The sequence below is a fragment of the Rhododendron vialii genome, chromosome 7a (genome assembly GCF_030253575.1).
Source record: "Rhododendron vialii isolate Sample 1 chromosome 7a, ASM3025357v1".
NCBI classification, from domain to species: Eukaryota; Viridiplantae; Streptophyta; class Magnoliopsida; order Ericales; family Ericaceae; genus Rhododendron; species Rhododendron vialii.
Window position 1 is genome coordinate 20,607,858 of NC_080563.1, and position 144,179 is coordinate 20,752,036.

Sequence of the window (144,179 nt, forward strand, 5' to 3'; positions counted from 1 at the left end):
CCTTATTATTGGGCTCAAAACTGGAGGCCCTAGGCGGTTGTTTGGTGAGCCTATGCCCAGGGCTGCCCTAAAGGAACCCCTACTCTGTGAATAGTCGAAAGAAAGCAGAGCAGCCCTAGAGAGAACTCCGGCTTGAAGAAAGTTTTGGCCAACAAGTGCAACAACACCTCAAAACAAACCTCACCATTAGCCTTGCTAGTCCAACTAAAAGCGCTGAACCACGAGACGACCTCCTGAACTAGTAACTCAAAACGTGTGACAACTATGATGGGTACTGGTTTTGTATGGTATGGGATATGCCTAGGTGTCAACTACAACAAATACGTGGCTTGTGATGGCCACCTCACGAATTAGTCTACTTTCGGTCCAATAACGGGGTTTGAAATTTTCACGCCATCGATGTTCACCATGAATAAATAATCCTTTTCAGAAATAAGACCATCGCATTACATAGAAAATACCCAACCGAGAGTTCTCAACTGTTTATCTTACAATCCAACTCCAAAGTTTATAGAAATTACATCATTGGCACTCCAGCCCCAAATACTTAAGTACAATACAAATAGGTTTAGTGATTATAAATATTTCAGTCAAAAGATGTTAAGAAAGTTAAGTTACAAATACATCTTTGTCAAAAGAATATCATTTCAAAGATGACCAGGTATCTCTCGAAGTTTGCTTCCAAAACTTGATTCTTCAATCCAAGCATACAGTGCATGCAAACTAATGTCCAACGTTCTAAACCTGAAAATGATGATAGGTTAAGTATAGACACCTCAATCTAGACGTTCCCGATTAGTTTACTTTTGGTTTTTGATTCCCCAATGATGAAACGAATCAAGATCACCACGGGAATAATCGCATGTTTGAGCTTTGAGTGTTTGAAAACCCTTAAACCTACCAAAACCCTACTAGCATGTGTTGGTTAAGACCTAGCGCACGTGGGTCAAAGTGTTAGGTATTGGTTAAATGGTCAGGTTTGACCATGGACCAGGTCAGGGTAGCTTGGACTCGCGCGCGCTAGTCCACAACTGGTGCGCGCTGGTCAACCTACGTTGACTCGCGCGCGTAAGTCTTAGACTCGCTCTCGCTGGTCAGCGTCTGGTCAAACTTGCTTTATTCATCATGCAGAAGTCATGATTAGTGGAGTACAACACATTATAAGCTTCCATTTTGCCTGAAAAGCAGTATCTGGATAGGAGGTGTCCACATCCCCCATAAACACATTTTCCCCTCTCATCCAATGAAAGGGAAGGCTTAAGGGCTAGGACACCAGCCCATTTGACTTGTTTTAGCTCCTCTCTCACCCTTTCCCTCTATATATACACCCCTCAATTGTTCTTCTAAAGGGTTACAAAAAATCCCAAGCACAAAAGTCTAACCCTAGCATCTTGTTCATCTCTTCCTCACCAAAGAAAGACATTAGCAAGTAAAACACTTGGTTTCTTACCTAGCAGCACACATCCATCTATCATCCAAACCTCAACTCAAAGCTTAAACACCTTTCAAACTCAACCAAAGGTATAACATTTTTATATTGCTCTCTGTTCTGATCCTTGAGGGGGGCTGGCAGGGTCAAGGCTGATAATCAATACCATGTCTTGGCCCTAAGGCTAGCAAGGTTTCAAAAACCGTAGTGATAAAAACCAGCGCACGTCGGTCCCATGTACGCCCACGTCGGTCCCATGTACGCGCGCGGATCTGCGTGGGGATTGGTGTCTTGCTATTTTAAGCTCTTCTTTCCATACACATCACTGCAAGCATGCTAAAAACTAGTTTACTGCTTTCCTTAGTTAAAACTATTAATTTTAGTTTGTATTCATACCTGCTGCCATAGAGTACCCTTGGGGTCTTTCGGGATTTGTCCTAGAACCTAGAAAAGTGTAGAACCAAACACTAGTTTGCAAACTCAGACCCGCGTGCGACAGTAGATGACCCGTGCGCGCAAGTGTAGCCTCTGACCAGTGAGTGGTCTTTGCATGGGTAACTTGGCTTTAGGCCACTGTTTTGTCCCCACACTGTTTATGGGGTGTTTTGTTAGTTTGTAAGGATTTTTAGCCTTTAAACTCTATGTTATAACTGCCTATAAACTGTTTGGTTTGTCTTGGGTGTGCACTGGTCATTTTCAGAGTCTAAAGGGTTGTGAATAAAAGTTGTGGGCTTAGGTTTACTGGTGCGCATAGGTCATGTAGTAGCGTGTGCAGGTTGGGTCAGCATGCAGTAACTTGATCAGTGCATGCTAGTTTCTTTCTGCACACGACACTCCAAAACAATGGCCTTCCAATCTGTTTAAAACTCCCACGAGAGTCTGTTTTCATCCTATACTAACTGTTCAATAAGTGAGCATGCCATCTATCACATCCTGCAAATCTGTTACAGTTTTAATTCCCTTAAACTGTTCCCCCGCCCTAATTGGCTAAAGAATTGAATAATCAAACAGAATCGCAAAAATTTTCGCAAATGCCTAAGTAAATAGCGATCTTGGGATTGGTTGAGAGGAGTGCCTTAAAACCCTTCCCCTCTCGTAACCTGATTCTCGAACCCAGATATGGTTATAATGGAGTGGTGCCTTCACCTTTTCAAATCAAATAGTGTAAAAAGCGTTTCAAATTCGGTTTCTTGGGTGTCGGACCTTCAAATTCAAGTGGCGACTCTGAATTAAACGTTCATCCCGCTAGTGCTCCCTCAATCTGCCTTGCATTTTCAGGGCATGTTGCCCACATTAAGCTACAATAGACCAGTAGAAAAATCTCTACAAAATCTATATGTGGATGAGATGATAAGCGTATACACAGTGAATCATGCTAAAGGACAATCTTACAACAAGAGGTGAGTTAACAACCATTTTAACTCGTTGGAGTACAAAGAAATAGAACACAAGGGTAAATCCAAGAACAACACATACCAACACCACTCACTAAGAGTTAAAGCACTCCCACACACACGCCTCCCACTATATTATCACCCCTTACGTTATAGTGAACTCCACCTCTAATGACTTTGTATTTTCACCCCTTGCGTTACAGTAAACTCCACCTCTTGTGACTTTGTATTTCCACCCCTTGCGTTACAGCAAAACTCCACACTTATACTTCACAACAACGACCACAATATCATCATGATCGACTCTGAAACCTTTTATTTAGTCCACTCATTCCATCGTTAACTAACACATCACAAGCAACTCATGAATCACCACAACTAATGAGAAAAGTGCAACTTTCAAAATAAATATGAATCCCGAGCCCTAAGGTGTTCCACCCAAACCAAATATAGCTATCAAACACTAAGATCACACGAAATCACCACATAACATGTAGAGAAAGAGAGAAATTCCCACCGGAATGAGTTTGAGCAAAACCCTAGGTGTACCACACGAAGATTCGTCAAGAACAAGCTTTCCTGGAGCAACACCTCAAGATCTACAACCTAGTTTACCCAAAAATGTGATCAACAAGTGAATCCAAGCTTGGGTTTGAGAAGAGAGAGAAAAGAAAGCCAAAAACCATGGATCTTACCTTCAAGAGTGAGAAACTTGAGAACCCAATTGATACCTTGAAAGATTGACACATAGATCTTGAAGTTTTGAGGTAGATTTGCATGGTAATCCAAGGATTTGAGTGAGATTTGAAGAGAGATGTGAGGAGGGGTGTTTTAGGGCCTATTTCGTGGGTTTGGAAGTGAAAAAGAGTAAAGGTGTCCTATTTATACAAGTCCGGATAGCGTGCTGAAAATTCAGAATTTTCTCAGCGGTTATCGGTATTGGGCGATTTGCAGTACCTGCACTGGCACCCCAAAATCTCAGCATTGCACAGCCTCTGGTTAATGGGTACCGGTACTGGAAAAATGCAGCACCGGTACTGCCTGGTAAATCTCAAAATTTTATCAACGTTCATCGAATCAAACCCCGATCCCTACCAACACCTCCAAATCATTTCAACATCGAAACTCATAGCTTAACTATCTACCGAATGTCCCACACATGACGACACATTCATCCGTATAATTACGTTAATGAAATACACATCAAATACGATACCCTACATTAACCATTAATTAGAGAGAAAAATGAAAATACTACACCGGTCTTTACAGAAATCAAAGTGGGTTCACCAAACGATCTCAGAAAAATACGGGGAACCTTTCAATAGTCCCGAAATAATATTTGGAGTAAGTTGGCGCTATTGGCAATGTCATAAAAACCCCTTTCTTTTTGAAGTCGGCTTATAGACACAACAAGCGATACGTTATAATATCCTGAATTTTTTGTTTCTTACTAAATCATCGGAATTTCATTTTGAAGGACATTATCAACTCTATATGTCAAGGGCAACACAATGGCACTATCCACTTCCTAATTTGATGATCATATATATTTTATGGACAAAAATGCCCCTGCGTATCAACGGGCTCCTGACTCAACTAATCAAGCGAATGGGTGCACTTTCTAGATTTTCTAGTATAATCAAGTAGCAATCTATATTATCGAGCGTAAGCGCAAGGCTAATCAAATATTAATTATGTTACTTTGGGTCAAATTATTCCATCCTCTCCACCTTAAGAAGTTTGGTCCTCCAAACTTGATAGTGTTTAGGTGTTAAACACGAATTATACCTTGTTCAAAGAGTTCTAGATAGCATTGACGCATATTGCTTTCTGTTTCCCAAGTTGCTTCTTCAGTGGTGTGATTTGCCCACTAGACCTTGACCGTAGGAATTACTTTGTTTCGAAGTTGTTTGTCGTGTCGGTCCATGATGCAAATTGGCCATTCTTCATATGTTAAATTCTCTTTCAAATCATTCAGTGGTTGCGGCAAAATCTGAGGGATTCGACAGACATTGTTTGAGCATATATACATGGAATACGACATGAATGCTAGAGAGATCAGATGATAGGGCTAATTGATACGCCACAGGCCCTACTTGCTCAATTATTTGGCAAAATATCAGTTGGATCCGACCGTCATCGTTTGAGCGTAGATACGTGGAATATGTCATGAATGCTAGAGAGATCAGATGATAGGACTAATCGATACGCCACAGGCCCTACTTGCTCAATTATTTCGAAATGACCAATATATTGTGGGTTCAATTTTCCCTTTTTCCCAAATCAAAGAACTCCTTTCATTGGTGAAATTTCACAAATATCCAATCACTTTCTTGGAATTGGACATCTCTTCTATTCTTATCTACATAGCTCTTTTGGCAATCCTGAGCTATCTATAGATTACGACGAATAACTTTGACTTTTTCAGTCGCTTTTTGAACCATGTCAGGTCCTGAAATAGGTTCATTCCCAATTTCAACCCAACATAGAGGTGTTCTACACAATCTTTCATATCGTCACGCCATCGATTTTAAACATAAATAAAATAACTTTACATAAATAAAAATCCTCATAATAAAATCCATCTCACCCAAAAGAGTTTACCATTTTCCATTCATCAAATTACAATCCCAACTCCACGAGTCTCATAATATTACATGCCTGGCACAGGCCCCAAAAGCTTAAGTACTTGATAAATAAATAGATAAAGATTTACAATAATCCTTCAGAAAATAGGTATAATTTAAGTTACAAGTATATTTATCCAAAACAGGTTTACATGAGGTGCCTAAGTAATTCCTCCAGCCTAACTTTCAAAAGGTTTTCCCATCGATGCATGCACAACACTCTAAGCTACTGCCCTTGATTAATACCTGAAAATGATGAAGGGTTGAGCTACACTAGCCCAATACAGAAATCTATACAACCGTTATATGCAAATGGGATAACAGGTAGAAAGAATGGAAAATGCAAGAATATGGTATTTCAACTGTGAAACAAAGCATGACTTATGAAACAATCACAACCAAAAGAATTCCAATCACAATATCATTCATATCACTACACTTTCACATTAACATCCCCTTTTTATTTATTTATCACAATTGTGTCACAATTCTTATATCATTTTGTATTTTGTGTCATGAGCAAAAAGCTCCTATCAAGCCAATTAAGAGATTCTGATACCCCCTACCGGCATTTCACCCATTGGTAGGTCCTGAATAGGTTATGAGCATTTGCTCCTGCTGGGCCAATTAAGGGATCCCGATACCCCCTGCCAAGCACCTCACTTGTTGATGGGTCCTGAGTGTTTGCATTTCATTTAAGTGTCCACGTGTCCCGTTCTTACACAACTCACGCTCCATGACTTTCAGTTCAAGGTTCGATAACACTACATAAGTTCAACAAATGAGGTACTATGCAGAAAACATGCAAAATTACTCTTAAACTCATGAACATACATTTTAACAATCCCAAAAGGGTGACCAAAGCTTAAGAACATGAAATAAGAAAATTTTCGGAAAACAAGGAAGCTCTACCATTCGTCTCAAACACAAATAAGAGATCATTAAACAAAACTCACGTTCACATAGAAGTAATGAAGAAATTCCATTTCAATTAACTCACGATCATTATACTTTCGATTTCCCATATCGTTATACATACGTTCACGCAACTCATCACTAAGTAACTTACTCACAATGATTCCTATCTTCCCATCCTTTAGCTCATTAGATCGTATAAGCTACGCTAGGAATTTATTACTCCTAGAGCAAAAGGAAATGTCTCTCATGCCCACTCCTAGCACGGTCAAACCTATAGGTGTGTCCTACGTGTTCGTTTCTCGTATCGCATGTCAACACAATTAGCTTCCGTTCACCTTAATTCATAACGTTATCTAAATTCTCGTTTCAACGATATTTAACCCATACAGAACCTGACAACCACCTCCAAGTCCTAAACACGTCAATATGTTCCCGAGCCCAAGAGCAAACATAAACTAAACCCCAAAGTCGACTTGAAACTATACCACGAACCTATCTTATTTTGGCTACAACATCTTATTGGTTTAGAATTAGGATATGAGACTGCCATCGTTCGAATATGCCCCAAACGGAGTCCGAATGATAATGTTATGTTCGTCCGAAGTTTTTCCGAAAATGTTAATTTTTTGGTTCCCACCGGTAGAGAAGTATTCCTGAAGGTAGAAAACCAAATTTTCAGTTTGTACCGGTAGAGAACCAAAACAGACTCGCCACAAGATTATTCGTACCAGTTGAACCAAATCCCTACCGGTAGAACTTGGGTTTTTAGTGCACAATTTTCAGATTTCTCAAGGATGAACACCCAACCTCAAACAACAACATAAGGCACGATTCAAAACCATATCAACACATAAACACATAATAGAAGTGAGAAATCCATACCTCAAAGATCAAATGCCGAGATCAAAGAGTTCTAACCGAGCCCTGGCTCTAAAAGCTTGGATCAACCGAAATACACCACTCAAGGTTTAACCCACCAAGATACGAGCTCAAGATTGTGAATAGAAGGTGGATGGAGGTTGGTCTTCATGAGTTTCAAGTTCTTGGGTGAGATTTTGTGAGAGGGTGAGAGAGAGTTGATGGGAAAAAGAGAGAGACGTGAGTTGAGAGGGTGAGAGGAAAGCGATTCTCTACACAACACACACACCTATATATACTCATACACTTATATATTACACTTGCACCCAAACCTTCAAGTCCTTGCACATTAACCCTTTAAATTCACATGATTTTTAAACCTAAAACACATTATCCACATTATTGTTTTTATTCACATAATTTTGCAACTCAAGCATTTATCAAGCATCAAAATTATTAAAATTTAATACAGTTCTCTAGACATACAAGGCTTTGAATAGAGCCACGCCGATACTAGCTTAATGGTTGTTGTTGTAAGCGAAGTTTACCAAAGGTAAATGTTCTTCCTAACTTCCCCTAAAGTCCATTGCATAAGCTCGTAACATATCCTCTAGAATCTGCATAGTCTGTCCTAATTGGCCATCTGTTTGGGGATGGTAGGCAGTGTTAAAGTTTAGCTTAGTTGCCATAGCTTTTTGGAAGTTGTCCCAAAATCTAGACACAAATTTGGAATCGCAATCTAACGTGATGCTTACTGGAACTCCGTGTAAGCATACAATTTCAAGACATAAATCTTCGCAAGTTGGTCCATCGTGTGGGTATTCTTGATTGGTAAAAAGTGAGCCGCCTTCGTCAACTGGTCCATAATTACCCAAATCAAATTGTTCCCTTTTGGGGTCAGGGGTAGACCCACTATTGAGTTCATCGTGATAAGCTCCCACTTTCAGTCTGCTAAGGGTAATGGTTGTAGTAGTCCTGTCGGTTTTTGACACTCCGCTTTGATCTACTGGCATTGCAAGCTCACGTACTTGTTGATATCCCTTTTCATACTCAGCCACCAATACACCTTTTTAAGATCTTGATACATTTTCATGTATCTGGGGTGAATTGCAAAACGCGACTTAAGGCTCTCACCAAGGATTTGTTGTTTGATCTCCATATTATCAAGAATGCAAATTCGATCTCGAAACTTCATTTGATCTTCACTAAATGTGAAGTCTGGATGTGGCACAGTTTCCAATTGCTCCCGTATCTTCTAGGGTTTTTCATCCTCTTTTTGTTGTCTTTTGATTTCTTCTAAATCGAGGGTTGAGCTGCGATGGCAGTGCAGACCGTGGCCAAACCAAATTTTTCTGTGACAAGATTCCTTCTTTCTAGCTCTTCGAGAAGAGAGTTCTGGTTTGTAAGCTTTGCGGCTTAGCACGTCTGCTACTACATTGGCTTTCCCATGGTGATATAGGATTGTAACGTTGTAGTCCTTCATCAATTCCAACCATCGACGTTGTCTCAAGTTCAATTCTTTTTGCGTGAAGAGATACTTCAAGCTCTTGTGGTCGGTATAGATTTCACAGGTAGCACAATATAGGTAATGCCGCCAAATTTTCAAAGTAAAGATGACAACCGCCAACTCTAGATCGTGAGTAGGATAGTTCTTTTCATGAGATTTTTTTAGTTGTCGAGAGGCATACGCAACCACTCTTCTATGCTGCATAAGAACACATCCTAGACCTTGCCGAAAGGCATCACAATATATAAAAAAACCATTAGTGCTATTGGGCAAAACCAGAATAGGTGTTGTTGTTAGTCTTTGCTTCAATTCTTGTATGAACTTTCGAATATAACCCACTAAGCCCATAAAACTCTACACTTCAGCCTGGGCCAATTTAGGATCGCTTTTATTTTCTGTGGGTCCACCGAAATCCAATCTCCATTGATAATGTGGCCTAAGTCTAAAATTCACACTTCTTGAACTTTGCAAAGAGTTTCTGTTCTTGCAAGGTCTGCAATATCTTTCTTAGATGCTCAACATGCGCTTCCTCGTTCTTAGAATAGATCAATATGTCGTCGATAAAAACTATTACAAACTCTTCCAGATAAGGTTTAAAAACCCAATTCATAAGATCCACGAAAGCTGTCGGAGCATTGGTCACTCCAAAAGGCAGCACAAGAAACTCATAATGCCCATACCCGGTCTGAAAAGTCGTCTTCTCAATGTTAGTCTCCTTAACCTTAAGTTGATGATATCCGGATCATAGATCTATTTTTTGAAAAGAGACGAGCACCTTATAGTTGGTCGAAGAGATCATCAATTTTGGGAAACGGGTACTTGCTCTTAATCGTTACTTTATTCAATTCTCGATAATCAATGCAAAGTCACATAATGCCATCTTTCTTCTTAACAAATAGAACTGGAGCTCCCCATGGTGACAAGCTCAGTCTGATGAAGCCCTTATCTAACAATTCTTGTAATTGAGTCTTCAACTTTGTTAATTCTACTAGAGCCATACGCAATGGAGATCTAGAAAATAGGTTGAGTTCCTGGTGCAAATTCAATCTCACGATCAACAGGCATACCAAGTAAATCTTTCGGAAAAACTTTTGAAAATTCATGAACTACGGGAATATTTGACAACTTTTGGTTCTCCTCTAGAGGAGATGATACTACAGAAAATTCCATAGCTACCCTTTTGTATAAGTTTTCAAGCACTAGTGGCAGAAACCAAGCATGGGGGTGGAATCACTCATTCTCTCTTGAAATAACATTCCGCTGCATCTGCCTTGTCTTTGTTTTGTTTTCGCTCTTTGATTGCGACTCCTGAGTGGCACAACGTTAGCCCCTGATTGCATCTTGGGACAGTCTCTCTTGATATGGCCCATTTCTCCGCATCTAAAGCATCCATTGGTGGTCCTCCAGCGTGTCACGCCCTCGATTTTCAACATAAATAAATAATCATTTTCAACAAAAGATTCTCGCATAACATATACAATACCCAAAAGAGTTCCCACCTGTTTAACTTTATAAATAAATCCCCAAGTTAAAGGAATTACAACATTGGCACACCGGCCCCCAAAATAAACTTAAATACAAATATGAACAAGTTGTTAAGTTACAAACGGTTAATTAAAAGGAAATTCTTGAATGAATAGTTACAAATCCATTTTTATCAAAAGGAAGTCAATTACAAAGATGATTAAGTAACTAATGAAGTTAGCTTCCAAAAAATCTTTCATTTCCAAGCACGTGATACATGAAAGCTATAGTCCAACATTTGAACCTAAAATGAAAGATTGGGTTGAGCTACATTAGCCCAGTAGGAAAATCTTTACCAATTCTATGTGCAAATATGATGACAAGTGCGAGGAATATGAGGACAAGAAATATAGCTCAGTCGATGGATAGTAATCACTCATGAGTATGCCAACATTTCAATACAATCGTTCTAAGACAAGCAATCATCACAATGTGCCACATAGTTCACAAGACATTAACAACTCTAATAACCTCGACCGACTCACTATCACCAATATCCAATGTCTGTATTCCCACCCCTTGCGTTACAATATAACATCACGAGGGTTACCGTATTACCACACCTTGTGTTACGAAGAACCCCAACCACTTGGATCACCGTATTGCCACCCCTTACATTACAAGACCCACTTGAGTCTCCGTATTACCACCCCTTGCATTACGAGACTCCTTATACCAACTTCTGACCCAAACAACTACCTTCTTACCCAATATGCAAACTAGGACTTTCTCATGATCGCAATCACACATGAAACATCATATGTTAAGCCAACAATGCCACCAACATGCCACAAATGCTCTCAAGTAATCAAGCAATCAATAAGTTTCATTTTAACACGGTTTTAATCAAGTGAATTCCTATTCGTTCCTTACTAATAGAAGGCCAACGGATCAAAGATAACATCAATGAATCATAAAAAGTCAATTGAACACACTTAAGATAGGTTGGGAGATGTCAAAAAGGTGCTAGAAGTGTCCAGGGTTCAAAACAATCGAAAGTGGGAGCAGCGAGAACAAAACTGTCCCATAAGCTCCTGGTATCGATACACCTTAAAGTTGTATCGATACAACACTCGTTGTTCAGGAAGATAACTTTGTAGTATTGATACAACACTTAAGATGTATCGATACCACAGCGTTTCGAGTAGCGATTCTGCAGATTTTCAAGGATAACCACAACACAACAACAAACGATCCGAGGCACGAATTCTACACCAAATCAACATATAAACACATAAAGAAGGAAAAGAAATCCCTATCTCAAGTCAAGGAGCAAAACCCAAGAGATTCGAACAAGCCCTAGCTCCAAATTCTTGAAATCAACCGAAATCTTCTTCCCGAGCCTCACCCAACGTGATACGAGTCCGAGGTTACATAGAGGAGGTGAAATTAGGATGGATTCTTGAGCTTTGGTGAGATGGAGAAGAGAGAGAGAGAGAGAGAGAGAGAGAGAGAGAGAGAGGACGGGAGAGTGAGAGAGATACAAGGAGATATTTTTTATCTCCTACACCCTCACACACACTTATATACTACCTCAAAGGCAAATCACACATTTACTCCCTCTAGTTTCCATTCTTCCACTTCAATCCTCAATCTAATTAACCATTAAATAAGCCATATTTTCTTAATCAGACAATTAATAAGCATTTCAATAATTAAAATTATCCGGGTCTCTACAAGCTGACACCGCGACGTGTCTTTCCACAAGTGTTACAGATTGGTACTTGGTTATTCTGGTTATTGTTTCCTTGATTATTGTTTCCTTTGTTGCCGCCCTTTGTTGTTATTCCTCCCCTGGTGCGACGGCCCTGTGTACAATTTCTTTGATGAGCTCCCTTCCCCTGCTCCTTTGTTATCTAGTGTTTCTTAGATTCTTCATATTTCTTAACATTGTTATCCTCTCCTTTCAGCATGAGTGCACAGTTAAGAACTTCAGCGTAGATCTCAAAGTTCAATGGTTTAATATGCCTCCAATAGTCTGCTAATTATCCATCTTCGAACCTGTGAGCTTTGCTATCCTGGTCTAGCTAGGATAAGATGTTCAGCGTAGTTGGCCAACAATGTTAATTGCTCATCATAATTGGTCACCATGATTGACCCTCTTTGCTTCAAATTTTGAAATTCTGTAGCCTTACCATCCCGAATTGCCTTAGGAATATACTACGCCATTCTTGGTTCAGTCTTGACCATCAGGTTCCACCATCACTGGGCTTCACCTTGCAGGTTGTACGTAGACAAGGTTATCTGTTCTACTTCTGTACATCGGGTTACCCTGAATACCTTCTCCATTTCTGTTAACCATTCTTCTGCTTGAGTAACGTTCAATTCGCCTTCAAAAGTCGGTGGCTTCATCTTTTGAATGTTTCTGACATGTCCCTCATCTATAATCACTTTAGCTGGTCGTGCATTGGCTTGCAAATTTTCTCCTTGCAGAATTACCACACGATGTGGAGGTGGAGCATTTTGAACAGGTGGCGGTTGTTGGTTTCGTAAATTCTCAATTTCTCCCATGTTTGATTAAATTAATCTTTTCTAAGAAATCACTAATTAATGCCTGCAAAATTCCCAAAATATTAGGGCATTATATTAAAGGATGTGTCTTGAATCCTAAAGGAATTTCAATCATTGAAGCTAAAGTGGCCAAGGCATTGACAAAGCGATTGCTCACACAAAGGGTATGCGTGAAGGTGACAGACTCGAATTGTGGGATTAACTCTTCCAACATAGAGTGGTAGAGGGCGAAGGCGAGAAAAAAGAAGAGAGGTAAGTATTCAAGGGAGTTGTGGGTTGGTGAGTCACTCATAGGCAAGGGATTGTGTTTCGCTTGAAAATCTGCGTTCATTGTTGTTTGTCCATTAGTTTGCACTTTGACGTGCTGAAAAGTTTATGGTAATGGCAAGTGATTGTGTCACATGCAAATTCAACTTGAAATTTGCATTTTGGTATAGATTATAAGGCCGAATATGCATTCTTTGTTGTTTGCTGGTAGTATTCTACTATTGAAAGTGTGCTGGTAGCGTGATTATCTTGTGACATACGTAGTCCAGTGTTTGGATTGTGTTCAGTGTGCTCTCTGTTGCTATGAAATTTCCTTTTTCCTAACCAAAAAGGGCTGTCCTTTGGATGGTTTATTAGCTGGTGGTGTACATATGTTGGTCATTTTTCTGAATTCTTATGTATTGGGTTGCACTGATTCCCTCATTGGCTGATTGTGTTCATTCCGTTGGACTTCAAGTCATTTTATCCTATTAAGGGGGGATGTTCCTGAAAGTTAAGTATTTGGTATTTGTCCTATCCATTGAGGGATGTCGATGGAACTTTATTTTGCATTTAGTTGTGTGACTTTCTAGGTAAATGGCTCATGTTGACTGCCATGTGTGTGGGATATATTTGAACAAGCTCAGGAACTAAAAGGAGGATTTGGCTAGTTCATAACAAGAGTATTATCTTGATTCTCATGTTGTGAGTCAGAACCTTTGTTTTGTCATCAACGATGGTCTTGATTGCGCTCCAATTTGGCATTTTGCTGAAATGGTTTCTCTTCCCTATGGATGGGAATCATTTTGGTGTATGTCTTTTATTAGTTTCGAAAGTTCTATGTAGCCACTTGGCGTAAGCAATCAAATTTTCTTTTCTTTTTCTTTTCTTTTCCTCCTGGGGTATGTCCTTTATAGACTGTATATTCGGTTAGGCCTCTTTTTATTTCACGGTGATTTATCCAAAATAAAAAATAAAATAAAAACACGGAGTGGTAGAGGCTTAGTATTTCTTCCTTGACTTTCCACTCACCTCTTGCTTGAGAAACCACTGAGTTAGAATCTCCAATGACTTCGAGTCTCTTTACTTTTAACTCTAATGCGGTTTCCATTCTGGCTACGCAGGCTTCATACTCAGCTTCATTGACTTTAAATATGAGTTTGTATGACATGGGGATGTGTGAAGCGTCAGGTGAGACTAGTAAAATCCCAATGGCATATCTGAATTGGTTAGATGCCCCATTGAAATAGAGCTGTCAAGTGTCATTTATCAGGTGTAGGGCATTTCATCAGGGAACATGAAAGATTCTTCTTCAAAATCCAATATAGGATGATCTATTAAGAATTCCGCCATAGCTCTTCCTTTCCTAGCCAGCTTTCCAATAAGTGTTGACTTTTTCAAAAAGATATTTGATTGGGTCTAAACGAGAAACCAACACTATTGGATGTGCAAGCAAGTGATGCCTTAGCCTTTTGGTGGCCCATACAAGCCCCCAACATGTTATCTCTAAGGGAGTGGATCAAGTTTTGTATTCCATCATCTTCTTGCTAAGGTAGTATATGACACATTCATTACAAGGCATTAAGCGTGAAGATTGCACCACTTGGGCAAGAGCGAAATGTCAATAATGGGCAGTACATAACCCCCAACAATTGAGGGGCAAAATTCGTCCAAAATTGAAAAATTGGTAAAGCAACCACTAGCAGTGCCGCAACAATAGTTGTAGCTGCGTACTATGGTGCTGTGCCGACAGCGGTTGTAAGTTGGGTTGAAGAAGGAGGAGGCCAAAGAAGGAGGAGAAAGGGTGGTGCTTCGGTGTGAAGGAGGATGAGTATTTGGGTTTTGTTTTGCACAGAGAAAGAGAGAGAGAGAGAGAGAGAGAGAGAGAGAGAGAGGGGGGGGGGGGGGGGGGGGCCCAGAAGGTGCGAAAAGCCTAGATATTTTCAAGGCATCAAGCGCGAACATTGCCCATGTGGGCAAGAGCGAAATGACAATAATGGGCAGAAGCGGTTGTACACAACCCCAACAAATGAGGGGCAAATTCATCCGAAATTGAAAAATTGGTAAGCCAACCACTGGCTATTTTTATGTAGGAGGGATATATAATACCTCTATTAAAAATGTTGACTACCAATTTGGTGAAAAACGGAGCCGAACTGATAACTGTGGTTTTGGTTATGGAAACATATAAAAAGAAAGAGAATAACTTATATTCACGGCTGTCCTAAAAACCAAAGGTTTACAGACAGCCATGCAATTAACGCCACATTAGTTACTCAGAAAACGAAATCTCACTTTTCCACCCTCCAACCTAATAATTTCCCCCACCCTTCCCCTTTTTCTGATCATCCACCACCGTTCTCCTTCACTGTGCCGCGCTTTCCCCCCATTTCCTAGCCCCAATCCTCGACAACTACCATCACGGCATCACCTCACCCCATTTCTTCTCCCCTCCACTACCATCCACGATCCATCGATCACCGTCACTTCCCTCCATCCACAATTGTCCATAGTCCTCCCCAAACCCTCGTTCAAAGGACAAAGCCCCAACTCATTTTGCTAAGGGACATAAGGCGATGTACTGTAAGAGAAAAAATTCTCTCGTAAAACGGTAAATAAGTACTTAAAAACTAAGAACTTTAGCGGAACAATGCCTAACTCTATTGCGTCCTTAATCTTGGTTCATACTATCATAAAATCAAAACAAAATAATTGATGGGACTAAAATTGGGTGCATGGTGTTGGTCTCAATATTTTTTTTTATTGATGGATGCGTTGGATGTTATCCAACGGGGAGGGTAGATTTACGTCGCTATGGCGATGCTACAGTAAGAGAGGGGAGAGATTGGATTTGGGACGGGCTAGAGGGATAGGAGAGAGGGCAATGATTGCATCGACGGTGGAATTACAACTCTGTGCACAAGGAGAAAAAGAGGGATGAAGGAGGAGAGGGGAGCTAGGAGGTAGAGAAATGGAGAGATGTGGCAATTAGTTATTGGTTGCTACAATGGTTTACGGTTCAGCTGTGAAAAAGGTTAATCTCAAAATGAATTTTGAAGACTGCGGGTTTTGATTATGAGTTTGGTTTAAGTATATATACTCCGGTTTTTATTTTGATTTTCTTAAAAACCGAATCGAATTGCCATCCCTAATTGTTACGCAATTCGTGTATAAGAAGAGCAGCCGTACTACTTACACAGACTTTGTTGCCGTGCTACTTACATAGACTTTGTCGCACAGATTTGGATCCCACAGAAATGATTCGATCTGTTTATTAATTTTAAAATATTAGTTATAAGATTGGATCAAGCACTCTTATTGAGCAAATTTTGGGCGCCGCAATTCGCAACCCTTTATTTTCTCCCATAGCCCACTACATTTCGGTAAATGGTTGTTGAAAATCATAAATAACATTTCGGTAAATTGCTGTTGAAAACAAGATTATATTTCGGTAACTACATGTCGAAAATATGTTCAACTTTCGGTAAACAACTGCCGAACATGCATTTTCGGTAAAAAGCTGTTGAAAAAAATATTATATTTTATTTCGGTAATTGGATGCTGAAAATATATCTCAATTTCGGTGACTAATTGTCGAGTATAATTGAAAATTTTTAACGGGCTATGGGAGAAAATAGAGGGCTGCGAATCGCAGAGCCCCAAATTTTTTACCCAGCTGTTTAAAAAATATTTTAAAATTAATAATCAGATCATTCATGTAAAACTAAAAAATGAGGTCCACAAGAAATCTAGTAAGAAGAGCAGACAAGGCGCTTCGAGACACAGGGAAATCTCTATTTCCATGAAGCGACCTTCTGCTCCTTCCCTCCAACTCCTCGCCGCCGCTGAATCCTCCGCCGTCATGTCTTCCCGCCGTCCCGCCGTAGGCTCCCTTTCACTGTGGCATACCTTCCATAACATCTCCATAGCCCTACATATCTACACACTTGTTTGTATACTTACAATATCCATACTTATAAATAACAATCACTGACATTTGCTATTTGCTTGCTACAGTACAGAGGTATCCAGTACCAAATACGTAGAGGAGTCTCCGACCAATCCTACTCGTCCTCCAGAGGCCAATTCGTCACCGGAGACTCTCACTTCCAGTCCGTCAGTGATGCCAACCGAGGGTTTCGGCCAGTGGAGGATGCTCCAAATTTCCATAACCAATATTGGCCTTGTAATACGCCGCCTCACTTCTATCCTCCACCGTATTCCCACCCTCCTCCTCCGCCTCCGTTTAACACGCCGCCTTCTTCTAATCCTCATCCACCGCCTTTCAATCGAGGGTTTCGTCCGCCGCAGCAGTTCTGGCCGCGGCCTCCTAAGCCTTTGGATTACCGGAACTGGGAGTACCCAAAACTAAGGCCGCCTCCTCACTGTGGTAATTTTGTCCTTCATACCATGGTTGTTTTTGGTAGTTGTGGTTTTACTTGTCCTCATTAGGACAAATTACGGGCCAATCCAAAAACTAAACTGCCCCTTAATTCCCATTAAGAAGTACGACCCATTTTTATTTACTTGCAAGTCTAGATAGGAAGTCTGATACAGTGAAGATTAGCATGGCCCCTGCGCAAGGATGACACGCACAAATCGAGAAATGGTCCAAAATTTTTTACTTACCAAGTCTAGATAGGAAAGTGTGGGCCTCTCCTTGTTGGGCCTCTCCTTGTTGGTACAGTTTTTGAATGGGTTGGAGAAAGTCTATCATTGTTTTAGTTGTAGTTACTACGTGGCTACCACTCCAGAGACATTATTTGTATGATTAAATTTAGCTTCAAATGAACCAACCTACTCTAACTCGACTCATGTCCAGCTGCGTTGAGGTGTGCCTTGAGTTCTAGTACTCGCTCCATTGTCCGTCCAGCCGGGAGTCATGTTCGTCCGGACGGGGCTTAGTTCGTCCGGACTGTCAGATATAGAAAACAGAGGCAGTTCAGAATTAGAACCCTATTTTGTGCTCTCCTATAAAGGGAAACTTAGGAGATTCTAGCGTTTTGTTCCTGTGTTACAGAGACAATCTGTTCTTTGTAACATCTTTTGTCCAAAGTGAATCCTTGCCATCCCTCACCCGTTGGTTACTTTTAAGCTTTGTGCTTGAGCGAAACAATGTAAATCTTGATGTTCTTCATTTGCTTTGATTGTTTGTTTTCTTCTTTTGTGTTTGTCGTAACAAGGCGGTTGAAAAAGCTCATCCGAGGTTGTTTTCTATACCTATAGAAACATCGAAAAACGTGGTTTGCAGGCAATTTTTAAGCTGGTTTAATAACTTTTTGTTTTTTCATTTTTGGATAAGTTAAAACTTAAAGCTGGTTTAAAAACACTCAATTCCGAAATGATGAAAGATTACTTCCATTGAAGGATTAATTGATTGGCATATATTTTGCATTTTAAGAGGACCATTTGAGCAAAGAAGCTGCTCTCTAAGCCTGAACTGACTTGGCTGACAGATGAAAAACCAAAAGCTGTAGTATAGAAAAAGGTCATCGAGCTCTATCTGCAGCGAATCAGATTGCTTCTGGTATATAATGAGATTTGAGTTTGTCTTAAGCATTGTGGGATGTGAAAGAAAAAACATTGAAAAATGTTGCGCCACGAATATCAAAAAAGATGTTCAATACTAGGGTTTATTTGGAGAAGTTGATTCGAGTGTGACAGTTACAAAAGATGTTTTTTTATAGCCCTATTTATTGGTATATGATGTTCTTGGGCTACTGCAGTTCGCATTCACCGTGGTTATTGCTAATCCCTGATTTTATCTAGTCCTTGGCACTCCGTGCTGTCATAATAATGGTGATTCTGTGGCTTAACATTGTCTATTTTTTCTGGTGTGGTTCGCAGAGCGGTTTAAAGTCCTCTCGTACAACATACTTGCTGACTACCTGGCTAACAATCACAGAAGCAAACTTTACTTCCATATACCTCCAAAGATGTTAGAGTGGGAATGGCGGAAGAGGAATATCATTTTTGAGCTTGGGTTGTGGTCAGCTGACATATTATGCTTTCAGGTTGTCACCCTAACCCCTTATAAATCCCTTCCTATTCTTCTTCATCTTTGTTTTTTCTGTGCCGTTTTCTTTTGCGGTTTTTTTGGTCTATTTTTAGTTCCAGTTCTTGTTATTATAACTAATTTTGTGTCTAATAGTACGACAATGCACAAAAAGCAGCAAAATAAAACAGGGGAACAATCATGCAGAGTATACAAACAGCGGCAGCAGCCATCCAAAGCATTCCGAATAACATACGGCACCTTTGTCTCAATCTTTGTGCACAAACTTCATTCGCAAAGGGAAAATGAATGTGATCACTGATAACCATAAAGCTCCTTATAATGACAACCTTGGTCGCAATATACCAAAGCTCATCCTCTTTATCTCACTAAATTAGAACAGCTGAAGGTACTAAATTAGAACAGCTGAAGGAATATCTGCGAGAATTTTGCAGATTCCAGTTCTGAATTTTTCAGTTCTAAAGCAGTGTGCGAATAATGGGTTCATACCGCTCAGCTATACAAGAAGCTCAAGTCCTCTACATGGGCCTCCTTATCCATACTATCCTGGAAAGTTCTAGGTAACAGAACCTTCAAACTAGATTCCCCACTCCGGGTTTACCGCCAGAATCTAATCCTCCGTGATAGTTTATGCTGTGTTTGGATGAGTTTTTGAGTTTGGTTCTTGGGGTAATGAGTGGAGAGAGAAATTAGGGTAATAATTGGAGATAGGGATAATGAGTGGAGAGAGATAGAGAGAGAAATGAGAATAATGATTGGAGATAGGGGTAATGAGTGGAGAGAGAAATGAGAGTAATGATTGGAAGTAGGGGTAATGAGTGTTTTTTGAGTTGGGAAATTTTTTCCAAAATGCAATCTGAACAAAGCATTTTATGTTGCAAAAATTCCCCTCATCCTTATGCATTTAAGCTGCTTGTATGCAAAATTCTCATCTCATTGGAGCCTGACTACCCCAAATGCTCATTTCTTCGCTTTCATCTGCCTTCTCTGCAAACAACCCATTGCATGGGAAAGTTTTGTAGCCACTTCCTGAACAAAGTGCTCTAGAGCTCCCCAGCTTCTTGATATCCCACAGTGTCTTAGTCTTCTCCCGGTGGATGGTATCACATCCCATCAGTCAAATGACAAAGTTCTTCTAGCCTTCCCTTGGGAGATCCCCTTCGAAGCTTTTAAACCACCTGCATGTCTATATTCACTGGTTTGTCCATATAATCAGATAAGAAGTTCAACATGTTAAATCCTTGATATTACAATTCACAAAGATAACTAATAATGAGATCGGCTATAATGAGATGACATCCGAAAGGAAGATCTAATGCATCTTCCATTTCGGGTTGGAAGGCTTTCTTCCAGTAGTTGCTCCGGCTGTAGATATACTCGTAGAGACGGCAGGGTTTATGTCTTGGACAAGGCTATTGATCTAGTCTTGTCTACCTCCTCTTCTTTAGCTTGATTATATACCATCCATGAGGGTGTGCTTTTCCTTTCTCTAGGTTTTTGGGGACTATTCCTTAAAGGGTAGTTTAGGTGAGGTTCTACTTGATCTTTCTAAAATGAAGAAGATTATCTTTCAATTTTTAGTTGTTCCGTCTGCTAGAGCTTCAGGTCTCTTTCCACTAAAGTAAATGATAGGTTTATCTGGTTCTGTCCAATCCTATGTATTTTCTAGGTTTGAGGCTTAACTGCATTAGAATAACTATTTGATCACATAGAAAGGATGTGAGAAGTAACTAGATCCTTTTTATGGGGGAAAAAGTCATTGCCCCTTTGAATGTATATTTTTTGAAATATAGGTGTTTTTTTTTTTGGTAAGTAAATTTTATATCACCAAAAACGCAAACGAGCTACAAAATCACCGGGGCATCCCCCTGAACAAAGCAAAACAACTATGCAAACCTCCTTTTACAAGAAAAGAGACACACTACTTACACACAAAAACAACAACCTATCCACAATTATTGATTCTAAAAATCCAAGAATCTAGCAACCAATCATCAAAAAGATCCCTATTTCTAGCTGAAAACTTAACGGAGGATGGGAGCTAAGTTTAGCTCGAATGTCTTCAAGAATAACAGCCGTCACCCCTTCCAAATCTCTTCTCTTGTTTTGAAAAATCCTCAAATTGCGTTCTGCCAAAGGAGATAAACTGTAGCAGCCAAAATGTAGGGGCGTGTGGAAATAACTTGAGTCAGATTTGGAGATGAAATGAGCTTTCTCTCCATTATGCTTGCTTTTGGTACTTGGTGTCTTTGATAAGATGACATTTATGTCATTCATGTTCTTTTTATTGTATTTTGCACAAGTATGCAAAAGTATTATATTTAGAAATTTATCAATGCTGTTTCTATTTTTGCATTCCTTCTGTGTGTGAGGTTTCAGACCATCCTTTACTAGTGAATTGTTTGAACATTGTGTACTGTTGTTCAATCTATCCTGTTTATTTCCATAGAAAACAACACTATTTATGCTTTTCTCTATTATACTTTCAGGAGATTGATAAATTTCAGGACTTAGAAGAGGAATTGAAGCTCCGGGGCTACAGTGGCATTTGGAAGGTTTTAGTGATGGATACTGTATTCATTTTGAGTTTGTAAATTGGACCTCTAGTGACACAGTGGAATTCATGAAGAGATTAGTTGCGTACTAATCCAAACGAAGTAAACACTCGAATCCACGAGCACACCTTGAAATCCACAAGGAAAAGGAGAGAGACTCCAAGATTTTGTTGATAGTTGAATGAATTACAAGGAGGGTTGCACCCTTATTTATACTAGTAGTAGGTCTAGCTAAAAAGAAAATGCTTGGCTACCAAGAATATTACTTGGAGTAGGGACCAAGTAAAAGAAAATGCTTGGCTACCAAGAATATAACTTGGAGTAAGGACCAAGCAAAACAAAATAAGGAAATAAAAAAAACAAAAACTCTCAGGAAACTAGAATATTAAGTATACTCTATGATTAAATTATTTCCTCTTCAATTTAGCATGGTCCAATTGTTCCAGAAATATCTCGGCCACTTGTTCTACATCAGTCCCCTCTTCTTGGAAAGAACTCGACCTCGAGTTCAAATCTGGATAGAGACACTCTTCTGCATGATACTCAAACAAGTCTGCTACGTTGAAGGTCTTGGAAATCTTCATGTCTTCAGGCAAGTCAATCATATAGGCATTGTCGTTGATCCTCTTCAAAACCTTATATGGACCATACTTCCTCGGCTTCAACTTCTTGTGGGTACCCACTGGAAACCTCTTCTTCCGCAAGAACACCATCACATAATCACCATCTTTGAACAATTTGGCACGCCTGCGCTGTTAGCTGCTCCTTTGTACTTTGCATTTGTGTTTGCCAAGTTCTGTTTCACTTGGTCATGCACTTCTTGAGCCTGATTGGCCATTGTCTTAGCTGCAACACTAATTCTAGGACCTCGCAAAAGATGAACTAAGTCTACTGCATGCTTTGGAGGTGTCACATATACCAAGGAGAAAGGTGATTTTCCTGTGGCACTGTGAAATGCACTATTAAAGCCAAACTCAGCCTGCGGCAATGCATAGTCCCACTGTTTCAGCTTGTCCCCACAAATGCTGCAAATCAAATTCGTCAAACTTCGATTAGTCACCTCTGTTTGACCGTTAGTTTGTGGATGTGTAGTAGAACTCCTCTTCAGCGACGTACCAATATCTTCCCCAAAGTCACCCAAAAGTGACTAAGGAACTTCACATCACAGTCAGAAGTAATTGACTGTGGAACCCCATGCAACCGAACCACTTCACAAAAGAACAACCGAGCCACATGCAAGGCATCAGATGTCTTTCGGCAAGCGATGAAGTGCATCATTTGGAAAACCTGTTCACCACCACAAATACAGAATCTACTCCCCGTTGGGTACGAGGCAGACCCAACACAAAATCCATTGACAAGTCTTCCCAAATATTGTTAGGAACAGATAAAGGCATATAAAGACTAGTATTTTGAGCTTGACCCTTAGATACTTGATAGATATAGCACCTTTGCACGAAGTTTCTAGTATCCCGCTTCAATGGAGGCCATAAATACCTCTCCTCCAAGCTTGCAATGGTTTTTGTCCCTTCCTAAGTGACCACTTAATCCTCACCATGTAGATCTCAGATTAAGCTTTCCCTTAGAGAAGTCTTGGGAATGCAGAGACGATTGCCTCGAAATAAGTACCCATCAGTAACATGAAAGTCACTAACAGGTCGATTTTGATCACACACTGCCCAAATTTCCTTGAAATCATCATCCTCCGGGTACAGCTCCTTTAAGAACTCAAAACCCACAATCTCATGGGCCAAAGTGACTATCAGATCAGCTCGACGACTCTGCATCTGCCACATGATTCGTTACCTAGATTTATGTTGAATGGTGAAAGGAAACTTCTGCAAAAACGTAGTCCAGCGTACATGCATGCTATCCAACTTCTTTTGGCTATTGATGAACTCTAACGCCTAATGATCAGTATACAGAATGAACTCCCTTTGAATCAAATAGTGCTCCCAATGCTTGAGTGTGTGCACCACAGCATAGAACTCTTGGTCATATGTGCTCCACGTCTGCCTCGCTTCACTTTGTTTTTCACTAAAGAAAGCGACAAGCCTTGTCACGACCCGCGCCAGCTGACCTGCTAACTTTTCGCCTAACCACGTGGCTCAAAAGGTTAACCTCAGGTTATTAGTAGCTGGTGGGCCTTTCCTTATATACCACCTAATTTTTTCTCTAACTTCCAATGTGGGACATTACAATCTCCCCATCTTGGTTGCAACGTCCCCGTTGCATCATGTGGTCCAACAACTTCCACTCACCAAGCGATGTAGGACAAGTACCCGCTTAAGTGTGTCAAGCTCCTCAAGCTTGTCTCATGTGGGACCCGCCCAAGTACGACAAGCACCTCAAGCTCCTCACTTGTCGGGCCCATCCAAGCACGTCTCCTCGTGGGACCCGCCCCTACATTTTCGGTTGGTGCAAGCTCTGATACCACCTGTCACAACCCGCACACTTGCTTACCCTTTGCCTAACCACGTGGCTCAAAAGGTTAACTTCAGGTAGCTGGTGGGCCTTTGCTTATAAACCACCTAATTTTTCCTCTAACTTCCGATGTGGGACATTACAGGCCTCTTCTCTTGGGACAAAACAACCCTAATATCAATCCCACTAGCATCACACTCAACTTCAAAAATCTTCTCAAAACTAGGTAGAGCTAGTACCGGAGCGGTGCACAACTTCTCCTTAGCCAAGGCAAAACTCTTTTCCGCCTCTTCTCCCCGTATAAACTTGCATTTCTTCAAACATTCTGTGATTGGAACCACAATAGTACTGAAATTTCGAGTGAAGCGTCTATAAAAAGTGGCCAACCCATGGAAGCTTTGAACCTCAGCAACGGTCTTGGGAGCTGGCCAATCGCGAATGGCTCGAACCTTATCTTCATCAACATGGATCCCTTCGGAGCTAATCACATAGCCCAAGAATATTAAACTGCTCGTCAAGAAACTGCTCTTCTTGAGTTGAATGTACAGTTTATTTTCCTGCAGCACCATCAGCACTTGGCGCACGTGCCCCACATGCTCCTCCTTGGACCTGCTGTAAATTATTATAAACGATGACAAATTTTCTAGTGAAAGGCCGCAAAACCTAATTCATCACCCGCACAAAGGTGCTTGGAGCATTGGAAAGGCCGAACAGCATAACCAGCCATTTGTAGAGGCCATCCTTGGTCTTGAATGCTGTCTTCCATTCATCGCTCGGTTGGATATGAATCTGATGGTATCCGCTTCGCGAATCAATCTTCGAGAACCACTTCTATCCGTCCAACGTATCTAGCATATCATCTAGATGAGGAATTGAAAATCTGTACTTGATGGTTATTTTGTTGATGGCGGGACTATCCACACATATGCCAGCTTCCATCCTTCTTTGGTGTCAATAAGGCTGGAACACCATATGGGCTCAGACTCTCGAATATGCCTCTTTTGCAATAACTCTTCTACCTTTTCTCTCAGAATCTCATTCTCCTTAGAATTCATACGATAATGCGGTAAATTGGGCAGACTTGCCCCAGGCACTTAATCAATTTGATGCTGAATAGCCCTCATAGGTGGGAGCTCATTAGGCACATCATCAGTAATCAACTCCTCAAACTCCGGTAACGGTTGTATCAGCTTAGGCATTCAATTCACTGCTTCTTTCTTCCACTACTAGCGCCTTCACCACCAAAGCATAAACCTTTCCTGACTTTTTCAAATCTGCCACAAACTCAGGTTCGGAACTAGCAATGGTTAAAAACGATGACCCCCTCTACTTGAGGTGTTTTGACAGACACTTTATGATTACAAGGAACATAACAATCTTATGGGCCTCCTAATTAAAATAGTAAGTGTTGTCACGACCCCTATAAACAACATCAACATCAACCTGTTAGGGCCTACCTAACAGTACATGGCTAACATCCATCTCAATTTCATCACATATAACATCAGCTCTATAAAATTTTCCAATTGAAAGAGGAATTTTAGGGACTTTAATTACCTTCACCGTGGGGCCTTTCTTTATCCAACCAATGCTATATGGAGAGGGATGGGGTTCGGTTGGCAACTTTAGATGCTCCACCAGCCTCTTCGCCACCAAGTTCTTACAACTTCCACTGTCCACGATCAAGTCACAAACCTTTTGGTTGATTGAATAGTTTGACCGAAAGATGTGTTGTTGGCTGTGATCCTCTGACCTCGGCACAGATAGCACCCTCTGCACTACACGGTTCACTCGTTCCCTTTCTTCCTCTGCATAATCTGCCCCATCATAAGGATCGTCCTCAGGCCAATCTTCCACAACCCCATTTTCTTCCCCTCCTACTAGGTTCAACCTCCGATTCAGGCATTCATTAGACCGGTGGCCAGGTTTGCCACACCTGAACCACTTTTCTGGCATGGGTTTGGCATAAGGGTTCTCCTTTTTGGTCACGTCTCCTTTTTGGTCACATTTCGGTTATTAGAGATACCTGCCTGATTAGCTCCGAATTTTACTCCACCACCAACAGTGCCCTTCGGTTGAAACGCAGGGCCTGTTGGTTGAGTCGCCTTCCCTTGTTAGGAGTAGGAGCAGAAGACTCCATTGGACCTCGACAGTATCCTGAACTAACTAGTTTACGCTCCAACTGCTCGGCCTTCAATCCAGGTTATGGGCTTCATCAACGTCCCATACTACCTGCAACCTTATCTTCTCTTGAATTGAAGGCTTTAGTCCATTAATATATCTGACTACACGCTGACCCTTCGTCTCATTCAGTTGTGTAATCAAACACAAGTCTGGACCATGCGAACAATTTTGGTATGACCGGAACAGGTGTTGATCATAGTCAGGCGGTAGAAACCTGTCCATCATGAGTTGCTTCATCCTGCACCATTTTCGCATGGATTCCTTCCCATGCCTACATCGCTTTGCCTGCAACTGGTTGTGCTGCCTTTCAATTTTTCAATTTGTAAGCGACCATCTTCACCTTCTTTGACTCAGGAACCTCCATCATATTAAGGAACCTTTCAACCTCAGAAATCCAGTCAAGGAACTCCTCAATATGCAGATTACCGTTGAACGTGGGAAGATCCACCTTCAAATGATAATCATCAAACCACTTTGGTTGTCGTTCGGGTTGTCGGCCTCCCTGCTCTTCCTCAAACTTGGGTTCTAATTTTTCACTATCAGAATGATGACGAGGGTGGCATCTTCTAACTTGTCGGTTACCGGGTTGGCCTCGGGTAAATCCTCTGGTGCACTCCTGATCCTAGTTAAAAGTTTGACGTAGGGCAAATCCCTCCGCGCGATCCTCTTCAACCCTTTCTGGCCTTGAGTTGACGTATAGAGTCAACACTTGCAGTAGTCCTCAGATCTCTGTCAACTGTGCCCATTGGTCCTGCAACTGTGCGGGTTGATCCTGCAACTGCGTTTGTTGATCCAACACTCTCTCCCTTAGGTCAGCAATCCCACGATCACCGTCAATGGGGGTTTCTTCAACTGGGTTTGGTGCCATCGAACCAGGCAAAGCCTTGCTCTGATACCACTTGACGCAGCGGAATTCACGAAGAGATTAGTTGCGTACTAATCCAAACGAAGTAAACACTTGAATCCACGAGCATACCTTGAAATCCACAAGGAAAGGGAGGAAGAAACTCTAAAATTTTGTTGATAGTTGAATGAATTACAAGGAGAGTTGCACCCTTATTTATACTAGTAGTAGGTCTAGCTAAAAAGAAAATGCTTGGCTACCAAGAATATTACTTCGAGTAGGGACCAAGCAAAAAATACTTGGCTACCAAGAATATAACTTGGAGCAGGGACCAAGCAAAACAAAATAAGGAAATAAAAAAAAAAAAACAAAAAACTCTTAGGAAACTAGAATATTAAGTATACTCAATAATTAATTATTTCCCCTTTGATTTGGCACGGTCCAATTGTTCCAGAAATATCTCGGCCACTTGTTCTACATCATTTAGTTGCAATTCTTCTGCTCGTACCTATGCTCGGTGCTGGGACATACATGTTAGACATTTAGTCCCGATTCTTCTGCCCTTACGTGTGCTAGATGCCGGAACATGCATATTTCATACCCGCAGAAGGTTGAAGTTGTACTTCTTGCTTTGCAAAACTTGGTGAATTGAAAATCCTTTAAATTTTACTACCCCCAAACTTTACACTTAATGTCTCATAAGCTCCCAAACTTTAATAAATTTCCATTTTACTCCAATACTATCCTTCTGTTATTCAAGCCGTCCACTTCTGTCAAATTGAAAACAAAAAATGATGACTAGGACTAATGGGTCCGTTAAATAACACATGTAGCTGATTATTTTGGACACTTGGCGCCACATGTACATCAATCCTCTCTCTCTTACCACATTCCTCTCTCCCCCAAACATAATCGTCTCCCTCTAAACCTAATCCCATCCATGAAAAACACACACACACACACACACACACACACATTCTCTCTCTCTCTCTCTCTCTCTCTCTCTCTCTCTCCCTCTCCCTCTCCCTCCCTCCCGGATTTAGAATTCATTGTTTAGGTGAAGATTCAAACAATGATTCTACAAAAAAAAGAACAGCAATTCCGTCTCCGATTAGTCGAATCTCCCAATGATGTCTTCTACAAAGAGAGATTTTGTCCATCTGAATCAATTTCAAAGCCTCCGTCTCCATTTCATTCCTTAGATTTGCTCCCAGGTTCCACGTCCTACGCCGAAGAAAACAGAGGCCAAATTAGACGTAGACCAAGACTACATACAATCGGTGGATATCAATCATCAAAGGAATCTCGATCTCCGTTGAGTATACATGCAAGGATATATGTATAATTAATTGAAATAATAAAATTATATGACGAAGATTGGTTAAATATGACGAATAAAGAAAACGAGGTGTGTAATGGCAGGTTGCATCTTCTTTTTGGGTGCCTGTGAAGTGGAATTTTTGAAAAAAAAGTTACATGATTGTTGGTTAGGGTTTGGGGAGGGGGGAGGACAAAGAGGAAAGAGGAGAAAGGACGTTCTGGGGAGGGGACATTAGGTTTGTGAGAGAGAGATGAGACGAAATTAAACAGAGCCATCAGTTCTCGTCAGCGATTTCCGTTAATAAGTGACGGATTTGGACGATAGGGGTTTAATTGAATAACAGAAGGGTAATTTGGGAGTAAAATTGAAATTTGTTAAAGTTTGGGAGCTTACGAGACATTGAGTGTAAAGTTTGGGGGGTATTTTGATATTTTTCCTTAAATTAGTGAATGAACTATGTGGAAAGTGTGCATGAAACATGTATAGTTGTGCCACAATGTTTTTAAAATGAAGCAGTAAACAAACCTAGAGAAAGAAAAACACTGAAAAAGTTATACTCTTTAACAATATAAAACAATAGTACGCAGAAAAAGAAAAACACAGCTTCTGGTCGGACCCATCAATCTACTCTCCGTGGGTTGCTTAGTTTAGAAATCAACTCTATCTAGCATGGCCTTGGACACGGAAGCATAAATGGATAGGGTTCAACAATTCTTAAATGGGGACAGAGATACGGCTATTTGTTACCAACTTTTTTAGCTATGCATACTTATGTTATAACCACTAAATATTTAGGTTAGGGCTCCTATGAATGTGTTAGTGACCGATGCCCATATACATACGAATATGTCTCATATTACACTTTTAGCTCAATACTTTTGAAGTTATACATATTTACTCCTGAAAAGCTTTTGAAATTTACGAAAGCCACGCTCTGTGTCTCCATTTCTCGGCCGTGTCTCCTGCATCTCAAGCGTGTTCTTGACATGTCCCGTCATTGAAATATATCAAAATTTAATAGACACGGCATGAATGGTGTGTCCCATACGTGTTTTGGCGTATACCCGGTGTCGCATGTTACGGATGCTGATATTGCAACTCGTGGGTGTGTCAGTGCTTCATAGATTTGAAATCATTATCGACAAAGCCCCCCTCCCTCCCTCCATCCCCCATTTCTCCCTTCTCTCTCTTGTCATATCATAGCTGTCTCTAGTGCAGATAGGGGTTTACTAGTCTTGCATAATGTTTCAAGGAATGGAAAGAAAAATGTGTTCATGCAAGAGCTAACTAGACAATTGAAGACTGAATTATTCAAAATTGGTAGATTACAAGGGTTATACTTTGTCTCCTGTAATGAGTTGCTAGGTATTGTGAATCCTAAACTCATGTCCAACAAGCTTTTCTCCTTTTCCATCAAGAGAAACTTGTAGCTTGATTGACGGTCTAAATACCCTTTAGTTTACGGCGGTTTTCTATGATCGAGGATATGGGTAATCTGCATCTAAATTTGTAAAAGCCAAAACCTGGTGTAGTCGGTCGATATCTTGTACTCCCTCCGTTCCTAAATGAGAGTCTCTCTTAGGGGACATGTAATCATTATACCTACTTTCCATCATTACCCCTATATTCTACCTATTTTGCACCATTTGTATTTACATATGAGGGACACTTACGGAATTTTATCAAATTTCTACTTCTATTTTTGGAAAGGGAACATCCCAAAATGGAATAAGGGATTCTCATTTAGGAACGGAGGGAGGAGTAAAGTAAATCCCAAATGTTTCGTCTTCCTCTAGTAAATTCTTAGGTATTGCTAATCCTAAAATCCACGAGCATATGCCTTTTTCTTTTGCTACAGAGAAATATGTAGCTTTGATTCCTGGTATAAATACCTTTTAAGTTCTTACAGGAATTTTCTTTGATTCTGGATTTGAGTAAATTGCATTTAAATATGTTAATGAAAATATTGTTGATTTGTCATTAGTAAGTAACAGATTAGAAGTATTTAGTTTTTGTAGATTTTGGGACTCACTTCTCATCAGATGACATAGTTTTCCTCTTGATACCCCTAAAATTTATGCATTTAGTTATTTGGTGAATTTGCAGGTGCGAACAGGTGCTCCAGTTGATGGCTGTGCAATCTTTTGGCGTGTCTCGAGGTAAAAGATTTCCTGTTTCTTACATGCCTTTTCTTTGTTAATTTAATTTGGTTGGAGCTGATGTAAACGAGGGCTTGATATTTTCTTCTCCCATGAATTTCGCAGCTGGCTTCCTGCTTTATTAGTGAAGCTGTGAAGGTACATTACGTACTTCACTGCAACATGGCTGTGATTGTCATTCCCATTTCCCACTTCGGCCACCTTATGACATGCAGTGCCATAGCAAGGCAACTCATGGACCAATAAAGAGGTTCCGCGTGTGCCCTTTATTTTAAACTTAAAATATAGAAGGCGCTAGGGTCCACAAATCACCCATTAGATGGGGCCCTCCAATCACCATCTCTGTCGAGTCATCGACCAATCTATTGGTCAGAGACTCCATCAAGTGATCCGCAACTTTGACGGCTTGAGCTACATGGCAATATGGATTAAATGTGTGTAATTAAATCACCAAAATAGGCGGTATACTAGTGCCTCTTAAGGTGAGCCTTTTTCTATCCATCAAATTAATGTTAATAAACTAAAGAAAGAGAAACGAGGACAAAATGTTTTACGAGGACAAGAGGTCCTCCAAAATACTTAAGTGAAGTGAAGAACCCGTTTACACGAATCCATTACCCACCATATTCCTCTCCAATCTTTCTTTAGGAGCAACACAAGAACCCCCTTGAAAGTTGATAAATCTACCTCGAAGTCTCAAACTGAAGAAAAAAGTGGAATCCCCTAGATCTTCATCTCTTAATGCTTATCCTAAAAATTCAAATTTCTCCTAAGAAATCCTTGCATTTCTTTCCAACCAAATCAACAAGGCCTGACACATATTGCATAATCTCCCATTAATTTTGCCTTCTCATTTAGACCAAAGCCCCTATAATCAATCCAAAGCATGTGAGTACAAGTAGATCGTTCTATGGTTCCACGGGTACATATCCACCACTTTAAGTACCATGTGCCATGAAGCCGTGGCCAATAAATATTGCTGAAATATGTGATCAAGCTATTCTCTTCCCTCCTGTGCATTAAACACAATTGAGGAAGTAAATTGCAACTATATCTCACCTTCTTAAGCATGTCATTAGTGTTAATTTCCTCATAAGTCATAAACATACAAAAAGAAGTAAAGGCAACATTGCATTCTTGATGAGGACCAAAAAGTGACAACATTAGATGGTTCTGGATTATCAAAGAATGACTTACAAGAAGGAAAAAAAGCCTTACAAATGAGTTCACCTTGATGTGAGCCCGTGATTTGTAACTTGTAATGAGTTTGAGAATTCCACTTTAGGTCACCTTTTAGGTAATATATGAGCTCTCCACCCACTGCCAAATGATTTTTTGTTGGATGCTTCAACGGGTATCAGAGCTAGGCTTCAAGAGGCCTTGTGCAAGAATTAGTTTTAGATTATTTTGTTACTCCTGTGGTTTTTCCATAGGTGCACCTTATTACATCTAATATGGTGCCCTCTAGTTCTTTTGTCTACCTCTCTCGTGCGACTAGGGTTTATATTTGCCGAGGGAGTGGTGGAACTTGCCCCTCAACGTATTAACGCCTTCCAAATTCGTACATGAGCTTTGTGGGGCTCTCCTCCCACGACTAGTGGTTCTAGTTGGATTTAATAATCTGGCCACTTGGTACTCCCTTCGTCCCCATGTAATAGTCCTTTATGGAAGTCCGTGCCACTTTTCAATAGCTTATATCTCGCAATATATAATGTTTTATGTGATTTTGAAAACATTGTCTAATAGAACTAATTGAGCTATATCAAACAAGATTCATATTGCATATAAAATTTATAACCGATTTAGAAATATAACTCATTCTTTATTCGCTTAGAATAGAACGAAAGATCGTTAAATGGGGACGGAGGGAGTATTAGTTTACAAGGGTCCTTAAGGACCCTCGGAAAATCCATGCTTGAAGTCCTTCCTGGCTTCCTAGGTACCTTGAAACGTCAAATTGGCCTCAGGCCCTTATAGCTTGTTTGGTAGAAGGATATAGAAGGGGGATATATATTGCTTCCGGATATAAATATCCGGGTGGAGGATATCTGACATTTGTTTCGTTTTTCCCTCTTGGATATTATTTGGCTTGGATATCTATATCCCCTTCTAAGGGGTTAAATTTTAGACACCCCTTGGGATGTCCAAAACATATCCGGGTGCCCACTTTACCAAATCACCCTTGGCATTGTCCATCTTTCTCTCTCCTGTAACCCAATTTCACAAAAATGGGGTTTGAAAAGTTTTTGGGTTGATTTTGTTATATCTACGTTACGAGGATACGTTGATTATGGATTAAATTAAACTATGATTACAACGATTTGGATTTCCTCAAGTATTGAAGTCATTAGGACAAACCCACATTCTATTTTCTAGAAGGAGAGGAGAAGAGTGTGCATGCTTATAGACACACACACATGCACACACACACACATATATATATATATATATATAGAGAGAGAGAGAGAGAGAGAGAGAGAGAGAGAGAGAGAGAGAGAGAGAGAGAGAGAGTACCCTTTAGGTAAGGGCGTCCTCATTTTAAATAAAATGCGGACGTCCCCTTTTTTCCTATTTCCCGATCAAATTTCGATGATCCAAGCCGCTTAATGTGTTCAGAATGTGATTTTAAGGGTACTTGCGATAAATTAGCAAAAAAAATGACTAGGAAGGGCTTGATTTGAGCAGTTTTTATTTGAACCGTTCGATAAAATATAAACAAAAACAAAAACTGTTGGGATCAAGCCCTTTCCGGTCTTTTTTTGCTGATTTCTTGCGGGTACCCTTAAAAAATCGCGTTCTGAACATATTGAGCGGCCCGGATCATCGCAAATTGGTCGGGAAAGGGACGTCCTTAACTTATACGGTAAGGGCGCCCTTACTTGAAGTTTTTTTTTGTGTGTGTGTGTGTATATATATATATATATATTTACTAGCATTTGTGCCCGTTCGATGCAAGAGATGAAAAAAAATCATGTTGGTTTTTTTTTGGCTCCGTGTATCAAATGGGCACAATGCTAATTCATAGAAGTTGTGTGGTGGAAAATGAATTTGGGGCACCACGTGACAGTACTCCAGAAGCATAGAATGATTTTTTCTCCATACTCCCCCCCCCCCCCCCCCCCGAGGATTTGGATGCTTATGAAAGCAAAACACATTTGCATATAGTATGTACTAGCGTTGTACCTGTTCAATGCACGGGACAAAAAATGATCACATTGGTGTTTTTTGACTCTATGTATTGAACAGGCACAACGCTAGTTGATATCGCGTGTTTTATGTATGAACTGGAACACTTATATCTACTGTTATGAATTAAACAAACAAAAAAAAATTAAAAAGTACAGTTTTATTTCTCTTTTTTATTTATTAAAACTCTTAACTACCTATTTTCCTAAAATCTCTCTCCCACATTCACTCACCCCCCTTCCCCACGTGCATTCTCTCTCTCCTCCCCGTGTTTCTCTCTCCTTCCCCACATCTCTCTCTCTCCTCCACACGTTTATCTTTCTCTAATTTTATAAAAATGTAGTAAATTAGTAATTGGAGTTTGGAGAATACGGAGGCACTAACACATTCCCATATATTATAGATTGATTCCATTGCAAGTTCATTTGGAGTCCAAATAGATTGTCAGTATTCGTTTTTCCCCAAACGGAATTGGATACTCTTAGTTACGTTGGTGGTCCAGTTCGATGTTTTTTCTTAAATCGTAGAAATGCGCCATCTAACTTAGAGAATTGAGATTCGAGCAGTGGACCTTTGAGAAGTGGATGAGCACTGAAAGCAAATGTTGTTGAGCCGAACTTCTTACTTCAATCAAAACCTATACACAAAAGGTTGAACACACCATTAGGCGAGGGCATGTGGAAATATTAAGAAACTCAAGGAGGCCGAAAATGAAATGTACATGAATGTATGAATTGTTTTAACCTTTGAGCAGTTGATGAGAATTGAACCCAAACATTGTAGCAAAGAAAGCAATCAATTAATTCAGTGTAGTTCTTGTAGTTGATTCCTCTTTTGGCTTCATAGCATGGCAGATTTTCGTGAGAGTTCAAAGAGTGGAAAAGTGGGAGATTGTTGCATGGTGAGAGTTAAATAGTGGAAGGAAAGGAAAAATGTGGGTGTTTTTTATTTTTTCGTGTGAACGTGGGTGTTTTTTTCTTTCTAAATCAGTTTGTTCAAAGGACATAGGTTTTTTATGGTGTTGCTTGGACATGGGGGGTTTTAATCTGTGAACGTGGCTCTGTTTCTGGCTCTGTTTTTTCCATTTTAATCCGTTTGTTGTCGGGACAATGGATGTGGGGCTTTTTTGTTTTTTAAAAAGTGGGAAATCTAGAAAATTAGGAAATGGAGTTTGAAGGCTTGTGGGGCTTAAACACATTTGCATAGGATATTGATTGATAAATAGATAGATATACATTCCCCTTCTACTAAGGGATCCCTCATTTTGTTAAAATGCGGACTTCCCATTTCTAGGTCATATTATGATGATCCAAACTGTTCAACTTATTTAGAACATGTTTTTAATGTACCTACGAGAAATCAGCTCAAAATATTGACCGGGCAGTGCTTGATCCAAACAATTTTCCATAAAGCTTGACATGAACTATTTTATGTAAAAAATGTTTGGATCAAGCACTTCCCAGTTATATTTTGAGCTGATTTCTCATGGGTACCCTTAAAAGCATGTTTTAAACAAGTTGAATGGTTTGGATCATCAAAATAGGATTCGGAAGGCTCCAAACTATGAGGTCCGCATTTAAGATCCTGTGGGAGGTATGAGTGGGAAGAGTACCTGAGGTTGCCCTCCGGGTATATGGCGGTTGCTACAATGGTGCTCGAGACCACCAGAGGTGGAGGAGGAGAGAGCTCGGGGCGGACTTAGAGAGAGAGAGAGGGATGGCAGTGGAGAGTAGGTGTGTGTTAGGTCTGTCTTGAATGCTTGTTGAATGCTCGTCTTTTATATGAGCCTTGGAGATGAGGGAGAGCCAGGTGTAAGGCTCCTCCCCATTGGTGGATAGAGTGGAGGTTGACCTCCTTTCCTCTTTTAGTTCCAAGTCAGGCATCGGAGCCCGTAACCGAGGACCCGGCAAAGGCTATTTTGGTGATACATGGAGACCCGTATCATCTGCCGAGTCAGGCGAGGTATGATACGGGCTCCGAGGCACCAGGCGGTAGGTATGATACTTCTTCCGAGATGTCAGATGGCAGTCAATGCCCCCTTTCTCTCTAGGACCGGTCAAGTTTTCGGCGAGCTCGTCCTCCTTGACAAACCCTTTGCTCTAGCCTCCAAACCACATTCCTCCTTAGGTCCCGAGTGAGGTACCTAGGCCCTGCTCCCGGCCTAGGATGGTGTATAGAGTCGCCTTTAAGTATTTGTGGAGTCTTCAAAATGTTATGTAGGAGGTGAGGTGCCCGGAGGTGACCTCATTCCTCCGCAGGTGAAGAGTTTTTGGAGGAGGCCTTGCTCCTCCGGGGGCGGAGTTTGTGGAGGAAGCTTGCCTCGGTGGAGGCAAGGTTCGTGGAGGAGGCCTTGCTTCTCCTGGAGGTGAACATTGTGAAAGAGGCCTGTTCCTCCTAATGGTGGATATTGTGGAGGAGGCATGCTCCTCCCGGGGATGAACCTTGTGGAGGAGGCATGCTCCTCCTGGAGGTGAACTTTGTGGAGGACACATGCGCCTCCTGGAGGTGAACCTTGTGGAGGAGGCATGCTCCTCCTGTGGGTGAACTTTGTGGAGGAAGCATGCTCTTCCTGGAGGTGAATCTTGTGGAGGTGGCATGCTCCTGTTGGAGGTGAACTTTGTGGAGGAGGCATGCTCCTCCTGGGGATGAACCTTGTAGAGGAGGCCTTGCTCCTCCAGGAGATGGTCACCGCAGGGTTCTTGGAGAAGGTGCATTTGGTTGCAAGATATATAGTATACCCACAGATCCTCATTTTAAGGTCCTTATTAAAAGCTCAATATATATACACACACACATGCATACCATTCTTCTAATGGGGGATCCCTCATTTAGTTCCCATTTTCGGGTCATATTTTGATGATTCAAAACCGTTCAACTTGTTTGGAACACTGTTTTAAAGGTACCCGCTAGAAATTAGCTCAAAATATGATCGGAAAGTGATTGATCCAAACAGTTTTTCATAAAACAGTTATATGCTGGCCGTTTTATGAGGAACTGTTTGGATCGAGCACTTCCGGTCATATTTTGAGCTGATTTCTTGTGGGTACCCTTATAAACATGTTCTAAACAAGTTGAACGGCTTAGATCATCAAAATATGACCCAGAAATGGGAGGTCCGCATCTAACCTATTTGAGGGATCCCGAGAGAGAGAGAGAGAGAGAGAGAGAGAGAGAGAGTGTGTGTGTGTGTATACATATGTGTATATACAGTCCGGTTCTCCTCACACAAAAGTTGACATAAATTTTGACACAAGTTTTTTGTAAGACCCATTTTAGAGTCTCACGCAAATGATCGAAGCTGTTCAATTTGTTTGAAACGTATTTTTAAGGGTTTCTGTAAAAAAAAAACTACTCATTCGGATATCGGTAAGTGCTTGATCAATTCATTTAGTTGGTTCCTGTCAAATTTTATAGTATAAAAGCCCTTACCGATATTGGAATGAGTTGATTTTTTATGGAACTGGGGAACTTTTAAAAGCCTTTTTTAAACGAATTGAAGATCATTTGTGTGAAACTCCGATTAGTGTTGTGTCAAAATTTGTGTTAACTTTTGTGTGAGGGGAACTGCCCCATATATATATATATATATATATATATATATATATATATATATATATTCTTTTTTCGTTTGTCACCAGAAAATTATAAACGGAAAAATAGAACAATGAGTAATGAAAGCTAAAATGGAAAAGAAAACCCAAACAGATGCATATGTACACGTAGACAAACATACATGTTCTGACTTCAGTTATAAAAAATGACAACTACTAATCGTACGACATGTATTTGTTAAAACCAAATTGTCCCCAATAAAATAAAAAACAATTAGATAAAATTTGTTACGGATCAAAAAAAGAAGATAATATTTGTTAGGGGCAGAAATAAGAATTTTACACGATTGTATTTTATCCACCCCTTGTATCGACTACAAAACAAAGTAACTTTTAAACCCCCTTTCTAAAATTAGCCCCCCTCCAACCATATCCACCTCTTTATCCCCATCTTATTATATCCCTCCTTCTCCCCTCCAAAACATGTCTCGCTAACAAACGAGCCGTTAGAGAAAATTAGTTGTCAATTAGGGTTACAGATATGCATCTTAGTTTTTCGATCCTACAGCCTTCAACCTTAGCTCCAAATTAGCAAATACGTGATTCAGGACCTGTTCCTAACTTTCATGTGGAACTCTTCATTTTGCAACTTTTCCTTCAACAGATTTTTATTATGTAGAACTTAAATGTTTGTTGTTTTTAGTGTACGTTTACAGGCTTTTAGTCCACCTGAACTATTTATATTAGGTCGACGCTAGAGGAGATGAGCACTGGGTGTTGTTTGTGTGATTCATGTTCTGAAATAGCTTCACACAGGGCTAAAGTGGTAGCCAAAGCAAATTTCACTGATGCTAGTTAGAAAATAAATCACACTTTTCCTTTGTCATGTTGACCTCCTTTCTTTCAACATGTTTCTGACTTGTGTTCTGAAATGGGGAGTTTGAGCATTTGTGGTGCATGCATTGAGTCAAATAATCAACAAGTAGTGTCTGGGCTTGCTTCTTTTGGTTGGGCAGGGGTCTTATCAACATAATTTCCAAAGAACCAAGTTACTATTGACACCGTTGAGCTGTTTAGTTGTCCTTTGAAACACTTTACATGCTGATGTTATCAGTTATTATCTTTGAGCAAATCTGATTTTGTAACATTTCTAGCTAGATTGATAGTGAAATCCATGTTAGGTTCAAGTTGTTGCATGAAGAATGCATTGAATTTAATAAGCTTGGACTTCGAGATAATGTTGCCCAGATATGTGTGTTGGAGGTACCAGCTATATCTTTTCAATCCATTCTTGAATGCTAATGTTCCAGTACTGGAAGTTTAATGTATTTGTTTTTATCTCACCTTCACTTCTATGATTTGTACCTACTATTGTTTCGTTGTAGTCGTTGAATCAGAACAACACTAAAGATATGCCAGCTCTCCCATCAAGGTAACCCCTAAGTTTCAATGAATTCTTTCACATGATTGAATTTCTATGTTTTAAGAATAAGAATTGGTGGTCATCTGTGTCCACTTTCAACTTGTGTGGTGTTAAGGTTTGTTGATTATTGTTCTCCTCGACTGCAATAAATGCAGATGAAACGAAAGGTGTTGATTTATGCAACCAAAGACAATGTTTCTAACCTTCTACTTCATCTTTACCATCTGCAAAATTAGTAAAATATTGTGATATGAAAGGTAAATCTTAGAGGTTAAATAACTTCCTATTCCAAAGAACCCAATGACTTTAAAGATCAACTATGCCATCATAGATAGCAATATTATAGAGCCTTTATCAAAGAAAAACAAGTTGCATTCATGGTTGTGGAGCTGTGAGCCGATCGTGAGTAGAGATTATTCGGCCATAATCTTCAAAATATAGACAAATACAGTACGCATTTAGATATTTAAGATACACTAAAATTATAAATATGAAAAGTTTAGCCTAAAAAGGTTCTATTTTGAGAGCTTCACTGATTAAGATGGGCGCATGGTTATCGAGTGGCAATTGGCGGAGGTTGTTTTTTGGTTGTAATACTTGTTAGTGTGAATTTATGGGAGCTTCTACGGTGAATCTCAACCATTGGCTGAACCAGTCACCCCTTTTTTGTTACAAAAAAAAAAAAAAAACAAAAACAAAATCGTTTAATTGTTGTTCCCCTAAAAGCAGATGTCTTTTCTTCTCCCATTTTATCCTCTACATCCATGTCTGCTCCCCAATGTTGTAACAGATAATTGTTCCCCCAATTTCAAAATTCAATAATGTTACACGAAGTGGAACCTTCATATTGTTGAACACTCTGACCTAAAGATCTGTGTTGTTCGCTTGTATGTTGAAGTTGTAGCTCCTTCTGCTCCCTCCGCAATCACTCCCTCTCGATGAACCGTTCAACTACTGTAATTTGACTACTGATTCTACTGTAATTTGACGCGTTGGTGTTGGTAGGTATTTTGTATGTGATAGTTCTAGTATTTTGCAACTCGTGTTTTAAATTGGGCACTGTTACACAGTATGTGGTATACATGGGGAAATAATATGTGTAGGGTACAGAATACTACAGATGAATTCTATTACTTGGTTTTCTGTTGAGCTTTGTAACTGTTTTCCATTGAGGTTAGACAAGTGTAAAAAAGGAAAAAGCGTGTATACATATGCGGGCATTGTATTGTTCAGCTAAGAAGAAAAGTAATGACAACAGAATATGAGATTTCTCAATTATAAAATTTAGTAGTTTAGGTTTACTTTCTTGATGAAGACTGATTTTGAACCAGTTGGTATCTTTGGTTTTCTATTAAAGTGTTGAGCTGTGGGATTTACAAAAAGTGTTGTTTGATTTGTTACGTTTGTAAGTTATTTACTTCCTCTTGCGGTTGGTAAAATTATAGTATAAAGTGCACGTGAGAGATCTATTACATTGATTTATGACTACATGTTGTATTCTGTAGTTCATTAGGGGTGGTTGGATGGAGGAGTTCCTGCACGAAATTATAAATTGACCATAGAATTCTCTTTGAATCTTGGATTGTGTTGTTGAGCAAAATTTTCCCAATTGTAGTTTATTATGTTGGTACGACGAGTTGTCCAAATTGTAGTAGCAAGGGCAAAGATGTGAAGAAAAAACCTGATGAATGCAAACCCGATCCCAACAATGATGTTGATTCTAATGGGGAAGGTTTTTATTCCGTATCAAATGACAATGTATTAGGCTTTAGTTGGAGAGGCTCAGCTAGTGCAAATGAAATTTCTTTCGGAGGAGGAGGCACATTGTTTCTACAATGCATATGTGAAGGCAAAGGGTTTTGGAATTTGAAAAGCCAAAGCAAACCCCTGAAAAAAAAAAGATCTCAATGTTAGGTTTAGGAAATGGGTTTGTTATACGGAGTAGGCAGAAGATTCACTTGGAAAGGGATGATCAAAAAAGACGTCCTAGGGCAGAAAGTAGGCAGAAGATTCACTTGGAAAGGGATGATCAAAAAAGACGTCCTAGGGCAGAAACAAGGATCGGTTGTGGTGCAAAATTTCGTGTCTGTCATCATAGGAGAATTGAAAAATACGTGGTGATGGACTGTCTCTGAACACTACCTTCCCTTGGCAACACTGCATTGTGTACCTTTTTTGTTGTCACATAGGTGTGTCACAAGTGCGGATCATGGTCAGTCAACGACAACGCAAAAGGTGGGCATGAAGCCTAGCCAGATTATGCACTTCATGGTGAGTCAATGTGGAGGTTACCCTGGCTAGGGGTTCACATTGATAGATTTGCACAACCAACTTCAGGCTGACCGCAAGAAAGAGCTTAAAGATGGGGATGCAGAGGGTGGGTTGGGATACCTGTCTGTGAAGTTTGTGAATGATTCGTTATTTGTTTTCAAGTTCATTGTTGATGAGAATAGTTGCTTAGATACACTGTTTTGGACTGATGGGAGGTCTCAGATGGATTATGCTGCATTTGGCAATGTGTTGGGTTTGACACAACGTATCGAACAAATGCATACAAGAAGCCATTTGTCATTCTTGTGGGTGTGAGTAATAATTTTACCACGATTGTATTTGGTTGTGCATTGCTGTCTAACGAGATGGAGGTGGCGTACAATTGGGTTCTTGCGACGATCATTGAGGCTATGGATGGTAGACGACCAATCTTGGTGATTACAGACGGCAATAAGTCAATGCGCAAGGGAATAAAAAGGAATTTTCTGGATGCTAGGCACCATCTTTGTAGTTGGCATCTGGAGTGAAAAGCAGGAACAAATGTGCACCATAAGAGGCATAACACATGAGGTGTAACGTTTTTCAAAAGTGAATTGAATTGACATCTATCGACACGGGAATCGATTGATATGACCGCTCAGGTGGTCGTAATTATTCACAGTATAACAACCAAAAGGGGCATAACAGATTCGTAAAGTATGAACCAGAAGAGGCATAACATATGCATAAAACAAACTAGAAGAGGCGTAACATTCGTCTTTTGTTGATAAATTCAAAATACGTGGGGTTAAGTACAAATAAAGCGGTAATTACCCTCCCTGAATCTGCCTCTTTGAATCCCGTGTGTGACTAAACTCTGTGAACCGATGTGACTGGCTGAGCTCTATGCTATCACCACTTCTATTCATTGAAGAACTGTAGTAGGAGTATTGTACACATCCAACCGTCATCACTCTCTACTCTCTTGTGTGCCTATCCTCCCCTCAGGCGTTTCTCTCCCTCTCTTCTCTATCTCACTCTCCTCCCCCTTTCCCTAGATCTGCAACATCTCTTCCTCTTCCCATCCCGCTCTTGCCGCTGCTCCTTCCGGTTCAATCTTCTCGGTCTTGCCGTGTTCACCACTTGGGTTCTTCTGCTGGGTTGACCCTCTTCATGCCTAACGGCAGCGTGGTTGGAGTTTTGATCTCCCGCCGGTTCCTTTGTTGGGGGGTTCCGGTTTTTTTGCCTAATGACGAAGGGACGTCCATGCAACTTCAGGTTTGATGCCCTCTTCTAGGTTGCTTTGCTGATCTCAGTTGGTTTCAGAGTTTGGTTCACTGGTGGTCGGCGTTGGTTTGGGTGGATGTCTGTAGTTCGTGAGGCGGTGGTGTCCATGGCGGTTGGGGGGGTGGTGGTGTTGTCTGGATAAAGGTTTTGTTTTTGCAGGTTTTTTTTGTAGTTCATGGTGGCTGTTGCTGGTTGTGTGGTAGCAGCAGAGTGGGTGGTATGGGTGCAGCGGTAGTGAGGATTCTGGATTAGTGGTAGTTTGGGGCGGCAACATGGGTTTCGGAGGTATGGCGTTTTACAGCAGCAGTAGGTTTCACGGTGGTGAATGATGGAGCTCCCTGCAGGGACATCATCAGGGGTGTAGGTTGGGATGCGAGGCGTTTGCGGCTGGCTTAGAGCGTTTTTGGAATCGGCGACATACGGCGGGTTCACAGCCGTTTGGTGATGGTGGCAGCGTTTCGAATCCTAATCGTTTGTGGTTCTGGGTTTTAGGTGGCAGCACGTTTTCACGGCGTTCAAGGCAAGAGTTCAGGTCTGGTTGTTTAGGGTTTTGTTGGTCCTTGACCAACACTTGGGTCTCGGGTAGCTTTGAAGATTGAAAATTTTTCATTTGCCTCGGTCTGTTTAATCTTTGTAATTTTTGAATTCGGAGATTTATAAAATTCTTTTGCTTATAAAAAAAAATAAAAATTAAATATGCGGCTTCTTGCTCAATGTTGTGTGGCTTGTGGTTAAACGTTGGCTCCAACCATAGCAAAAAATCTATGTTATGCCATTTTAAGGTCTTAATTAATCGGAGCGCGAAAATGATGTTACGCCCTTTTGAGGTATTGCTATATAGGATTGTCAAGAATGTTATACCGGCTTGTGGTCGGCTCATCAAGTATGTTATACTCCATCAGCTTCCTGTTATACCCCCAAAGGCCTCATTGTTTCATATGTTATGCCCCTTGTAGGCTATATTTGGTGACATGTTAGGTTGGCTAGTCAAATAGGTCATTTTTTGCATTGGTGGCACAATGTAAAACCCTTATTTTGGGGGATACGGTATCCCCTTTTTAGGGAGAGACACGATAGATTTTGCCGGGAATTTGTGTATGTATTTATATATATTTAATTTGGAAGAGGAGAAGATGAAGGCATAAGGTCATTTAGAAGTGCCGTGAGTGGGGCACTTCAGTCCATAAACTACTTGGAGTTAAGTGCTTATCTCTGAATCTCAGAAGGCAATCCACACATGGTCAATACTACATGGGATAAAGCCAATACTACATTTATTGGATTTTTATGCATTATCTATATTTGGTGAAACTTGTTTTTCCATAAACAGGAAAACTCATAAGATTGAAATATAAGCTACTGAATTACGAATGGAGATATTCTTGAAGAAAATTTAATGGTATAGGAATTATATTATCTACATGGACATGTAATACATCATTGTGATACGAGTACTTGATGTTGTTTGAGAGTGGGAAAAGTGTATTGGGTGTTAATTAAACACACATGATTCTTACTAATATAATGCAGTACCTCATTACAATATTATACTAACCAATGTGAGACTAAGGTAATGACACTCTATATTCTAACGCTGCCCCTCAAGTTGGAGAATATATATCACAGTCTCAGCTTGTTACATAATAACTCTAATCGTGGCTTGAACAATGACAGTAAACATATCAGCCAGTTGAGCACCCCGTAGACATGAATGGAGTAGCTATCACACTACCAGTTAACTTCTCACACACTAGATGACAAATCAACTTCAATATGCTTGGTCCTCTCATGAAATACGAGATTAGATGCAATGTGAATTGTAGCTTGGTTATCATAGTACAAAGGCATAGGCAGTTGCACACTGAATCCTATCTCCTCGAGAAACGACCGCAACCATACAATCTCACATGTTGTGTGCGCTATTGCTCTATATTCTACTTCTGCACTAGATCGGGCAACCACGGTCTACTTACTCTTCCAATTAACAAGATTTTCCCCAAGGAAAACACAATATCCAGTAGTGGATCTCCGTCCCTGCCCAATCAAAATCAGTGAACGCCTCAACGAGTAAGTGTCCATTAGCTCGATAAAACAAACCACGTCCAAGATGTGACTAAGGTACTTCACAATCCTGAGAACTTCTTCCCAATGTGGACGGCAAGGAGCAGACATAAACTCACCACACTAACTGCAAAAAAAATATCCGGACGTGTAATCGTAATGTAATTCAGCATACCAACCAAAAGACGCTATTGATCAGGATTGGAGAGCAGCTCCCCCAAGTCAACACACAATTTGACGTTGGGATCCATAGGAGTCTCAACCGGCCTAGTTCCCAACAAACTAGTATCTTCAAGAATTTCCAGCACATACTTCCTCTGTGATAAGCTAATACCTTCTTTGGATCGTGCCACCTCAATACCTAAGAAGTACCGTAGTTTTCCCAAATCCTTTGTATGAAAATGTTGATTTAAGAAGGTTTTTAGCTCATCAATACCTTGCTGGTCATCACCGGTAATAATAATACCCAACGACAACCAACAGTAGTTTTACCAACAAGAAGAGGAACCAACTCCCATGTGCGATTGTGATGAAGGGCAAACATCTCATCCTCCATAGCTTTCAGTCACTCAAAAACAGATAAGGCCTCTTGAACAGTGTTAGGAACAAAAACGGAAGAAATAGAAGTAGTAATGGCACGAAGGGACGGAGATAGGTGATTACTTTCTGCAAACGAACATACACCTGTAAGGGTGGCACAAATGGTACACAAACAGGAAATACAGACTCAGTCTCAAGAAGGCCAATTGGAGTACGGTAACCTGAGTAAAAGGGTAATGACTCATTAAACGTGACATCAGCACAAACAAAATGACGACATAGAGATGGTAAGTAGCACTTATATCCTTTTTGAGTGCACGAGTATCCCAGGAAAATACACCGAATTGACCGTGGATCAAGTTTGTCCAGGTCAGAATCAAGAGCATGAACATAATGAGGGCTGTCGGTTTTGAGGGTGGGCGAGTGGTGTCGGCACTTGAGGAGGGGTTTTCAAGGGCTGTCGGCGACTGGAAGGGTTCGATTAGGGGTTTTCGTGGACTGGGTATGGCCGATTTGGGGTTTTTGTGGACTGGGTATAGCTGATTTGGGGGGTTTCGAGTGGTGTATGGTTGTCAAAATTAGGATTTACTGAGATTCAGGGTTCTTGGGGTTACCGGCGACAGTGGATGATGGCGTACAGCGGTAGGTTAAGAAGTTGAATAGATTTAGGGTTGTGGTGGTTTAGGGTTAGGGTTCAGGTGAGGCTGTGATACCATGTTGTTTGAGAGAGGAAAAAGTGTATAGGGTGTTAATTAACCCTAACACATGATTCTTACTAATATAATGCAATACCTTATTACAATATTATACTAACCAATGTGGGACTAAGGTAATGACACTCTATATTCTAACACTTGACATGTTAACATGTGCACCAAGCAAATTCGGAATCAAATACAGGATTATTGGCACCAATAGCTTTAGAGGTAGTTTATCCTTGTTTTTTGTATGGGTTGTTGTGAACTTGATGCTTTTCTCTTGATTGGGTACATTATGTGGGGTGTTGGTGCTTAGTTAATCTTATGTTTGGTCATTAGGAAGCACATAGATTGCTATGGTTTCATATGTTATCCTTGAATAGAGATTTTAGTATTCTGTATTTGCAGCTTGACAGGTTCTAATAAAGTTGTTATTTGTAACATTCATGTGCTTTACAATCCAAGAAGGGGAGAGATTAAACTTGGCCAGGTACTTACTACGCTGCTTATCGGACTGTCGTTTAACATCCTACGCTTTTATGATCACATAACTTGGAATTATATCATGTCTTACTGTTAGACATGATGTTCTTACCTAGAGGATTACATGGCAATACAAGAAATTAGAATCAGCATCACACATCGGTTGTTTTCTGATTCCAGTAACATATCTGATTTCAGCTAACTGATTTTAATTTGGAGTACCAGTCCTCTATTAAATCCTTCAACTTTTTTTTTGGGTAAATCAGCTTGAAATATAAAAGAGGTTAAAAGTTTGCAAGGGTCATACCCCAGGAAACAAAACAAAGAAAGAAAAGAAAAGTGCGCATTCCCCAACACAACCTGCCGAGGTGGGATAGTAGCAAATCCATGCACAACGGATTGGTATAATTATGCAAAATGCAATAAAGGTAGTAGAGAAATGGTGTCTAATGCCCACCATGACTGATTGTCCGCTTACGACCCACTAGCCAATTCCAATATCCATAGACATAATCCAGCCGAGAATATGAAAGTGGGCCCAATCTTACCCCAATGTGATACAGCTGTAGGCAGCTATTCACAACTCACGTGCATAACCTTGATCTGTGTACCCAAACAAGATACCATAAACCAGCCAAGAGTCTCACATTACCCCTGGCAGTTTCAGATACAGCTCCGACACCGAGTTCTTGATCGGCCATACCAGAAACCAGCCAAGACTTTCCAAAACCGCTACCCTTGGCAGTTTCAGATTCAGCTCCAAACCCAGAGCACTTGATTGGAAAGTTAGAAGCAGCAACGAGGTACCCTAATCGGTTCAGATTCCCTTGCACTCCCTCGTTGTTGCTCTGAAATCAACTGGAAAAGCAACAGATATGAAGATAACTCCATTATCTTGGCCCTTGCTTCACTCACACAGGATAATACCCATTCGAGCAGTTCTTCCCCACGCCATGAGTTGATCGATACGAGAGAAATTAACGCCGAGACAGTGAGTATTGACCCACGTTGGCAACTTGGCACGCAACAGCCGAGATCTGAATATACCCCTCCGTGGCTTAACAGCTGGATTTAAACTCAACTAATCTACCCAAAGGTTGAAAAAGCACTAAAAAACGAAATAGAAATTGTAGATGAAGATCTACTTAACTTGGAAGTACAGCCATGAATCATTACCTTTCCAGATTTTTTCTTGCAAGGGGATCGGCTGTTGAGAGGTGCTGAAGCTTTAAGACCCATGGTCGACCATAATGAGCAAAACTCTAGGAATGGAGCTTGGATTTGTGAAGGACCCAGCAAGGATCAAACTTGAGTCAAAGGGATACAAACCAAACAAATGTTCAGTGTATTTTGCAAACAAATCCTTCAACTTGCTTCCTCGTGTCCAACATTTGTCTTGACTATTTATTAAAAGATAGCCTTCAATCCAGGCCTTTCGCCTTCTGTTGTACTTCAATGGGGAATCCATGGACTCAAATTTTAAGCACGCTATTACTGCTATGGGAGTGTATGTGGAAGTGATCTTTACCTGGATCTTCTTGTGATATGCTTGGTGTTCTTTATATGCTGTTTTCTGCGGCAAAGAAATGATGATAATTTGTGGCATGAGTTTTTTATGGCTCTTATTGTTGCTACATGATAATATGTTTCAATGAACATGAGAAAGCAACGTTTGTGTATCTGGCTTGAATACTAAAATTTGGGTCAAGATAATTTTTAATCCTCTTTTCCTGCCGCCATTCTGTTTCTCTGTGAAATTCCTGAATCAATGCACAGAATGAAACTATCTCTGAACAATGAACTCGAATCGCATAAACCAAAGTAGAACAAATACACGAGGCACAAGGTTTACGTGGAATGGAAAAGCCATAGGAAGGAATCATGCACTAAAAACAGTGTGATTACAAGTATTCTTACTCAATGATCGTGTATCCCCACCACGAATCCTAAGACCTACTTGCCGAATCCTCGTTCATCACACCTCTGCATAATTGCTGAATCTTGAATCCTCAAGCCTTCCAAACGAATCGCCTTTTGAGCTCCACAGAAGGACTTCACTCAAAGAATGATTGTGTTGATGTGAAAAACCTCTTGAAGATGATTCTCTAGCACTTTGTGTCCAATAGACCTTCAGTAGTCTTTGAGATCCACAAGCCCTAGCCGCCACATGTGTTTTGATATGAAAGATGAGCTCTCAGACTGAAAACGGAACTCGGCCTTTTCATGACCTAATAGGTCAATATCTATAAAGCTGTCAAAACGCAGTCAAAACATGCGACTTTTGCTTGAGCGAACGTCCCTGCTTCCAAGTACTTCTTCATTGCTTTCCAATAACACTTGACAACACGCTACGGTACTCAAAAGCAAAAGTAAATATCATTTGAGATTCCTTTCCACAACCTAGCACAGACAGTCAGACACCCTAAAAATAAAGTAAATAAACGTACAACTGGATAATCAGGGGATACAAATAAATGTGACTTTTGTTCATGAATGCGCCAACCAAAAAGGAAGCTCGGCCTATGGAGCTTACACTCTATATTCCTCTTTTTAGGGATTAATTGGGTACTTATCATCATGTGCCTTATTGTTCTAGCATGTAGAACGACCTGATTGCAGGATTTGACTCGTAACAAACCTTGTCTTTTGTTAGTCTATTTTTCATTAGTATGCCTGATTCCACATCAGATGCTCTCTTTCGATGGGAGCTCGGTGCATGAGGTATGATAACCCTGCTGTATCGGATGTAAATTAAGTGTTCATCATCATGTTGGTGCATCTCCATCTTTTTTTAACTCCCATCTAGAATTCTCACTCTATATCCATTTGGGATTATTGCTTATTCAAAGATCGTATAAGCTTGTGTTGAGTCACCTCAAACTGCCAACCTGCCGCAATGTTGTATCATCTCTGCAGTTGTAAAACTTTTTTTTTCTTTTTCTGCTCTTGTAATCTCAGTACTCTCTCTCTCTCTCTCTCTCTCTCTCTCTCTCTCTCTCTCTCTCTCTCTCTCTCTCGGAATTGTCCTCTTTGTTGAGCTCAATTACTTCCTTTAAGATAATAGCTTTACTCAACGTACTAATTTCTGCAACAAATCTATGCTTAAAATCAGCTTAGGGTGCTTCTGGATAGAGCTCATGCTGTTTCTAAGCTTTGGGATGATGCTCCAGTTGTCCTTTCTGGAGATTTTAACTGTACCCCAAAGGCAGGTCCATTTTGCTACTAGTTCCTTCACCTATTAAATTTCTGTTGATATTTTGTCTCAATGCTTAGCCTTGTTCTCTTTACAATTCAAAAAGAATTTTTCAAAAAGTTCCCCCTAGATTCCCCCTACTTTCAATATTTCTCTCTCTATCTCTCTCCACTTATTACCCCTACTATTTTTCAAAAAAAAATTCAAACACCAATCCAAACATAGCAGTATCTTAGCATCATATTGGAGTTTGTTTGGTTCTAATGGATTTCACTTATAAGATTCCTTGTTGTCATTGTATCAGAGTCCATTGTACAATTACATAGCAGAACAGAAGGTAAAATGTTGTATTGTGTTTTTTTACTTTGTTATATTCTAGGAGTTACTATGGTAAAATAAACATTCTTCTTCCTCATGCAGTTGAATCTGTCTGACCTGCCTAGAGATAAGTTATCAGGACAAGCTTCTGCTGAAATTCATCCACCAATGCAAGTCAGCCTTGGTATCAGGTAATTTTTCTCTGGTTTAAATGGTTTTCGAGCTAAGAGAGACTTTTCTTGCTTGTGCATGTTAGTTAAATTGAAAAGTGGGCAAAATACTGTAGGGCTCAGCAGGCTGATAGTAGAGGTGGAGCTCTATTGGTAGTTGATCCCAGGGAACTCAGTCGGAGTGGTTCACCATTAGTTGTGCAGCAACAGAGTCGTCCAGAAAGAAAGTCAGTAAATTTACCATCCGTAAATAGCTTATCTCAGCCTCAATGTGTTAGAACTGGGTCGAATTTGTATGCTAGTAATCCCAATAGTGGGCGATGTGGTAATGAGGAAGTAGACAGTTATAAGGATGAAACTCCAGATGGTGGCTTAAGGGAAAGTCTATGTAGTTCTCAAAACAACGTTGGGGTTTTTGTTGAACAAATGAAGAAAACTCATAGTGAAAATATCTGTTCTAATTCGATTGGGACGGAACTGATTAAAGAAACTTGTCAGGACACACTAGATGGCTGTAACAATGTATTCCATTCATTGGTCTCTATTGGTGGCTTAAAGGATACTGCTATTAGTCCTCGGAATGAAGGCAAGGTTTCTGGTGCACTAAGGAAAGATGCTTATGAATTTACTTCAGTAGATTCTCGTCATGAAGATCTGACAGTGGCAGAGCACGAGAAACAAATGCAGGCCCCCATCAATGCACAATTTGATTCATTCATTGAACCATCTGAACCTATTTTGAAGACAGAAAATAGAATCTCAAGTTGCGAAAAGAGCAAACTCTCCTCTCTGAGTTCTAATGATAATACAGATGCCATAACTGATCCTACACCTTCAGGTATTTCTTCAACTGAGATTTCCTCTTCCAGTACTGTGGAAGTCTCTGCTACGGGAAGCTCAGAAAGTTTTTCTTCTCTATTAGATGCTAAGGACAAGGATAACCCGTCTAACTTTTCTAAAGTCAATGTTTCACGTGAACTAACGAGCACAGACTACATGATTGGTGGAAAAATGGAGAATTTACCACTTGAAGACCTTCCTGAAACCGATGCTGGAGACAAAGTTTTTGATGAAGATTCTACCAAATTTCTATCGGAGCTGTGTGATGGGAATGAATCCTTTTCATCCAACATAAGCCATGCTGTAAGATCTGACTTGGTGGAATCAGATGAATCCTTCAGGAAAACTGAGCCTGATAATGCATTGAACTTTAGGTATGATCCATCCGCATGGACTCCTATGGAAATAGAAACTGCAACAGGTAACGCAGACTGCACATTCGTAGAACACCCTCTGAAGTTGAGAAGCACATATGCAGAAGTTGAGGTATTTCAATGATCCTAAGCTTCCTTGTTTCTTGTGCTACCTCCTCTTCCTTTGTGATAGTCCAAAATAAATATCGGTATTGCTTAGGTACCTGCATTCTTACTTTTCTTTCTTCCTCAGGACTGTTCAGGGACTAGAGATTCAAATGGAGAACCCCTGGTGACCAGTTACAACAGGGGTTTTTTAGGCACAGTTGATTATATATGGTGAGTAGGTTTCAGTCTATTTGTCTTGCTGATCAAAAGATAGTGGCGTAGCTTTCAAAGACTTCTTGAGCTGCAAAAGGAACATTTTAAATTGGCCAATGATTTGATTCAAATGTTACATCCCCAATTACTAGGGGTCTTGTGAACAAGTACCCTGATTGGATTGAATAACAAAGCTTAAAACAGGTGCAACTCCTTTCAAGCATGTTAACAAGTGCCCTTGAGGCATTCATTCACAAAGTCTTATTGTTTGTTGTTTACCTTTCCTGGCATAGAACAAGGTAGGGTAAATTGGAACGTTTGTGGCCATTTTGAATGCAGGCGCTCTGAAGGTCTCCAAACTGTCGGGGTGCTTGCTCCAATACCAAAGCATGCCATGCAGTGGACACCAGGATTTCCCACAAAGGTACATTCATTGATGGTTCATTTTAAAAAATTATCCACATTCTAAACTCCAGATAGACATATAATCGACTAGAATGTTGAGGTAATTTGATCACCTACCTGAAAGTTTATGCCTCTACATACCTTCTCTGTGCATGTGACTAAACAATAAACTGGTCCAAGACCCATTAAATTAATTTTTTTGGGTAAATAACTCATTAAATTATTGCTCATGCTTAGGGCATCTTTATTTCGGAATCCAATGTTATGGTGTTTCAGCAGCCTGATATTTGTAACAAGCTTGTGGCCCAAAATGTTGTTTATGTGCCTCTATATCACATGAATGGGAGTTTTGGATGGATAAACACAAAATGGAGATTAGCTAAATTAGATTTAATGAGGCTATGAATTATATTATAGAAGGAATATGTACATATGGGGATTATTAGAAAATAATATTCTTCCCTCCCTTCGTGGTGTTCGGGCATATTGGAGGTTTATGTTTATTAAGCCCTTGTTCTATCTAACGTCAGAAAGAAAGTTTCTGGTACTGTAAAATATGATAAGGATCCAGACGTCATTTTGATATTGAGGAAAGTAAATTCCATAAAGTATGTTTGATTGTTACTCATGCTTGGTTGAATCAAGCTTCTACTCCCTCCGTCCCATAAAGTCCCATAAAGTCGGTCCCCTACGAAACTACGTGCAATTTTTTGAACTTAAAAATAATGTATTTAGTAAATAATTTTTTGCTTTTCTTGCACCATTCAAAAGATTTCATCGAGATTTATCAAACAAGATCTATATTGCACAAAAAATTACTACAGTAAGTACATTATTTTTAAGCTTAAAAATTGCGCTCAGTTTCATAGGGGACTAACTTTATGAGACGGAGGGAGTATCTTTTTGGAAGGTTATCAAATTATATGCCAAATATCAAAGCTCTTTTGCTGGTGGGAAAAAGTTAATCTGCTTCAATATATATATATATATATATATATATATATATATATATATATATATTGAGAACTTTTAGATAAACCTGTACCCATTTCCATCCTAGGTGGATGCACTCATTGGAGTAATACAAACCAAGCCTCTAGAAATTATACTTGGATATATTTCATATGCTGCAATTGGTTTCTGCTATAATGTCAATTTGTTGAATGTGTTCTTTAGAAATGGGGAAGCGATCACATTGCACTGGTTTCTGAATTGGCTTTCGTGAAAGACGGGAGCATTCAGAAGTCATAAGCTCCATGGCTGGCTGGCTTTCCGCATTTGGGTCTCCAGCAGCTTTTGCAACTCATGGTATGAACCCTTTACTCACCAGTTCTTGGTTTTGATTGCAGGCTTCGTTTTGGGTAGCATTCCTTTATATATGCACTATTTTTCTAGTTTTTGTGTAGTTTAGTTAGAAGTCGTTTTGGACTAAAGACTAAATATAGTATGTCTTCTTGTGTTTTTTGATGGTTTCCAATGGTTTGTCCTAAAAAAATAAAATAAGCTACAATTGTTTGGTCTAAATTATTTCCTTTAAACTCTTATTTGCTTTTTCTCCTTCACTTTTCTTACCACCTAACTTGTTTACGATGAGAATTTTGCTCCTACTTGAGTGTCATTTTTCGGTTCATCTTGTATACATTTTCTTCTTTACAATCCATTATTTGGTGGTACAAGCATACTTTTGTCCTTGCTTTTATTCCCACAAGCAAAAAATTAGAGTCTAAAGGACTGTTTACGTACAAACGAAAGAAATTTGAGCAGCATAAGAAACAAACAGAGCTAGTTTGCGGATTCTCAGCACTTCCATCTATGTAACATACATGCTCTCAAATTGTCTTCCATTAGATTACAACTCACAAAGTACAAATGTAGTTACATACGATTACATCCCAATTCTTTTGTTTCTACATATTGGACTACCCTTGTGCCAACATTAATCGACCCCATCATAGTTTCTTTCTATTGTCATCCCATAAACAATTCTTATGCTCATCTTGGTCCCGGTCCTAGTAGCTATCTCGTAAGTCCTCGTGATCGTCTTGCAGGGGAGGGTTATTGTTGAAGATGTTCAAAAAACATGCTCGATATCTTCCAGTGCCTCTCTAAACATGTACCCATTTGCATTCCATCTCGGGTCCGTGCTACTTATTGGATGGCGGCTGCCTTAACAAGAAGGGCTGTTCGACAAATCCCTACAAAGGAGAACAAGTACCCCCAGGCAGCCTTCAGACGTGGAAATTTGCGTCCCAGGACAAAAAGGAATACTTTAGAGGGCTCATTCCTCTCTTTGAAGCTACATTGGGTGCATGTTTGACGTTTCGAAGATTAGATGGAGAATGATAGAATGCTCAACAAATGTCGTCGTACGAATTGCGATGGAGATGGATTATAGTTGTTGCATCTATGGCAATCCATAATTACATTCCTAGGAGAAGTCCTAATGAGTACATGTATAGATAGGCTCTAGAAAATATCTTGACTACGTTTTTTAAGACATCCTCGACAAGAATCCCTTGTAGGAGGTCCTACAATAGGGCGATAAGGACCATGAACACAATGTGGATATGAACTCTTTGCGGGATGACATTATAGAGAAACTATGGCGGGCACTAGTATCTACTATAATGATAGTATTTGAGTTCTGCAATATGTTTGTTAAATAAATGGTTGTAATTGTGCCTATCTACTTTTGTACATTCTAATTTGTTGAAAGATAATTTGAGAGATCACGTACGCTTATGTAGATGGAGGTGCCAAGAATCTGAAAAATAGCTTTGTTTGTTTCTAACATTCCGCTGTTGTTTTATTATATTGTTCGTATAATACACTCTCATTCTATTGCCCTAATTTTGAGCTTGTGGAAGAAGAAATTAAAGGGCAAAAGTATGCTTTACCACCAAATATTTGGGTTGTGAAGGGAAAAAATAGTACACGACACGAACCAAAAAACTGAATCCATGAACAAAATTGATGATAAGAAAGTAGACCATAAAGCAAATAATTTATTGTTTCATCAAAATTTTTTTAGACCAACAATTAATTAAATAAGACAAATAAATAAATAATTATTTTTTGATATTAAAAATAAATAATTTAGTCCAAATAGCTTCTTACTATTCTCAAAACCTTTGTTTCTTGTGGGTTGGGCCATAGGAGTTGTTCCCATTTCAACCTTTGATTCTTTTGAAATTTGGATTCAGTGTCCGAACCATCCATTCTCTTTCTTGAATATTTTCATGTAACTTATGTCATGTATCCTATCAAGTCCCCATGTATACTAACACAAAAGAACCATTGAAAAATGTGCATCTTAGACTTAGTTGTCTTGAGTATCTGTTTGTACTATCTGAAGAATCATAAAAGATGACCCTAGCCAATACATTATACCCCTGACCGAGCCAAAGCCTGTGGTTCTGATACCTGAAGAAGCTGAGATTCAATACCTCGAGAATATGGAGTGTGAATGGACAATCAAATGGGGGAGTCTTGTGGATGAATGGCTATAAAGGGAGGCCGCAGAACTCCATGCTGAAAACTAACCTGAACATGGAAATGAAATCATGGGAGCACTTCAAGATGACAATGAGTGGCTGTTGGCTCACGTTGATCAGTTGGACGCAGTCAACAATGAAGCAAAATACATTGTTAGTGTAACGCCCCGAATTTTGGGTACGTTAAATAAGATATTTTATTGATAAAATCAAATGGAGTCTGGCTCGTTATTACAACAAAACTCCCATAAGAGTTTAATATTTACACAAATGGAGGGGGGTTTTAGGATTCCTAACTACAGCTCCTCAGCTCCTCCATTCTTGCCAGCTCCTCAGCTCCAAAAGCTTCCATGGTGATCTGCTTACCCTGATCATCTACAAAATCTGACACATTATACCAGCGTCGCCACCGATATAATATGTCAGGGTCACCAAAAGGCAACACCGTGAGCTACAAAAGCTCAGCAGAAAAATTCCATACCCGCTAACCCATAGCTTACAAACAACAGGATATCATAAAACATCTATTTCCACATGATACGTGTATACACAGCTAACAATGACACATCCACATTCGTTAATCAACTATCGTTGGTGTCCAAGATTTTCTGTGTTTCTCCTACGCGACTCGTCGTAGACCGTGTCAACATTTTCATTTACAAATCAAACTTTCAAAATCATTTGTTTAACACACCCAACCTCGGTTCTGCCGTTCCGGTCTCCCGAGTATCCTCACAATGGTTCCGCCGTTCCGGGTTCCCATTGGCACACAAAAACATTTGCATTGGCTCCGTACCGCGGATAACCAAGCCATACCTCACCATGGTTCCGCCGCTCCGGGTTCCCATGGGAACGCACACATTTCAAAACCCTCGGTTCCGCCGCTCCGGGTTCCCGAGTATCCCACAATGGTTCCGCCGCTCCGGGTTCCCGAGTATTCCCACAATGATTCCGCCGCTCCGGGTTCTCATTGGGTTTTCGAAAAACTAAACCCTCGGTTCCGCCGCTCCGGGTTCCCGAGTATCCCCACAATGATTCTGCCACTCCGGGTTCTCATTGGGTTTTTCACAAATCTTACTTTTACACACGCACACCACTCACATAATGCCACCCAAAATCGGTCAATATGTAGTTTCAAAATATTTCCTTCCTCGGAAAATATTTCCTTTCATTAATCACACCCTAGGTGCCATGTTTCTACTTCTCGATTCTCGTGTCTCGTTACACGCAAAGACTCCGCGGTAGGACAAAAATAAGCATGAAACATTCTAACAAGATCATCCAAATTTATATTACTTATCACACTCAATCACCACTTATAGCATAACGCCACATGTACGGACGCCCTTGGAGTGTATCACTTATGCTTTATTCAAAGCACAACGCCACATGTACGGACGTCTTTGGAGTGAAATCACTAATGCTTTATCACACCACAAGTAATACAAGCAACTTATATATACATACTCATATCCATCTTAAAAATTAAAATACAAATACTTATAAACAAACGATAAGTTCTATCTTAGTAATTCAAAACAACAACGTTACACTTGAGTAAGTAAGTAAATAGGAAGTAAGTAAGGATTTCTTTACCGTTCTTCTAGGCGGTAGTAATGGCTACGGAAAGTACGTCGGTGGTTGGGCGGAGTAACTTCCTACGGTATGCCTTCGGGAGCTTCGAAAGAGAAAGGTCTCTCTCGAAACCTAATCTTGACTAACACTACTCTACTTTATGGATCGAAGGGTGGTCGAGTGGCGGTCTAGTGGCGGCTTTGGATGAGTTTCTTGAAGAACACAAGAAGAACTCAAGAACAAGAAGAACAAAAGAAAGAACAAGATTTTTCTAGAGAGAAGTTGGAGCAATGAGAAGGTGTGAGTTGAATGGCATGGGAATGGCTCTATTTATAGGCAAAACCTTGGCCCTCTCCTCTCTCTCAAGGCCGCCCCCCCCCCCCCCCCCCCTCTCTCCATACTTCAATTTTTGACACTTGTCATGCACTTATGGAAGATCAAAGGCTAAATGGCAGGCTTGCATGGCTAGTTTGTCCTTAGATTTGATCTTTGAAAGATTTGTTGGAAAAAAAAGAGACAATGGTACAAGATTTGGGTATTAATCAATTTGATACTTGTACAAAAGAGGACAATGGTGGTTATACCTTGGCTAGGAAGAGACTAGAATGGGTTGGCATTAGGCAAAATAGACTTAGGCCTAATTCGGTAGCTTTTACAACTACACAACACATCACACATCACTCTCACTCTCTCCCTCTCCAACCGGCCAACTCTCTCTCTCGGCGCTCTCTCCTCTCTCTCTCCTAGTACACTACATACACACACACACACACACACACATATATATATATATATATATATATATATATATATATATATATATATATATTTACAAAGTGCAAGAAAACAATAAACAAAAGTTACTTTTGTACTTGAGTCAAGGAAATTTGAAGGCTAAGTTTTCCTATTAAACAAATAAATAAGCACATGTTGGAGTAAACTAATAAACTAGTGTACTAATGTACTGTAGGAAGATAAACTCCCCAATAAATTAATCCAATTGGGTACAAAATCCCAATATAAAATAATAACAGGGCACTAGGAGAATCTTAAGCCTTAAAGGCTACTAAGTACTTTTATAATAAAATATTATGTACTTTATCACATGGGGTTTAAGAAAAAGACTAGTTTAATACACCCATGTACTTATTTTGAAAGATGGACCTATTACCCAATGGACAATAAATCCCCTAACTTTTATTGTCCAATGGACAATAGTTATTAGGGAACTTTTATTGTAAAATAATCAAAAAGTACTTTAAAGCATGTGACAAAAGCCCTATATTTAAATATAGGTGTGGTACCAAGTACCCAATTAAATAAAAGGCTAGGATTCTCCCCATTAGTTTATAATAGAGTACAAGTACTAGTTTAATAAATAAAGTACTTTAAAAATCTAGGGTTTAGATATACCCCAATATTTTAATGCATAAAATCACATGGGAATCCAAATCTTGATTATTAAAATAAAACATTGTACTTGGTAGGAAGATTAAGGCTATTTACCCAATGGGTAATAAATTTCCTAGCGGTTAATAACCAAAGGGTAAAAAAAATACAAGTACTTTTTATCTTAAAATAAGATTTTGAAAGACTACATGTACTTTAAACAAATATAATAATGAAAAGCTTATTGTCCAATGGACAAAGATTACCCTAACCATTATGGACCAATGGGTAATGGAAAATGTTCAAGAGGTCCAAAAGGTTCATCTAGTAACTAGGTGAGTTGGTTGCTCGATTCCTCCAAGTAGTCGGTTTAGAAACTAACTAAATTGGTCAAGTAGGGTTTCTAGTCGAGAGTTAACCAAAATCTAACTACGATGAAAATTTTAACAAGGAATCATATAGCCACTCAAGAGAAAATAAGTAATTTAAATAAAATTCAAATATTTAACGAAATTTTTATTGACCAAAATTCAGGGGCGTTACAGTTAGCGATCAACTTCCAAAACCCGTTGTCCACATCCATGACATGTCTGGCATTTCAGTTGCCATTTTGAGAAGCAAGACTTGTGGGGAGATGACGACGCAATTGGCCTTTTGGTTGGAGGAGAAGAGTGGACTTTCATAAGGCCACGCTGGATATAGGAGATGATTTGTGGGCCTGCGAGACTGTGGAAGAATTGGGGGAAGCCTTGACTACGACTCAGACTCGACAAAGGAAAGCGCAAAGTCGATACCGACCTTGTTGATCTGTACAATGATCATCTTGATTTGTGGGGGAAAAGCATACCCGAAGTTGGTAAACCATGTGACAAAGAGCAAACGCGTTTACCAGCCTTCCTAATGAGTTAGTGTAGCTCAACCCTTCATTTTAGGTGTGAATCTGGAGCAGTAGCTTAGAGTGATGTGCATGCATACAAGTGCATTATTTTGAAAGCAGAAGAAGAGAAGATACTTAGTTTTTCTTTGACAATCACTTTTTGGAAGGTTTAATGAAACTTCTCATTTTCAGGCTTTTGACTATGTGGCGTTGTAAACCTTCTTGAACCTTCTTAACTCTTGTATTTACGGTATATTGGGTCGTAGTGCCTCACGATGTAATATTTTTAAACTCTTGGGGTTGGAACTGTAATGTATGGAACTGAAAATGATAAACTCTTTTGGGTTTGATGTATATTGTTGTGAGGATTTTTATTTAAGTAAAAGTTATTTTATTTATGTTTAAAATCGAGGGCGTGACACACCTCCTATGTATAATTATGTGCTTTGAACATTATTTTTGGTTCCTAGAAAGGCCCCATGCATCAAAACAAAGCAATAGAAAAATATGCTGTAAACCGGAGTTAATCTTACAGCCGCAACACCGAACATTGCGGTGCCACCTTGCGGTTGGAACCCCAGTACCGACCTTGTGATTGGACCTTGCGATTACAACCTTTGACTGCGTTGACCTTGCGGCCGCAAACTCAATCTGGCGGTTGAAACCCTAAACTTTGCGGTTCCATTTCTGCAACTTTAAAAGTGTTATGAAGGGCCTCCGGCATAGTTTTATGAGCTGTTTTGACACCCATTAATTGTTTTATTGATATTTAACTGCTACACCATGCAACCCTAGCACCATACGAGCAGATTTGATGCCTAGACATCCCGTGCAATCATTGTACGAGTTGATTTAATGCCTGAACATTGTTATATTAAGGGCATCTGTATCAGTGTCGCTTCTTCTTCCCTTAGATTAAACAAGAGAGGAAATCCTCCATTTTTGAGCTGCATTAGGCTCGCTTCTTGGGGGCTTCAAAATAAAATTGCCACAGTAACTCGTCAACAAAGACGAGCCACTGTTCCTTCATTTCTGATTTTTATATTATTTCCCAATTTACTCCATCAAAAATCAACCAATAATCCTTCCCTCAAGTCTTCTTCCCGGCAAAACTGTGACAGTTTGTGGTGTGTGTATGTGTTTGGGAGAGAGAGGGGTCAACCCATAGTTACCGTCGCCGGAGCCAGAACAGATCTGGACAGAAATCGATTGGGTTTTGGACTGAAATCAATACGAACTGAATTTGGACTAAATCAATCTGGACTGAACATTATCGTCGCCGGAGCAGTTGGGTTTTGGACTGAAATTGATTTGTTGATTTGTGGGTTTTTTTGATTCTTTGATTTTTCGTTTTCTGGTTTTTTGGGGTCGTGGGTTGAGAGGAAGAAAGAGTAAAGTTAGAGAGAGAGAAGGGGGAGGGAATAGCTTTGTTTGCTGCCAGCTGGTTTGGTTTATCATAAAAATGGTTTTGCCGTTGAATTTTTTTTTTTTTTGAATAAGGAAATTATATTTCTAATGGGATAACTTTAATATAGAGAGGCTGATATAGTAGACATTTTAAAAGTGAGTAGCTAAAGTAATAAAGTGACTTTTTAAGGTGTAATTTGGTCCAAAATTTAAAGAGGCTAGTGTGGATGCTCAGCTGTTTACTGTCTTTTCATGCCATCTTATCACCCAAAAGAATTTGGATATTACTAGAAATAATGTGATGTACATGCTAGTTCGGACTTAGACCCATTAGTTGGTTTACAGTGAGAGAAATTACGCAGACGTTGTTATGGTTGATGAAAAAGGAAAACATATAAAAGGTTGTGGGTTTAGTAGGACCTTGAGGGCAATTTGAAAGACCCAGTATAGCTAGGGTAGCCAAGCAAGACCTCAGGGGTAGCCTGATAAGACCTCAGGAATTGAGGGTAGCCTAGCAGAACCTTCAGGGCAGCCTGATGGACCTAAAATTTTGAAGGTAACCCACTAGGTCCTCATGATATTGAAGGTAGCCTAGCAGGACTTGTAAAGTATGTTCAACGAAATTCCGAGTTTTGAATGTGATGAATACTATCGTGCTGGAATGATTATAAAATGTGAGATTCTAGAAAAAGAAGGTACTTTAAAGGCTAGTTAATGGATTTACTTACTTGATGCTTACTGCTCTATTGTTTTCATATGAACTGTTATAAACTGCTTAGCTGTAAGTTAAGGGGGATAGTAAGGGTTTTATCCATCGATAGTTAATTGACGGCGTTTTATATGCTAGGTACCAAAGAGGAATCGTACTATCAAACCGAAGAGCAATATCCTACCGAAGACCTTCAGGACCAGGAAGGGGAGTTTGTCGAACCATGGAGGAACTACTAGAAGATGCTTTGATCTACTTTAAGTATTGTACTTGTCAAATAAGGAAATGTAATCTTAATGACTAACATTGTATCTTTTTGTAAAACTCAGATTTCATTAACTTTTGAATGAAATATTAAGACTTTCGCTGCTCATCTATGTTCTCAAGATTATATACTTCTTCAAAATATTTTTGGAATTATTAAATAAAGTAAAATTAATTTAATTAACGTTTTCGAAAATCGAAGCATTACATGCTCTAAGAGGAACCTAATTCATTTAAGAATCATCATAGAAAAATTAGCCTAACTAGCTAAAAGAAGGTGCCCCAAATTACACTCGTAGGCCCTAACACCTCTCTCTCTCTCTCTCTCTCTTTCTCTCTCTCTCTCCGCAAGAATATCAACTGCTTGGGCCAGAGGGGATGGGGCTGCCGCCTCTACCACCTCCATCACTTCAATTTCCTAAAGTCCTCATGACACTTTACGAAGCCCTCGGCTACCTCCACCATCCAACCTCCATCGGTCATAGTGATAGAGGATCAGATCCACCACCCTCGGTTCCGATCCAAGCCTTAAGGGGTCAGATCTACTGAGAACGCGAAGTTTTAGGGTGATTTGATGCTTCCTTCGATGAATAAGTGACCAGATCCAAGGCGTCCGTTCTGGCGAGCAAAGGTTACTTTTTTTTTTTTTTTTTTCAGTTTGTTCTTGTCTATCTCCTTTAATGGAGATTTTATGTTTCATGCGTGGAACTTTTTCTACCCTTATGTGGGTATTGCTTCATTGTACTTGGAAGATCCTACCCAATTCATATGGATAGCCTGAAAGTTGAGAATTGTTCTTCCTCATTGAGGACTCCAAATTTTGGGTGTCTATAGCTTTTTTGGCATTTCATGATGAGATTAAAAGAAGAAGCAGCAGCAGCTAAGAGAAGGTGGAAATGATGTCAAGGGGTGTAATTCTGCCGAGTGCCGGCCGGCGAAATTAACCTGTATTGTACTTTTGTTCAAGTGAGAGAGATTCTAGAAAAAAATATTCATTTCTATTGCATATCCGTTGTCAATAGGTTGATATTATAATGGCAAGACTTCTTTCTTTCTTTTTCTTTTTCTTTTTTTTATTATATATATAATGGTAAGACTTTAGGAGTATGACAATGAAGTTCATCAGATTGGGTATAATAATTTATTATTCGCATCAATCTGAGGGGAATCACGCTTTCAGTCGGACGACTTTTTTATGTGGCCACAAATGTCCAACTCAGCTGTTTATATCTAACGGAAGATTAGTTTTTTTTTTTGTATGAAATATTAGGATTTTTCTTTTATATATTGTTACTATAATATTAGTACAGACATGCAGACAAATCATCCCTGGATCCACACCGATGATTTTTGGTACCAGCCTGGTACAGTCCAGGAAAAAAGATTCAGGAAATTGTTTAGAAAAGAAAATTGGATGGTCTAAATGAAAAGAATCCGAACTGCCATGTTAGCCTAGATGGAAAAGTTCATCCCTCCCTCAATGGAGGCAGGAGTTCCATCGTGCCTCGCGAGGGTCGTGGGTGGGGTTTAAAGCTATGGACAGCCTCTGGACTCTCTGTGAACTAACATACTAACTCCCTCAATCCCGCTGATGTATAAAATGTGACAAAAAAAGAATGAAAAGAATCCAGGAAAGAAAATGAGATGGTCTGAATCTAGGCCGTCCAGGTTTCTTTCCTGGACAGTTTCCTAGATCCGATGATTTTTTATTTTGGTACAACATGAATGGTTCCTCTCGTGTTTTGCTCTCTCCAGTCAACTTGTCTAGTTCGCATTTTTGTGACCTCATCCTGAACTCATCCAGTTTGCATTTTGCTCTCTCCAGTCAACCTATCCAGTTTGGAACCATTCATGTTGTAGATCTTGTTGATAACTTGAACCACAACAAAAATCCTATTGATCGGATACCCTTTGATACTTGATCGGCACACATTCATATTGAAAAAAATATACCGTTCACACTAGATTCGAACCAATTGGTATGTGTTTTTTCAATAAAAGTGTGTCAATCAAGTATCAAACGGTATCCAATCAATATGATTTTTGGTCTGGTTAAAGTGCTCGATGAGATCTACAACATGAACAGTTTTGATCATTATTTGCAAAATTGAACAGTGACTGGAGAGAGCAAAACATGATTGGGAGCTGATTCCATAAGAATATCGTACTCCATCCGTCTCGACTTATTTATTCACTTTTTTTAGTATATGTTTATCCATTTCAAAAAGTCAACAGCCCAATTAAATTTCTCACAGTTTCATTTTCCCGTTATTCTTTTGAATTATACTCCTTAGTAAAAAACTAAGGTGGTGTTCTACTTTTGGAAAAAGTTTTTTTTTTTCAAATGAATGTAATTTCAAACTTAAATATAATAAAAATAAAAAATATGTTTTTAATTTTTTTTGCACCGTTTAAAAGATGTTAATGAGATCTATCAAATAAAATCCATATTGGTAGAAAAATTATTTACGTAAACACATAATTTTTGAGCTTGAAATTGCCTTCTTTTTCAAAAAATTCTTTTTTTAAGAAACCGGAACGCCCTCTAAAGTGACAGAGTAATGTTGAACCGTTGTGTTAAAATTTAAGTACAATGACTAGGGTGTGTTTGAGAGCTAATTATGTAATCAATTTTGGCAGAACGTATCTTGGGAAACGTTTTCAAAAATCACATTCGGATGGACTTTTTGGATACTCTATCCAAATTACACACCATCCTTGATCAAAATCTATCATGCAAAAATGAACGCTGCTACAAGTACAACAAATAATGCACAGCAGTCGTGCACAGATTGCTTTTGCGTCCGTTTCGGATTCCGCAAAGATAATTGAAGCAGCTCATTTTGTTCAAAATATTTCGTTTAGGGTCCCTGTAAAAAATCACTTTAATCCGATAACAAAAAGGGCGTTTACAAATCATCCAACTTTGCTTCAAAATTTAGCTTATATTTTGAAGCAAAGTTGGATGATTCGTAAATGCCCTTCTCTATATCGGATTGAGGTGATTTTTTACAGGGACCCTAAACGAAGTATTTTGAACAAAATGAACGGCTCCGATCATTTTTGTAGGACCCGAGACGGACGTAAAAGCGATCTGTGCACGACTGCTGTGCATCATTTGCTGTACTTGTATCTTTACTTGTACTGTGCAAAAATCCTCTCACTTTTACGAAGTCTCATTGCAATCCAATAAATCTATGATGTATAGGAGACATGACTCACTCCCAAAGGCCCCTACAAATATGTCCTTTAAAGTTGAATTCTACTTTTATTCTAACGAAAATAGAGTATCGAAAATGTATAAATGGCATGCTGGACCCACTTTTGGGTCCCATACAAATAATCCGAACCGGTTATTAATTTTAAAACAAATTTTCAAATGGCTCAGCAAAAAATCAACTCAACTGAATATGTTTTAGTGGATGATCCAATCTTCCAAGTTGCACTCATAATTTAGGATCTTAAATTCTAAACAAAAAATTTGAAGATTGGATGAACAGCTTAAACATATCCAGTTCAATTGATTTTTTAAAAGACCACTCGAAAATTTATTTTAAAATTTATAAACAGTTCGGACTGTTCATGTGGGATCCAAAAGTGGGCCCCATGTGCTGGATGTACATTTTTGGTACCAACAGTCGGGTTCTTATTGTAATGATAAGTCTAGGTATGATAATGATGGATGGTTTAATTAGGTCAAGTATTACGTCAATTTTAGTGAGAATAGTGTTGAGTTTTATTCGATCCAAGAGTACGCGTGCACAAATAGACCTTTTAACAATCAAATAGGAGTAACATTGAAGATATGTGTAACGACTCTAATTTTTATTAAATAAAAATTTCATTTAAATGTTGTTATTTCTTTTAATCACTTATCATTATTTTAAATATTCCTTTTAAATTCCGTTAATTCGTCATAATTAAGTTTTAGTCCTTTTAAAATTCTTTCTTTTGATTAAAAGCTTTACTTGACTAGTAGAGTTAATTTCCAACCGACTAGTTGAACAAACCAAACTACTATTTCTCCTAGTTACACTTTCCGAACCCTAATTGGACCTTTTTGACCGTCTTGGAGCCTTTTGAACCCCCGAAACCCTAATTGAACCCTTAGACTTTTATGGGTAATCATTATACTCCATGACAAGTCATTTCAAACCCTAATTATAACCCATATTCCTTTACCCTTTGGTCCATGAATGCTAGGGAAATTTTTGACCATTGGTCATTGATTATCAAGTTGCCAATAAGACTTTGATTTGACCATACAAAATCATGGGCCAAGGAATATCATCATTTTAATTCCAAAACTAGTTAACCTAGCCATGCATGCATGCAATCCTAGGATTTTAGCCTTAAAAACCTAGTAAACCAAGACTTACTTTCCTAGACACACATATATATACTTGTACACACACACACACATACACACACACACACACACACACACACACACACACACATATATATATATATATATATATATATGTACCAAAGAGAGAGAGAGAGGGGGAGAGGCCGGATGGGGAGAGAGAGAGGGAGTGTGTGTGTGTGCAAATTATGGATACTTACACAAGCTACTACTTGACAACCCTTGACTAGACCACGTTAAGTATGATCCTAGCCAATGATGTTATTCTTTCTTACAAGCCAACCCATTCTAGGATTTGACAAGCCATGGAACCTTCATTATAACCTAGGATTTGGCCTATTATTGGATTGACAAGTGAAGAAATGCTAGGACTTTGATTATGGTCTTGAATTGACAAGTCTATGGAGCAAATCCATGGGGAAAAGAGAGGAGAGGGGGGGGGGGGGGGGGGGGGGGGGGGCGGCCATATGGAGGGGGGAGGGAGCCAAGACTTGTGCCTATAAATAGCAAGCTCACTTCAAGTTCAACTCACACCTTCACTCCCTTGCTTTCATTCCTCTCCAAAAACCATTTCCAGTTCCAGACAGCTTACTGCCCTCCACAAATCTTCCTTTTTCTCCTGCTTAAAGTAGTTTTTGGAACCAACTCCCTTCGGAAAGGTTGTAGAGCACTTCAAAACCTTCAAGTTAGACCCAAGAACCATCCCAATCGGCGAAGAAATGACAAAGATATCGGCATCCGAAGTTCAGTAAAAATCTCGGATTTCTATTTCCAGACAGCATACTGTCTTCTCCTTTATCACCATTTTTCTCCTACCTAAAGTAGTTTCTAGGATCAACTCCCTTCACGAAAGTCGTAGAGCACTTCGAGAGCTTCAACTTCGACCCAAGAACGATCGTATTTGGCAAAATATTGACCAAGTTATTGCCATCCAAAGTTCGGTCCAGATTCGCAAGTTTCACCGCCGTAGAAAATCTTCCAACTAGCTTATTCGGCCCCGACTAAGTTTCGGATCAAGGTAGATTTTCTCTACTCACTTCCCTAAGTATACGTAGAACCCTAGTCCAATAACTCTACGTATAGTATAGAATCTACGTTAGAAAGTAGCATGTTCTTGATTCAAAGTATCACTATCGTAGATAAGATTATCTATTGTTTGGTTTCAAGTAAATAAGCTTATCGTTTAAAATGCATGATTGTCAATAAGTTTATCTCACTAATGGAGGTATGAACATGTTGGATAAATGACTTTGTCTTAAATAAACATATGTTGTATTGAATTTCTCAAAAAGTAAGATATAACGATTTTCGAAAGATAAGATTTTAACGTTTGGTTTGAAGTATTCATATTTTGATCTTTTTGAGCATGCTTAGCAATATAGAATTGGATGATCTTGTTAGATTACAATGAATGATTTATGGTTGCGTATGTGAAAAGTCCTACCGCGGAGTCTATGCATGAGAACGAGACACGGAAATCAAGAAAATAGAAACATGACACCTAGGGTGTGGTTAACAAGAAAAATGTGTTTCGAAGGAGGAAATATTTTTGAAGCTACATAATGACCGATTTTGATGGCATTATGTGAGATGTGTGTGTGAATGTGTGCCAATGGGAACCCGGGACGGCGGAACCATTGTGAGGATACTCGGGAACCCGGAACGGCGGAACCGAGGTTGGTTGTGTGGCTTGGTTATCCGCGGAGAGGAGCCAATGCAAATGTGTGCCAATGGGAACCCGGTGCGGCGGAACCATTGTAGGGATACTCGGGAACCCGGAACGGCGGAACCGAGGTTGGGTGTGTTAAAAACGGATTTTGAAAATGTTGATTTGGTGATGAAAAGTGAAAATGGAGACACGGTCTACGATGAGTTGCGTAGGAGAAACACCGAAAAACATGGACACCAACGATACTTGAATAGTGAATGTGGATGTGTGATTGTTACTATTCGTCGTATATGATTTACTGTTTGTAAGTTATGAGTTAGTGGGTAGGGTTTACTCTATTGAGCTTTTGTAAGCTCACGGTGTTACCTTTGGTGACCCTGACATATTATATTGGTGGCGACGCCGGTATAATGTGTCAGACCTCATAGATGAACATGGTGAACATTATACCTTGGAAGCTTTCGGAGCCGAGGAGCTGGCCAGAATGGAAGAAGAGGCGGAGTAGTAGATAGGAACCCTAGTCTACCCTCCTTTTGTTTAATAAAGTACTCTTGGGAGAATTATGTTGTAATATTGAGCCAGACTCTATTTAGTTTTTCAATAAAATTGCCTATTTAACGTTTCCAAAATTTGGGGCGTTACAACTTGGTATCAAAGCTTTAGGTTCAAAACCTCGGCCATGGGTAGAATGGGTAGATCCATAAGATAGTTTGACCGTTGCACAAACGAGAATTGAGTTTAAGTTTACCGTCCCAAATTGGGTGGAATTCTGTCAAAACAATCTTCGGATTGAAGCAAGGCACGGAATTGGCAGTACAGCCGAGCTGGGAATTCCCGAATAATTGGATGATGACTTAAATCAAGAATCGAATGTGGAACTAAAGATTCAAAGTATTTCGTTAGGAATTAGTAAACCTTGCCCTAAGATGTTACTAATTGAGGTTAAACTTTTTCTTGTAGATGAATCCCTACGAAATCAACCTCCTAGCTGAAGCTCACCAACTTGCAAGCACCATGCGATCAATGACAAACCAACTCGTAGGGGATCCTTATTTCCCTTATGTTTTACCCTACACCTATGATCACTACCAAGAGCATGGCACCCTCATACTCCCCGTAAATGAGGAGGACGACGCCGAGGCAATACCCGTCCTTGTCCAAATAGCTCCCCCCAATGACGTGGAGTTTCTAATTGAGGGAGACGATGCTGAAGTAGCACTTGCTCCCGCTCCAATAGCACCCCCCGACAACATGATTGAGGAAGTTGAGGAGGATCCCGAGGAAGAAGATCCCGATGAGGAGGATCCAATAGAGTGGGGATCGGACAATGAACTAGAAATTCTAGAGGAGGATCCAGCATGGGTCATGCCCGACTTCATGGACATACCCGCTGACTCGGGAGATGTACCACCCCCACCTTTTGAAACCGACATAGGTGTAATCAGGGTTGAATTTCCAGACACCTTCTAGGCTTGTTTAGAAGGCTTAGCATGTGGATTAGGCCTTTTTGTTGTAATCGAAATGCTTAAGAAGTTTAGGCTATTACAAGCCAACTATGTTGTACTCATTTCCCTAAGTAATGAAAATCGCATATTTTTCCTACCATGTGCTTATGTGTACTTGTTTCTCTTATTTATATGTCATCTACTCGATACACTGTTAAGTCTAATATATAACTTTCCTTATTGATAGATGTCGAGTAGACCACAAGGAGGATGCCCACCTTTCGCCCCACGAGCCTTGGCCAACTATCGGTCACTGCTAGCACCAGAGTACCCGGGACCAACACCCCCACCGGAGGATGACATGGAACTCTATGAGGTCCCAATCACTTGGGAGATACCCCCATCAGTTGCAGCTCCCGAGAACCCTCCACCTGCCCAAGTTCCTGCGCCACCTGTGCAGAACTTTGAGTAAGTTCCTGCACCACCTATACAGCACTTCGAACAACCATACGACTACTTCACATCTGATCCCGAATTGCAGACTGCAATGCTGAACCTCTCCCAGTACTACCCAGAGTCAGTGGAGGAACAAACTATCCCAACCATGGAAGAACTGCTCGCACAAGAACGTGAGCGTCTTCTTAGAGAGGAGACCACTGCTGAGAGGAGCTACAATATGTGGCTGAGAGAAATCTTTGGAATCAATCTACCCTAGAAATCGAGGCCACGGAGTAGAATAAAGCTTTGTAAGCTGTAAGGCCGTGTAGTAGAAGCCTTGTAGGATCGTTTCATCTTGAATTAGGGAAATCTTGTCTTAAGTCTACTTGTTTTATAGTAGAACTCTACGCTCTTGAATGTAACCTTTTGTTCATCTATGAAAAAGCTGTTTTTAGCAAAAGAGTACCGTTGCATACTATGTGATAAATTGCTTTTAACTTTGTACTAGATATACCTTTGCAAAAAAAAAAAAAATGTTAACGTAGACTAAACTCCCTTTTTCAATTTTTACTCCTAGATGGTGAACACACGCAACGGAGTAGGACACGAAAACGGAGGACCCTCAAACGCCAACCCCGACCTAGCCCAGATCATGCAAGCGTTCATAACTGCCCTGAACGCCAACCGGCCAAACCAAAATCATAACGACGGACCAATGAACAGAACTCAAGCAATGAACGAGTTCTGCAAGCGACGACCCCCGACTTTCCATGGAGACACCAACCCTGTCATCGCCGAGACATGGCTCAATGAGGTCAAGATGATCCTCAGAACCCTAGCAATCACCCGGGATGGAGACCGTGTGGCCTTGGCCACCTACCAGCTAAAGGGAGAAGCCCGATACTGGTGGGATCTGATGGAGGCAACTCATGACGTCGACACCATGACGTTTGCCGAGTTTGAAGCTCTGTTCCTTGACAAGTACTTTCCCACGCCCCTTCGTCTGGCCAAGGAACAAGAGTTCCTAAATCTGAAACAGGGAACGCTGAACGTTACCCAGTATGCGGCCAAATTCGAGGAACTATCCCGTTACGCCCAAACTACCATCGCAACCGAGGACAAGAAAGCAAGAAGGTTCGAATGGGGGCTGACCACCGCTAGAAGAGCTGCGGTGGCTCAAGCTTTCCCCACTTATGCCGATGTCGTGAAGTGTGCTCTTCGGCTGGAAAGCGAGGAGAATGACTTCAAGACTCGATGGAGGAAGGCGACAGGCAACGTTGGCGGACCAATCCGAACCCAACCATCCAGCAACAACCGTGGACCCTACCCTACTAAGCCCTTTACCCCGATTCAGAACAACCAGCCTTAGAGGACTACTGCACCAGGGCGTGGTGAGCAGCAGAGAGTCGGTCAGAACAAAGCATCGGTTCAATGCTTCAACTGCCAGGCCATGGGCCACTACAAGCGTGAATGCCCCCAGCCTCCGAGAGAAAGGAATGGGAGCTTTGGAAATCAGAGAGCTCAACAACCTGGACAGGCGGGGTTTGTGAAACCAAACCCTGGAGGCCCAGCACTGCAGCAGAATGGGCAGAACAAAGGGAAGCAGCCCGTGGGAGCACCGCAGGGTACTGGAGGGCGAATCTTTGCGCTACAGACTGAGGAGCAGGAACAGGATCCCTCTGTGATCCAAGGTACGCTATTACTGTACAATACCTGTGTGCAAGCCTTGTTTGACTCTGGCGCATCACATTCATTCATATCTTCTACTTGCTTAACTGCCTTAGCACTAGAAACAGAACCCCTAAGCACGAGTACGAAAGTCACATCACCGTTGGGGGGGAGTATACCTGTCAGTCTAGTGTGTAGAGGGTGCGAGTTAGAAGTAGCCAACTTACATCTGACCTGCGACCTCAGAGTGATCGACATGGCGGATTTCGACGTAATCCTAGGAATGGACTGGCTATCAGCTCACCGAGCAGTCATAGACTGCCATCAGAAGATAGTGACGGCTTATACCCCAGAAGGGACTCGTTTCCGTTTTAAGGGGGATAGACAAACCACGAGCTCGACGACGGGAAGATCTAGGTGGCAGAATCAGCTATTTGGATGGCTAGCTAGTCTCCAAATGGACGAAACCGACAGAATGGAATTGGGATTACCACACATCGTGTGCGAATATGCCGATGTATTTCCCGAAGAACTTCCTGGCTTACCACCTCAGAGAGAGATAGACTTCTCTATAGAACTCCAACCAGGAACAGCACCAATTTCAATGGCACCATACCGTATGGCTCCTGCAGAACTGAAAGAGCTCAAGACCCAATTGCAGGAATTGTTGGACAAGGGATTTATTAGGCCAAGTACGTCGCCATGGGGAGCGCCTGCATTGTTCGTAAAGAAGAAAGAGGGAACACTTTGACTGTGTATTGACTATAGGAAGTTAAACCAAGTCACAATCAAGAACCGATATCCGTTGCCTAGGATCGATGACCTATTTGATCAATTAAGAGGAGCAACTTGCTTTTCAAAAATCGATCTTCGATCAGGCTATCATCAGCTACGGATCCGGGAGGAAGACATTGCCAAAACAGCCTTTCGCACCAGATACGGACACTACGAGTTTGTAGTAATGCCGTTCGGATTGACCAACGCTCCGGCAGTATTCATGTGTCTCATGAACAAGATTTTCCAACCCTACCTAGACAAGTTCGTAGTGGTGTTCATTGATGACATCTTGATATACTCCGCCAACAAGGAAGAGCACGAGAAACACCTGCGGATAGTGCTACAAGTACTCCGAGATAGCCAACTTTATGCCAAGGCAAGTAAATGCGAGTTTTGGCTGGAAGTGGTTAAGTTCTTGGGACACGTAGTATCCAAAGACGGGATTGCAGTGGACGAAAGTAAGGTTGAAGTGGTACTGAATTGGAAACAGCCGACCTCGGTATTCGAAATCAGGAGTTTCCTAGGATTAGCTGGATACTACCGAAGATTCATACAGGATTTCTCAACCCTAGCCAAACCGATGACTAGGCTAACTCAGAAAGGAGTGAAGCTGGATTGGAATGAAGCCTGCGAAAAGTCTTTCCAGGAACTGAAAAAGAGGCTGACCAGTGCACCAATACTCATCATTCCCGAGCGAGGCGTAGATTATATAGTCTACTGTGATGCATCAAGAGATGGCTTGGGATGTGTGTTGATGCAAAATGGAAACGTTGTAGCCTACGGATCATGACAGCTTCGACCCCACGAGAGGAATTACCCCACGCACGACCTAGAATTGGCTGCAGTAGTATTCGCCCTCAAATCTTGGCGTTACTATTTGTGGGGAGAAAAATTCGAAGTCTTCACCGACCACAAGAGCCTCAAATACCTTTTCACTCAAAAGGAGTTGAACCTGAGGCAGCGTCGATGGATGGAATACTTGGAGGACTACAAGTTTACACTTCAGTATCACCCTGGCAAGGCCAATGTGGTAGCTGACGCTCTAAGCCGAAAGGATAGGGCACAGAAGGTCAAGACAGCCATAAAGGAATGGGAGATGGTGGACACCCTTAACGAATTCAATCTGCGACCATCATCCGAAAATGGGAACGCACGTTTATATGCTCTCATCGCGGAACCAGCACTTCACCGAGAAATTCTCCTAGCCCAAACCTTTGAACAGGATTGTGAGTTCATCAGGTATCGAATCGGAGAAGGAAAGGCGCTACCAGGATGGACGATTGAAAAAGACAACAGCCTGAGATTCAAGGGAAAGGTGTTCGTACCTAACATTGGGACCCTCCGAGAAGCTGTACTCCGAGAAACTCACCATTTGAACTTCGCAGTTCACCCCGGCGGTACAAAGATGTATCATGATCTGCGAAGAACGTACTGGTGGGAAGGAATGAAAAAGGACGTAGCTCAGTTTGTATCAACCTGCCTAGTGTGTCAGCAAGTCAAGGCAGAACATCAGAAACCGGGAGGAGACCTCCAACCCCTACCAATACCGACTTGGAAGTGGGAGCACATTTCGATGGACTTCGTAACTGGATTACCAAGATCCGCCAAGTCCAACACAGCCATTTGGGTGATCGTGGATCGACTCACCAAATCTGCGCATTTTCTACCCGTTAAGATGACAGAGAACGTGGAACAGTTGAGCCTGCTATACATTCGAGAGATTGTACGTCTACATGGGGTACCTATCTCGATTGTATCCGACAGGGACCCACGTTTTGTGTCACACTTTTGGAAAGGATTGCAGAAGGCATTGGGAACGGATGTGAGGCTTAGCACTGCCTTCCATCCACAAATAGATGGACAAACGGAGAGGACTATTCAGACATTGGAAGATATGCTGAGAGCCTGCGCCTTGGATTTTTCCGAAAATTGGGAGCAGCACTTACCATTGGTGGAATTTGCCTACAACAACAGCTACCAAGCAAGCATCGAGATGGCACCGTACGAAGCTCTATACGGTCGACCCTGTCGATCCCCGGTCTGTTGGACAGATGCTGGGGAAACGGGATTAATTGGACCCGACTTAGTACGGGATACCACAGAAAAGGTCAAAACCATCAGGCAAAGAATCCAAACCGCTCAGAGCCGACAGAAGAGTTATGCAGATAAAAGGAACCGACCATTGGCCTTCACAGTTGGAGATCATGTATTCCTGAAAATCAGACCAAAGAAAGGAGTCATCAGATTTGGGAAAAAGGGAAAGTTGTCGCCACGCTACATTGGACCTTTCGACATCGTGGAGAAAATTGGAAAGGTTGCGTATCGTCTAGCGCTGCCACCACAGCTAGATAGAGTACATAACGTGTTTCACGTTTCCATGCTCCGCAAGTATCTCGCGTTGCCCACGCATGTCCTCAATTGGGAAGACCTCACCATCGAAGAAGATGCGACGTACGAAGAAGAACCAATAGAAATCCAGGATCGAAGCGAGAAGACAATCCGAAACAAGACCATAAAGTTGGTACGAGTTTTGTGGAAGCATCGCGGTTCCGAAGAGACCACTTGGGAGAGAGAAGAAACCATGAAGATGAACTACCCTCACCTGTTCGAATCCGAGCGTGCACCTAATTTCGAGGACGAAATTGTTTAAGGGGGATAGTTTGTAACGACTCTAATTTTTATTAAATAAAAATTTCATTTAAATGTTGTTATTTCTTTTAATCACTTATCATTACTTTAAATATTCTTTTTAAATTCCGTTAATTCGTCATAATTAAGTTTTAGTCCTTTTAAAATTCTTTCTTTTGATTAAAAGCCTTACTTGACTAGTAGAGTTAATTTCCAACCGACTAGTTGAACAAATCAAACTACCATTTCTCCTAGTTACACTTTCCGAACCCTAATTGGACCTTTTTGACCGTCTTGGAGCCTTTTGAACCCCCGAAACCCTAATTGAACCCTTAGACTTTTATGGGTAATCATTATACCCCATGACAAGTCATTTCAAACCCTAATTATAACCCATATTCCTTTACCCTTTGGTCCATGAATGCTAGGGAAATTTTTGACAATTGGTCATTGATTATCAAGTTGCCAATAAGACTTTGATTTGACCATACAAAATCATGGGCCAAGGAATATCATCATTTTACTTCCAAAACGAGTTAACCTAGCCATGCATGCATGCAACCCTAGGATTTTAGCCTTAAAAACCTAGTAAACCAAGACTTACTTTCCTAGACACACATATATATACTTGTACACACACACACACACACACACACACACACATATATATATATATATATACCAAAGAGAGAGAGAGGGGGAGAGGCCGGATGGGGAGAGAGAGAGGGAGTGTGTGTGTGTGCAAATTATGGATACTTACACAAGCTACTACTTGACAACCCTTGACTAGACCACGTTAAGTATGATCCTAGCCAATGATGTTATTCTTTCTTACAAGCCAACCCATTCTAGGATTTGACAAGCCATGGAACCTTCATTATAACCTAGGATTTGGCCTATTATTGGATTGACAAGTGAAGAAATGCTAGGACTTTGATTATGGTCTTGAATTGACAAGTCTATGGAGCAAATCCATGGGGAAAAGAGAGGAGAGGGGGGGGGGGGGGGGGGGGGCGGCCATATGGAGGGGGGAGGGAGCCAAGACTTGTGCCTATAAATAGCAAGCTCACTTCAAGTTCAACTCACACCTTCACTCCCTTGCTTTCATTCCTCTCCAAAAACCATTTCCAGTTCCAGACAGCTTACTGCCCTCCACAAATCTTCCTTTTTCTCCTGCTTAAAGTAGTTTTTGGAACCAACTCCCTTCGGAAAGGTTGTAGAGCACTTCAAAACCTTCAAGTTAGACCCAAGAACCATCCCAATCGGCGAAGAAATGACAAAGATATCGGCATCCGAAGTTCAGTAAAAATCTCGGATTTCTATTTCCAGACAGCATACTGTCTTCTCCTTTATCACCATTTTTCTCCTACCTAAAGTAGTTTCTAGGATCAACTCCCTTCACGAAAGTCGTAGAGCACTTCGAGAGCTTCAACTTCGACCCAAGAACGATCGTATTCGGCCAAATATTGACCAAGTTATTGCCATCCAAAGTTCGGTCCAGATTCGCAAGTTTCACCGCCGTAGAAAATCTTCCAACTAGCTTATTCGGCCCCGACTAAGTTTCGGATCAAGGTAGATTTTCTCTACTCACTTCCCTAAGTATACGTAGAACCCTAGTCCAATAACTCTACGTATAGTATAGAATCTACGTTAGAAAGTAGCATGTTCTTGATTCAAAGTATCACTATCGTAGATAAGATTATCTATTGTTTGGTTTCAAGTAAATAAGCTTATCGTTTAAAATGCATGATTGTCAATAAGTTTATCTCACTAATGGAGGTATGAACATGTTGGATAAATGACTTTGTCTTAAATAAACATATGTTGTATTGAATTTCTCAAAAAGTAAGATATAACGATTTTCGAAAGATAAGATTTTAACGTTTGGTTTGAAGTATTCATATTTTGATCTTTTTGAGCATGCTTAGCAATATAGAATTGGATGATCTTGTTAGATTACAATGAATGATTTATGGTTGCGTATGTGAAAAGTCCTACCGCGGAGTCTATGCATGAGAACGAGACACGGAAATCAAGAAAATAGAAACATGACACCTAGGGTGTGGTTAACAAGAAAAATGTGTTTCGAAGGAGGAAATATTTTTGAAGCTACATAATGACCGATTTTGATGGCATTATGTGAAATGTGTGTGTGAATGTGTGCCAATGGGAACTCGGGACGGCGGAACCATTGTGAGGATACTCGGGAACCCGGAAACGGCGGAACCGAGGTTGGGTGTGTGGCTTGGTTATCCGCGGAGAGGAGCCAATGCAAATGTGTGCCAATGGGAACCCGGTGCGGCGGAACCATTGTGAGGATACTCGGGAACCCGGAACGGCGGAACCGAGGTTGGTGTTTAAAAATGGATTTTGAAAATGTTGATTTGGTGATGAAAAGTGAAAATGGAGACACGGTCTACGATGAGTTGCGTAGGAGAAACACCGAAAAACATGGACACCAACGATACTTGAATAGTGAATGTGGATGTGTGATTGTTACTATTCGTCGTATATGATTTACTGTTTGTAAGTTATGAGTTAGTGGGTAGGGTTACTCTATTGAGCTTTTGTAAGCTCACGGTGTTACCTTTGGTGACCCTGACATATTATATTGGTGGCGACGCCGGTATAATGTGTCAGACCTCATAGATGAACAGGGTGAACATTATACCTTGGAAGCTTTCGGAGCCGAGGAGCTGGCCAGAATGGAAGAAGAGGCGGAGTAGTAGATAGGAACCCTAGTCTACCCTCCTTTTGTTTTAATAAAGTACTCTTGGGAGAATTATGTTGTAATATTGAGCCAGACTCTATTTAGTTTTTCAATAAAATTGCCTATTTAACTTTTCCAAAATTTGGTGCGTTTACAATATGAATTTTCAACACTGGATGTTGGAATAATCATCTGACCCACGTATAACAGTTCACGGCTCGTTTGGTAGAGGTTTAAATTTTGGAAGAGAGAATGAGGATTTAATAAGAGGAGAATATAGCGGCCCGATTGGATATGGGTATAGTTTTTGGAGGGGATTATTGATGGAAGAGAGATTAGTTATGGGAGATGGACCAACATTGATGTGACATTTATAAAAGGGGATTAAAAAATAATTGGTTTGGATGACATGTTAGAGAAGATGGATTAAATAGTAATTAGTTTGGATGTGGACTGAAATGGGAGGATAAGGAAGGATTGATGATGTAAAAAGCTGTTGAATGACAAATTTACTCATGTTTAGTCCCCAACTTAATTATGTATTACATTATATAAATATATAAATGCAAATATAAATAATTTTCACATTTAAGCCATAATAATTAGTTTTACTAATAGATTAAATAATTTAATATTATTAAAATTTTAAAAATCAATTTTTATTGTGTTTTTTTATCCATGTTTATTTTTTAAAATATGACAAGTTGGGTGAGTCCACTAACCCAACACCATGAAGTAAAGCACAACCTTAAAAAATATGCCTATTTACCATCAACTGATCGTGGCAATCAATGTTATTATCTTTTATGAGCTATTGATCCTGTCTAGGTGGGTCTAGTAAAAGTTGGCATGTGCTGAGTGTACAAAATAAATACATTAATAAAATGGAAATTATCTGTGATATACAAAGAATGTAGACTGTCAAAATCGCAGGAAATGAAGACATGACCCCAGCGCTGGGGTTCCCATGCCAAGCGCTAGGCTCCTATTTCCAGACAAGTTTTAAAAACATTCTGTTATTATCCAAGCAGTGGATTAATTAGTACAAATGTAGGAAAAATGGCCTTTTGAAGCTTTTAGAATGTATTTCTAAATGAAATAGCAAGAATCGGTATGAAAAATGAATGAATCGATGCTGGAAGTAAACGCAAAACTCTTGGACCCCTCGATATTAAAGAAATAAGTGAGCCCAGAAGCACCACCCTAGCGCTGGACACGTTCAGATTATATTTTCTTTGCAACAACGGTCTGTGATCACACTAGCCAACTCGTAACACAGTTTTGTGCGTCCTAGTTTCCTCAAAATAATAGAAACCAATGATGCACGTAGTTTTCTACCTTTTGAATGCTTGATCGAGACTTTGAGACTTGGTTTGAATGGTTTATGAAGTAGTTTGGATTAGAGAATGGTGAAGAGATATTTTTAGAATGAAGGATGGGAGAATGAGGATTTTTAGTTGAAGTGGGATTTTTCTCTCAAAATGCAAGATTTTTAAGAAATTTTCTTCAAATATATGAGAAAAATTCCAACATATGAATTGCAAGAATTCTTGAGAGAGATTGAAGGTGTGTATATTGCTCTAAGCACTTGTATTTATAGAGAGAAATGGAGGAGCGAGAAGCAAAATATTTCATGCGAATCTCTCCTCTCCTTAAGCACTGAAAGCGTGTTAAAGTCAAAAGAAAGAAAGGCAGTTCCTGTCGTCTATGCTAGCCTAGTTTCTGATGAGAGTCGGCTGCATGCTTTGTAGGATAAGGATGGAAATCCTGCAGCAGTTAGAATTGTTAGAAAAGTGGTAGATGCCCAGCGCTGTGGACTTGATGTCCAGCGCTGGGGTAGAAACTAGATTGCCCAGTGCTAAGGCAGTGGTGTCCAGTGTTGGTTATGGTTCGAATGTGACACAGGCTTGGGATGTTCAAAGTCATTGAACAGGCTTCCAATTTACGGTTCTATTTGGTACTCATCATTGGAGATCTAAGGCGATCCGGAGAGTTCTAAATTGGGGTGTCTACAATTATCTCACAATATAACGTTAAAAAGTTACTAAAAACAATAATCATACACATTATAATACTACCATAATAAAATTGTAAAAAACCAACCATAATTCATTTTGATCATTTATCTCCCAAACATTTCTTCTGTTGCAAAATGCATTCTGCCAAATTTCTTCCGAACACTCTATTAGTTTCCAAAATACATTCTGATCAGAATTCAAAAGTCAAAAAGTTAAAAATGAAAAGCCAAAAAGGAGCCTTCCTTAGGGGTGTTTCTACTAACCAATAAGCTATGAACCACAATTTTTGATTTTGTCCTTGTTTAATTTTTTTAGCATTTGTTAATTTTGCGCCAAACTTTTATGTAATAATGGTTTGTCTCGACGAGAGTAATTGAAAAAGTAAAAAATTATGGTTTTTATACAAGTACTTTGGAAAATATTCAAAGAAAAAACTCAAAAAGTTAGTTTTTTAAATTCATTCTTGGATATTTTCAAAAATACTTGTATAAAAGTCATAATTTTTTACTTTCTAGATTTTTCTTGTGGAGACAAACCAATAATACATAAAAATTTAACGCAAAACTAAAAAACGCAAAAAAAAAATTAAATAAGGACAAAAGTATAAAATTATGTTCCAAACCTTAATTGTTGATTAGTGAGAACATTCGCCTCCGGGTTAACAACTCCATAGAGACTTACATCATGCCTTCCGTCACCCCTGCCTTCAAATTACTAGTAGTATCTATCTGGGTCCTTTTTGCTTTCCTCATCCCTTTCATCACTCACATGCCTCTTGGCATTTCGTGATTATTCAGTTGACCCTTAAGGGAAGGGAACAAGTACAGAAGAAAACAGAGAAGAGAAAGACAAACAGTACAAGTGTATATATATATATATTATATATATATATATATTATATATATATATTATATATAAGGAACAAGTACGAATAGAGAAAGAGAACACAAGCTCTAGCCTCCAATGGCAGTCATAGGGAGAGAAACGGAGAAAAAACAGAGCAACATGCAGTGAGAGAAAACAGATCGATTAATATATTGCTCAGGAATTCAAGCTCCATTGCATTGAAAACTTGAGAGATTTCGAATTGGGCTGATAACATGGACGGAGGAGGAGGAGAGAACATAATGCGTGCAATTAGTGCACGTTTGAGCAGTTCTTCTAACATTTGGAAAAGCAGCGGGAGAGAGGTTTTCTCTCTCTCTTCCAGTGAAGAACACGATGAAGAAGCACTGAAATGGGCATCCTTAGAAAAACTGCCGACATTTGCGAGGATAAGGACAGGAATTCTGAGTGAAGAGGAGGAGGGGCCGGGGCCGGGGCAAATAAGAGAAATCGATGTCAAGAAACTAGGGGCGATAGAGAAAAGGAATTTGGTGGAGAGGCTTATGAAAATTGCAGAGGAAGGTAATGAGAATTTCTTGCTGCAGCTCAAGGAAAGAATCAACAGGCCAGTAATCTTTTAATATATCTTTCTTAATTAGTATTACAGTATTTATTTTAAGATTCTTTATTTAAGATTCCTTAAAAGATGTACTTACTTACTTGTGACTTTAATTATCTGCATGTGTTTGTGAACTACGTAACGTAGTACAGTACAGTAACGTTTAATTTGTCAGATATTGTTTAGCTTTCCAATCGACATTTCTGATCACTTGGCTTATTTATTAATATATATATATTCCTCAAAATTTGAGTCTATTTAATTATTTAAAATCGATCTGTGTTTCGATGTTTCTTATCTTATTACCGTAAAAAAAATTAACTTGATGCAGAGTTGGGATTGTTCTTCCGAATATTGAAGTAAGGTTTCAGAACTTGAATGTTGATGCAGAGGCCTATATCGGCGGCAGAGCACTCCCAACAATTTTCAACTTCTTTTTTAATGCTTTCCAGGTAAAATTTCTCCCATATCATCATGCACACTACCCAAGGAAATCTAAACAAGAACTAGTAGTTTATTTCCTTCACCCACTTTGTGTGAAATTATACGTATTTTCTACGGTAATTTACCATTAACCCCCTCTAACTTATCTTTTTACCACTTAACCCCCTCTAAGTAATGGAAACCTTATTCCATCTAAGGTCTGTTAAGAATTGGATGGGAAGAGTCATGTGCCCCCATTAATAGACATTTTTACCCTTCTTCTCCTAACAGATCTACACACGTCTGTCTCTTCTCACTCACTCTCTCTCTCTCTCTCTCTCTCTACAAAGCTTCTATTTATTTTTGAAACGACAAAGCTTCTGTTAACCCTCCCAAACAGTTCAATCCAAAACTGAAGCCAACCTAATTGAATTCTTGCGATTGTTTCCCCGATGGATTTGAACATTCTTCCTCCGCCGCAGTCGGTGTGGTTCACCGCTCACGTTTGGCAAGCAGTCGTCCCTGGCGCCGGAGCAAGGAGGTAAGGATGGCAACAGCAGGCAGGCAGGAGAGGGAGATCGATCGTTGTGTGAGGTTGATGAACCTGGCAAACGAGGGCGACCTGAAGGGCAAGAAGGAGCTCCTGGACTCCGGCACCGAGTCAATCACCGGGACATCAACGGCTGGACTGTGCTGCACGTCGTCGTGTGCCGAGGTTGAACTCGAGGATTGGTGGGTTCTAATTCCACAGATGCAAAGGCATTTTTTTGGATTAGGGTAAATGTGGGTGCAAGTGGATTGGGGTTATAGAAGAAGGAGTTTTTAGATTTCTTGTGGTGTATTAGAGTGAATTTTCACGCAAATTTAAACACCCACACATTTTAGGGCACCTTTTTGCTCCAAATCGAGTTTCTTGATTAGGAACAGTATGCCTCTTTGCCTTCTTCTTCTTTTCTTTTTTTTGCAGAGGAGTGTTTTTGCGAAGGGCAAATCGTAACTTTATATCTCTCCGTTAAGGAAGTCAGACGGAATAAGGTTTCCATTAGTTAAAGGGGGTAAAGTGTCCCCGACCCATAGTTAGAGGGGGTTAACTGTAATTTACCCCATTTTTCTATAATTAGTAGGGTGGATCCCATCCAAGGTTTGTTTTGAATACTGTACCGGCTAGAGTATCAGGGGTTTTTTGAAGTACGGTACGTTACCGGCACGGGTAAAATTTCAAGTATCGAATTTGATTTATCATTATAGTGTTATTTTTTTGACATCAAAGAATTTAGTATAATATATACATTGATTGTAAAGAAAAATAAATTTAAAAATAGTCCGTATCATCGGATAGTTGACCGTTACCATCCGATATTGACTGGTAATGGAAGAGAATAATAAATTTGAAAGTAGTCTGATATTGTTCGGTATCGATTGCTACCGTCCAGTACAACCAGTACCGGCTTGTACCAATTGGTATAATAACTGAGACAAAATTAGAGGTATGAGTATTAGATTTGGTTAATACCGGTATGTACCGACTGGTATGGAATTCAAAACCTTGATTCCATCTAAGATCCATCTAAGATTTTTGGCTGAGAAGAGAGGAGCGTGGAGTTCTTGGGGAGAACACATTGATAATTAAAGAAAAATTTATTAAGAATTATGTGAAGAGAAATGGTTAAATCTAGAGAACCAAAACGAACACAATCTACATATGGCTGCGTTCGATTCAAACAAAGGCTGAGAAATGAGATTGAACTCATAACATTGAAATGTGACATTATTCAATAATTCAGAGATACTCCATGGTGAGATAGACTTTCGCACTCAAATGACAACTGCATGTTTTTTATTTATTTTTTATATTGTGTATATATTGGCAGAAGTTAGCGGGATGTTAGTAGATTAATTTATAAGAAATTTCAATATTATTCATAACTCTGAATCTCAAACGCACACGACTAAGCTCAAATTCTAACCTCCCACATGGATAGAATCAGAAAATGTCAAGTAAGCTAGAGCCCATTGGCGATAACATTAGTCTAGTTTAATAGGACTACTAATTACAGTCCTACCCTGCAGTAATCTGGTAGTGGAGGTTAGTTGACGTCATTGGAGTATATTATACTCCGTATCGCTTAAATTTGATTTTATTTCTATCATCCAAATTACACATTTTGTCGACTTCCGCCTCCACATGTGATGCTGACTTCAAATATACTTCATAAAAGAGCCGTTTCCACCGTAAAAAAGTCAAAGTGTTTTGAGACTGAAAATATTGATTTGTTAAGACATAAACGAAAAAGTAGTGCCTGTTTTTAAAATACTGTAGAGTTTATCTTCATATAAATATAATGAATATATAATAACATGACCGAGATACCGGCTGTACTCGTAAGTACGTACCATTCTAGTCAGGAAAACGGTACGCTGCCTGGTACGGAATTGATAACTTTGGTCTGTATTAGGTGATTTGTTTTGTGAGAGGAGGGAAGTGCCGTTAGAGAAAAGAGAAATGACAAAATCAATTCCCTAAATGATAAAGCACTTTGGCCTTGTTCAGTTTTTTGGGTCTTTATTCAAAATGTTTGCATTTCTTAGTTTTGTTCTAAATTTTTGCAAATTATTGATTCGTCTCGACAGAGGAACTGGAAAAGTAATTTTTTTTACTAGCTTTTACCTAAATATTTTTGAAAATATTCAAGATAAATCTTTTTATTTTCATAAATATTAGGTTAAAAATCATAATTTTATACTTTTTCGATTCGTCTCGACGTACGAAATGAAATAATAATTCACAAAAGTTCGACGTAAAACTAACAAACGCAATTTTTTTGAATAAAGACAACTCAAAAAGTCCCAAAAATCACAAAAGCTCTTAGAGGAACAAGGCATTATATAAAAGTTGTTTTCTTATAGAACTACTAGTGCATGTCCGTGTCCGAGGCATGGTTCGAACAATTTGCAGATGCAAATAAATACTAGACATTGAATCCAATATATCATCCAATGAATTTCAATTTGCGGAAAATAATAATCCCAAGCATATTCATTGACATGTTTAACTTGAATGAGCAAATAAAGAACAAATAACTTTTCTGGAAGAACCAACATTTTAAAATTTAAGCACACCAACCAGTGCTCTACATCAACTAAATCAGTAAAAATCTAAGCACACCTGCTAGTGTTTTGCATTTAACAACATATATAAGAGCAAATCTAAGTACACCAGCCAGTGCTCTGCATTTAACATAAGTACATTTAAGCACACTAGCCTGCTTTGCATAATAATACTTGTGAATCTGAAGCATAGCGATTCGACGGACTTTGAGTAGTATTTCTGTACAAAATTAAAAATAATAAAATATAGAAAACCAATAAACGTCAATAAAGTCACTACTTCCAATTCAAATAAAAACACAAAAAATTAAAATAATGATGCCGAGTGAGACTGATACCTTATTAGTTTGTCATCGCCACAATGTTGTTGCATTGATCATCTTGAGATCCATAAATTTTCCATCCAAGTCCTATAGAAGCAAAATAGTTTATACGCTGAATATTCTTTTTCGAGATAATATCAAAATAAACTTTTAAAAAATGTCAACCTTTAAAAACATTACAAAAGAACTTCAGGGAATAAGACCAAACTAAAACCATACTTATTTTCGACCTGCATGCATGTTCGATCACTCACAAGTGGAATGCCACATCAATAGACCAAAAAAAAAAAAAAAAACTCAGATATTGCTGAATACCACACCAATCAGCGGAGACCACGACAATCGGCAAAGACCACGGATAGATCACGGCCAAAAAAATCCCTAAATTCTTCTAATGATTAGGATGTCCATCCTTCAATTCCAGCAATAAAAGCAGAGTTTCAAGCTTGATTAAGATATGTGTAATATGTGACTAACTGAAATCCCTAACCATCCACCCCCTAACCATCCACCCACCCACTAACTGAAATCCCTAACCATCCTTCAATCCCTAAATTCTTCTAATGATTAGAGTTTCGAGCAGTGGGGTATGAGTGGCTAAGTCGGTGCTGGCTGTGTTAGTGGCGGCGGCGGTCGAGTGTGGGAGAGAGAGACGGTGCTAGTGCGAGGCGGTGGTGGCGGCGTGAGGGTGAGGGAGATAGAACGTTTGGGGACAAGGGCTTTAGTTTTTCTGAGGGTGGGACGTGGTCATGTGAGGGAGAGGGAATTGGATCAATAGTGGAGGTTTATGGGTAGATTTCAACGGTTAAGATTTATCTAAGACATAAGATTCAAAAATCCTTTTCCTTTATTATGTAGATGTTTGATAGTATTATATATCTTTATAAATTAAATTAAACTAATTAGTTTGGAAATCTCTCTTTGTGTATGAAGGGATTCTTAAATTATCTCCATATTTTACCAAGTAGGAAGATACCATTGGCGATTCTCCATGATGTTAGTGGAATCATCAAGCCTGGCAGGTGAGAAAAAACAATATCGATCATTTAGTACTAGCTAGTTAATTTATTAGTTCTCATTGCGGCCGATCAAAATTTAGTACTCCTTAGTTGGTTCTCATCTCATTTCAATAATTAATTATATACTGTATTTTTGCAGATTGACATTGCTTTTAGGTCCACCAAGTTCTGGAAAGACTACATTGCTGCTAGCTTTGGCTGGAGAACTTGATCCTGATCTAAAAGTAAGAAAACTAAGTTTACATTTGTTTTCTCCATTAATATCACTGTAACACGAATTTTACATTTACAAATTGGTGGTCGCAACCAATAAAGGAAAATAGATTATGATTGGCTGCTGATTTTGTCACTCTCTTTCTTGTTAACGCCAATACTCCTCTGCAAGTGTATTTTTGGAAAATAGATTATGATAGGCTGTTGATTTTGTCACTCCATTTTTTGTTAAAGTCATTTCCTTGCAAGTGTATTTTTGGTGCAAATCAATTCAAAAAAAATGATTCAATTTTGGTATTAAGCAAAACCTTTCCAACTCCAAGAACTAATCTCAAAACCTTTCCAGCTCCAACAAAAACTCTAGTTGGAATCCCCTTTTTCCTATTAATATTTCTCGAGACCCTTTTTTTTTTGAAACTATTTCATTCCACTAACACACGCGCTTCTCTCTCCCCCACTCCCACCCCACCCTCCTCCATCTCCTGCAATCCATTCTTTCTCCTTCTCACCTCCCTCCCACTCACCCCCCCGTTCCCCCTCCTCTTCCCCCTCCCTCCCCGTAAAATACTCTCTCTCTCTCTCTCTCTTCCAAGAGTCTTGGTCAATATTTCGAAACTTGTTTTACACTAAAATAGGGCCCCCACTAGGTGATACCCCCACCACAGCCTAAATGAGACCCATGTGTAACACGCGTGTCTCTCTCTCCCTCTCTCCTCCTTCTGCCCCACCCCACACCCCCCCCCCCCCCCCCCCCCCCCCCCCCCCCCCCAACACACACACACACTCACTCTTTAAATTTCAAAAATTATGAATGGTTATAACTTTTGTTTTATAAATTCAATTTTGAAAAATATATATTTTTGAAACCGACAAAACAAGACCCATATTAAATGTTCGATAATGTATGGATAAAATAAGATTTTTTTTTAGGTGTAGGCTCTTTTTTTTTTTTTTTTTTTTGCACTATAGACTTTAAAATGCTAATTGTGAAATGAATTTGGAAATTTATACTATTAATTAATAATTAACAATTTTAATTAGCAGTACTAATTTTTTGTCTACATTTAAAATTAATTACGTTAAATTAACAATTAATAGTGTTAATTAGAAATTAATAGAGTAAATTCTTAATTAGCAGTGTTAAGTTATAATATAAATTTGAAATTAACGGTATAAATTCAATATTAATTAGATTTAATTAACAATTCATATTGTAAAACAAAAGAAAGAGCAAATACCTAAAAATTATTTTTTCTGCATATAATTTTACATCCAATATTAGTCTTGTTTGATACATCTTATCGAGTAGATTTCACAAATATAATTTTATGAAAAATAGATATTTACATAAAAAATTATTAGCATTATATGATTTTAAATAAAAAAAAGGGCGAGAGAAAGAAAAGAGAGGTGGGGAATGAATTTATGCATGAGAGAGAGAGAGAGAGAGGGGTGTACACTACGCACGACGAAAGAGAGAGCACTACAAGAAAAAGTATATTTGCTGATGGAAAAATAAAATTTTTGTTAGCACAAGGTTACTATAGATGTTATTGGTGACGAAAAAGTGACTTTCGGAGACATCCTATAGGTGACGAAAAGTCTTATTGTTTCGTCACCGATAGTAAAAATTAAATTTCGTCACCATTTTTTTTTTTTTTTTTTGTGGGGGGGGGGGGGGGGGGGGGGGGAATGAATCATTGGGCGCACATGAGTTATTTTGGTATGGTACCTAGTGATCCATGCACTTATTTGGAAAGGATTTCCCTAGCCATGAACCAAAAATGTAGGACCAGCCCAGAATTATCTACCAATAAGCCAACTTGGGAATTGGCATCAGGCAGTAGCAGGCTTGGTAAACATATCCATCTCGCCCCAAACGGGGCAGGTTTTCCACATCCTTTTCGGTTGGGGCGAAAAATCTAAAATCCGATCAAGTTCGGGTAGAGTTCCGTCGGGGGTGACAGTGCCTTGCCCCTAAACCCGCCAAGATATACCCCCCCCCACACACACACAGTCAGGATCCAGTAAGGGATCCCTTACGGGCGAAACCGTGCAGACCTCCCATTTTCCGATTGAATTGCGGCGATTCGAGTTGCTCAATGTGTTCAGAATGTGATTTTAAGGGTGCCTAATAAAAATCGCAAAAAAAAAAAAGACTGGGAATGGCTTGATCTGCAAAACTGCTCGGATCAAGCCCTTTTCGGTCATTTTTTTTTTGGCGATTTCTCGCTGGTACTCTTAAAATCTCGTTTTGAACACATTGAAAAGCTCGAATCGTCGCAATTCTATCGGAAAAGGGAAGACCCGCAACGATTAGGCCGTAAAGAATCCCTTACTAGATCCGTGGTTATATGTGTATGTGTATGTGTGTGTGTGTATATATATATACAGTCCGTTTCCCATAAGAAAGTCCTCATTTTAGTTAAAAATATAGATCCCCTTCCCATTTCTCATCATTTTCCAATCGAATTTCAATGATCCCGAGCCGCTCAATGTGATCATAACGTGATTTTAAGAGTATGCAAAAGAGGCAAAAAAAAAAAGAGACCGGGAATGACTTGATCTAAGCAGTTTTTAGCTCAGATTTGATGAACGGTGCAATTAAATAACTGCTGAAAATAAGCACATTTCCGGTCATATTTTTTGCTAATTTGTCGCAGGCACCCTTAAAATCACATTCTGCATACATTAAACGGTTCAGATCATAAAAATTTTGATCAGAAACTATGAAATTGAGATTTTGGGTATTTTTTTAGATATTTTTATAGATGTCCTAGAACCTGCCCCATATATAGTATACTAATGTTTGCCCGTGCCTACGGCACTACCCCACCTCGTATTGGAATTTAGAATTACCCTATTAAATCTTGATAGTCGCACAAAATTGCTTGGAAATTAACCGTGATACCAAAGAAATAGTTTGACGTATGAAATGATCACCCAACTCCCTCTAAGAACATTTTGCACCAGTTTCATTAAGATTGGATGCTTCCGACCAAAACAAAACCTATGTTACATTTCTAATTGATTATAGTTACCCTAAATACAAAAATGAAACAAAACTCTTCTTTTCTACGATGTACAAAGTAATCTAGAGCATTGTCAATGCCTACGGCATCTACCAACAATTCTCCAAACAACACTAACATCAAAAACACAAACCCAAAGGAAGGAAACCGATTAACCTTTGCAAAAAAAAATTGACAGAGAGTCTGTTACTTGAGGACAGTGGATTTCCATTGCCGAGTTTGGTCAGTCAATCCAAGTCTTAGATACTACACCCAAAATTGAGAAGAGAGAGAAAACGATTAACTTTACAAAAAGAAAATTGACAAAAAATTAGAAGAGAGTGTGTGAGTGACTGACTGGCAAAAACAAAGACAATTACTTTATGATGTATTTAGAAAGGAAAATGGCTTACTCTTCAATTGTTTGAAATGAACCACACCCAGCCCTCAGCATCTCGAATACTTGCATGCCGGCTGCCGCCAGCTTTCCTCGAAGTACTCCACCATATGCCTCACAACCACCTCCACTACCCCCCTTTGCCCTCGCCGTAATTCACCTCACGATCTCCACTTTTCTTGAAGTACTCCTTTCCTTTCTAGGACTTCTCAAGTCTTTCTCACCTTCTCTTTGTCTCCGTTGCTTCTTCAACTCTTCTTCTGCGTTATGGCCGGATGGGATGTTGGATCTGATGGCAATGTTGTAATTAACATGTGTGGGATGTGGGCACTTTAATCAATTGAATAGAATATCTCTCAACCCTTGGATCAAATCAATCTCAGCCATTCGAATAACTTGTCCCACACACCATTGTGTTTAGTAATAGAGATACAAAAAGAACCCTAATACAAAAAGATGAAGAAGTGAAAGCAAACAAATTCATCCACTCTACAATCTAATGAAGTATTTAGCTTCTAATGAATATGCATAGCAAAAATGTTTTAAAAAAAATACCTCTGCACAAAGTCACATGGGTTTTTGGCACGGAGTCCCGCCTCCTACCTCTTTGCCATCCTCACAAAAAGCTCTGTCACTAAACCTATTTTTTATTAATCGTTTATTATAATAAGATCATTTTCAATAACGGAATTACAACTACAAACAAAGAAAAGTCTCCATTACTGTAAAGGGTGTAAAACATCTAATGGGGTCGATACCGTCGATTTGGATTTTGAAATCACCATCAAGACACCCCAAACAAATGAAAAGAAAGAGTAGCATTACCTGGAAAAAATATAAAAGGGAAAATGATGTGAGGTAGTAAAGTAACTGCTTCAACTGGGTATGCACGATAGAATAAAACAACTGGTTCGAAGGTCTGGTTTCCCCAAATACCTTCAAAACCTAAGCTTTTAGCCCAGACTTAAGGATCGACGCCAGTAGATTTCGCACGGTGACACCAATGAGAGTGTCGAGAGAGAGAAGACGAAGGAGAATGCTCCGGCAGTAGGGTTTCAAATTTGAAAGTGGGTGTAATTTTGGATCGGTGGCAATTGTGTAATTAAATAAAAAAGGCTGAACAATTTAATAAAAGGAAAATCTCATCTCATCCATTGATTAATTCAATTTCAATCATTCCAACAAACTTGTCCCCAACACTCTTCTGTTTTATAATAGAGATAGAGATATATTAGACCACTTCATATGAGGGGGTCCCCATTTTAGTTAAAATACGGAACCTTCCCATTTCTCTCCTTTCTCGATCAAATTTTGATGATCCGAAACCGCTCAATGTGATCAGAACGTGATTTTACGGTTACCAATGAAAAATTGGCCAAAAAAATAATCACGGAACGGCTTGATTTGAACCAGTTTTATTTAAATCGTAGTCTCAATAAAAAACTGTATTGCAATGAACAATCCTTATCGGTCATTTGTTTTGCTGTGATTTTCCGCGAGTACCCTTACCCAAACACATTTTGAACACATTAGTTGCTCGAATCATCAAAACTTGATCGAGAAAGGGGGGTCCGCATGCATATATATATATATATAGAGAGAGAGAGAGAGAGAAAGAGAGAGTCCTTCCCGGTAATTTTTTTTTGTCAATTTCTTTCGGGTACTTTTAAAATCACGTTTTGAACACATTGAGCGGCTCGGATTATCGAAATAAGATTTTGAAAACTATGACATTAAGATTTGAAGGATTTTTTTAGAGACTTTTTTTTATAAGAGTTTCTAGAACCGCCCCCGTATAGTTACACAACACATACAGCCCATTAGTTATGGGTGGTTTCGTTCATTTTTTCTTAATTTTTAGACTCTTAACCGCACCCTCTCCTCTCCTCTGAGGACCGATCTCTCTCTCTCTCTCGCTCTCTCTCTGCTGCACTAGCAGAGTATTAAATACGGACTCTATCCAGCCTCGATCCCACCTTCAACCATGGCAATGCACTAGATGCCATAGTTGCAAAAGTAGACTCATCCTAACACCCCCATATGAGTCGGAAGCCATGAATCTTCCATTTGTGTCAATGTTCACCCCGCAGCTAGTCCTTCGCGGCGGCGGCGAGCGTACTACGCAGTTGGATCTCAAGCGGAAGCATCCGAGCCCGTCTTGCACAGAGAGATGAAGGGGTCGAGGAGGTGAACGGAGTTGCTGCTGATTTGGACGAGTCCGAAGCTAAACGCTTGTCTGGACGAGAATCCCGATGGCTTAGTCTTCTCATTTCTCTGTGGTGGTTTAATTTTGTTTTGCGGGAGAAACATTTTCTTACACTTTGCTCTAGATATTAAATTTTTTTAGCATAAATTTGAGTTTGAGATGTAAAACCGTGACTGCTTACCCAAGGTTTTTTTAGCATTTTTGCGTTCAGATTGAGAATTGAGGAAAACGGATGGGGAGGGTACATTGGGCGGGAACAGGGTGATTTTCATTACCTGGTCGGGTTTCTTGGTGCAGGGTCAGGGGGAAGTCGGGAATTTTAGGATCGGAGGTTGGGTACATCAAAACCCCGTCCCGTCCTGTTGCCATTTCTAGGACAGTAGTGAGGATGGAGCGTGACTTATTTTCACATTATTCAATATTTTTTTTTCATGCACGAAAAAAGGTTTTATCTATTATTAATAATACTGTGATACGAACACATAATACTCTTTCAGCGAGCACTAACTACAAAGAGGCAACATGCTCAACCAAATGTCTAGTGCTGCCAAACAATGAGAACAAGTTCACCCCTATACTAGTATTTCTTTTAAGAACAAAGAGAATAGAAAAAACCCCTATTAGGAAGAAGCCCCACGGGACAGCCCAATGGGCCAAAGCCACCTTATCTAAAGGCCAACGCCCAAAACCTTATGGGCCAAAAGCCCAAACACACAAATCAAAAAAAAAAAAAAAAAAAAAAATACCCCCTTCAGCAACACCTTCTCAACCCCTTGGCTATTTAAGAGATAAATTCTTTACCGGCGGTGGAAAATCCCACTTTTCCCGACCACCGCCCCATTTTTTGGGCCAATCGCTGTGTTCATTGTTGATCTGAATCGTTTCATCTTGTAGACCCCCAATAATAGTGTATCCATGCAAGAAATACCTTGATCGGTTCAACGATAGCGAGTCATCAAAATTGCATTATGCCTATATAATTGCGATATTTTATCTTCTAGTACATCCTCTTCGTCCCAATTTCAATGTTCTAGTATTTTTATTTTGGAGTTGTCCTAAGATAAGTGATCCCCGATTTGAAAAGTTAATGTATAAATACTCGTGAGGATGCTTTTTGAAAAGTGTAACGGTACCCCCCGCTTAAAAGTATGTCGATCTAAAAGTCGGAGGATAATTTGAGGAAAGTGGAGGTAAAATTCTGATTACCCCACCCTCACCTTCCCCCCCCCCCCTCACCCACACAACAAGCTATAGCTACATGTACGCCAGTAGGCCCTTACAACACAATTGCTTGTTTTTCACAAACTAAGCTCCTTTACCTCCTGAAGTGACTTCTATACTTAAGACATTTAAAAATGGACGGAGGAAATACTATTGACAGAAATCAGATTGGTCATTTTATAAACCAAAATTTAAATTTTGATATATTTATCGACTTTTGATGAAGCTGATTTTTAGCATGACAATACTATACTGCGGGTCTTATAATATGAAAGGTTCAAATTACAATAATAGACGCTCGATGGGGCTCATAATGGACAGTGATAAAAAATTGGAGTTTTACACCGGCGGCGGTGGATAGATTTTATTCTCTTTCTCATTTATCTCCCAATAAATTTTGTTCATTGTTTCCATAGTTTAAACCCCTTGTATAGCTATAGGAGTATCTAATTAAACCCACTTATACCTACCTCAAAAGGTATATGCATCGCACTTTAATTTTGGTTCAAAGTTGCCGAAAACTCTCATGAACAGGCCTATTTTCTTCAACAAATTAAAACCGACCATAATAATTTTTGTCTCCAACCCTGAGGGTCGTTGGTGGGTGTCAGGGTGTGCACACAATGGTTTCGTTTAGTGTTCGACTTTTGAGGCCAAGCCACAAGAACGTAAATTTTTGAGAAATCCTAATTATGTGATCTGGCTTCGACTAGATCAGGGAGATGATTAGTCGATGTGTGCGTAAGCTAACCAACCAATTTGGATTATAACTCATGAATTAAAGTTTGGATTAACTTCAACTCCATTATGAAACTCGTGGCTAAGTGAAGTTTTATACTCTTTACCTTTGGACTCTCCGACTTCTACCCAGAATAGTTTGGTAGTGCACAAACTTACGGGCTTAATAACTTGAGCACAGTCCAATTAAACATGTTAAGCTCATTTTGAGAGTCAATTTTCCTTCACTTTCTAACATTTTCTGTTGACAAAGACTTTAGCTGGAAAACTAAAATTTCTTCTCTTTTGCATGATCTATTTTGAAGAAAATTTGTTTACTAGTGAGAAAGTTAGAACTATGGACCCACAACTTTCTTGGTAATGGAACACTAAGAAAGTTATAGAAAAGTTCATTTTCCCATCCAAGTAAACAGGGGCTCTAGTTTAAACTATATCTTGCATGCATGTGTAATGTGTTGACAATTCCTATTGTTTTCAATGATAATTAAACTATTCATAATTAGTCTGTCTTACGCGTACTTGTATTGTTATCTGGTTTCTAAACTTAACCTTTGTGAATACCTTTTAGCAAAAGGAAATACTTGCATCCATTCAATGAGTGCAGGCTCCATAACCACAAATGTAATCTCTAAGAGAGTACAAGTACAAAGAATGGAGAAGATCAAAGAGGATACAAACACACACGATAAAATTATTTTTCCAAAGTCTAAAATACAGATGAATGGCTTCTTCCTTTTATAGAGAAAACAGGGAGGCCTCGAAACTTGCAGGCATGGGATTCCCTTATAAGCATAATGATGGGATTCCTTATTCCACTATATTACATTATTACAATGGACAAAGCATAAAGCATACATCTGCATGGATTCCTATCGTACATTATTACAAACACAACATTACCACTCTCTAGCGAAATGACCGAAAGTAAAGTACCACTTATTTTGCCACTTTTCTTTTCTTTTATTTTACTTCACCCTTATTGCCTACAACACTCCAAATAGGAGAACAATAGCTAGCACTAATCTGAGTAATACTGAAAATACATTGTGTGCGCCCCACATGCATCGATTTCGAAGTGGTCATCTTCTTACTTGGTTTTAGGAGCTTCATTTATCTTGTGATCTTACATGATTTTGATGGAACAAAAAAAAATATTATTTATTTATTTACAGGTTTCAGGAAATATAACCTACAACGGTCATGATATGAATGAGTTTGTTCCACAAAGAACATCAGCCTACATAAGCCAACATGACCTGCATTTGGGAGAATTGACAGTAAGAGAAACACTAGCTTTCTCAGCTAGATGTCAAGGGGTCGGACAACGTTATGGTTAGTGATTACTCATATTTTTTAGGTGTCTTCATAACAAGTGCAAAAGTAGCTAGCGGGGGACCTGGGAGGCTGCGATACCTTTGAAATTTTATTTGATTTTAAGGGAAATTTGGTAGTATATGATTATAGAATATACACTACAACAAAAAAAAAAAAAAAAAAAAAAACGCTTTTGGCGAGGAAATCCATATTTTGTCCCCAAAAGCCATTCATGACGAAGTACCATTTCTTTGCCAAAAGGTACTGTTTGGCTACGAAATTTAAATTTTGACGCGAAAAGGTACTACTATTTGGCAATCAAAATTGAATTTCGTCACCAAATAGTACCTTTTGGTGAGGTAGATTGGATTCATTGCCAAAAAGTACCATTTGGCGACAAAAAAATATTAGACTAATTACTTTTTTTATTTTCAAAAAATTTAAATTTAATAAATAGTTTGTATCGATATATATATTATACATAGATTACTTTAAAAATTATTAAAAAATAGTACTATGTATCATTCTTGAATTGACTTTTCATAAAACAAAAACCAAATTTAACTATTTAGGTAGTTTGGTTACTTAAAAGAAAAAAGAAAAATATACTCCATTCGTCCCTTTTTAAGTGTCCTGCTTCGTAACTCCAACTTATTAAAAAGACATAATTATTATACTTTTCACATAAATTTTTTCCTCCACTTTCCCTACTTACCCATCATCATTACACTTTTACTCACTAACTTTTCAAAATGGAATATACTTTTAGGGACAAAATAGACAATGCATCAACTTTTACCCACTAACTTTACAAAATGGACACTTATTAAGAGACAGCCCAAAATGGAATATTGGACGCTAAATAAGGGACAGAGGGAGTAATAGGGTACGTCAATCCTGCTCAGCTACTACTTCATAAATACATTTCGATCTGTGGAATGATAATTGGTCTTAATCATTTAGCTTAAATTTTTGTGTTTTTCTTTTTTGTAGAAATATTATGCTAACAGTATTATCCAGGAGAGAGAAGGAAGCCAACATTAAGCCAGACCCAGATCTTGATATTTTCATGAAGGTAAGCAAATAGCTAAGACTAGCTTCCCTTATCAATTTTGTGCCTAGCTCGCACATATTCCAAAACCATATTTTTCTAGAACAAAAAACTAAACGTTTCTATATCTTATTCAATTTTGCGAGGAAGCGTTTTGAGTATTAAGAAGAGTGTTTTGAAAAATTCCCGAAAAACAAGTTACGACGAGAACCTTAAATTTTCTGAAAGTGTTAACGCAAATATTATTCTAAAAAGGGTTTTGTTAATATGTGTCCCAAGAACATATATTAGTTCTCATTAAACGAGTCAAACTACACCCACAAGTAGTAAATTGGGTTTTTGGAAATATTAAACTTTAGTACTTTTAGACAAAAATGCCCTTAACTTTAATATTTGTATGCATAATGTTTAATATGATTAAGAAGTACCCAACCATCAAATACGTAAGATAGAACTTTCGAGTAAATTGTTTGCTGAGTTCTTTTTTTTTTTTTTCTTTTCCCTCATCGTTTTTCATGAGCTATATTTTCCGGTAAAAGATTTTACCTATTTTTCGGTGTTTGGTTGTATAAAAAATGAGGAAAATATTTTCAATTAATTGGATGAAAATGACATACCCTTAAATCTTCCGTAAGTTATTTTCCGAAATGAACCCATTGCCTTCTACTGCAATTCTCACTACTCAGTTTCCTCGATCGTCAGTCTTGAACCATGTCCAATTCTACCGTTAAGCCCTCTCTACACTATTTTGTTGATTTTTGAAAATATGGTATCAACCAAACACTGGAAAATAAAAGTTTAAAGTTTGTTTTCTGAAAAATTATTTTACATGGAAAACATTTTACATTGAAATAAAGCCTAAAACAAATTGGAGCAATATGATAACTTCACTGCTTCGTTTTGATGAGAGAAAACATAGAAGTAAAAGAGTAAAGACTAAGTGATGTAATTGGCAGAGAATGGCCTGTCTTGTAAAGAAGAAAATAAGTTTTTAAAAAATAAAAACATTAGCGGAACGAGGCCAATATGGAAAGGATTCGCAAAAGACAACATTAAACTAAACAATAAGCGAACAACTTATTATTATTTTTTCTCTTGGGGACTTTTAAATAAAATTTGATTAATAAAAACATTAATAATTCATTCAATGTTATAATTCAGTAGCTATTGTAAGGAGTGCAACGTAAGCACCTTTCTTCATCTTCAGGCTTCAGCCCTCTCCTTTTTCCTTTTCTTCTTGCTTATAATTAACGGAGTAAACAATATTACTTTTTCGAGAATCACTTCTAGTGAAGTTGGTTGCTTATCTCCCTCCCCCAGTGGTGACCAAGGTTCGAGTTTCATGGGGGGCGGCGCTTCGGGTGGGGGCCAGGGCTATGGATAGTTTCTGGACCCCCTTGTGCTAACTCTAACACCCTCCACTAATTAACCCTCGCTGATGTATACAATGTTGAAAAGAAAAAAAAAACAATTACTTTCTCTTTGAAGGGAGTTGAAAAGATAACATAGAGGGAATGCAGAAGGGTAATTTGGTCTTACCCGGATCAAGCTTTTCTTTTGGTCCAATATTGGCTAAACTAGTAGTATTTATTACTTCTACAACTTCCTATACTAGTTGCTAGGTGTAGTTGGACTCGTTTAATGAGAACTACTAACATATGCCCTCGAGGCACATATTAACAAAATCCTTTTTAAAAATAGTTTTTTCTTCTGCCATAAATACTTCTCGATCTGTTGTTTTCCTATGCAGTAGTTTTTTGTGAAGATCATCAGTTGTGCATTTGTGTTTTATGCTAATATAGTGGTTACTCTATTAATAATCCAGGCAGCATCACTAGAAGGCGAGAAGGCAAATGTGATCACCGACTATATAATTAAGGTATTTGATTGAAATCTCAACGTACTAAACAAAAAATAGTGTTCTAAGCATTTGTGAGAAATTGGGTTTATATATCTATAAATATATATCCCTCCATTTCTCTTTATCATGTATTCACAGATATTGGGACTGGACGTTTGTGCTGACAGTTTGGTGGGTGATGAAATGCTCAGAGGCATTTCTGGTGGACAAAAGAAACGAGTCACCACATGTAAAAGCATTCAACACATAGAAACATTGAAGTAATTAAAAATATGAGTCCTAGCACATACAACCAAAATAAATAATAAATAAATAAAAACTGTTGACGATCCTAATGAGTTCTCACTTTTGTTTAACCTCGCAGTTTTGGTTCTTTAATTTGCTTCTTCGTTGTTGTTTTTTTTTTTTTTAACTGTTTGCTTCTTTGTTACGGAGTATTAGAATTTCAGTAAAGCGCATTTATTACAATCCTCGAATTGACCTTAACCTAATTTATTATGAAAAAATATATTGTTTCGAGGAAAAGTGATGGATGCATGTATTCATTGATTTCGAGCCATCACACTAAAAAAAGTAGTAATCCAAAAATGAAAAATTTTAACTACTACTATTCTGGACTGAGTATTCTAAATATCTGGACAAATTAATATGTTGTAGGGGAGATGATGGTTGGACCAGCTAGAGCGCTATTCATGGATGAAATATCTACTGGGTTGGACAGTTCTACCACTTTTCAGATTGTGAACTCAATCAAGAACACCAGTCATATCCTTCAGGGAACCTGTGTTATCTCCCTCCTTCAGCCGGCACCAGAAACTTACGACTTATTTGATGACATAATTCTCCTCTCCGACGGTCAAATTGTGTACCAAGGCCCACGTGAAAATGTGCTCGAGTTCTTTGAACACATGGGCTTCAGGTGTCCAGAGAGGAAAGGAGTGGCTGACTTCCTACAAGAAGTAATTTCTTCAGTATTATTCTCTAAGACGTTTGATGCTGTAGACGTACCATTTGGTGGCCATTGTTTTTAGCTTAATTTTTAAACACAACTTCAACCAAAAAAAACTACTAACATTTAATTTGCTAATCATTACAAAAATACAACAACAAAGTACTTTTAGCTTCCCAATGCACATTCACAATTCGTAGATACTTTTCACTCACTTTTTTCTTTATAATCATTTTACATGTTGATAGTATATACCTAGAGGCTAGCGGCCACGCATTGGTTAGCATTTCCATCAATCATTAACGGATTTGCTAGTAGAAATTCCCTCGTCGATCTGTGTGATCAACTTGCTATGTTTAAAGTATGAAGGCTAGAAAATTACCTCTAAGGATAGAAAAGTGCATGTTAATTCCCATTAAGGATGAACTCAGTTTTCTATTTTACCTCTAAGGACGATCACATTATGAAGATTATCCTTTTACTCTTCAATAAATACAATTTCACACTTTATTATTTTTATCCTATTATAGCTTTTGACTACTTTTTTCCTACATTTTATTTACATGATTCTATACTTTTCGAAAATGTAATGGAAATAATATGGTTCCGAAGAATCCAGCTATAGGAGAATTAGGAACAGAGAGTTTTCCCCCCCTTTCTGCCCGACTCTTTGGTCTTAAGAACGTTGGTTTAATTTTAAGAATGAGTGATTGCCCTTCTCCGACCCTTACTGTCCAACCTGAGAGCGGACAGCTAACGCGTTCCACTTATTGAGCAGGGTTCTATGGTCGGTCCGTGACCCCTGGATGCCAAAGGGTAGGGTACCTTAGGGTTTAGGCACATTCATAGAATTTTAGGGTGCACTTTTCTATTATAGGGTTTAGTGGTTTAAACACTTTCATAGAGTACTATAGAGTTTAGGAGTCCGCATCGGGTAAACTCGTACATGTAGTAGTACTGTTCTTGTGTGTATGTGTTTCTGCATTCGTTAACCCTTGATGTTGTGTTAGCTAGTTAGCTAGGTTTATGCAAATATATACTACGTACCTAACAAGGTTTTTGGTGAGAAGCACAGGTGACATCGAGAAAAGATCAAGAGCAATACAGGGCAAGGAGAGATGAGCCTTATAGTTTTGTTCCTGCAAGGGAATTTGCAGAGTCATTTAAGTCATTTCATGTCGGTCGGAAACTAGACAATGAGCTTTCCATCCCATTTGACAAAGCCAAGAGCCACCCAGCGGCTTTATCAACTAGGAAATATGGAGTTAGTAAGAAAGAACTGCTGAAATCTCTCATATCCAGGGAGTACTTGCTCATGAAGAGGAACTCATTTGTCTACATATTCAAGATGACTCAAGTTGAGTGGTTTACCTACATTTCGAACACAGTCAAAATATATTGTCCATATTCGATTGTTGTTTTAAAAGTAAATTCCCTGCAACTTTTCAAAAATAGTTGTGGGAACACAAACACTCCTCGTTCTAATATATTGCATTACTCCCTCCGTCCCTTTTTAAGTGTCCTGCTTCGTAATTCCAACTTATTAAAAAGACATCATCATTATACTTTTCACATCAACTTTTTCCTCTACTTTCTCTACTTACCCATCATTATTACACTTTTACTCACTTACTTTTCAAAAAGAAATCTACTTTTAGGGGTGAAATAGACAATGCACCAACTTTTATTCACTAACTTTACAAAATGGACACTTATTAAGGGACAGCTCAAAATGGAATACTGGACTCTAAAAAAGGGACGGAGGGAGTAGTATTTAGGGAAAACAGTTTTCGAGAATTTGCAAACATCTTTATGATTATTGAAAATGTTTTCTTTTCCCAAAAAATTATGGAAAAAAAGTTATTCATCAACCTGGCACATTTTTGGAAACCGTTCTGAAAACTTGATCTGAAACTAGGATAAAACAAAAGGGCTCATTGTGTTTTTTTTTTTGTGTGTGTGTGTATGTCTATTTTTCAGCTTACAATAATGGCTTTCATTGTAATGACGGTATTTTTAAGAACTAAGATGAGCAAGGAAACAACAGAAGATGGTGGGATTTTCATGGGTGCTCTCTTCTTTACTCTCCTTCTCACTATGTTTAATGGAATGGCGGAGCTAGCCTTGACAATCATGAAACTTCCTACCTTTTACAAGCAAAGGAACCTTCTCTTTTTTCCCTCTTGGGCGTTCTCATTACCTGCATGGATCCTCAAGATGCCAATGACATTTATAGAAGTCGGCATTCTGGTGTTCACCACTTATTATGTGATAGGTTTTGATCCAAACGTCGGAAGGTAGTGTGTGACTATCGTTTAAGCTAGGATTTGGTTATCCTATTTCATTTCGAAACTTGACAAATTCCTTAATGGCAGGTTGTTCAAAATGTACCTTCTGCTCCTTTGCATTAACCAGATGGCTTCTGGCCTATTCCGACTCATAGCTGCATTAGGACGAAACATGATTGTGGCAAACACATTTGGATCATTTGCGTTACTTACAATTGTTGTGTTGGGAGGATTTATCTTGTCAAGAGGTAAAAAAAAAAAATGCCATACATGTATTAGAAATGTGCATACACACAAATATATGTATTATTTGGATAAATTAATTAATGTAAGAAGAATAACTTTCTCTGCCTCAGATAATATAAAGAAGTGGTGGATATGGGGTTATTGGGTGTCGCCTCTGATGTATGGACAGAATGCTATAGCAGTGAATGAATTTCTTGGACACAGTTGGAAACAAGTACGTACACATCATAATTTTTAATGTGGGCTACACAACATTGAAAACTACTAAGAAATTACTGTATAATTCTCCTTATAACCCTGAAATTTGGAATTTCTTGGACACAGGTGCCTTCTAATTCCACGGAATCATTAGGCGTGTTGGTTTTGAAGTCTCGTGGATTATTTCCAGAAGCACATTGGTATTGGATTGGAGTAGGAGCTTTGATTGGATATGTTTTCCTGTTCAATGGTCTATACACATTGGCCCTAGCATATCTCAGCCGTAAGTAACCATATCTGTCTTGGAATATGATGTTTTTGGCATGCACTTAGCAAAGCCTATTGAGTTTATGTGATTCAATACTACTTCAACATCTCTTACTTAATCGATCTCCGTGGTGTAGCATTTGAGAGGCCTCAGGCAGTTCTATCTGAAGAAATAGTGGCTGAGAGGAATTCTGTTAAAGCAGGCCTAGGAAAAGTTATTGAGCTATCCTCAAGAGGGAAGGGCTCTTCCGGTTGGTCATTTAGCTCTCGACTTTCCTTAATTTTCAAATAGGTGCATATTTTGCTATAACATACTTGTTTTATAATTATATAGAACGAGGAGATGAAGTTCAAAGAAGTTTATCATCGAAATCAAGGTCTTCCAGAATCGGGAGCATTAGTGAAGATAACAAGAACGGGCAACGAGGAATGGTTCTACCATTTGAGCCCCTTTCCATCGCTTTCGATGATATCAAGTATTCAGTAAACATGCCACAGGTTATCTTCATTCTATGTTCAATTACGAGATGCACAACAAAATTATAGATTTAGGTGACTAGTTGTTGGATAAAACATTCCACTTTAAATTGTTTATTCATTCTTTCTAGCATATTGTAGCTCTATATCTTCTTTTGTTTATAATTTCTACAAACTTATTTAATTTTTTTTCTGTATACAACCTTATTTAATTATAAATGACTATATTGTAGTTTTGAGAATATTTTTGAAAACTTTTTTATAAAAATACGTCATGGCTCTTTCTTATGGGATCACTTAGGGCCCCACAATATTCAAGGATGGCCCTGAACTTACTATACATGTATGCTTCGGTTTACAATTTAAGCGGGATATAGATCTATGTCATCTATAATTTAAGTATAGGAAAGTCAATTAATATATTACTTGTTTGAACTCAGGCACTAGAATTGAAGACCATGGATTAGGCATTTAATTAATTTGCATGAAGTACAAAATTTTATGCAACAAAATTAAGGTTAGTATAACTACATGAAATATAACACATTACCTGTAAAGTTGATGTCACAACATAAAATCAATAATCAATTTTTTTAGTATACAAATTAAGTGATGAAGTTGGTATGGGAATGGCAGGAAATGAAAGCACAAGGTATACCAGAAGATCGGCTAGAACTTCTAAAAGGAGTAACTGGTTCTTTTAGACCAGGAGTCCTTACAGCGCTAATGGGTGTTAGTGGGGCGGGTAAGACCACTCTGATGGATGTCTTGGCTGGTAGAAAAACTGGTGGATATATTGAGGGGAGTATCTTGGTATCAGGATACCAAAAGAAACAAGAAACATTTGCTCGCATAGCTGGATATTGCGAGCAAACTGATATTCATTCTCCTCATGTAACAGTTTATGAATCTTTAACTTATTCTGCGTGGCTTCGGTTGCCTTCTGAAGTTGATTCCGCTACAAGAAAGGTGAGTTGTAATCTTTTATAGATTACTAATTAATTAAAGTCCTTTCTGGTACGTAGCAGTTAGTTTTCAAATTCTTTTTCCTTAATTTGTTACCTTATTAGAAAACTCTAAAAACTTACTGCTTGACTTTCTTTGGAGCATTTTATCGATCCCTAGAATCTTATGGGAAAACAAATTTTTTGTACAAGATCAGAAAGATATGTTCTTCTATTTTCAGGGGTGGTACCGTTTCATAAATTAACAAGATGCACATATTCTTTTTAGGTCTTGTTAATCATTGACTGTAAACCTAAATGAGGAATTGCAGATGTTTGTTGCCGAGGTAATGGAGCTTGTTGAGCTAACCCCACTAAGGGAAGCACTTGTCGGTTTGCCTGGCATAAGTGGTCTTTCAACCGAGCAACGCAAGAGGCTGACTATTGCAGTTGAGCTTGTAGCCAACCCATCGATTATATTCATGGATGAACCAACTTCAGGACTTGATGCCAGGGCAGCCGCAATAGTGATGAGAACGGTAAGAAACACAGTCGATACAGGAAGAACTGTGGTGTGCACCATCCATCAGCCAAGCATCGACATCTTTGATGCATTCGATGAGGTATGGATTCACTCATAAGATTATGGATCCTATGATTGAACTTAATCTCAAAACTTATAAGTTGTTGAGGAAATATTTTTTTGGAATTGCAGCTATTTCTATTGAAACGAGGAGGTGAAGAAATATACGTTGGTCCATTAGGCCACCATTCTGCACATCTCATCTCATACTTTGAGGTAAAGTTGATCAATACACATAATTTATTAAAGTTTTCATATTTTACATCACTAGCTAACATATTCACGTAATGTTTATTTTAGGGCATCAATGGAGTCAGTAAAGTTAAAAATGGTTATAATCCGGCTACTTGGATGTTAGAGGTGACTTCAATAGCACAAGAAGCAGCTCATGGGGTCAACTTTGCTGAAGTGTACAAGAACTCAGAACTATACAGGCATGACAAAGACTTGAATTATATAAACGGTCTTGCTAATCTCCGTCCACTAGGTGGAGGATAATATGCCAATAATTATAAACAAGTTTGGATATCAATACATATCTCCCAGATATTAAATATACTTTCACAAATATCAATACACCTTTCTTAAATATCAATGTACATTTTAACTATTATCCTAAACTTTTTAGGCGAAAGTTAGAATAAATCTTATAAAAAATGAAAATTTTAATTTCAACATTGGTGAATACCTAAGAAGTACTGGTTTTTTTAAAGGATGTTGTGTTCTGTGTTAACATGACATTCATCAGACAATTCTTGACACCTTTTGTACACTCGTCCAAACATATTCTACTATTTACTAAACCTTTTCTAGATTTGGATAAGTTTAGCCACTGGAGGGTTACGCCTTTCCTTTATGCAAATATGGAACACAATACAAATGTGAAAAGTTTGAATTTAGTGATAAAAGAGAAACAACATAGATTTGTGCCGCCTCCTTTAATCTTTAGAAATTAGAGTTACACTTGGTTTCATTATTAGAACCCTATTCTTCGTATTTTGACTTTGATTCTACTAAATCAATTACTTGTTAACTAAATTTTCTATCTTATCTTATGCAGTATATATAGATAGATGATCCACTTCCTATGAGGGATTCATAATTTTACTTATATGCGGACCTCCCATTTTGGGATCATGTTTTGATGATCCGAACCGTTTATCTTATATAAAGCATATTTTAAGGGTACTCGCGAAAAATCAACTTAAAAGAATATCGGTAAGTGCTTGATCCAAAATTGTTTGGATGAAGTACTTTCCAATCATATTTTGAGCTGATTTGTCACGAATACGCTTAAAAACATGTTTCAAACAAGTACACAGTTTGGATTATCAGAATATGACCCGAAAATGGGAGGTCCACTCCGTAGAAAAAATACGGAATCCCTCGCAAGAAGCTCACTATACTATAAGCAAATGTGTTTTGCCCTTAAACCATTCCTAATTTTCTAAATTTTTATTTTTTTGTCTATAAAAATAGAGAGAGAGAGACCCGATGCCCAAAGGTTCATCACGATCGGGCGATCAGGCAATTCGAAACATTAACATAGAATGACGTATTTCTTATTAATGGCTGACGAACCACTTACTTGTGTTTGGTTACTGCATTAAGATTTCAATCTCGCCTGCAGGCAAGGCATATCTTATCTCGTGGATCTGGAAATAAGTGGCTAAGAGTTGAAGAGAGAGATAGAAATGTGGGGGAGGGAGGGGGAGAGAGTGAGACGTGGGGAAGAGTGTGGGTAAGGGAACTATTATTCTATAGTATGTCCTTGGGACACTGCCACAAGGTGCTCCAAATTTAATTTTCACCACACGTCTTTCAGTGCATAAAATGGGACCAATGTAAACATGCATTAAACAAGGGACCGTGACCATAAACAAATTAAACTATATTTTTATCAAATAGCGTTGTGCCCATTCAATACAAGGGACCGAAAACAAACACCAATATTATTTTCTCTGTCTCGTGCATCGAATGGGTACAACACTAGCGTGTGTGTGTGTATATGTGTGTGTGTACATATACGTGTGTGTGTATATATTAACACGCGCGCGTGTGACATGATAATTTGATTATCCAATAGAGCATAAAAGGAATAAATAAATACATGTTGTGTCCTACATTATTCAAAACTTCTTGTGCCAGCGTGCGCGCGCTATGTTACATGCCTTTGTATCTCCTCCCTATGCCAACATTGAAGTAAAAATGGAACGCACACAAGTAATATAAAGTTTGCTTATTCTTATACATTCTAGCTATTAAAACAATATATGATGATTGAATCAGGAGAAACAAAGAAACAATCGCAGAACTAAGTACGCCTCCGCCGGGTTCAAAAGATCTCTACTTTGCCACTCAGTATTCACAATCTTTTTTCACCCAATGTATGGCATGCCTATGGAAACAACACTTATCATACTGGCGAAACCCACCATATACTGCAGTGAGATTCTTTTTCACAACTATCATAGCTTTGCTGTTTGGGACAATCTTCTGGCAGATTGGCTCCAAAAGGTAATCAAAAAGCCATGCAACTCCATTATGTTATTCCTCTATCCATTTCTTAGTTTCTTAACTAGTTCATTTGTGTTGGATTTCAGGGGAACACAACAAGATATATTCAATGCAATGGGTTCTATGTAAGTATGTATAGTGCTGTTCTTTTTGTTGGGGTACAAAATGCCACGTCGGTGCAGCCAGTAGTTGCTGTTGAGAGAACAGTTTTTTATCGGGAAAAAGCAGCCGGAATGTACTCAGCTTTACCTTATGCTTTTGGACAGGTATTGGCTGTATTAAAATGTGGAGCCTATCTTTGAAAATTGAATTCATCAATTAAGTATCTTTCTCCGCAACCTAAACAAAACAATTCAAATCGTACCGATTTGGAATGCACTGAATACTACAGTAACAAATTAACAACCCATTCATCCAACTGCCTTTCACAGAATAGAAAATTATGTCATTTTGCTATGATGGATATGAATAGGCGAGTTATAATTCTACATTGGAGGTAGAATTTTAGCTAAAACCATGCATAACACAGTGTTGAGAAGATAACATACGTAATAGTGGTGAAAAAAAAAAAGGAGAGAGCTCATGAGAAGTATGAGAAGAAATAAGACAAAAAATTAGAGAGCAGTTGAAGAAAATCGGGAGAAAATTGAAGGGTTCCAAAGAGAAATAAAGTGACATCTGAATATATAATGGAGAGAAGAAAAAAGGAAAAATGTATTAGGATACTAGTTGGCACAAACCAAATAGTATCTATAGGTAAAAGCAATTAATATTCATATCAAAATATTGATGAAGACAAATTTGTTTTTGGGTGAAAGGCGAATATCATATCATATATAATTGAAGTAGAAGTATAGGAGTATAACTTTCATACAAACCATCATGGCCAAGATGACATCTTAGTACTATGAACCTTAACAATTATAGCTCACTCAACAACTGCCAAGTATCAAGGAGTAACAATCAACATATAATCATTTCTTAACGTGCAAGTATTCAGAACATGACCTTTGCTAGCTCCACCCATGCTACATGGAAGTTGAGCAAACGAAAAATTATACTAAGACAGTAGAGTGTAATTGGAGACCATTGTCTTTGTTAATATTTATGATGGTTATCTTATTTTTCTCACTGTCATTTCATTATCCAGGTTGTGATTGAACTCCCATACATTTTTGTGCAAAGTGTCATATATGGAGTCATAGTCTACAGTATGATTGGATTTGAGTGGACAGCAGCCAAATTCTTTTGGTACCTGTTTTTCATGTATTTCACCTTATTATACTTCACATTCTATGGGATGATGACAGTAGCCGTAACTCCAAACCACAGTATCGCAGCCATAGTCGCTTCTGCCTTCTATGCTATATGGAACCTCTTCTCTGGCTTTATAATTCCAAAGACGGTAATTTCTAATAATTTCAAATCAAGTTTCCCATTCGACATTCAAGCTCCCCATTTGACAAAACTACTCATAAAGGGTCTTATCTTTCTTTCTCATGTCATGACAGAGGCTTCCAGTGTGGTGGAAGTGGTACGTCTACATTTGCCCGGTCTCTTGGACTTTGTATGGATTAGTTGCTTCACAGTTTGGAAACATTCAGGCCACGCTTGACACGGGTGAAACAGTGGAATATTTTGTGCAAACATACTTCGATTTCAAGCATGATTTTGTGGGATATGTCGCAATAATCATTGTTGGGATAGCTGTGCTCTTTGGGTTCTTCTTTGCCATCTCAATTAAGGCATTTAACTTTCAGAGAAGATAATAACAATGTAAGAGAATAACATCCTCAAGTTCTGTGCAATGACCATATCATGTAAACTCAATGCAACGAATCCGCACAAACTACAAAAGAACTTCGAGCAGTTATTTTGGACACTGTGTTGCACTCCATAAAATTTGAAGCTTTTATTAAGTGTATTTGTTACTTGGATACCCCTCTCGTGCTTTAGAACAAAGAGTCACCACACAGGATGGCTTGTCAGCGAAACTACTCTTTTAGACATCCGATGCGGCATGTCTATTTATCGGAAGTGCCATTGCGGCGCACTTAATCTGTTTACAGTCGTCACTTGGTTTTAGGAACCAAGAAACAAGAGTTGAGATTTTAAATTTGGGAAGCAAGGGTACGGTGAGGGGAAGGTGTCAGGCATCCCTCTCTGCCCAACCACAAAGGTTGGCCTCTACTTCTTTGACGTAAGACAGTTTAACATACTTAAGTGATTTCACATGAACTTTTTGATTAAGCCATTAACAAATGTGGGTGAGAACAGTAATAAAAACCACACACGGGAAAGGGGATGAGATAAGCATGTAGAAAACAAGAGAACAAAGCTTCTATTCAACAGAAACTCTGGTGACCAACAAAAAGATTGGCGGTCGACAAAATCTAACTGGCGATCGCCACTTAAGGTCTAGCGATCGCCACATGCAAAAATACAAAACCGTTGTTCCTCGTTACACCAAAATAGCAGAAAATATTACAACAAAAAATTGGGTAAAATTAGACCAAACAGAAGGAAGCTAGCGCATTGGGGCTATTGATATCATCCCACCCTGATCCCTTAGTGCTCAGTAAGATTCAAGAGCTTGGTATCGTGGCTTTTATGGACAAAAAGCAAGAGGAAAGGGCTGACTAGTGAAGGAAGTTACACTTGGGGTGTTTTTGCTTTTGGATTTGAGGGATTGTAGGCTAGGGTTTTGTATGTTGGAATGGAGGTGTGTATATCAGAGCTACAAATGATTTGCAGAGTTTGGAACGGATTCAAATTCTGTGAGCATTATCAAGCTTCTAGAAGAATTTTGCAGAAAAACATGAACAACGGTCACTAGAAACTAGAAAAAGTGGTGACCGCCACAATGAATGGCAACAGACCAGAGGCCAAGTTGCGATATACAGAGGTATTGGCGATTAACTGTTTTTCTAGCGATCGGCACGAGACCGGCGATCGCCACATTGAAAAGTGGCGATCAACACTTTGAATGAAGACAGAGGTGCTGAAATGCTTAGAAGGGTGTTTTGCGAGATACTCCAACAATCGTTTGTTCATTACTGTTCAACCGGGCCTTTGTACTCCTAATCAAAGCTCAAGAGAATCGTTTCATCATCGGGATTTGTCAAGACGGGGCTTAGACAGTTGCCAATCCAAATTAGGGTGTCTGCAAATGTCCCCCTCTATGATAAAGCACGGGTAGCGAGTGTAGCCGAGCGAAAGTCAAAGCTGTAAAGAGATTCAAATTTGGCTAGGCAAACATCTTAAGCATTAAAAATCAAGAGATTTTCGATGGAAAAGATTTTAGGGTCGAACCAGGAGGCTGCCAATGTATTTCTTTAAGGAAATAAGACCATGCGTAGTTTAGGGCAGTCATTGCATATAAACGTAAGAACGTGCAAAGAAAGACGTGCCTTGGCAACAAAATTCTGGTACGCATCGTCCGACAGATCGGTATGGCCTAAGGCACGTCTTTCTTTGCAAGTTCCGTACTTTTTTCACACACTGACTAACCTAATCGAACTACACATGGTCTAATTTCCTTCAAGAAATATGTAGGCAGCCTTTTGGCCTGGACCATAAAACCTTTTTTGTCATGCCCTCAATTTTAAACATAAATAATCATAACTCTTTCATAAATAAAATATCATCTCTATACATAAATATCCATAGGTGACCTGTCAAGTGACTCAAGTCATTCCATAATCCAACTTCCTTTCCAAAAGTAAATTAAATAGGCTAAAGTAGTAAAGGAGAGAAGGAAATAAATGTTATTACGTATATCCAAAGTCAAAAATATATAAATGAAGTTACATTTTCATCTCCAAAACATGATTTAAACAAAATGAATAAGTATTGAGCTTTCAAAATGTCTGGCAATGCACATCAAGCACTCCATACTATGAACCTTGATTTGTATCTAAAAATTGACGGGCACACACTTGCCTAGTAGAGAAATCGACAACAAACTCTAACTGTATATGAGAGGGCACGTGCAAGGAAAACATAACATGAGCAAAACCATTTTGAGTAAAATGAGAACATACAGAGCCAACATGCATGTGAAACCAAAGAACTCACACACACACACACAATCGTTTCTTGTTTACACCCATTTTTGACCAAAAATCAAAAAAAGAATTTATGGGTTAAAAAGAGGCCTTGAAAATCAATCTATGGCCTTGAAAACCCTTATAACAAGTTGCCCACGAAATGGGGTCAGTTTGGAAGCCATTGATCAAATTAAGTTTTGCAAAGGCTTGGGTCAAATTAAATTATCACAAACCCAAGCCCATGACAGGCCAAAGACGAGGGATGATCCTCTAGATCTGGGCAATTTTATCCAAGATTAGGCCAATTCTTAAGAAATAAAAAGGCCTTTTTAAATAGGTCCAAATCAGTTAAAGCCCAAGTATTCTTTCCAGAGATTGGGCTAACAAGACTTACAAAGAGAATGGAGGCCTATAAGTTCAGGCCCAATCGATAGATGGGCCTACCCCCTTAAAAAACGTTACACATGGCCTTTAATTGACAAGAATATGCCTTAAGCTGCTCATAAGCAGCTCAAAAGCCTAGAATGTTCTTGCTGGGTAGGTCTGGACAAGCTGCTCACAAGCAACTCAAGGTCTGAGTGACCACCATCCTTCAGCATGAAGCAAGGCCAAGGACAGGTGGCATACATGCAGCCCTTGGAGCTGCTGTTGAATGACTCATGCAAGACCTAAGCAAGCTGTTCATAAGCAACTCACCCAAATCTGGTTGATCCTTTGTTTCTTGATTCTTCTTCCATAAGATATCAAACTTAGAGGATTTAGAGGGCCCACAAGAGATGCAAGGACCAATATAATGGTAGCAAGGCCTGAAGAAAATTTTAAGTCCGTTAATGGAATTCGTTTGATCCAAGTTTAGCTTCGCTTTATCTTTCTTTCCATTTTTCTAGCAACGATTAGAAAATTTTAAGTCCTTAGCTCGCAAAGGCAACCAACGAACCATCACGAGGCCTTACCCTTTGGGCCAAGCACAATCACTCGAAAGGAGTCAGATTTTAAGGCACTAAGGCCTTAAAAACAACTCGAACAACAATCCTGTCCTGGCATGCCCGCAAGATTTGCCAATTCGGTTTTGCACATTTTTGTGAGAAACATTTTGGCATGCCCTGTGGGACCTCTCATCGTTAAAGGATGATCATGGCGAAGAAAGAGACTCAGAAAGGCGCTTCAGCCTCTAATCCTCCGGAGGATCCAAGCATTCAACAAAGGTGGCCACGATGGAACCCGGATACGAAGCAGAGGTGGCTGTCATGGAGCTGATCAACAAGAAGCCTTATTTCTTAAAGGCTGGCAGGTTGGAAAAGGTAGACCTATCAACGTCATCGAGCAAGTCAAACCGAGTTTACACATTCAACATCACTAAGGCTGAGACAATATTCGATCAGCTCATGGCCGACAAGCTTGTGAAGCTCCACCCAGGCCATAAGTTCCCCTCACCAGAAGAAATGAAGGGCAGAGAATATAGGAAAGTATCACAACTCGTGGAGTCATGCCACCAACAATTGCATGGTCTTCCGAAATGATATTCAAGATCAGATCGAAAGTGGAGAGTTCAAGTTCGAGTCCAAGGACAAGAAGGCCATGGGAGTGGATGCAAACCCATTTTCGACAGGCTTGAGTACTAATATGGTGTCTTTCAATATGAGGGGCATGCCTAGAAGTTCTCCAAGGCCTAAAATCAACCTAGGAGAACCCTAGGCAAGCCCGAAGGCCTGTTTATGAAGATCCATCTTCTGAAGAGGAGAGTAGAAGGCCACGTCGCATGAACAAGACTGAGCAACGGCCATCACTGTGGAGTAGGCCTGCATCAGAGATTAAAAAATTCTTCTAACCGAGGTGCTCTCTGGTCTGTATTGAATGTGGGCAGACTGTCGAGTCAACTAGACCGCAGTTGAAAAGCGTTGTTGTTAGGCCTCCTAAGGTTAGGCTTGATTAGAGGCAGGAAATGCACAGATGCCCATCCGTTTTCTCTCGCCTCCAATTGTGCCAAGCCAGTGATACAAGACGGAATTATGAATTTGAGGCCTCTTCCTCGGCAGAGGGGAGGCCTAGGACTGTGAAGTCTAGAAACATTCCACCAAATGAATGGTTCAGGATAGAGCATCCTAAGTTCCCTATAGTGAGGCCGCCTTTATCTAAATCACAGAAGCGGCGTTACCAAAGGTTTAAGCAGGCTGCCAGATGGGCTCAATAGGAAACAGGCTCAGAGGATATACCGAAAGAGGATCCCTTAGAAGATCTGGAACCTTTAAAGCAAGGTGACATGGAGGTGGACTTTCACGAGGCGGTGGAGTTCATGAGCAGTAAAAAGGGCAAGAAGAAGATCTCTGTCCAAAGGAGCCCTTCTTGTTCGGAGGAAGACGAGGTTTCCAAGTCTAGAAGGGAACGCAAGCCCAAAGAGAGAGTGGTGGAGGAGGCTCCAACTGAGCCTCCACGCTAGGTAAGAATCCTTCGAAGGTCTGATCCGGTGGCCATAACTTCTACCCCAAGCTTGGGCGGTGAATTGGCCTCGGGGGGCAAGAAAGTCCGGAATCCCTTGGCCAAGGAGTTTAGGCCCGCTCAAGGCTTTTCAAAGCCTTGCAACATGGTTTTTATTGTGTCAGAGGAAGCCATGGCCAAGGAGTACCAACTTTCTGTCATGGAAGGCGATGTAGAGGAAGTGGGGGAGACAACACAGATTTTGGGACAATTTTCCAGGCCTGCTGAAGCTGTCTCATTGGTGATCATCCTAAAGGAAAAGGCCGAGAAGGAGCAGGCCGAGAAGGCCGTGTGTGCAATTTTTGAGAAACCAACTTCAAAGGCTGCCAACCACATTAAGCCTTTGTATATCTTAGGCTATTTGGATGGGGTGTCCTTTAACCGTTTGCTGGTAGATAATGGTTCAACCGCTAACCTAATTCCTAAGTCTATGATGTACAAGCTGGGAAAGACTGATCAAGACCTTATCGCTTCCAGTGCAAGCTTGATTGATTTCACCGGAAGTGTCACTGCTTGCCCAGGCATCTTGATCAGGAAGTTGACAGTTGTGTCCAAGACGCTCACCACTCCTTTCTTTGTGATCAATTCTCTGGCATTTTACAATGTTCTGTTGGGGAGAGATTGGATCCACGCTTGCATGGCAATTCCTTCAACCCTTCATCAATGCATAGTGTTCTGGAATCAAAATGAGGTGGAGGTAGTGTGGGTAGATCATAGGTCTTTCCTCGCCTCTACAAACCATGCAGAAGCAATGTTATACGATCCAAACGCTGGCCCAATGAAGGTGGCGGTCCTGGACAAGTATGGCAGCCACAAAATAGTCTCTCTCTCTCCGCAGGCCTCCGTGGAGGAATTAAGGATGCTTTTCCAAGAGTTCGTCAGCCCAGAAAACCACAGGCCGATTGCTCCTATGACTCAAGCCATTTCCAATGTCAGTACGACTGATTGAGCAAGAGAAGGACTTGGCCCTTCAGGCCATGATTGCAAGGTTTAGTTCATACTTGATGGAGGAAAGGATGTCAAGGTTGTATGAAGACGGAGGGTCCTCATCAGTTGGAGCAGTGGAGTTCATCTATGAAGAAGAAGGCCTTGCAGGAGGTCCCAATATGATACAGCTAGAGGATTTGGACGCAGCACCGACCAAGATGGATGATTTGAAGGCCAATGTTCAGGATCCTTTGGAAGAAGTCAACTTGGGGGACTCCGAACATCCAAGAGCAGTGTACATCAACCAGCTCTTGCCCGATGAGATAAAGGAGAAGTTCATTCAACTCTTGTCAGAATTCAAGAGTTGTTGCGCTTGGGATTATGACGAGATGTCAGGCCTCCCAAGAGATTTGGTTGAGCACAAGCTGCCAATACAGCCCGGATTCATGCCGTTCAAGCAACCTCCAAGAAGGATGTCAAGTGAGGAGGAGCTCAAGGTTAAAGAGGAAATCGAAAGGCTTCTTAAGGCTGGCTTCATTCGAACGGCGAGGTATGTAACTTGGCTTTCTAATATTGTCCCGGTAGTCAAAAAGAATGGCAAGATTCGGGTTTGCATAGATTTTAGAAACTTGAACCTTTTGCTTCACCAAAGGATGAATACCCAATGCCACTAGCGGACTTAATGGTAGATGGAGCGGCAAAGCATAAGGTTTTATCTTTGATGGAAGGGCATTCGAGTTACAACCAGATCTTCATTGATAAGGCCGATACCGCCAAAACAGCATTTAGATGTTCGGGTGCTTTGGGGACATTTGAGTGGGCTGTGATGGCATTTGGCCTGAAAAATGCTGGAGCCAAGTATCAAAGGGCCATGAACGCCATCTTCCATGACATTATTGGCCGTTTCATGGAGGTCTACATTGATGACGTGGTGGTGAAGTCTCAATCTTATGATGAACACTTGGAGCATCTCCGGAAGGCTTTTCAGAGGATGAAAGAGTTTGATTTGAAGATGAATCCTTTGAAATGTGCCTTTGGGGTGTCCGCGGGGAATTTTCTAGGATTTTTGGTTCATCAACGGGGGATTGAGGTCGATAAGAACAAGGCAAAAGCCTTGATGGAAGCAAAACCTCTCTCAACGAAGGAGTTGCAGCAGCTCCTTGGTTCCCTTAACTATTTGAGGAGGTTTATCTCAAACTTGGCAGGAAGAGACAAGGCCTTTTCCCCTTTGCTGAAGATAAAAGACCAGGAGGACTTTGTTTAAGAGGCTTGTCATCAAGAGACTTTTGAAGCAATCAAAGGATATTTAGCTCAAACCCCGGTTTTGATGCCTCCAATTAAGAGTAAGCCATTGAAGTTATATATCTCTGCGGCTGAAGACTCGATTGGAAGTTTGCTGGCCCAAAACAATGAACAAGGCATGGAGCAGGCGGTTTACTATCTAAGTAGATTGTTAACACCTTATGAGAGAAGATATTCTCCTATTGAAAAATTGTGTCTTGCCTTGTACTTTTTAGCAATAAAATTGAGGCGTTACATGCTTCCCGTTTTTGTTTATATCATGAGTAAAACAGACTTAATCAAGTACTTGCTAACTCGGCCTATCTTAAGAGGCCAAAACGGCAAATGGTCATTGGCCTTAATGGAATTTAGTTTTTGTTATGTCCCTCAAGAGGCAGTAAAAGACCAGGCCTTGGCAGATTTCTTGGCTGACCACCCATGTTTGGAGGTCAGTGATGAAGACAGCCCAGGCTTGGACACGTTTGAAATATCTATAAAACCTTGGAAGTTGCTCTTTGACAGATCTAAAAGGCAAGAAGTATCAGGCTGTGATATTATCCTATTTTCCCCAGAAGGCCTGAGAACTGAACTGTCTTCCCAATTTAATTTTCAATGCACAAATAATCAAGCCGAGTACTAGGCAGTAGTGATAGGCCTTGAAATTTTGAGAGAATTGGGGGCCAGAACTGTTGAAGTAGTAGGGGATACAAGCCTTGAAATAAATCACTTGGCGGGCACGTTCAAGTGTTATAGAGAGGATTTGGCACATTATTATATGGCCGCAATGCAGCTCATATAAGACTTTAGTGACATAACGGTGAGGCACGTACCAAAGAGAATGAATGAGGAGGCTAATAGGGGATGTTAGTTATCTTTTGATAGGAGATGAACTATACAAGAAAAGCCTAGAAGACGACTTACTCCTTAAATGCCTTGATGGAGTGGAAACTTTGAGGGTCATGGGTGAAGTTCACGAAGGTATTTGCGGCGCCCATCAATCAGGTATCAAGATGAGGTGGTTAATTCAAAGATATGGATATTATTGGCCTAGGATCCTTGAGGATTGCATCTGATATGCTAAAGGATATGCCAGGCCTGCCAAGCCTATGGCCAGGTTCAACACATACCAGCTGCCAACTTCCAAGCTGTGATTAAGCCATGGCCTTTTAGGGGCTGGGCTATGGATTTAATCCGGATGATCCACCCTCCTTCATCTAAAAACCATACATTTATTTTAGTGGCAACAGATTACTTCACTAAATGGGCCGAGGCCATCCCATTGAAGGCTGTGAACCAACAGGATGTAATCAAGGCCATAAGATAAAGGATTATCCATAGATTCGGGATTCCCCAACACTTGGTGGCAGATAGAGGATCGGTCTTCTTTGGGAATGAGGTTCAGGCCTTTTGCAGCCAGTACAAGATTTCCCTATCCCATTCCACCCCTTATTACGCTCAAGGGAACAGGTAAGCAGAGTCTACGAACACGACCTTGATTGGTATTGTAGAGAAGATGGTTGAGGAGAATCCTAGGGTTTGGCATGAACTTCTGTCTGAGGCCTTGTGGGCCTATAGGACATCTAAGAAGGTAGCCACTAACGTTACCCCCTATATGTTGGTATATGGCCATGACGCAGTGTTGCCGATGGAGGTCACCGTTAGGTCGACGAGATGGGCCTACCAACATGGCCTTACTCTAGCAGAGTATTCCCAGGCCATGCTCATGGAATTGGATGACCAATATGAAGTGAGGTTAGTGGCCTTTGATCATATGGTGGTCCAAAAACAATGGGTGGCCAAGGCCTATGCAAAAGAGTTAGAAGGAAGAGCTTCTCGGAAAGGGATTTGGTCTGGAAACGGAGTTGTCGTTAGGTGCAAAGATCCCTAAGTATGGGAAGTGATCCCCAACATGGGAGGGACCTTACAAAATCTATCAAGTCTTTAGAGGTAACGTTTATCTCCTTATGGATTTGGATGGTGAGGTGCACAGGCATACTACTAATGGCAAGTTTTTGAAGCATTATTATCCTAGCATGTGGAAATGGGGGGTTTTAATGAAAAAACAACCACAAAAAACGTAATACATGTGTAGAAAAACTGAAGGCCTTCGAGACCATATAAAGCAACAAACAAAAGGCCTGAAAAGAGAATTTACGGGCCAAACATAGTCAAAAATGCCTGGATACCAGCAGACCACTTCACAAGCAAAACAAACAAGCCTTAAGCCTGATAAGGAAAGTCTTAGGCTAGGCTATACCAAACAAAACAAAAGAGGTGCATAGTTAAGTCTATTACATGCTTCTTGAAGTTCAGAGCTCACTCTCCAAACTGGCCTTGACGTGATCCCAGGCCATCACTGCATCATTAATCACCACCTCTACTTGATCCCTCGAGGCCTTGGTTGTCGGTTTTTCAACCATTAAAGTCCGGAGGGCATCCAAAGGACCTTGAGCAGCATCAAGAAGTTCCTGCCTCCTTTGGGCCAACAGTGCCTCCTACTGTTCATGATCTGCCAACTGCTGCCGAGTCTCGCTCAATTGCTGCTCTAACGCCTGGATGGTTGAGAGGAGGTCTTTACGCTTTGCTTTGGCTTCCCCAATCTCTGTTTTCAGCTGGTCCCGAGCTCCGAACCTCTGTGATAGTTCTTGTTGCAAATCTTCAATCTTGGCAAGCTAGGAGGAGGCAAGGGTATGCCTCTCTGTGGCCGACTCATAAGACCTCTTTAAATTGGGGAGATCCCGAAGAAAAGAATGTAGGGTAGGTTCAGCATTCCCTCCCAACGCTTGGGATTTAATCAGAACATTCATCGATTCCCGGACTGAGAAGTAGTGGTCCTGATGGAAAGCGAAATCGATGCCTAGGCCTAGGGTTGCCTTCAAAACTTCTTTAGCTTAGTTGATTTCTTCTGGAGTATATGATGCTGAGATTGACAACCTGATCCCACTACCTGAGGTTCCCGAGACTGTGGGCTTGACCAGCTCCTCCACGGTCTGAAAAAACTTATCAAAAGACTCGTCATCGAGATTGAGAAAGATGGGTTTTTTTCTCAATAGATGGTTGTGCTTTTGGCGTTCCCAGAGAGAATGAGGTAGTCTTGACCTCCCCAGACGCTGTAGAATCTAGCTTAGAGTCTTCAGATTTGTCAGAGGAACCAGATTCGTCGAGTTCCTGTCGAGACCAACAATGGATCAATATCAACCATGGCTGTGATGGGAGAGCTTAGTAAGATAATTCCTTACATGAATAAAAGGGGTGCTAGAATCTGTCCCCTCAAGAGAGGTAGTGCTTTGTGCCTTTCGTGACGAAGTTACCTGCAGCTTCTTCGTTTTGGCAATGGTAGCTTTCATTTCATTGCTGCTGCTACTCTTGCCGAGGGCCTAATTCATTTAAAACAAATGGGTTAGGCTTGATTTTGCAACAGAAAAGGAAAGGGCCTCTTAAGGTAACAGGGGTGAAGAGACTACCGTCGTGGGAAAAGACTCTTCCTTTTAGGATTTGGATGCACTGGCCCGAGTATGATCAGCAATTGTTGTCTTGGTAACCTGGGCAAAGCATCATGGAACATTTAAATGCAAGGCTTACAAAGCCAACCAGGATGAAGGCCTGAGCAAGAGAGGATACCTTTGAAGGTTGGTCTTTCCCGATGGTGGCCTTCGGGGCTGGAATGGAGGGTTTCTTGGCTTTCTTGGTGACTTGCTTCTGTTCCACCTCTTCGTCTTCTTCTTCATCAAGGCCTACATGGAAAACAATTGTCAGTAAATAAAATCAAAGAAAGGGACAAATTAGAATAATGTGAATATAATCTTACCTTTCCTTTTTGAAGGGGTCGTTGAGGTCGTTTTGGCCTTAGAACTACCATTCTTTGGTTCAGGAGGAGGTGGAAGAGCAAGGTCTTTCAAAACCTTTCCCACAGGCTTAGATAAGAGAGGCTTGATACAGCCTTTCCACCAAATGACAAATTCATTAGATTTCTTTGGAAATTCAGTATAAGGCTTGAAATCGAAATCAACCTTTGCCTTATCAGAATCTTTCTTCACCTTCTCCAAGAGTTTCAAATCGATGACAGGCCTCGGTGTGAAGTTAATGTTGAGTGATCTATAAGGAGGGAGTGGGGTAAGTTGGAGAAGGCCGAACTGTCGTGCAAATTGAGCGGCGTTGTAAAACTCGACTCCAACCTTATCATTCCTTGATTGGGCATTTAGACCATACAGCAAGTCTCGAGAAATGAAAAAGCTTGCCCAAATCTCTTTATGGTCATCTCCTTCCTCCCCGACTTCCCTTGTAGAGGCCTTCAGCCAAGCGGGGGCCGTATCTCTTTCAAAGGGCATCCAGCCCTTACCCATCGAGACCAGGTCAGAATAAAAATAACAGAAGCAGGCCTCAAACGAATGGTCTTGAAGGGATAGGTCACGGAAATGAAGGCCATAGCAGGTGTTGTCGGGGATCTTGTCCAAAGCTGGGCCTAAGGATGGGAAGTAGGCTCACAACCACAAAGTCATGTTCCATAGAGGCCCAACAGCAAAAACATATTTGTTTTCCAGGAGATCATGCATACCCCTGCAAACATAGGCTAAAACCAAAGGGGCCATGGCTATCTCTGCCCGCGGCCAAAGCTTTGGCCAGATCCGAAAAGTCTTTGGTGATTCGGCTTAAAGAAACACAGAAGATGAATTTGTTGAGCCAATAAAGTAGAAAGGCCACATGCTCCTCATCGGTTACTTCCCCTTCTCCGTGGAAAAAGGGACAAATGTAGGCAAGAAATTCTGAGGCCGGGTAATCAAAGACAGGGGTCGCTTGGCTCAGGAAACAATCGGCCTCGACACCGTGAGCACGGAGGCCAGTAAGAAAATAAACATAATGGTGTCGTGGATGTCTATTATTTCCCATAGTTCACCCTTGGCCTCGGCAACTCGATCCAACCAGGCGATGTATTCCTTGTCATAGCCGGTTAGAGTTTGGTTTGTGATAGCAACTCCAGTTGAGTTCCACCGAATAAAATGGCAAGGAGTCCTCAACAAGGGGGTAATACGCAAAAAGAGAAGATGGAAACTCACCGTCGAAGGCTGGGCCGAGTGCCATTTTCGATTTCGCCTCCTCCTTTGGAATCATGACCTCGGTATGGATGAGGGTCTCCTCTCCTTTGAGTATTTGCATCACCTGGGTAGCAAGGCTCGTTGTTTTTGGGTTTTTCTTGGGTGCCATGGTGGAAACAAGAAACTTGGAGCTAGGGTTTTTGTCTACCCTTTGGAACGAAAAAGGAGAGGGAGAAGATGGGAGTAATTGTTTTCGGTGGAAGAGAAAAAAGAGAGTTGGTTTTTGAAATTAAAAAGAGTTATGGAAGGAAGTAGTGGAGCAGAGATCATAACCACCCACTTCCCCCCTCATCCTCGGGAAATGAAGAAAACCCATGTGGGGTAATCATCTCTCTCCTCATGTTTCTAGGTAAAAGTGTATGCCTAGAGAAGACAAGTGTCATTGAAATTGAAAATAGCAGCTGATTTAAAAATTGGGAGTTACAAGACTTCTTGAGTTTAAATTGGATGCAAAAGGAACACCAAAAAGGGCTACTTTTATGCCCATATTTTCGGGTTTAGCAGCTACAGGGAGGCCAAAATGGAGTGTACATGCCTTGATTTTTTTTTATCAAAATCGAGGCAATGTTTACACCAATTTTTGGCCAAAAATCAAAAAATGAATTTATGGGTTAAAAAGAGTCCTTGAAAATCAATCTATGGTCTCGAAAAACCTTATAACCAATTGCCCATGAAATGGGGCCAGTTTGGAAGCCATTGATCAAATTAAGTTTTGCAAAGGCTTGGGTCAAATTAAATTATCACAAACCTAAGCCCAGGACAAGCCAAAGACATGGGATGATCCTCTAGATCTGGGCATTTTTTCCAAGATTAGGCCAGTTCTTAAGAAATAAAAAGGCCTTTTTAAATAGGTCCAAATAAGTTAAAGCCCAAGTATTCTTTCCAGAGATTGGGCTCACAAGGCTTATAAAGAGAATTGAGGCCTATAAGTTCAGGCCCAATCGATAGATGGGCCTACACCCTTAAAAAACGTCACACATGGCCTTTAATTGATAAGGATATGACTTAAGCTACTCACAAGTTCCTCAAAAGTCCTGTACTGGCACGCTCGCAACATTTGTTCCTGACAAGACCTTATGCTTTGCCACTCCATCTACCATCAAGTCCGCTAGTGGCATTGGGTATTCATCCTTTGGTAAAGCAAGGTTCAAGTTTCTAAAATCTATGCAAACCCGAATCTTGCCATTCTTTTTAACTACCGGGACAATATTAGAAAGCCAAGTTATGTACCTCGCAGTTCAAATGAAGCCAGCCTTAAAAAGCCTTTCGATCTCCTCCTTAACCTTGAGCTATCCTCACTTGACATCCTTCTTGGAGGTTGCTTGAACGGCATGAATCCCGGCTGTATTGGCAGCTTGTGCTTAACCAAATCTCTTGGGAAGCTTGGCATCTCATTATAATCCCAAGCGAAACAACTCTTGAATTCTGACAATAGCTGAATGAACTTCTCCATTATCTCATCGGGCAAGAGCTGGTTGACGTACACTAGCCTTTGATGTTCGGAGTCCCCCAAGTTGACTTCTTCCAAAGGGTCCTGAACATCGGTCTTCAAATCATCTATCTTGGCCGGTGCTGCGTCCAAATCCTCTAGCTGTATCACATCGGGACCTCCAACTGATGAGGACCCTTCGTCTTCATACAACCACGACATCCTTTCCTCACCTCTACGAACCATGCAGAAGCAATGTTATACGATCCAGACGTTGGCCCAATAAAAGTGGCGGGCCTGGACAAGTATGGCCGCCACAAAACAGTGTCTCTCTCCGCAGGCCTCCGTGGAGGAATTAAGGATGCTTTTCCAAGAGCTCGTCAACCCAGAAAACCACAGGCCGATTGCTCCTACTACTCAAGCCATTTCCAATGTTAGTATGACCAATTGAGCAAGAGAAGGACATGGCCCTTCAGGCCAAAAACATTTCCTCGTCAACTATAATCCATTATCGAGTTTTCACTTCAACCCCAATATGAGCTGTCTCTCTCTCTCTCTCTCACTTCAACCCCAATATGAGCTCGCTATCTCTCTCTCTCTCTCTCTCTCTCTCTCTCTCTCTCTCTCTCTCTCTCTCTCTCTCTCTCTCTCTCTCTCTCTCTCTCTCTCTCTCTCTCTCTCTCTCTCTCTCTCTCTCGCGTATGTATCTATGTACAAAATCATAAGTGATTTCTAACGTTATACCCGAAGGTGGACTTAATGAGATTCTTAGCGACACACCCAAAGATAGACCTAGTGACATTCCTCTCTATGTATTGGGTATCCGCATTCCAATTTCAAAAGAAATCAACCATTATCCTCCATTTGTCTCATTCCTCAATAAATTTGTCATCAAAATCAGAACATCATACCACAATGTGTCAAACATGCATTTTAAGATCACAATCCCATGAATGTACATAGAACAATCCAATTATGAGAACCACGGCCTTGAAATCCACATAATAGTAATTTTTCACAAAATCTACAGTTGCTACCGATAGAAAGAAAAATGTGGTACCAATAGCCACATCTCTCGATTTCCGTTCTGGAAGGCTGCTACAAGTAAGGCAAAAAACGTGCAACCAGTAGGGACAAAACAAGGATTTTCAATTCAAAAACTTAGCTATCTGTAATAGCAAAAAGGTGATACTGGTAGGAGCTAGATTTTTCAGAAAACGTGATTCAACCTCTCTTAGATTTTCAACCAACAAGATAAAGAGAGATCTAATACCAAATCAACACATAAACATGTAGAGAGAGAAGAGAGATCCCTACCAAATGGGTCTTGAGCAAAACCCCCAAGATTGAAGCAAGCCCTAGATGTCCCAAGCTGGATTCTTAAAACCTACCAAGAAAAACTCTTTCCAAGCTTGATCACTCAATTTTCCCAATCTTGATTGCTAGAATATGATGAAATGGAGGTGGATCTTCATGGGTTTGAAGTATTTGAGAAGGATCCGAGAGAGAGAGAGAGAGAGGGAGGGTGAGATGATAGAGCGTGAGAAGAGATATAAAACATAGCACCAAGAAAAGAAAAAGAAGAGAGAAGGGGATTGAATTCTCCTGAGAGAAAGAGGTATATATGTCGAAAGAGGGTGAGATGATAAGAGTGTGAGAAGAGAGAGAGAAAATGTAGCACCAGAAAAAGAAAAAGAAGAGAGAAGTGGATTGGGTACTCCTGACAGGTGAAATCGCACTCACACCCCTCAACCACTCTAGTACCACATCAACTCCCACAATTTATAATGTAATTACACTATTGACCCCAAAACATAATTCACATAAAAAGGCTCAACCATATATTGAAATAAAAAAAAAATTACGGGTCTCTACATTTTTCAAAAATCTCTTGATTTTTAAGAGATTTTTTATGCTTAATATGATTGCCTAGCCAAATTTGAGTCTCTTTATGGCTTTGACTTTTGCACGGCTACGCTCCGTAGACACCCTAATTTGGCTTGGCAAAATTTTAAGCCACACCTTAGGCGAATCAAGTTGATTAATAGATTCTTGTGAACTTTGGTTGAAAATACGAAGGCTTGGTTGAACAATGACGAGACTAAGATTGTTGGAGTATTCCTTAAACTTTCTGGCGATCCGAACAAAAGCTTTCTTCTCTTGTTTTCTGCATGCTTCCCTCATCCCCTTTCCCATGTTTGGTTTTTATTACTGTCCTCATCCATACCTGCTAATAGCTTAATTAACAAGTTCTTGTGAAATCACTCAAGTATGTTAAACTATCTTACGTCAAATGAGTAGAGGCCAACATTTGTGGTTGTGGTTGCGGTTGGGCGGAGAGGGGTGCCTAATGAGATTATTAGAAGAGGTACATACCTACAATATGATATTCGGGTATTGGAACCACATTTTCTCCTAATTAATGCTCCACCAATTCGTCAGGAGTCTGAAAAAGGGGGAAAAGATTCAATTTGAGAATAGATAGGGATTCAAGTGAATAAATATAAGCTATAAAGAAGAAAGCTTATACAGTGATAAAAAAGCTTTATTTTCTTTCTCTTTTCATAGGGTTACACATATGGTACATAATACATAATGAGATTATTAGAAGAGGTACGTACCTACAATATGATATTCCGGCATTGGAACCAAATTTTCTCCTAATTAATGCTCCAACAATTCATTAGGAGTTCGAAAAGAGGAGATTCAATTTGAAAATAGATAGGGATTCAAGTGATCAAAGAGAAGTTATAAAGAAGAAGAATAAGAAAAACAGGTCCATTGTAGCTCTATTAAAAAGAAGAAGAAGAAGAAGAACTGGTCCATCGTGGCTCTGTTAAATCCCGTTTACTAGGTATATGTTTCTAGTCGATTCTTGATGTGGAGTTGTTCTTCCACTGTGTCAATGTTGATTGAAAAAGAAGAAAAAGGTGTTCCCTTCTATCACTACGCTAAGAGAGGCTCCACTAAAGGCCTTGGAGTGGGGAGTGAAGCTCCATGGTGAATGTTACAAGCACCCCACCAAGTGCGAAAATTGCCGAAATGAGACCCAAACTAACAAATCTAACGCCAGGATAAAATTAATTTTTTTATATAAACTATTTTTATCCCTAAAGTAGATTTTTTGGCTGCAGTTGTAGATGTAACTTCCAAATAATACGATCTATACCATCTAAAAATATATGTTTACTGACAAATTCTACAGCCACATTCCAAACCATAAGAACACCTACTTCAGCACTTTTTTTTTGCATGCTCATAAGTACAATAACCTCCTAATTGGGAAACATTTTGAGCCCCTAAAATACATGCATACAACAGTCAGAAATGTAAGAACTTTACGCCGGGACCTGAACTTGTAACAACATAAATGGCAAATTCCAGAGAACATACTTGTCTAAGTGGAAATATATAACAAGTGTAGAAAGCATATTCATGGCAAGGCCGCAAGAGTCCTTAGTCAACATTCTATAAATGCATGGTAAATAATTTTCTGTATGGTTCGTGCTCCATAGCAATGTTAGAGTGAATCCTGAAATATCTTTCAAATCAACATTCTCCAACCAAATACAAAAAAAAAAAAAAAGGAGAAGCAAGAGGAAAACAATGAATACGCCACTGGACCGGACGAGGAGATTGCAAATTCTTGGTTCTTCAGTATAATCAATTTAATCTACCGTATACCTATACCATCTTCAGTATGAACCCTTTCTACTCACTTCAAAGCAATCCTTTCATCCTATATATGTCCAAACATTTTTCAAGGCACGACAAGCCAAATAGAATGTGGGAACCAACAGACATCTAGTCACCGTTCTTCGAAAGCTATACTGACGCTAAGAAACTAGAAAGCGTGCCATCAATTTGTAGCAGATACGAACGTTTTAAGAGTTACCACCTATGGAGCACGGGTACCGGTACACGGTACAGGTACAGTATGGTACGGGGACGGGAAACGGCAAAACCCAAAAAAGTAGGGTACGGGTACGACGGAGGTACGGTGAATATATATATATATATATATATAAAATTCTATTTTTTATTGCATAAAATGAAATATATACCCATTTTACCAACAAAAAGCAAAATCAGTACAAATATACATATCTACTGCATATCTATTAGTATTCAGAATTTCAGATACATATATACATATACATTACACATGCATATATTCGTACACACACACACACACCGAGATTATTCCGATTGATAAAAAAAATATATACATAAAGAGACGAAGAGAGAGACAGACAGAGAGAAAGAGAGAGAGGAGAGACAGACAGAGAGAGAGAGAGAGAGAGAGAGAGAGAGAACTTAAATTTTTTTTTTTTTCCGATTTGGAGCCCTAGACCGTGTAATTGTGTTTATAAGTGACAAATAAATGACACAATAAGCCCACATTTTATAATTATTTACAAAAAAAATCCCAAAAAATTTGAAAAATTTTCAGTTTGGGCTATAAAACATACCTTTGCCGTACCCAAAATTACCAAAAGTACCGGATACAATTTTGCCATACCCAGTATGTTTTTGCCATACCCGTACCCGGTATGCGTATGGCGACATTTCCGGAGTACCCGTGCTTCATAGGTTACCACCCTCAGCTTTCATTCTCTCTCCCGTTTGATACCAATAATAGTTGATATCTATTTGTCAAAGGAATTGATTTTCACACTCCCCTTTTTTACATCCATACTCCTTTTTTTGTCTTTTAATAAAAAAAAACACATAGACTTTCATTACTAAAAATAAAAAAAGGGTGTAGATATCAAAAAATGGAGTGTGAAAGTGGTTTTGTATCTCACCTCACCTAAATCCATTCTCTTAATTTTATATTAACCCCACTGTACATTGTCCACTTTTTTTTTGCTACTTGTAGGTACAGTACAAAAGCATGACATACGCTCACTGGATTTAGTGCAATTTTTTTTTGTTTGGATAAGTACATAATTATATTGCTTGTATACAAAAAAAAAAAACCCACCGACAAAAAGACCCTATACACCACCATTTGAAATTAAAGTTTAAACCAATCTAATAATTGATCAAGAGAGGGATTATATTCCCCTTTGACCCAACTATACTGACTACTAACCAATTTTTTTTTTTTTTTTAAACAGAGGATTTTTTATCCCTTCAAAACATCTTGAATTCCTCTCATGCCAAATTGTTAGCAACTAAATTTTATTACGCTAGAATACCTTCTCTAAACATTCCTTCATTTGTTTCCTTCCAATCTTCGTGCATAGAACGAGCAGAGAGGAAAATGACTGGATCCATGTACATAGAAATTTCATGCTTGACCTAAAGTCTCATTTGAAAGCTCAATCTAACCAAGTACAATTACATTAAAATGTTATTAACCAATTAGAGCAAACTCAAATTAGGCAACATAGATCTCAAAGATTCAGTCTACTACATTTCCATAACCAATAATCTTTGATCGGAAAACTGATGAACTCAGAGCCCACTCTCGTAGACACTAAAGAGGCAAAACATTGGCATTTGAAGGAATCTTTTGCAATATATGCGAGTAGAAGTTATCAAGTGTATACGACTATGAACCCTTTCAAACTCCTCTGCAAATTTGTTTTGGGTTCTAAAGTATACACTGATACCTGACAACTATATTGCTTTTCTGTCTCGTGTGTAACAACATAAAGATTAAACATATATCCTAATACAAGACAAATGAAAACTAGCCCCCACGTATTAGATTCACATTTCCAATTGCTATTGGAACTGTAAAGGATGACAAAGACCATCTATAACAAAAAAATGGGAAGAAATAGCCAACTTATCAAAATTCAAATAATATGAGAAGATTTTGAAAAATTATGAGCTCCAATAATCAAAAGATGACTAATTTTACGTCTCCCTCAGCATTTTAACTCTTCAGAGAGTCTCCGACAACTGCTCAAATGGAAGTTTTTTCAAATTTGCATCGATTCAATTTTTTATTTCGATTCAAGAAACGAGTCACCTTGTTACGTGCTAAATTTGCCCCACTACGCACTACCATGGTATCATGCCACTGAAGTCTTTTGCATTTAAAATTATAAAATTACTACAAAGAAAGTTGAGTACCCTAATTTGAATTAAGTCAAAATCTTCAAGATACAGAAAGGAAAAAGAGTACTCACTAAAACGTGAATCTAGTAGCAAAGAGGTATGCACATATAGTTCCAAAACACTCAAAATTCTACTACCTCAGATTCCACCATTCTCCTTGAAAGGACGAGTTGGATAGATAATTCAACATGATTGCACTAAGTCTTTTATTGGCTAGGTATTGGATGGAGCCTATCAGACCGCAGTTCCACCATCTCTCCTAAAACCAATTGGTGTTAGGAAGAGCTTCAATTAAGTCTTTAATGGCATTCGACATCGCATCCATAAGTCTATTTTTAGAGCGGTCATAAAGAGTGACATTGTGTAACCAAATCCATGGGGGCACTCCGGGCCCAACAATCCGTCCTCACGATGACGCTCCCGCGATTTGAACCCATGACTTCCTGGCTCTGATACCACTTGTTAGACTGCTTTTCCACCATCCCTCCTAAAACCAATTGGTGTTAAGGAGGGTTTCAATTAAGTCTTTTATGACATTCGACATCGCACCCGCAAATCTGTTTTTAGAGCGATCTCAAAGAGGCATTGTGTAACCAAATCCATGGAGGCACTCCGGGCCCAACAGAGCCCTTTAAGGTCAATTACATCTCACTCATGTCAATGCAATTTGCTGCAAGCGAACACGTAAGCAAAAAGATAGAACTTTTCAATACTTTAGTTTAAGATAACCTTCCAACAATTAAGCAGAAAGATAAGCCTTTCAACAATCAAATTATTCCGTACTTAAATTTTCTTAGCGCATTACCTGCATGATCAGCATCAAATCGCACTCTATAGTCTATAATGGGCCTATTTTAATTCTCATCCCACAGATTCAGCATCGTTTGGTACAACACACATTACACTAAAACACCATAGCTGGAATTGATCTAAAAAACTCCATAGCTAACCAATGTCAGTACTATTTTGACAATGTCCTTCATGATTAAATTAATCTACTCGGGCTTGCACACAAATAGCTTAATCCTACGTAGCTTCAGATTGCAAATGTAATCAGCAATGGATGTTCAAAGGTAATATAAAGCCACTTGAAGCTTCAATTTGAGTACACACTCAACAACCTCATGATGGTCCCCAAGACTGAATCCATCTCGCACTCTCACCTAATTTATGATCTAACAGGAGAGAAATCACTTTCTTCTCATTTCTCATCAATTTTGGGTGGTAAAACAAAAAATTTGCCACAACAAAATTTTAGTTTCCAACTCCCACGAAGTCGTTACACATTAAGGGAGAAAGTTGATATGGTCAAGCCAAGAGTAGTTTTGAACTTCTTGTTGCATTTATTTTTTCTCCACAAAAATTGAGGCAGTTAGGCTTAGTTTGTTTCGATGTAAAAATTTTCCTGTAAAATATTTTACCTATTTTCCGTTGTTTGGTAATAGAAAACATGGGAAAACATTTTACACGGTAAAACATTTTCAGTGAGAAGGCGTAAAATGGCTTTTGCAGAAAATTTTCCGTAAGTCGTTTTCCTGATTTGTCGCATCTCTCCTCAATCCAGTTTGATCTCCCCACAACCCAACTAACTCTCTCTCACACACACTCACGGGAACACGCATGGCGCAACTTCTATGCATAAATTTGATTATTTTGTCTTGTTTCTCTTACCCATCTCTATCTCTCTGCCATACACATCAGTTTATAAGGTTCAATGAGAGAGAGAGAGAGAGAGAGAGAGAGAGAGAGAGAGAGAGAGATTTTGCATCTCAGCTTAACCATGTTATTTGAGTTAAGGTTTTATCGTTTACGGTAATGATTGTTTTTAATGAATGTGTTAGGCTAATATATAGTTTACAAATACATATCAACTAAACACTTGAAAACAAAAACGAAAACTTTTCTTTTTGGCAAAATCAATTTACAGGAAAATATTTTTTTCAGTAAAATATTTTTCGTCGAAACAAATGGAGCCTTAGTGCTTGCATTTGTATATGCCTAAAAAATTTAGTAAGCTACACGGGATAAAAAATATTTACGCGCAAATAAAATTCCCTAGTCCTAATTACTTTTTATTTTTACTTTTTTCTTCCCTAGATAATTTAAGATAGGACAAATGCAAATTATGCAAAAGGAAAGTAAAACACATCACTAATTTAACATATTTTCCATTCGTTTTTGGACGGAAGTTGACAGTAGGGGTTTAATTGATGAGTTCTTTAATACGTCAGGTGTTAATGTGATGTTTCGTAAGGGTTAGGTGTCTGTATGATTTGCATGAAAGGTCAGGTACTAATATGAAATTTTCCCAAAAAGAATTTAAAGTATTACAAAACAAAATAACTATACGCTATCTAACCTTTTCCCTTTGTAAAGGATTCACCATGGCTTGCTTTTGCTTTCTGGCTCACACCAAAAGCTACGATGGAGGTGAAAATATGAAGGAGAACAATAAAAAGATCCTACAATGCTGGGGAAAAAAAAATTCAAAATCAGCAATGAACAACCCAAAAAAACAAAAGATAGAACAAACAAATTGAGATCAAAACACTAACCGTAGGTTTTTAGCACCCTTGATGACTATTGCGAGACAAAAAAAAAACCCATAACTTTTAGAGAAAACAGTGAAGAGAAAAGGAAAGAGAAATTGCAATGCTATGAAATTAGATAAGCAAAAATCATACTCAAGAGTCCTCGAGACTGAAGGCGCCGCTAGGGGAAAATTGGATATGTAATTACATTCAAGAAATTTGATGAAAAATGTGTTAGGTATTGTAAGAGGGATTATGACAGTGAAAACAGCAACAATGAGAGATAAATTTAAAACAATATGCATTTGGGAACACTTGAAATAAGTTTGTTCACAACTTCACATTAAATGTCTTAGTAAATGAGATAGAAACACACAACCCTACCAACATGCTCATTCACACATACACAACATGGAAGTGTAGGAAATTAAAGAATGAAGCCTTCAAATTACTGATTACATAATAGGAAAGCGAGGAAATATTCATGGAAAACGTAACCAAAGGAATCAAAACTTTATTTCTTTGCTAATATAAAAACCTGTAGGAAGAAGAAATTGACTCCAAACGATTAGCCTTCTTTCACCTCCAATTTCGATCCGGAAACGACTTCTCTGTGTCTCTGCTCCAATTTCACATTTTTAAGTTGAAAGAAATTTCAGAGCAACCGAGAGGAAATAGATAGATCTAAAATAGATAAAAAGCCGTCCATACCATAAATATGAAATCAAAGAGCTATCCGCAAAAACTTCACCGTCGCACGCGATGCACAAAGAGAAGACAAAGCGATTACTTGGATACAATTGGATTCCAAGACTGAACGGAATTGAATAAGGTTTGTATTTGGAGTTAAAAACCTGGAAAAATTTGCGGGATTTGATCTTGAAAGAGGTCTTTGGAGCATCTTTTCACCAACAAAGGAACCAATTCGGTACTTCAAAAAACCTTGTCTTCATAGATATGCATGTACAACATTACCCTTCAACTGAAGTACAACATTAGGCCATCACATGGGAGCATTTTTGGGAAGATTAGGCCAAATAGCAGGCCACACCAAGAGTTTACTTGGATAGTCAATGGTGTTATTCTATACCCATAATTAATTGGACATTCGGATACTATTGGAGCTTGTCCCATGCTGGTTAAAAGTAACCTACAAACCTAGTATATGAGCCTAGGCAGTATTCCACTCATTGCTAATCGGTTTTGAGTTGGATGCTTTAATCTATGATACATGGACTCGGGTGCGAGTATCAGGTGCAGGTGCAAGTCCGAGCATCGGACCTCCCTAAACTTAAATCTTAGGATACATGGATATGTGTCCCCAACTTGGGTACGAGGACACGTCCTGAACTCTTGTTTGTATTATATATTGCATAATTTTCACAAATTATGTACCGTAAACTATGTTTATAAATGTATTTAAACAAGAAAGGGTTGAGAAAATTATGTTTTGCTATTTCCCTATTTTCTTTCTATGTAAAATACTCGAATTATCACTTTTCTAGCTAATATGATATTCCTTTTCTGTAAGTATCTTAACAAGTAGAGGATCCGAGTGTCCAAAAGGATACGGATGTCGGATACATCGACATGGGTACTTGAGCCAAAATGAAGGATTCATGTAACACAGGCTTTAACATGGAATAAGAGCTAGATTTTCAAAGGCTTTTGGACAAGACTCTATGTCGTTGATGGTTAGCTCCCCCTTTGTTTTTCGTTAATAGTTGATTATTGTCGTATCTGTTGAATCGTTTGTTTACCTCACCACGTACGAGTCAAGGATTGCACGTCTGGGATGGGGGTGTCGAAGCTTGTCCTACATTGGTTAAATATAACCTCCAAACCTAGTATGAGTCTGGGCGGCCTCTCCACTCATTACCAATTGATTTTCAGTTAGATGCTTTTACAGATACCATACTTTAATAAGATATCTCTACATAGAGATGATGCAAGAGTGGTTGCACATGAACAAATAAATTTCAATCAGTTTTTCAATTTCCTTGTTGCATCAATATATAGAATGGGGAGATTTTGAACCTTTCCCATGTTGTGAATTAAACAGGATGAGGTCAACAAGCTTACAGGCAAATCCAATCCATCCAATCACAACACAAACAACTAAGATGTTATGGAGAAGACTAAAGCAATGTCTATAAGAGCTCAGAAAAAACAACTCAAAAGAAGCAAGTAAAAAAAAAGACTAATGCTTCTATAAAGAAAAACAAATCATGGAGGGGAAAAAAAATAGAATCCACATCAAAACCACTAGGACACTTAAATTAAGAGATATTGCACATTCCCGATATGCAAGAATAAAGAATATCGCAGAACCCATAATATAAAGAAGTCGCCAAGGAAGTCGTAATAGAGCAATAGCAGCAAAGCACACTAAAAAAGAATGGACGCAACAAACGCGTGGCAAAATAACATCCATGTAAGGAAATAAAAGACAAAATGTTGACAACAGGCTAAAATATTAGCCTATCAAATTTTTATAACATAATCAGCACTAATAACCTCAAATTCTAAAGTCCATCAATACATGATATTTATTAATTAAAGTTCGCCATCCTTTTATTTTTCCATCTGTATGTCATTTACTTAGTTCGCATACTAAATGGACAAGCATATTATTTAGGTGACTTTCCCTAGTTCATGGGTCTCACATCGCCTGGTGAATGCAAAGTTCAATGCTATATATAATAGATCATGCCTCTATCTTGTACAAGGTCTTTTAAAGCCATAAAGGCTTCAAAGCTCATCGGAACTTCATAGTTAAGCGTGCTCCCCCTGCAACAATGTTGGGATGGATGACCTACTGGAAAGTCCATGGAGCTTAGGCGGCCAAAGCAAACAATATTGTACAAGGCAGGAGCGGATTGTTACATCAAGAGTGTAATTCATATCAGGTTTAACAGCATATACCAAGAAAAATAGCACACAGGAAATACTTTAATGTAACTAGTTACTTTCAAAACAATAAATAAAACAGTGACATAGTTTCTTCACGTCATTCAAGATAAATTAGTGAAATATCAAAAACAATAACGACGTCAAGGTAGAAAACCTAGCATCAAGTCACAAGAGCGATGTTCGATCTACCTCCTGGAGCAAAAGTTGTGCTTCTAATAGTTTCACGATTACCTTCCGTTGAGCTGGTAGCTCATCATAGTTCCTGAGCTTCTCTCCTCTTCCTTAGCCCTTAGGCCTCTTTAGATAAAGTAGGAACACCGTATTTCGGCCCTCCCCCTAACTCCATTCTCTTCATTTCTTGAATTGTCTAAATTCAATTGTTGCCTTGTGTTCAACAACTACAGATTTGTAAACCCTGAACAAGTGCTACGAGATAAATTTGTAAAATAAAAAGCACATGTGGGAACATTGATTAGAAATTGGAAAATAAGTTCACATTTGGTGAATTTTCGGTTTTGTTGTAGCTTATAGTGTAATCAGCTTCCTGTTAGGCTGTACTGGTGTACTTTATCTCTGTTCTTCAAATTTTACTTCAACACAATATTCCTTGTTTGGTATGGGAAGAAAACTAGTTGTTTAAGTATTCAATTACCCTAATAAATATAATAGGATATCAAGTCAGCAAGTTAGCAATGACAAGTTAGAACCACAATGGAAATGTATATGGCATAGCATTAGAACATCCTTTTCCACAGATAATTTATTCAGGGTCTACTTGATATGTTTCCGTAAGTGTTTCTGTTTTTCTAGAAGATCGGTATTAGGAAATGATTTTGAAAACTGTTTCCACAAAATATTCACTAAAATGGCCAATTACTACCAGGAGTTCTCCATTTCAAAACAGGAACCAAAACTTCCCATGCGCATCTCCTATTAGATCACAAAAGTCAGCGAGCATACAAGTCGCCCTTTTCCAACAAGGTAATTCAATATACTGGGTACTCCACTACTGAACAAGTTGGGAAGCAAACAAATCCCTTTTTGCCAACAAGAAAACACTCAAAACATAGTGTTAAAGATAGGATCCTCTTTACGTAAAGAAAAACAGTTCAAAAGTAAGAGAATTTACTTGGAGATCGAGAACATGCAAGATATTCCCCAACTCATCACGCTCCTGTGGTAAATTCGGAGAGTACGTCCATTGTCCATTGATGATAAACCGGTAATGGTAAAGACCTGATGGGAGCACTTTCATAATCGTGAAGTCCTCGCCTGATTTTGGAAAAATTATAAAATACCCCCCAAACTTTACATCCAATGTCTAATAGACACCAAAACTTTCAAAAAAATCAATTTTACCCCTAAGCTATTGCTACGTTAATCAATTAGAGTCCTGCCGTGTAAATCCGTCAAATTGATGACGAAAGGCGCTGAGGTGGACTAACAACTCTGTTAAATCAAACACATGGCTCTTTATTTTTGACACGTGCATTAATAATCCACCCCTTTTAACTTAAGCCTATACAAAACAAAAAAGAAAAAGAAACTCTCTCTCTCTCTCTCTCTCTCTCTCTCCCTCTCTCTCTCTCTCTCTCACACACACACACACCATTTCTCCCCCTTCTGTCAAAAAATCTCTAGCTCCAACAAACCAAAATGCCCAGCCAATACGAAAACTATGTGATAAAAATATTTGAATAAGCTGATTGTTTGGAATACGAAGGGAGAAAATCTGCACTTTCTTCAAATGCCCCATTTGACAAACGAAAGAAGATTGATTATTCAAAAGAATTGCCAAAAAAGATCATGGTTAGCCTCTTACTTGAAGTTCCCTTAATCATCATGTGGTTTGATAAGAACATGGTAATTCATTTTCCTCTTGTAATACTCTACCAATTAGCATAATCCAACGCTTCTTTCAACTCTTTTGTTGATAATCTCGAATTTACAGATAGATACATATGTATACAGCAAACTGGGGTTCCATTTCCCATGCAAGCATTTTAGTTTACAGAAATAACAGAAGCACGTGGTGACAAAAGAATTTAGAGTCAGGGGAATCTCATAAAATCCTATTTCTTCACAATCAGAAGCATATGGTGACAGAAATTAAAAATAGAAATGCACCAAACATAAGCGAGAGACTTGACTCTCAAATAATAGAAATAAAAATACACAACCTGTCAAGAGCTGGCCTTCTTTCTAATATAGCTGAGAAGATGACTGGAGTAACATACTTGGGCAGCAAGTGCTGTTGCTGCTTTCTCTGTCTCAACAAACTTCAGCTTCACGCATTCATTCATAACCTACAAATGACCCAGAAGAGACATAAAATCCAATATGGATAACATCTATGCATGCACGTGCGTGAGCCCTCTCGCCAAAGCATAAACAAAATAAATGACAACATTACGATATGAGCAAGAACAATTCAAACAAAACTATGGCGGTAAAAACTATATACAATGGAGGCAGACTTAATAGTGAAAACCTCTCGATGAGATTAATGGATTTTATTTAATACAACTATTTCAAAACAAAAGGCCACATGATTTGTTTACAGAATAATTTGATCACCTAATGAGATAGATAAAATCAGATTTCCAGGAAAAGATGGCACCAAGTCCCCTCTTATAACCACTAACCATCCCAAAGGCAGGATCAAGCCCAAGTCTCCAATACCACCACCTAAAGATCGTATAAAGTAAACAGAAACGTTTGACTAAGTTTGCCATTCACACACATACACAACACATGGGGTGGGGGGATACACTACAATTTGAGTTCAAACTTAGAGGGCTCTATCATGTTTCTATTTCATCTATTGTGCAGCTCGTAAGAGATTTAAACAAGCCGACTTTTCACTTCAAAGGTTATGGCATTTTAAGTGTACACAGTTCACCTCAGCTAAGGTAGGTAGTCTATTTAATGAGAATGTGAACTTATGTATGACACAGATGAGAGTACCAATTTGAACTTCAACAAAAGCGTATGCAAAACAAAATAAAATAAAGAAATGGCAATTCGAAACCATTCAAGAATTGTAATTTCCAAAGTTCCTCATGCTAGATCCTGTACTTAAGAAGAAGGAAGCTAGAGAAGTAGCTTCATTCCAAGTGAGAATGATAGAAAATAAGGCCCAAGGGTACAGAACATTCAAAACCTTTGCATTGTAAGGTTATCCAAGTGATACCAGACTGCATAAAAATGACATTGGCAATTATACTCGTAAGGAAAAAATAAGCATTACCTTAATTCTTGGGCTTCAACATTCACTTCTTTAGGAGCAAGAGGAGTCTCAGTTTTCTGCTCACAGGAACCTGCCAAAATTAGGCAAGCGAGATAGTCAAACTTTAAGTAATGTTACTTTGGGTGAGCAACAAGCAAAAATCTTAAAGGCCAGGGATCAAAGAAGTGGAGAGACTTGCTAGTAGGATATCGACTTGCAACATGGTGGCATACTACTCAATGAGCAAGTATTCTTTCCAATGTACAGTATCATATCTAAATATATGCCCGTAAACAAATCCCGAAAGTCATTCGAGTAGTTGGCCAAGAAGAAAGGAAACTGATACAATGTCACAACAATGCACTTTAACCACGAAATCTAAAACAATTGGATGAACAAACCAACAAAATCTAAAGCAAGAGCAACAACCCACAAGCCCTATTATTCAGAGTAAAAAACAGTCATGCAAGAAATGATGTCACAGCTAAGATCCTGTCATAGATGCCTTGTAGGTCCCAAAAATTATAGATGGAAAACAAAATTTAAAAGGATTAGCTATGGAGTAATCAAGGCGTTTAAAAAAAGCTATGGATTAATCAAGGGCCTTAACTTGTAAATGTTTAGGATTCGTTGACATACTTCAAATCTTCATTTATTAAGTGCATGCTTTATGCGCTTAGACACCCTCAATTCACTTCTGCACATTGAAGCCCCATACCTGCGCCTCACTCCGTTCACGCTTAAGCGCGCTTTTTAAATCACTGCCTTCCCCTCCCTCTTCACCGTCAATTTACAAGTACGCACCAAATACCCACCATTTTAGACCTTTCTTATTCATGAAAAACCAGCAAGCTGTAAGACACCTAATCAAATCTCGCTTCCAGTCAATTAAAAGGCCCCTAAAAGCCTTCATCTAAGTTATAGAATCATAACCAAGTGACTTTGAACAGCCGAAACCCACCACAACGCCAATTAGGCAATTAGGTATCTCAAGTCACATTCCTTAAAGTTGTTGGCATCAATCAATTTTCCCTTTAACTTACTCCATATAGCACATGTATAAATAGATTCCTACTTGGATTACCTACATAAAACTTTTAGCCCACCTAGCTCCATCAAGTTGGCATTTACAAACAAAACATTTTAACATTCCAAAAGGTCCAAGAAACTTACAAGGTCTGTTTCAATAAGGTTGTCACTTGTTAGACTCCTCATATTCTGCCATGTCTGACATGTTTTCTTCCTCCTTAACCCCAAAGTGTGAACCAATAGACTAGAAACTATTTTTCTGGCTGATCTCCAACATTTTCATTGGAGGAAAGTTTTGTTAGTCTTCGTATTTGTTAATTTGTTATCTAAGCAGTATAAAGTATAATGTCACAATGAGTAAAAATTATTTTCAGATAAAAACAAGCTGCAACATAACATACTTTTTGGATTCCCATGAGTTGCCATCCAACCATCATTGTCGCCATTATCGATAAGAACTTCACCTCCAGCAGCTTCATAGTCTTCTTATACTGATGGAGCTCTAGGTAGACAAGGAACTGTGTAAAGGATTTGCAGTTGCCACAGTTAATTGAAAAAGTGCAGAGAATTCATCAATTGCTGGAAAGGATAGATGCATATTAAGGGAACACATTGCTACCGGAGTGAGGCAGCAGTCATTCAAAATCTATGAATGGATTTCCCTCCCCCATCCAGATTCCTTCAAGATTTCTAAAATAGCTTCCATCATAGACCCAACATTTAACTCCAAAAAAAAAAACCTAATAAAAGTAGATAATATGTGAGAATATTTAGACTTCTCCTTGTGTCAGCCCCTTCCAAGAACAATCATTGTTTATAACATGCGTGTGGGTACGGAAACAAAGAAGTATTGCTCAATATGGACACAGAAGATTAGACAAACCAAATCAACAAGTGCAGCCGCCTTCTTATAAGGTGATCTTCGAAGGAAGTACGTCGACTCATCTCTCCACCCGTTACTACTTCTACAGCCGCCACCTCTGCCGCTGCTTTCTCCACCGAGCAGAGCTTTCTCCATCTTTTCTAAGACTGCACGTAAGTGAGAATAGGGCATGATTCTTCTATGAACAGGGAAGAAAGGAGTTAAGGCACAAGATCATATATGTGATTGAACCAATAAACCTTGTTACGCCTTGTGATTGTTCACAGATGACTGATCCGAACCCAGGATTAGTGCTCTAGTCACTACCAACAGAAGTCGTAGACCCTAGCCAATACACACGAAACCTGATTTTTTCAACTTGCGCATGTAGAAAGCAGGGAAATATCACTAAGGTGTTCACAGCTGTGGATGAAAGCAAATCAACTTTACGTTCTTTTTTTGTGAACAACAAGTTCGTCCAATGAACAGGGCTTCTGTTAATCCACCCATAAGTCCTTCCCATTGCTCCTTCTAGAACCTGATTGACATTCTAACATCACCTCAGAAGTAGAGTAGTCAACATAAAAAAATATATATGATAGCCGAAGGAAGCTTAATCATAATCAAAACAAAGGTTCAGAGAGTGTCAATTTTGTTAAGCCATATCACAAGCATGACAACCAAAAAGTTTCTAGAAAATGCAACGTCTATTAAAAGCAAACCCAATAATGACCTCATACCATTAGACATCCACAAACAACTAAAGCCTTCATCGAATTCCTCCAAAAAAAAATAGCAACATAAAGGAGGAAGACCAATTCTAGTTCATTCTACAATGGCATAGTCATTTTCCTTCGGCAAAAGTACCCGGGTAACACTTAAGTACCTGAGCTATAACTTGACATCTACAATCAGAATTCATTCCTTGATGGCTTTGTAAATGTAGTTGCCACATGGTTCAAGGGTTATATCACTAAAGTTCAGGCATTAGATATGCCATCAATCTTAAAAATACTTTGCCCTTGGAAATTTTCCCAAGCAAAAAATACCATGTATTCCTAGAGCTTTCCTTCTACATTTGACAATGTCTCTCTATATATCCTCTTCACCATAAATAGACATTAACTTGTTTCATACTAACAATTAATCCATGTCGAGGAAAAGGGACAACTATGAGGCGAGAGTGGAAGCCTAAGGCCCTAAGCTATGGAGGGTAAAGTGAAAGTGAGAGGGGGTGCTGCGAATAAACTACGTCGGAAATTTGGCATTCGAAAAAATGAAAAAATAACCACACTACAATGACTCTAAGGAAACAGATAGCAAATGAGGAAGAAACAAAGACACCTTGTGTATAAATAAACTAAGCAATAGAGGACGAAGCCAGGTAGCAAAATCTTGCTTCTCATGCCACCATAATTTATTGGAAAGGCTGTTTTTGAACAAAAGCTGATGACAAAATGGCTTTACGTGGGAAGAACATGATGCATACTTTTGAACACCAAGAAAACCAAAAACACAGGAATCAAATTACTTATCTATTGAATGAAGACAATACTCAATACCCACTTGATACCATCATCAAGCGCAAGGTGCCACAAACCATCCAATCAAGGGAAATAAGTTATTGACAGCATCGGAAAGAGCTTAATATACACACCAAAAAAATATAAAGGTGCCACGAACCATTCAATTATGGGAAATAAATTATGGTCAGCAAAAGCTTAATAGACTCACCGAAAAAACATGTCTTAACGAAGAATTTACCAAAAAGTATTTTTTAGAAATCAGTTTCATGCTATGAAAACACTTGATTAATGCATATTGACTGGACAATGCAATAAAGAGGGTAGAATTTAAGTCACATAAATAAAATATGAAAATGCTCTAAGTTCCTTTCATGAGTTCGGTCAAGTAATTGTTATTTATACTCCAGTGAGCTCCTTCCATGCAACAGCCAATCAGTTCAACAAGGTTTGGATGTAAGATGGTTGAAATCATATTAACGTCTGCCAAAAATTTAGAGGTCCCTTGCTTTGATTCATCAGAAAGACACTTGAGGGCTACATGAGTACCATGACACATACAAATCAGTACCCAAAAGCAAAGATCAGTGTTAAAACCTTAGCAAAGATCACTGCTAAAATGTCTAAGTAGAGTACATGTCCAATCTAATAGATCCTTCGAAAGACATCTAGACGCTTTCAATTGCCAAGTTCCTAACACAGTTGTTTGAGCCTAAAGCCAATAACTTAGAACAAAGTGTTAAAACAAAACCAAAGCCCCAATATTCCTACACCACCAAAATAGAAGCACCGAAAAAATAAATCCAAACCCCCTACAAAAGAAATCTGCATGAACCCCTAAAGTATTACCTTTCACAAGGTTGGGGCGAACTCATCTCGGGTCAAATTCGCAACAGATACAGCTATCAATGAATACAGTACATTAAAACCGTAGTATTGGATTTGGGCAAAAACTAAAAGAAAAATCAACTCAAACCTGGTGAACCCTTCTTCAAACACTAATCTTTGCTTCAACGGGAGCAATAAGTGAGAATAGGGCACGATTCTTCTGCGAACAGGGAAGGAATTAGCAGAATACAGTGAAGGCGATTCCATATACAACTAATACAAGCAAATACAAATCTATGATTAAAAAAGAAAAAAGAAAGAAACTTGGGTGGAAGACACAAGGCCACATCTGTGATTGAAACCAATAAATCTTCTTGTGCCTCGTGATTTTCACAGATGACTGATCGGAACCCAGAATTAGTGTTGTTGGTTTGCTCTAGTCACTACCAACAAAGATTGTAGAGTTTAATACACTTGAAACCTTACCACTATTTTATCTGCTGTATAGTTTAATGTGGGCAAAATCTGCACACACACACACACACACCAAAAAAAAAAGCATCAACACAACTTATCACAGGAATACTGACCTAGCTAGGCATCCTAGTAGAAATCTACAGTTCAATATTTTGATCTCTAGGTCTACCAAAACAAATAAACTATAAAATCCAAGAGATGGGAGAGAGAGACAAAAGTAGATCTCGTATAAATCACTAGGTGCCTACATGCTACGCACGAAGAACATGCTCGTTGGTTTGGAACCACGAGTACTACACCCGTTGGTTGTGAATCACGAGTACTACGCCTGTTGGTTGTCAATGGGAGAGAAGCACTTATAGGAAGGTAGTGAGTGCCTACACTGAATAAAATCTAAACTAATAAACAATCTTTCTCTCAAAATATGACTCCTTCCAAATATGACTCCCTTTCATACTTATCAATTACAATATGACTCCTTCCACCACGACTATTTCGCCAAGCCATTTCTTGGCAAATTGCATTAAACTATGAATAGGTTAGAGTGTTTCAAGAGTCAAGATCAACCACACAATCACTCAAAAACAGAAAAATAAAAGAGTCAACACTAACCACGATTCAATGAAAAGATTGAAACAAAATCCAGACAGACCTAAATCAGAATTCATATTCTGATAGTAACTGTTCACTCTTGTTCATACCAGACTCAATCCCATACGGTTTGGCTAGCACGTAACAAAAGAAATTCGTAGTCCTTGTGGATGGGCTCTCGCCTTGGTTGGACCGCCAAAGCTATCAACACATTGCTTGCTCGCTACATTTAAGCTCTTTCTCAGGAAATCTACCATTTATCGCATTGACAGTTAAGGTCATTTGTTGTACCTTACAAAAGCACACCAGAATAAAGGATTTTGATTTTGGGCATACAATACATCTGAAAAGCACACATAAAGATGTATCCAGATTCATTGAGTTGCATAAATAAGTAAAGATACCTTGCCTTATTTATCTTAGAGAAGTTTGGGTGTCCACCTTGGCCCTACAATAAACAGATATTGCATTACAAATCACTCCTGTAGCTCTAGTCAAGCTTTTGTTCATTCACAAGCAAAACCAAACTACCCCTTAGCTGTTTCAGAAACGTGAAAAAGGGCATGAATCCAAACTACCAAAATAGACAATACCCACCAAACCCAGTGGCAAAAAAAAAAAATGCAATAATCTCTATTTTCTCAAATGTTTGCAATCATTATTTTCTCCAACATGATGCAAGATAATGTGAATCCATCCATTTTAGGAATACAATCAGAAACTACAGAAATAGACAACATAAAGATGTATCCAGAATCATAGAGTTCATCAATCCAACCTAAGAAACAATACCATTACAGTATTACAAAATATATTATGAGTTACAATGGCCATACCTTTTCAGCACAAATGAAACGTTAATACGACATGATCAAATAATAATTTAGAAGGTTGTTCCCTCCTTGATTTACAGAGAATAGGGTTTAGAATTTTTTGGAGTACAACTCTATAGAGTAGGCCAGGGAAAAAATTCCTTTTTTGAAATTGATGTGCAATAACGTCAACCAAACGCACCAAGAAAAATCATACTTCAACCACTCCATTCGTTTTAGTTCATTATTTCAAAACGTGCATTCGTTCGAACAAAAGATGTATAATTTTGTGGATAACCTTATATTTTCTTTTGCACATGTAATGCCCCGAATTTTTTGGGAACGTTAAATAGACATTTTCATTGAAAAACTAAATAGAGTCTGGCTCATTATTACATCACGACCTCCATAAGAGTACTTTCATTACAAAAGGAAGGGAAACTAGGGTTCCTAACTACATCTCCGCCTGCTCCTCCATCCTAGCCAACTCTTCAGCTCCAAAGGCCTCCAAGGTGTACAGCTCACCTTGATCATCTACAAAGTCTGACACATTATACCAGCGTCGCCACCAGTATAATATGTCAGCGTCACCAAGGTAACACCATGAGCCACGAGAGCTCAATAGAATAATCCATACCCACTAACCCTTTAACTTACACACATTAGATCATAATATTAACGATTCCACAAAGTACATGCATATCTAACAAAGACAGTTAATAATAACACATCCACATTCGCTAATCAACTATCGTTGGTGTCCATGATTTCTGAGTTTCTCCTATGCAACATTTCATAGACCGTGTCACTGGTTTCACCTTTCATTTACCAAATCAATACTTCCTAAATCGTTTTAACACACCCAACCTCGGTTCCACCGTTCCGGTCTCCCGAGTATCCTCACAATGGTTCCGCCACACCGGGTTCCCATTGGCACACAAAACTTTGCATTGGCTCCTCTCCGCGGATAACCAAGCCATATTACCAATGAGGCTACCACGTCCGGCTCCATTGGCAATCTTCACAATGGGCTACCAAGTCCGGCCACATTATGGTTTTCACAATCCACGCAATGGGCTACCAAGTCCGGCCACATTGAGAGTTTTCATTCACACAATGGGCTACCAAGTCCGGCCACGTTGCGGTTTTCACAAATCCACACAATGGCTACCAAGTCCGGCCACATTGCGGGTTTTCTTACACACAATGGGCTACCACGTCTGGCCACATTGCGATTTCAAAACATACCTTGCCATTAACACACCCTAGGTGCCATGTTTCTACTTTCTTGATTTCTGTGTCTCGTTTTCATGCAACGACTCTGCGGTAGGACTTTTCACATACAAAATCATAAATCATTCATTGTAATCTTGAAACTAAACTAGCAAGATCATCCAACTCTATACTAATCATCATGCTCAAACCACAACTTAAAAGCATAACGCCACATGTACGGACGCCTTTGGAGTGAAAATCACTTATGCTTTACAACAAGACAAGTAATGCAAGCAATTCATGTATACGTGCTCATAACCATCCTAAAGATCAAAATACGAATACTTCTCTCAAACGACAAAGTTTTATCTTTCAAAAATCGTTCTTTCTTCCTTGGTAGGAAGTTCAAAACAACATATGTTTATTAGAGTAAAAGTCGATTATTCCAACATGCTCATACTTCCATTAGCGAAAACAAGTTTGTTAATTATCATGCATTCCAAACCTTATAGGTGAAAGATAACCTTATATACTTAAAGAAAACGGTTAGGGACATTCTACGTATACTTAGAGATAGGGGATAAGGATAATCTACAGTTCTTCTTGGCGGTAGGGCGGCTACGGAAAGGTAAGTCGGTGGTCGAACGGAGTAACTTCCTACGGTAAGCTTCCGGTAGCTTCGAAAGAGAAAGGTTTCTCTCGAAACTTGTTCTTGACTTAAACTACTAAACTTTTTGGATCGAAAGGGTGGTCGAGTGGTGATTTAGTGACGGCCTAGGATGAGTTTCTTGAAGAACTTAGGAAGAACTCAAGAACAAGAAGAACAAAGCAAGAACAAAGTAAGAACACAAGATTTCTAGAGAGAGAAGTTGAAGGATGAAGGTGTGGGTTGAAATGGCAAGTGAGGGGTCCTATTTATAGCAAAATTCTTGGCTCTCTCACCCTCTCCTTGGCCGGCCATATCTCTCTCTCTCTCTCTCTCTCTCTCTCTCTCTCTCTCTCTCTC

General features: G+C 39.3%; 2 protein-coding genes, 2 long non-coding RNA genes and 2 pseudogenes across 11 annotated transcripts in view; 5 read left to right on the forward strand and 1 right to left on the reverse strand.

Moving 5' to 3' along the window:
* Nucleotides 1-16,743: 16,743 nt before the first annotated feature.
* LOC131331943 (carbon catabolite repressor protein 4 homolog 6) lies at nt 16,744-55,245 on the forward strand. Of its 8 annotated transcripts, XM_058365923.1 has the most exons (17): nt 16,765-16,900; nt 17,035-17,407; nt 18,865-19,031; nt 21,523-21,588; nt 30,468-30,520; nt 38,439-38,520; nt 38,643-38,689; nt 45,925-46,006; nt 49,112-49,204; nt 49,497-49,529; nt 49,613-49,701; nt 49,797-50,518; nt 50,672-51,006; nt 51,127-51,212; nt 51,534-51,618; nt 52,776-52,907; nt 53,648-54,392. In XM_058365923.1, the coding sequence occupies exons 1-16, from the start codon at nt 16,820-16,822 to the stop codon at nt 52,848-52,850; spliced, it is 2,469 nt and encodes an 822-aa protein (XP_058221906.1). In that variant the 5' UTR covers nt 16,765-16,819; the 3' UTR covers nt 52,851-52,907; nt 53,648-54,392. The 8 variants fall into 8 exon arrangements, with proteins under 8 accessions (XP_058221901.1, XP_058221906.1, XP_058221902.1 ...); XM_058365918.1 differs by having other exon boundaries at nt 16,744-16,900; nt 49,797-51,006; XM_058365919.1 differs by lacking the exon at nt 53,648-54,392 and adding an exon at nt 55,029-55,245 and having other exon boundaries at nt 49,797-51,006.
* LOC131334981 (U6 spliceosomal RNA) lies at nt 17,522-17,638 on the forward strand (annotated as a pseudogene).
* LOC131331944 (uncharacterized) lies at nt 21,709-27,501 on the forward strand. Its single transcript, XR_009201558.1, has 2 exons — nt 21,709-23,112; nt 23,151-27,501. It is a non-coding gene; the product is annotated as an uncharacterized LOC131331944 (long non-coding RNA).
* A 14,567-nt stretch (nt 55,246-69,812) lies between the features above and the next one.
* On the forward strand, nt 69,813-70,604 carry LOC131332779 (uncharacterized). The gene has a single exon (XM_058367076.1). The coding sequence runs from the start codon at nt 69,813-69,815 to the stop codon at nt 70,602-70,604; it is 792 nt and encodes a 263-aa protein (XP_058223059.1).
* Nucleotides 70,605-79,982: 9,378 nt separating this feature from the next.
* Nucleotides 79,983-107,716, forward strand: LOC131332426 (pleiotropic drug resistance protein 1-like; annotated as a pseudogene).
* A 29,797-nt stretch (nt 107,717-137,513) lies between these two features.
* The window catches only part of LOC131332427 (uncharacterized), a 13,795-nt gene continuing 7,129 nt past the window's right edge, over nt 137,514-144,179 (reverse strand). The window contains exons 7-12 of the long non-coding RNA XR_009201663.1: nt 141,551-141,594; nt 140,227-140,298; nt 138,178-138,265; nt 137,988-138,072; nt 137,749-137,894; nt 137,514-137,589 (exon numbers count right to left, since the gene is read on the reverse strand). This is a non-coding gene — a long non-coding RNA (uncharacterized LOC131332427). The remainder of the gene's footprint in view (nt 137,590-137,748; nt 137,895-137,987; nt 138,073-138,177; nt 138,266-140,226; nt 140,299-141,550; nt 141,595-144,179) is intronic.

What these genes read in the sequence shown, in the direction of transcription:
- LOC131331943 (XM_058365918.1), top strand. Translation starts at nt 16,820, where the DNA reads ATGAAGCGACCTTCTGCTCCTTCCCTCCAACTCCTCGCCGCCGCTGAA. An exon ending in TGTCTTCCCGCCGTCCCGCC is followed by an intron (nt 16,901 to 17,034) that starts GTAGGCTCCCTT and finishes TGCTTGCTACAG; the next exon opens with TACAGAGGTATCCAGTACCA. An exon ending in ATCTTTTGGCGTGTCTCGAG is followed by an intron (nt 30,521 to 38,438) that starts GTAAAAGATTTC and finishes AATCCATGTTAG; the next exon opens with GTTCAAGTTGTTGCATGAAG.
- LOC131332779 (XM_058367076.1), top strand. Translation starts at nt 69,813, where the DNA reads ATGGTGAACACACGCAACGGAGTAGGACACGAAAACGGAGGACCCTCA.